This window comes from Emydura macquarii, unplaced genomic scaffold, assembly GCF_026122565.2.
Source record: "Emydura macquarii macquarii isolate MOO-44397 ecotype Brisbane River unplaced genomic scaffold, CSIRO-AGI_Emac_v2 contig_1146, whole genome shotgun sequence".
NCBI classification, from domain to species: Eukaryota; Metazoa; Chordata; order Testudines; family Chelidae; genus Emydura; species Emydura macquarii.
Window position 1 is genome coordinate 13665710 of NW_027131283.1, and position 144179 is coordinate 13809888.

Here is a 144179-nt window from a genome sequence, read left to right on the forward strand (position 1 = left end):
AAATAGACAGTGGTGATCCCCAAATGCAAACAGACCCCCAGGACTCAGCACAAGCCACCACTGTATTATGGACAGATCCAGACTGCAAGATCCTATTAACAGGTGCCTGGACCAGTGGATACTACTGGATAAAAAAGAAAAAATTAAGCAGGCATACACAACATATCAAAAGGACAACAGACCACAGTAACCATAGACAGAGCAAAATTATCTTGATATTGATAACTCAGGAACACATATCACAACATAATGGTATATCATAATGTCACTAAATGCATCAAGGAAGAAGACATGTGAAGGAAGAACAAAATATAATTACATGGTTAGCTTTTGCCTGATCATCTTACTGACATTGTCCTCAAAACGACTGGAATAAATGGTACATAGGACACAAGATTGATTAGAATCGTTCTGCTTTATGATCAGAATTAAGAAAAAAATGTCAATTAACCCTGCTTCATTTGCAGGTACCACTATATTCTGAATATGATTACAAATCATATTTTTCAAACAAACAAATCATAGTTTTCAAGTTCCATCAGGTCAACTGAAACAGTCAACAGATATTATTTACAGTCTTGTAAACAATTAGAGAGGTAAAGGTAGCCTCTGACCTGTGGTGTATGGGCTAAATCCCCAGATGCTGTAATTTAACATAGTTCCACTAATTTAAAAGAAATATGTTAATTTATACCAGCTGAGGTTTTGGCTGAATAATTTTAAAAGCTTTGGAAATAATTAATATGGGTGGTATAACTGTTTCCCAATAATATGTTGATAATGACAGGTGGATCGAGGCTGGGGAAAGGTAGTATGGTTTATGACCTTGGCTTTTTACTAATCTCTTCATCCCAATCAAAATCTAATGTGGCATCATCTAAATCTGTTATTGAAAAGAGAGATTTTCCTGTAACCACATTTTTATTGCTGGCATTTCCCAGTCCAAAACACTTCCTTTTGCTGCTGGTGCTCTCAGCCTGGGTCTTCAGAGTTTGTCCCTGGCTTTCCTTGCTGTTGCTGGTGACATTAAGTGATGGTAGATTTTCCATTTTTGATTCAGGAGGTGACATGAAGGAAAACCTGGCTAGTTTTGCTAATGTGCTGGAACGTACTTTCTTTGTGCCCAGGCCATGAAGCATTTCCTCTCCTTCCCTGCTGTTCTCGGTAGTTGGAGGTAATACAGCACGGAGTCCAGTATCTGAGATCTGTTTGGTCACTGAGTGTCCAGTTGTAGGTTCTTTGCTTTCTCTTTGTAAGGTTTCATTTTGCTGCTGTCCCTTTCTTTTATCACCAAGGGGTCTCTTCTCCAAATTATTGTTTCCTAAACTACTTGTTAGCTTTTTCTTGTGTTTCGCAGCGGGATAACATTCTTCCCTTGGCAGCTCTCCTTCTGCTAAAATTCTCAAAAACCTGTGAGGCTTAAAAACAGACTCTGATTGTGAAGGAGGCAATTCTGTGTTGCTCTTATTTTCAGAAGAATGAACAAATTTTGTCCTCTGTCTGAATGAAAATTTAGCCAGTTTAGCCACTGGAGGTCCTGCAGTCTCAGTGATTTCTGGCTCATGAGAACCTGTTGCCATTGCTTCCTTCACTATCTGGTCTTTATTTCTTTTTCTCATGGAAGTTATCAGCTTCTCAGCTGCTACTGGCACAGTATTCCTATTCTTTCCTATTGCACAAACATTATTCATATCCCCCGAAGGAAGCAGTGGCTCAGCTGCTGCCTGGAAAGATGGAGAAGGAACGGTGTCTGCTTTCGGGTCCTGTGTACTTGCACAAAAATTGTGAGATTTTTCTGTGCGCAATTTCTGCCACTTCTTAGAGACCTGTTGTGTAACCACTGAATCAGGCACACTAGCATTTGCTGGATCTTTAATACTTGCCTCAGAATAAAGATTTTTATGTCTGTTTGTCCTTTCCTCCTCAATTCTAGAAACTGTGTCCTGTCTAAAAGTAGCATCTCCCACAGTTGCCAGGGACCCTCCCATCCCAGTTTCACTGCTTTGTCTTGAACTATTTTTTTCTTTGGAACAGGATTTGTCATTCAGTGTTTTCAAAGCCAACTTATCTAGAGGTCTCTTGGGGATTGGGGACGACTGAACAATTTCTTCAGCATCAATGTTGCCATCTACCATGCTGTCAAACCAGGTCAAACTGCCATCATCGCTGCTCTCATTGTGTTTACTCAAGTAATTTGTACCTCTGTTGTTACTAGCTGCCTGGCTAGTTGAAGGCTCTAGATGTGTATCAGCTTTACTTCTTCCTTTGACCAAGGAATTTTGCTGTTTGCAGTTATTCCCTTGTGGGTCTGACAGTTCTGTCTGGGACATTTGCTTTGACTGCCCAAAGGCATCATCGCTTAAGGATCCATGAGGAGTATTTTTGCTTGTCTCTCCAGGCTGCAACCGGCATGAATTTTCATTCTGTAATCTGTCAGATGAGGAGGAAAAAATATTTTTACTAGTAAGTAGGTTAATTTTTCATTTTTCTTCCTTTCTCGTTTTAGCTGCTCCTAATATATATAAGAGTAGAGAGGCTGCAAATGAATTCAGTAGCATAATAGAATTATTATGTCCCATATCATAGAATCATAGGACTGGAAGGGACCTCAAAAGGTCATCTAATCCAACAGCCATGTTCCATCTCAGAAGTGACTGCATTTCATTGGTGGGTAAAATGATTCCTATGTACCATAAATGGCTTTTTTAAAAACCTTTGAGATAGAAGATGTATATAAATGTAAGGCATTTATTAATTATTATTATGTGGTTTCTGTAAGGTGGACAGCATCTTTAAAAACAAAGCAAAATGATGTGAACTTTTTTCTACTTTAAAACTAGCTTTGGTCTCTTGGAGCTAGCACACTTTCATCTTCATTTAATTTGTTTTTATTGCTCTGTATGCTTATTTGGAATGTGACTTACTCTGTGTTATAAATCAGCTGAACATTTTTCACGGGAAAATCATATTTCACAGCTGCTTTTATTCCTTTAATAACATTATTCTTTTATCTTTCTTTAATAAAAACAGGTAGGTCTTTCTTACAGAGCGTGCTGTCAGTTCAGGAAACAAAAGTTATTTTTTTTAGATTATAAATACCAATTCTAGGTTTCAACCCAAAGCTTCAATAAGTTAAAAGGTGTATTCTATTATTAAGAGCAAATATCTCCAAAGATTATAGCAGTTAGCTAAAAGCAGCTAAACAACCAGTGAGAATCTAAAATATTTTCAGTATCAAGAAAAATACATAAAACACCAAAAAATAACTTTGATCCAGACTTATCACCCATTATCACAAAGAAAGGGATCCCAACCAGCCAAACATAAAATAGCCTTAAAAAAATAAAGCAAAGCTTGCTGTACTTTAAGCAACAGGAATCGAAAGGTGACATAAAATTTGTCATTCAGCCACAAAGAGCAACTTTCTGACCTTTAATGGAATTAGATTAAATTTATCTGGACATAGGAGTGAAACGTATGTTGAGAAACCATTAAAATCTTATTTATCCCTCCATAAATTCAACAATCCCAGAATGAAAAACGATCTTGTAATGATCTCAGTATGCTACTTTAAAAATCCTCTGCTTTTTCTACTCCACTGAAGGTCTCCTTCCTAAGTCAGATTCTATTTTTAGAATCTCTTAGTACAGTTATTGTCAACCATCAATTTACTCTATTCAATTCTTTTGTTAATCTTCATATTATCACCTGTCAAGTCTTTGGAATTCTTCATGCAGAAGATTCTGCAGTTCCAGTCGCTCCAAGATGAGTTCACACTGCATTCGATACTGCTCCAATGGGTTTTCTGGAAACGAGGTATGCAGTGCATTGATGCCTCCGAGAAGTGCACCTCCCTGTACAACACAGAAGAATGGAAACATCTTGGTTACTCAGCATCAGATTTTAACAACAAAGACGGTTTTCTCTACAATCTTCCACTGGCAACTTTAGCATCTGATGTAGCAAATACTTACCCAGTAACTTTACTCACACAAGTAATTCTATAGAAGTCAATGGGACGACTTACATGGGTAAAGTTACTCACCTGCATAAATGTTTGCAAGATCAGACCCTTTGTTTATTATTATCATTACTTGGATTTACACAAAAAATATAAAGGGAAACTATCTGAGGCCTGACGAGAGTTTATTCTTAGGGATTTTTAGTTTATAAAAATAGATATTAGGAAAGAAGTCCTCTGAATTCCTTATAAATCTTCTGACTAAGTAGCTTCTATAACTGAGGAGATTGTAACTATTGTAACTTGTTCACTTAGGGTATGTCTACAGAGGGATAAAAACCCCACAGCTGTGGGTTAACAGGGTTTGGGCTAAGGGACTAAAAAATTTCTGTGTAGATATTCAGTCTGGAACCCAAACCCTGAGACCCGGTGAGGGTGGAGTGTCCCAGAGCTCTGGCTCCAGCCTGAGTCCAAACATCTACATAGTAATTTTTAGTCCCACAGCCCGAGCCTCATGAGCCTGAGTCAGCTAACAGAGGCCAGCCGCAGCTGTGCTGCGGGGCTTTTATCCCTGTGTAGACATATCTTTAAAGGAGGAGAGGAACCCTGGTCTGATGGTTAAAGTACAGGAATGGGAGTTAGAAGATCTGGGTTTTAGGGCCTGTCTATATGCGGGAAATTGATCAGCATAGCTATTCCAAATAACTGTTCCATTATAATTTAGCTATTCCATAATAACTCCCCTGTGTGGACACTCTATTCCAGAATAAAAGTGATTTTATTCGGAATAATAATTACTCTGCTTGCTGAGTGCACAAGATGGATGAATCAGAGTTGTGTAGTAAAGGAGGCTGTTGAGTGTAGGACCCCTGCCTCATTTGTTGCAGAAGTTGGAAGTTGCCTAAGAGAAAGGCGGGTGTTATGGTTAAGACAGTTGAATGCTGCCCTGGAGAACTGGATTCTATCCTTTCCTGTACCAGAGTTTCTATGTTATGCATGACAAGTCATTTGAACCAAACTTTTCACAGGAGGCCGCTAATTGTGTGTTTCTCGTTTTCTAGTTGCCCAACTTGAGACCTTGGGGTCTGATTTGCAGAAGTGCTGAGCACTCATAGCTGCAACTAAAGTCAATGGGAGTTGTGCTTTGAACATATAAAGTGCCATATAATGCTAAGTACTCTGAAAACTCAGTTCTTAGGTGTCTCAAACTGGGCATCCAAAATAGTGAATCCTTTTGACCTTACTCTTTATGTGCCTTAGCCCGCTGTCTGTAAAATAGAGCTAATACCGCCGCCCTCATCTCACAGGGAATTCTGAAAATAAATTGATCAGTATCTGAATGTTTCACAAACACTAAAGTGATAAGCACCATAGAAAAGTCCATAAATAAATTAATAATTCTGTCTTCAAAGCAGGGTTTGAATAGTGTGCAGTAAATAAGGCTTATGGCCACAGACTGAACAATGACAATAAAACAAAATATTGCATAGCTGCACATTAAGTGAGTACAGTCTAGCCTGCATACTCAATGAGGCCGGGGGGCTGTGGAAAAAATACTATGCGCTCATATAATAAAAGGCTGCTTCCTAATGCATATGGCACAATGGGGCCAAATTAAGATAGTACAGACCTAACTTTTGAGTATTTGACTTTGCAACCTTAAAATGTTCTTTTAATGTAGTTTTGTAGCATGTGTGTGTGTGTGTGTGTGGAGGGGTGGTGGTGGTTGTGATTTTTTGTTTTTGTATAATAGGAAATAGAGAGCTGCAGAATTTAATGCAACTTCCTGCCAATTTTCATCCCTTGGTCTGGTGCTCAAGTCTCCAAGACGTTTGGTTTTATGCCGCATGTGCCATATGCAGTGTAAAGAGCTCAGCTCATTCAACTGCCACATGGCCAGTCCATATGTTCAACACTTCAGATCAGCACTTAGCTGTTTGCTTGATACACATGTAGGCAGAACAAGAAGCAGAGCACCAGAGGTTCTCAGAGAGTGGATTCAAAGGAGTTAGCAGGCCTCTCAAAAACTGGAGAATAGGGATGTGCACAGGAGGATTGAGGATCTGGGAAAGGAGACAGAAAATGAGAAGTACAAGGGGGAAATAGGAAGGAAGGGAGAGGAGAAGAAACTGGATAAGGAGAGGAAATCATGAAATGAAAGACAGAAGTAAGAAGGGCAGAGAGCAAACTTTGGAGTAAATCAAGGCTGAGAGTAAAGTGTGGGATGGAGAGAGGGACAGGCAGGACAACAGGAGGACACAGAGGAAGGAAAGGGAATGAATCAAGAAGGGAAGGTAAGAGGAGGTGGACAAGAGGGCAGACAGACAACAGGGAAGAGGAGAGAAATAAGGATGTATTAAAGGGTAATGATAAGGAAATAAAAAGAGGTGAGAACAAGAGAGGCCAACCAGCCAATCAGCTGCCCAAGAGGACCAGCAAGAATACCTGACTACGGAGCTAACCACCACTACGCTTGGTTTCACACTGGGTGGGCTATGATATTGTAGAAGTTACAACCGCAAGGCTTGACTCAGTCTTTGTGCAGCTGAAAGGTGGCAGCCGCCAGCCCTTCTAGAGTTATTCAAACACCTGCCTGTTTCCATCACCCTCCCACACTCTAAAAAGTGACAGTTAAAGAGAAAAATAAGAAAACTTTTTGAGAGAAATTATATGTCTCTCACCAAATACAATGGACAAAAGTGAAGAAACTAAAGGAAATTCCAACAAAAACTGGTTGAAAAAGTAAGTAGCAAATGCTGATGTTAACCAAGAAAATAAAAAAACGAGGGAAGCAGAGAACAAGATACTAAGGAACTATGAACTACTATAATTATTAGCAACCCTAATCATTTTCAGTGATTGGCACACACAGAGAGCTATTCAGATACTATGGTGTTGTGCGCTATCTAAGTCCTGAGAGAGACAGAGTTAAACCATCTCAGGTACTGAATGAAAAACTAATGTATATGTGATTACTTTCTTCCAAAGCAGGATATTTTTTCTTAAAATAAACTTCTGCTTCTTTATTTCTAAAAATCTCTTAATAAAAATAAGTAAATAATCTCCTTCAAGAAGAAGCTATTACAAGGGAACATTTGCATGGCACAGGTGGTTGAAAACATATGGTCCTGAGGCACGCAAGTGTTTAGCATAACTGTACAAGAAGAGTGAACTGTGGTAAATGTGAAGAGCACACTGGCTAATGTCAAGTCCAATCCTGGAATCCTTCTTCAGGAAAAACTCCCAATGAGACTCTCGACACAAATGCTAATTATGCATTTCAGAACCCCTCAATCTATGCATATATAAAAAAGTAACATACAATTATGAAACACCACGCTGATTTTCTTTCTGTAGTCAGACTGCATGAAAATTTGAGTGTAATGTGTATATTAATTTGAGTCTGTTATTTGATCAAACTGCAAAAAAAAAAAAAAAAAAAAAAAAAGATGTAATTAAAGAGGGCCTTGTGTATATAAAACTGTGTGCAGGATTTTTTAACAGTACTGGTTTAAAACCAATATCCTGTCAAATTCCAGTCTGGTTAATTATATCTTGTCTCCCTAACTTCCTGCTGCAGTTTCATTTGAATATGTTATTCTACATCATTTCTTAGTGTAATGTTGCTGCATGCTGCTAAAAAGCTGACCTGTTCCAGCCCAATGATGGCTGCATTTCATCAGAGACTTTAGTAATCTTTCTATATAGCATAGAGTCAGATTCTGTAGTTCTTGAAGCAAAATTCCATTTGAAGTCACTGTGGGGTACATTTTCACAGGCACAAGTGGCAATTACTCACCTAATTCACACTGAAAGTCAGTGGCAGGTCACAGGTGCCCAACTGTCATTTGTGCCTTTGGAAATCTACTCCTTTGAGCTTTGTCTGATTAAAGACAGCAGGATCAAGATCATAGGCTATAAAATGCTTTTAGGTCCTTCTGGTTGAAAGGTGCTATAAAACATGTATTGTCATTTGCATATATGGTTTCTCATACTCATGAGACACCAACCTGTACAAGAAAATGGGAAATGTCATATTAGATCTGACCAATAGTGCAGGAGACAGTTTCTGATAGATCCAGTATCACATGCTTCAGTTGAAGGTACTAAAAACCTTCAGTGGATAATTGGGGATAATCATCTCTTCAGGAATGTTTCTTCTGAGCTCCTGTTCATGGCTGGATTATGCCCTGAAACCTAAGGATTCATATCCCTTCAGCAAATATCCTATCTAGTGTAACAATGGATAGTCTGATTGTCCAAATACATTTCTATTTAAAAAAATTCTGCTAAGCTCTTGGCCTAAGTGATATCTTTTGACAATGAGTGCCAGAGGGTAGTTATGTATTGTGTAAAAAATATTTCCTTTTATTGGTTTTAAGTCTGTTGCCTTTCATTTAAATTTAATGTCTCTTTGGTTTTGTATTATGAGAAATGATAAATAGGAGTGCCCAGTTATGTCTTCTATGCCATTCATTATTTTGCATAACTTTATAATGTTCCCTTCTTATTAATCTTCTATCCAAACTCAACACTGTGAGCCATCAGGTACTGCTACTGAAATAGGCAAGAATTTTGAGAAATAGCAAGAGGGTCTACATCATCTCCTCCCTGCTTGAAAATCAATGTTTCTTTGTCAAGACAGCTGGCCAGAAAAATTGATGATATACTCCGCAGAATGGATTGCCCCAAGGTTCAGTGCCATCACCCTTGCTGTTTAATGTCTACACAAATGACCAGCCAGAATCCCCTCATGTGCAAAGATTCATTTATGCAGATAATCTTTGAATCGCCAATCAGTCGGAAAGATTTGAGAATATTGAACTCATTTTAACTGGTTCCCTGAGTGTACATGGAAAGTTCTATTGCACATTGTTCCTAAATGCCAACTCTAGCAAGATACAAATGTGCACCTTCCACCTGAAATACCATCAGGTAAAGCAAAACTTCCAGACTTTGTGGGATGGTACAATCCTTGAGCACTATGAACATCTGGCATACCTTGGATCACATTAGATTTAACGCTGATATTCAAAGAGCACATAAAGGAGCTGAAAAAGAAAACTAACTCCTGGAATTGTATACTCCAGAAATTGGCCAACACAAAATGGGGAGCTGACCTCAAAACACTCTGAGCTATCTGTCTTGGCCTTTGTCACTCAACTGCGGAGTACTGTGCATCAGTATGGTCTTGGGCCATGCACACACAACTGATATTGAATCCTGTAGGATCATCACAGTAACTGTGAAACCAACTCCCATGCTGTCACTATACATGAATTGCACCATAATTTGTAAGGTGAGATGCCTTCAGTAAAAAGGAGAAACAAAAATAAGTGCATGTTCCAAGACATCCACTGTTTGGACACATTCCACCACCCAAAAGGCTGAAGTCCAAAAAGAGCTTTGCTCCGGAAAATCCCTTACCCCAAAATACCATTGTGGAAGTCTACAGAGTAACAAAATTGCAGGAAATGCTGATGATCTTGGAGAACCTGCTTTCTTCAGAACAACTCCCCCCCAGGGACTGACTTCAAACAAAAACAATCATATACTCCAAATTGAGCAAGAGCTGGGATGACAAAGATGGTGACAATATGATCAAATGAAAGCTGGGGAATGACCCCAGTATGAATCTGGAGAGCCTAGGCAAATACTTGAATACTGCCTGATGCAGTACTACCTGTCAATACCCTGTTCTCCCAAGAAACTATTTGAGATAAGTGACACACCATGTCTTGGCTACAATTTTGGAGTGACAAACTATGAAGATGAATAAATATTCTGGGCCTGATTCTCTTTTATGCTAAGTCCCTTTACACTTCTCTGGCAACTGTTAATCTTTCTAAAACTTTTTCAAAACCCAATTTTTTTTGGTTCTTACATATAATAACTAATGTCTAAATGAAAAAGTACAAGTGTCATTCATCCATCCATCTACCATAGAGACCAGTTTCTCAACTCAATTATATTTCAGTGTCTGAATATTAAAATGGATTGTTCTCTAAGAGATGAAGATAGTTGTCATACATAAGAAAGAGTCTCTTTAAATGAATTGAATCATACAGCATGGGATTGTAGTAGTATCAGTTTCTATAAAAAAGCTTACCTGCATAGAAGATTCCATCACTGAGACCACTGTTATAGCATCTTCCAAAGTTACAGTGTCCCTAAACATCAATCGAGCATGGGCTAGCAAAATCAAATGAGCATTAAAAACAAATGTTATTAAAATTGAAAAGCATGTGTTTGTATTAATAAGCAGAGGCTAACACATTTAGATCTGATTCTGCAAACACTCATGCATGTGCTTAACTTTAAACATAAAAATAGTCCCATTGACTTCACTGTCATAAGTGTCTGGAGAATTGGGAAAACTTAACTCCTCTAATAAGAAATGAAGCATGTCTTCTGGATTACAGATTCAATGACAGTTTGAAAAATTGGAATAAATAAATGCAAAAGGCTACATTTAAACAACTGCAAGGTGTTGAGATACTATGATGATATGATATTAGTATAAAATAATATTCATCTATCCAGATGAATTGATAGCAACACAAACTAACCAAAAAAAGCAGCAGTCCGCACTTCGCATTTCCTTCCTTTTGTAGTTTAAACATTTTTTCCTTATTATTTTTTGTGTCCTGCTTCACTCCACTAAACCAACCAGTATCCAAAATAGAATTAATTTTTATGAATGGACATAATGCAAATAATTCACCATACTAAGCCATTCAGGTTGGTTGTATAACTATGCTGTTGGGCAGTCATTTTTAAGCAAGAAAAATGGTACTTTTGTATAACACTTTGAAAATATAAAGTGAGAGTTAAGACCCCAATCATGCAAATGCATAGTCATGTAAGAGACTTTATACACATGAATAATGTGAAAATATCTGCAGGGTCACGTCTTTAAATGGTAAGAGAATTTACAAAACAAAACAACCCCCCCCATAAATTCAAATAGGAACAACTGGCTAATAAAAGAAACATCTGCTTGATTGACAAAATAAAAACATCACTCTGGGCTGAAATTTGTTAACAAAGTTACTGTATGTTGCTCATTTCCCTCTAACTTAACGTCTTACACTGGTTTAAATTTCAGGGAAGGGGGGGAACATATTACATTAAAATTCAAACTAGTTCTGCATATCTAAAAACTCCCACAAAAACCTATTGGTTCACTAATGCTAAAATTCCAAGAGATTCATTTATCCCTAGTTTAGCTGGAAGGTCACTACTTAGCCTATGAACTATAACTGCATTTCTAAAGTGTCCAGTTTTTAAGTTGTTAGGCAGAAAAGCCAATACTGCTAAGGACTCACCTTCTGCTAAACGTATCAAACTCTCTAATAAGCGAATGGTAGTTCGGGCAGCATTTCTGCAATCACTCTGACGCTGCATCTGGTAATAACGGGCAAGAATCAGGTTGCTCTCATCAGACAATTTTGGCTGTAGATTCTTTATTAGACAAAAGTAGGTTTTCATCTTTTCCATGCTCCAGAGGTTTTCTGATTTGCTTGGGCACCCTGCATAACAAGTGCCCCATCAGTAACTTCAAAACAATGGCAGACATAAAACGCTTTCCTAAAGATTCCTGTTAAATAGGTGAATGAATGTAAAATGAGGTTTTATTACATTTTAGGGCATAAAGGGACTATCAATCACTTAGCTCATCTATGATCTGGCCAAATTCCTGTGTGGGTTATTACATTCTATCTGTTGGGATTCCCTCCGAGACCTTTTCCACTCAGCTTATCCAGAACACCTTGTCCAGTTCTGGGAAAACATTTAATCAAGTTCTCAGTTCAACTCCAGCTTGTCACTCAAGTTCTATTTCCTAGCTACTAACACCTATAGTTCCTGAATTGAATTGATTTGGACATCATATGGTTCATGTAAGGACCAACTGCTTTGCAGATTGTGTAAGGACCAATCACTGATGTCCTCACCTTATCTACATTTCAAGCTTATCAGTTCAAAGTGTTCCCACTTATCTAGCCCAAAAACAACATTTCTAGCACACAGCCTGTCCCGTCCCTGTTTACACTTTACCATGCACTCAAATCAAGCTACATGCAAGTTTATTCATGCCCAGCATGATCTACACAACCTACCTAATTTACCTATTGTTTGAACTGTTTATGGTGTTCTACAGCACTTCTTGCCCTGAATTGTTCTGTAACATTGCTGTTTCACTCCAGGCTTCAATATCCAATCCTGCTCTTAGTAAAGTCAATAACAAAGCTCCTATCAATTTAATGGGAGCAAGATCAGGCTCACTGTTTATCAGCTTATTCAGTCTGTAAAACACCCTGGAATCCTTTGAGAATTGAGATGAAAGGTGCCACATAAATATATGATTAGCTAGCTAACATATTTTATAGGGCAAATCACTCTGTGCCACATTCAGGACAGTATTTGCACAACTGTGCACTGGAGGGGATGGTGCAAAAAGCTTTCCCTCACCTTATTTATTTATTTATTATTATTACTGAAGTACCTCAGAGCTCCAGTCATGGACCAGGACCTCATTATGCAAGGTGCTGTACAAACACAGAACAAAAAGACAGTCTTTGCCTCAAAGAGCTTAGGGTCTAAATATAAGACAAGAGACAATAATTGTGTACTATCTAAATAGACAGAATAGGGTAAAGGAAGAGGGGCAACACACAAGCCGAGGGAATAATATGAAGGTAGCATATATCATGTTAGTTCCACTTTTACTTTGTGCTACTTAGTAGGGGATCAGCTAAAGGGAAAGGGAAGGGACGGAGGTGTCGGGGACAGAGCAGAGGAGGAGGGGATAGAAGGGACAGGAGTGGAGTGAAACTGATTGAAAGTTGTCACACTAAACATGTGTTTAGTAATTTAGTTGGCAGGGATTGTTGGTCTCTGTTCTATTCCTAATGGACAGGCACCCACATCACAACCCCCACAATTGGCACCATGCATGAAATTCTCAACAGAAATCAAGAAAAATGAAAATAAACCGAACTGCCCTTTCAGTCACTGAACTGATCTCTCCAAAACTGGGCTGTAGAACATTTCAGAAAGATCAGTGTGGAGAAGAAGCTTTATATACATATAAAGAATCTATTCTTACCTTTGTTTTCCAGTATGAAAGAAGAAATTATGCGATCCCAGTCTTCATTTCTTGTGTCTAGCAATACTAAGACCAGGTCAAATCTGCTCAGTAGAGGACTGCCAAGGGCTATGTTCACGGAGACTGATTCATTAGGGTCATACTGGCCTTTTGGATTTGTTGCAGCCAATATTGTGGTTCTTGTGTTCAGCTTGCACACTAAGCTAAAAACAAAGATGATGTCCATCACTATTCTGTGATATTGGATATAGGAAATAATTTTTAATAAGGTATTTTATGTTTACATAGCACCATTCATGTTGAAGGATCCCAAAGTGCTACATTATATATAGTGTAAATAAAACAGTATCTCTCTGTTGAAAGATGGCAACCAAGCAGAAAGACTGTGTACAGTGTACTGCTAAGTGACATAAAGGAGGGTGATATTCAATATATTGAATAATCTATATACTGAGCCATCTGGTGCAAATTAGCATAGCTTTATTGACTTCAATAGAACTATACTGATTTACCCCAGGTGCGACAGTGACCTGCAATTTTTAGTAATCACATCCCGAATTTTTATGGAGGAAAATAACTTTTTAGGTCAATTCAGGGTTAAAAAAAAAGAGAAACAAATATTCTTTCTATAATTCTTTGTATATATGGCTAAGCATTTTTACATATTTTTCTACAGTGAAATAAGTATTTTCTCCTTGAATCATGTTGTCCTGGTGCCTGTGTTTAGTCGCAGTGGGACACTTTTGTCCCAGTAGTCACAGCATAATCTTTTCAGTGAAGGCAACAGAACAGTTATTCTAAATTTGGTTTATCGCTGAGCTATTTCCAGTCAACTACAAGTTAGCTCCTATCTCATATCCAGAACTTAAATGTAGGTTAAAGCCAATAATCTTAGCTTTTCTACTTATAGTCTACACCACAAGAAAAGAGCCTTGGCTCCCAGCCTGTACTAAGAGAGATTAAATGAACAAAGCATCATTAACTTCTCTATGTAACATTATAATTATTTAAAAATTCCTAAGTAAATACAGTCCTTTTTAAAGCAAGTGACTGAGGCTTTGTGTGCTGGAAGCAAGACTGTGTTCTATATTCCTATCTATAAAACAAAATCAATGGTGTCAGGGAATTCAGTTAAAACATGGCTTCATTTTACAGCATAGATTGAATCAAACCATAGCAAGTCCAAGTCATTAGCATTGTTCAAGTACTTGGGGAGTTTCTCATTCAGACTTCTGGAATAGGTCGTCAGGACAAGAGGACTTGTAATGGCACACTTTAAGCACTGCACATGCATTGTAAGCAACATCCCCATGAGTGGATACTTGGCCTATTGGGGATATTGTATGGTTCTGCTTTATTAAAATTGCTCATACAAAAAATAGCATAAAAGGTAAATATGGAGCAAAAGTTGAAAATGAATTCAGTGTTTGGTCACTGGATTGAGTTAAATATCATTCTGAAGAGTGTAATTGTTTTGATTGACTGTGCATCACCTCCACAAAAAAGCATCAGTGGTAAGCCAGGTTTTCCCTTTGCTCCAGTCCTCCCACAGCAAGGGAGGGAATCCCAGCCCACCTTAACTGTTAGACGCTGGTGACCTCCACTAGCCTGCTCAAAAAAAAGTAGCCATGGTACTTGGTTGGAGTTGCCCATATTGAATTAAACATAAACATGAACCACTCTGTACCCTTGGTTCATGTATTTTGAAAGTGAATTTCACTCTATTCTACTCGGCTCCTAAGTTTTAATGTTCATTATGTTACAGATTTTTGTACTGACAACAAACACAGAGCTACCTATGAGAAGTTGTCAGAGGGGACACTGGAGGCTTTGGCAGCTTGGCAGAGGATCCCAGAAGACATGGAATGCAGTTTGGGATTATGGGAAAAGCATGTTAGTTATATGTTTCTGCAGTGAAGTGGTTAACGGCGTTGAAATTTAAGTTCATTGAGTTTCAGAGTGCTAATTTAAGTGAATGGGGCAGTTTGTTCCTGATTTACAGCTTTTTTTGTGTGTGTGTATGTGTGTGTGTGGCTTCTTACAACAGTCTGTAACCCACTAACCTCCCTTTTTGTCCTGTGACTACAGGGATGTTAACAGCCACTTCACCTTGAATGGTCCCTTAGAACATGCACTAATTACCTATGCTAACCTATCTGTTCAAGCTTGTATTTAGCTGTGACATTCTCAAGCCTTTTCTACACTAAAAAAATAAGTCAACCTATGTTATGTGGACTTACAGCCAAGGATGATGTCCACACTGCTCTCCTTGAGTTGGTGGAGTGTGTCCTCTCCAGGAGCACTTCCACCAACCTAAGAGGCAGGGTGGGGAGAGCTCCATCTCTCAGCTCCCTGCTAGGAGTCAACAGGCTCCCTGTGGGCTCACCCCCAACTTCCCAGTCCCAGACGGAAGCCAGGGGCAGCCTGCGAGGATTTCTCTCTTCCCCTTTCCCTGTTGGGATCTGGGAGCAGCCTCACAGGGCTTCTCCATTCCCTGCTCTGGGCTGGAATGGGCAACCAAGTCAATTTCACAGCTCAGCCCTGTAATTGACAAAGCTGCCTCAAGGGGGAGCTGGTGGAGAAGCTTCCAGACTTCTGACCTTGGCTTCTAGCCTAGAGCAGAGACTAGCAGCCCCAACTGGGAGCAGGTCAAGATACGAGGGCTGCTGCAAGCCGGGGCGTCTGGAGAAGCCGGGGCTGCTGGTCTCCGCTCTGGCCTGGGAGCCGGGGCCAGAAGTCAGGGAGTTTCTCCACCTGCTCCCTGCCTAGGCAACCTTGTCAATTACATGTCTGAACCATGATATTGACATGGCTGCCCCTTTCAGCAGGGACAGGGAATCAGCCGGGCTGCCTGCTTCTCCTCCTGCTCCCAGCTGGGACTGGGAACCAGCCACTCTGGCTTTCACTTTCTTATCAATTCCACCGCTCCAATATGACAGCCCCACTACTGACGTAAGGGGGTGCATTGTCTACATTGACACTGTGTTGCCCTAACTATGCCGACAAAAGCCCTACACCTCTCGTCGAGGAGATTTTATTTTGTCGAAAAACAGGGCAGATTTGTCAGAGGAAGGTGTGATTGCACTGTGTATACCAGCACTGTTCTGTTGAAAAAGGCTGAGTTTTTTCAACAAAACACTCTAGTGTAGACCAGGCCTCAGTACCTTTCCCAGACCTGAATAAGAGCTCTGTGTAGCCTGAAAACTTGTTTCTCTTACCAACAGAAGTTGGTCCAATATAAGATGCTACCTCACCCACCTTGTCTCAGATATTTTTCAGTCTGTTTCGAGGTTTAGACTGAAATCAATCATTTACACTCGATTCATATTTGAAAACAGCAGTCAGGACTAGAAATGTAAGGATGTATTCTCTGCTATGTTTAACTGTGGGCAGTTGTGTATGTGTAAGGTTAATGGAAAGTGCCCACTAGTGAACTGCACATACACTTCTGAGGTAATTTTCCCCATATGCAAAGTAGGCAGTTGCAGTTATGCTGAAAGTAGCTGTGAGCTGAGCTGCAAGATCCAACATCAGCACAAGTTAACCAAAAGGGAGGTGGTTAGCAGAAATCCATAATCAGGACCAAGGCGATATTGTTAGTGATTCAGTAACTCAGAGAAGGTTAGTGCACCACGTGGTGGAGGTAGGTTTCTTGGCTTGCTTTTGTAAATGGAGTGAGATCAATGGCTTACTTGGCTAATTTCTTGTAGCTTTTGTGGAAGAAGCAAGTCTTGAGGACGGATTTAAATGAGGAGAGGCCATTCATAGCATAGGGCAATGTGGGACAAATACCCTAGGATGGTTGATGAAGCGGGTGAATGGGGTCTCAAAGCTGTTGTCATTGGCTGAGGATGTGGGGTGCAGGAAAAACCAAAACCAAAAAGAGACAGGGGCAAAAAGAGAGGGAGGGACAGAGCATAAAGTGCTTTTAAGGGGGGGACAAATAGCTTAAATTTGATGTGTGCGGAAGTGGGAGAGTCAGTGGAGATATTCAAAATAGGGAGTCGGTTTGAAAGGCCAAGAAGATGTGATTTTAGCAGTGATGTTGTGTACGGATCAGTGGGAGTGATGTGGATATCAGGATACCAAGAGAAGGAGATTACAGCAATCAGTACAGGGGATGATTTGGGCCTGGACAAGAGTTGTGTGTGATTGGACAGAAAGAAGAGGTTTGATTTCAAATAGATGTTATGCACGAAAAGCTATCAAGATATTCAACATAGGCTAGATGTAAAGGGAAAAGGAGGAGTTAAAGAGGACACCCAGGTTACAAGTATCAGTAACAGGAGAATGGTGGTACATTATCAGTAACAGAGAACGGGAGGAAAGTAGAGAGTTTTGGATGAAAAATAGGAGACCAGATTATCAATGCAGGCTCTATGCCTTTCTAAGCCAAACCTTTTGTATGTAAGTGCCTAAATCTAGGATTTAGGAACCTAACTTTAGGCACCCACGTTTGAAATTTTTTGCCATAGCTGGCACCAGAGACTACAAAGGAGATCAATTTGTACAGTCACCTCAGGTAGCAAGGTCACTTAATTATGAGGTCATTCTCCAAATGTAACTCCTCCAGCACCCAGCAGTCCTTGTATTCTGAGGTAAATGCACTCCTTCAGTATGTTTGCATGTCTTGTCAAACAATGATATTTCCTACATAGCTAAGAAACTACTGCCTCATAAACCAGTTAATGGATTTTAGTTACACAAATAACTCATTTATGAGTGAGCTCTTAAGAAGACCTACTTCCTTACCCTCAAGTTCTAGTAAGCTAGGTTAATTGCAGGCCCTAAGAAGACAGGGACAGAGGTGGCCTAAAACCACCTTTTATTCCCCCCAAAGACAGGGATGGCTATGGGCCAATTCGGTCCCTGGTATAATTTAGAGCAGCCTTGAGACTGTTCTAACTTCCACAATACCCACGAAGCCTTTTTGCTGGACCAAGATCACTGGAATGCAAAGTGCTCTGGGCCCATCACCTCCCACCCCTGTCCTGGAAAGAGGGTGGGATAGACTTAGGGGAATACCCAGATGTCCTGTTCGGGAGGTGATCTGTCTCCTTTGTGGACAGACTGAGGATTTGGCCCAGTAGCTTCACTTGCCACAGGATTAAAAAATCCAAGTTTTCAGAAGTACCATACAGCGCTTCTCCTTCATAGTTCAGTGGCCAGAAGTCGCTTTCATGATATGGGTCACCATATAAAAGCGAGCAGCCTGGGAATCTGTCTATCTTTTTTGCTGCTTGACTAACTAATTGCCATTCAAAAAAGAGTTTTCAGTCCCAGTTTCTGAACTGCAACTCACATAAAAAAAAGTCTCACTTCCCACAATACCCTCATAGTCCTCCCAGCCCCTCAAAAAACCCCAAAACACTCTTCTTGATGTGCCCTCTCTATATGCAGTGGCCAGAATTTCAAAAGATGATGCAGGGGATTCATAAGTATTTTATTCATATGCATCCATTGGTCCATTGCACCCTCCTTTGAAATTCTGACTCATAGTTTGAGAGTACCTTTTAAAACAAAACTCTACAGTACAGTATAAGAAATATTTAAATTGCTCAGAGAGGCAAACCTAGATTTAACATTTACTTTAATATTTCAGAATTCAGGGAAAAGATATTTTGTTATTTCATCACATGCATTTAAATGTCACTCACCCTGCCTTAGCTACACTGATGGTTTGTTGCTCCATTGCTTCATGTATGCTGGTTCTGTCATGTTCTTTGATGCTATTAAACTCATCAATACAGCAAAGACCTCCATCTGCAAGCACGAGTGCTCCAGCTTCCAAATTCCATTCTCCAGAATCCTTCACCGCCGTTACCGTCAAACCTGAAGAATATTTATTCAATTCAAGCTTTTTTTAAAAAGGTGTACGTGCATTCAAGTGAAAGGGGGGGGATTAAATATACTAGCTAGTCTCAGGAAGAGAGAATGCAGGCAGTGTGCAAATTTCACCACACAGCTCTGCTAATGCACCTGAATTCAGACCTACTGGTCTGAGATCCCATTTATTACAGCCCTGGTAATAGTCTGTGGAGCAAAATCTGCCAAGCATGCCATATTTTGACGTGATGGTTTTATGATATGGACAAATTTACAAAAGGAACTAAAACGAAAGGACTAAATTCTTCAAGTCAAATTAATCTCTGGTGCAAACTCAATGATATTAGCAAAGTTATACCAGGAATACACCTGATCCACTAACAACATTTAAAGCATATAGAAGCATCAAAAAGGCCACACAACAAACTCTGCAAAATAAAAATATTTTAACATATCTTTTAACAGAGACCCACTCCTCAATCCATGAAACAGAAGTGATAGACAGTCTACATTAAACTTTGAACTGGGTGTCACAGAGTTTCTTTTTGTTTTTTGGGTTAATCTGAACATAAAACTCAAAGTGAAACCTGGGCGTGGGACTATTCATGTAAGGGTTTCAGGCCTGGTCTCTTAAATCCTATGGTTTGACTCAAAATATAACATTGTAAATCAGGAGCAAAGTCAATGGGGTTAACAAAGATTTAAAACCAGCAAAAGAAAAATTGGCAACTATATCTTTATTTTCCTTAATGAAAAGAATTCTATTCAACATCTGGCCTCACAGAGAAGCAGCTCTGGATTTGGAAGGAAAAACAAGAAAAGGAAAAAAATGGGAGGAGGGTTAAATAAAGGAGAGGAAAAGCAAAAACAAAAGGCCAACTCCCGCCACTGGTGCCTTGCACACGTTTTGTGAGCACAGTGCTCAGTGTCAGACCAGCTCTCCATTCATTTGTTCTTCCCAGTTTCAGTCACGCCAGTCACTTTGTTCTAAGCCTTTCTCTTACTCTGGGCCAGCAGGTGGAGCAGCAGCTAATATTTTCGAGCCCATTCAGAGCAAAGGAGCCCATCTTGTTCTTTCAGGAAGCTTCAGGAGGAGGGTCATAGCTCAATGTGCAGCCAATCACTGCCAAGGCTGCCAGTTAACAGAGCAGAATGGGCTGTAGTTTAGTGAAATAGGAAAGCTGCAAAACAGTGTGGAGTGTTCCTGTTGTAAATAAAAGACAAAAAAAAAAGTTTCTCAAGTCACAGCTCTGCAACCTTGATCAAGTACTGGCAGTGGAGTTTGTGCTTTACAAAAAAACAACACACTGGACTTTATTGTGCTGCATTAACACCCTATTCCTATTGTTTGTGTTTTTTTCAAAATATGGCAAAGGTTCAGGTGAACAATGTAGTGGTGTTGGACAATCCTTCTCCTTTCTACAATCCTTTTCAATTCGAAATCACGTTTGAGTGCATAGAGGATCTGTCTGAAGGTGAGTAGATTTTTTTTCCCCACTACGGATTTTAACACCCAGGACTACTACTTCCAGGTTTTAAAAGGTTTAAACTTCGCAAAGGCCTGGTTCTACTATTTAACAGTTTCTCCTTGTCTGCCTCGGTGTGACTAGATGAAAGGATGTGCTGGCAGGCATCTGCATGCTCTCTGGAAAGGCTCTGGCTGACACTGACGCGTTTAGCTTGCAAGGCAAAGGAAAGTTGGATGATTCTGTCCTCTGCTGCAGAGTTGAGTGCTGGATTTCGGATCTAAAGCCTTGCATTTGATAATGTAAGCTTCAGTCGCCAGGAACTTGTTTGAGTGGTGGTAGCCATGTTGCCAGCTTTGTGTGTGTGTGTGTGTGCGTGTGCGTGTGTGTGTGTGTGTATGGGGGTGAGGAGGGGGGGGTTAACGAGCACATCTCGCATGCATCCCTTTTGCTGAGATGAACTGTTGCTGAGCAGAGCTGCGATATGCCGAAACGTTGCACCGAGTGGGGAAAACACATCCCAGGACATGTTTTCCTTGTCTTGACGTTAGATTGTTTTGAATACTTTTTGGGGAAAAAACATCTTTCGGGGGAGGGAGGTGTTTAAAGTAGAGATTAAAATGCAGCTGCAGCATTTAGTATTTTACAAAATGTCTGAAAATAATCCAAGTGACTGACTGACTGACTCCCTTTCCAAATGTGATGTTATTCTGGGTACTACACTACCCCCGGCGGGTGGGGAGAAAATAATATTTTTAGAACTCCCTTGGAAGTTAGTTTGTTGGCAGCCTGGGGGTCTGGGTGCACCATGCTGTGTCAGCTAGGAATCCCTGCTAGGTTCAGCAGCCTTCACACCTAATTTTTGCTCCCCAGCCTATCAAGAGAGCAGGGTGCTCTGTGCAGGGAGTGAGGTCTCAGCATCCACTCACTCCTCCCAAGCACAGACCAGAGGGTAGACTAGGCATTGACCCCTTGCATGGCTCAGCAGCGACTCCTCCAGTGCGGGTCACGCTTACAGAGTGCTACAGCATTCTCCAGGAAGGGGCCAGAAAGGTCTACAGCAGTGACACTACAGTGTGTTGGGCCACTGCTGCAGGTTAAGAAACAGGATTTTTACAGCAGAAAACAACATCCATTTCTCTTCTGGCCAGAGGAGCGCACTGGGACCACTGGCCTCACCAGTGTGGACTGGAAGTGGACTTCCTCTAGCTTCCCTCAAGAGCACTGGTACTACAGGCGAATGAAGCAAGCCGTTGGTGACCTCTCCGAAAGTTACTTAAGCGTTGGAGAGAGGAGTGGGACTGCTTGTGGCCACAACTGATTTGCAGCTTATGCTCTCTTTGTCCCCATGAAGAGGACAGATCCAAAAGGTGCTAGTCACCCCACCACATTCAGTGACATCTGATATATGGGGCACTGAAAATTTTAAGGGGGTGGGGAAAATACATTTTTGTTTTAATTTTATGGGGGACTAAGCAGCTCAAAGCTCTGGTAATGGAGCTCTGTACCTTTGTGTCACCAGTTCAAATCTAGCCAAGATCTGTAACTTTTAGTCACTACTATTTTATTATGTGTTGGTGGCTTACACAAAATGCATTGGGTTAGACCAGTTCTCTGTGGGCAAGTGTCCGCATCACAGAAAACACCACCACATTTGATCTAATTATCGTACTTGCTGGTACTCTCTGAAGAGGCCCTATCTACACTCAGGATTTCTTAAATTTTCTCACTGTTGCTCTAGCACTAGTGCAGTTCACCAGTTCTGACCCTGGGAGAAGTGTTAGTTTAGACCATCTGCCATTGTTTGTACAAGTATGTGGTATACACCTGTTCTGAGGTGGTGAGAAATTCTTTAAAGATTTCTTTAGTGTAAACAAAGCTTACATGGTGCTACTCTTTAAGACTACTTGGATGCTATAGCAGAATGCAACAGCCAGTTTAATTGGTCGTGCTAGGCACAGGCACATATTACACCAGTGCTGCAAAGATTTCACCTCTCCCTTCCTATTTGTGTTCATTTGCATATGTCACATTCATCACTTTATGGATTTAAATGAAAGATGATCCAGGTTGATTAGTGTCTAAATGAGCAGAAATAAAGATGGCTTGCTTCCCCTTTTTTTTTTTTTTTTTTTTTTACTTTTATCCCTGTTTTCAACTGAGAATGAGAAGTACAGTTATAGCATAGCCACCAATTACCATGTCTCTATCCCCATATGAGCACAGGTGTTTTGATCTTTAATATAAGTCATTAAAATGATTATTACAGATAATCTTCATATGTTTGATGAAGAAAGTTGCATCCTTGCTTTAATTTTCAAACACTAATATCTTGGCCATTTACTGTATTTTTTTCTCTCCAAATCAGACCATTCACTTGCCAGTTTAATTTTTAAATTTCATTTGTTTATTTTTATAAAACTATTTTAAAAGTTACTGATGGGCACAGAGTCCTAAATAAGTAGGATTTGATAGTTACCCTTTAAGCATATAATTTTAAAAATAGCTTTTACTCCCTCCACCCCCCCAATATTATTCCTAGTCTGAGATACTGTAAACTATCAATCCACAATGACTTCTATAGAGTGCTTTGGGACAGTGGCTTATAATAGATGTGCTATGAACTTTCCTGGCTTAAACACTATTCTTCAATTTTGTATGGTATATTTATATAGGGATCTGACCATTTGTCTGTCTAGTCTGATATCTTGTCTTGGCAGTATCCAATATCAGATACTTCAAAGGTAGGCAAAAAACACACTACCTGGCAAGTTGTACTGTGCTATACAAGGGGAGAAAAATTCCTTCCTGAATACTATGAGTTATGCCACTTAAAAATAAACACACAAAAAAGGCTGTGTTAAATGAGGGAAAATAGTGATTGAAATCATAAAGTAGCCAAGTTGTATTAAAATATTGCAGTTTCTTCCTTACTTAGGCTCCAATCCTGCATCAAGAGAGCCTAGCATAGACTCCTGTGTACACCCGTGCAGAGAGTCTTGTTGAAGACAATGGAATGGCACAGGAGTATGCACTAGTGACTCTATATGCATGATCAGGACATAGTTCTGTACTGAAAGACAAATAAATATGTGTCACATTGGGGTTTTTTTTTTTAAAGGCACTATTTTAAAATAATTTCCATTAAAAATAACAACAAATGGCATCTTTCAATAAGATTAACCCGTCCTAGTGATATTTATTGTCTGTTTAAAATCCCAAACTTGCAGAATTCTAGCCTCTAGGCTTAGTTCTGCTGTGTGTGTGTTTTAACTGGAAAGTGAAAGTTAAAAACAAGCAGAAGTAAGAGCTAATGGATGCTAGCTGATAGTTTCAGTTTTTAAACAGGCAGTGGGGGCAAAGAGTGAGCACCGCAACACAAATGGCGGGCCAGGAGACCTATGAACTATATTTATTGTTTGGTTTCTTTAAATCTTATTATGAAACAATAAAATACATTAGATTTTACGTAAAATGGTTATAATTCCATCTCAAAACTCAGGTTACAGCCAAACACCAAAACCTTTATTGAGAGTATTCTGTAATCACAATATCATAATTATATATCCTTTGTTTCTGTGTGTGTGTTTGTACAGTGGGTTATCTATCCAATTAAGCTAGCCTGCTCTGCAAAATATTTGGGGAGGGAGAAAGGGAACACACTGCCTGGATGTTGTATTGCTGTTTAGGGCATGGCATACTAAATTTCCCCTTGTAGACAAGCCTTTAGTCTTTGTGGACCAGCAGCTATGGAGGCAATTTTGGGCTTATATCCTAAATAAGCAAGAACTGGGGGCTTTTATGTGGAGCTATGGAGTGGCTTTTTCAAAGAGAGATAATTAAATTACATGCAAATTGTGGCATTTTTTAAAATGTAGTTTTTGTTTTAACATAGATTTGGAATGGAAAATAATTTATGTGGGTTCAGCGGAAAGTGAGGAGTATGATCAAGTTTTAGACTCCGTTTTAGTAGGACCTGTTCCTGCAGGAAGGCATATGTTTGTATTTCAGGTAAGTTTGTTATTTTCAATATTTTTAAAACAATCCTTTTAATTCGGTGTTTAAAGGTGACAGCATAAAGCAAAGCAGCATTTTATAATATGTTTTTTCCTAGCAAACACCATTTGTATCAACTCCTTAAATCTACTGTTCCTGACTTTAAGGCCTTGTCTGCACTAGCTCTTGTTTTGCCTGAAATTTCCTACTGCTACAGCTCCACTTGAGGGACTTAGGAGGTAGGTGGGGCTAGTCTAGAAAAGGCTGTGATGGCCACTGGCATTTTAACCATTCTGCTAAACTTGCTCATGCCAAGGTTAGACGACACAGGTTAAAAATGCCGGTTAGCCGATCTATGATATTACTCCCCAACATTCGTAGCACTGGTGGGGTTGTGGTGGGGGGGGAGCCATTGTGGGAAATTTTGGGTATAAAAGGTTAATGTAGGTCCCTCCTCCCAGTGACCAGCTCAGTTAATTCATGCTAAAACTCAACAGGACAGTGATCTATTTATCTTTGTTCAGCAAGACAATATTGCATCATGATGTTTGGATCCACGTGTCATGATGCTCAATTATATTGCAACACGTCACAAGTCCTGAAAAAAGTTTGGGATTCTCATTGTAGATGGCAAGCATGTCAGGGAGACACATGAAGATTAGGACTCACCCACAAACTTTCAGATGTTTGGAAATCCTAATAGCTATCAACTGGTAAAGCTAAAAAGTTACAAATAAGGCAGTGCCAGAAGGAAAATGGGGAGAGGGTGGCAGTGGGATGGCTTAATGCAGTGTTTCTCAATTAAATTTGGCCACGGAACCCTTTTGAACTCGATAAATAATTGCGGAACTCCCCAAACTCTTAACAGTATTTTTACATATGGGGCCAAATAAAATTTCAAAATAAGCAATTAAATGACACTTACACTCAATACCCTCCGCCGAAAAATCTGGGACATCTTCCCTTTTTCGGCAGCGTGGAGAACAGCTGATCGGCGGCGCAGAGAACAGCTGCTCTCAGCGGTGGAGAACAGCTGCTCGCGGAACCCTAACAGCGTTTCCGCGGAACACCAATTGAGAAACACTGGCTTAATGCACTAGTCTGGTTTCAGTCCCACTTTAATTCTTAGTGGATCTTTCTAAAATTTAGGGCTGTCTTAAATCTAAAAGTTAGGTCAACTTAACTATGTTGTTTAGAGAGTGTGAATGGGAGACATCGTTAAGCCGACCTATGCTCCAGTAGAGAAACAGCTAGACTGACAGAAGAATTCTTCCATCAACCTGGCTATTGCTTCTCAAGGAGGTAGATTTACTACAGTGCCAGAAAAACCCCTTCTGTTGCTGTAGATACACTTACAGCAGTGTAACTGCAGTGCTGCAGCTATGCTGCTGTCGTTCTTGTAGTGTATGCGTAGCCTTAGTTCAGCACAACTTCTGTTTATCCAATGCTAGCCTCTTGTCTGGTACTAAAGCAGGACTAAAGTGCACGGGAAGAAGTGTCAGACTAAAACTAAAATTAGCTCCTTTCAGAAGAACTATGCTTCCACCCCCACATGAGAACTGCACTTTGCTGAGATTTTATGGCAAAGATACACTGGAGTTCACCCTAAAACTAAAGAAAATAACTGAAGACATGAATGAGCTTCTATCTTTCTGACAGTTGATACAATTGTTTTAAGGGTGGTGTCCGAGCATGTGCAGAAAACGTCTAAGACATCTTAAATAAACATGTAAATCCCAATTATTCGAATGTTTCAGAGCCCACCTGAAACTTTGCAAAATAAAGTTTTCCTTTATCCAAAAGCAGGTCAAAGGCACAGCAATAAGAGCAGGAAGGTAGATACATTTAGCAGCCTTTTATATGCAAATCATTCTCTAAGCACTTTCCTATTAATTAGCTTTCAATGCTGGGGCTATTTTCTGCATACTATCAATAAAGCAGATGTATGATAAATTACTTTCCGGATTAGAATTTCTTCTACTATCAAACTGTAACCCTTTAGTAATAACAGCTTACCATATTCATTGAAAGAAGTCGTCTGTGGCCCTCTGATGCCTTTGGAAACAGGTGGCAGTGTGGTACACTGCTCAGAAAGATGAGTTGGAATTTATGCTTCTAATTTTTTTAAAGATGCATTAGTTTGAGTGAAGTTACTATGATTCACTTGAAAACTAAAAATTAATTTTTTTTTAAGTTGTAAATGTTGCTGATGGTAAAGAGGTACAGGAAGAAGAGCTGATGTTGATTATCTAATGAGGCACATTTTGGGCATGTTGTACAGGTAACCCTCATTATCCAAACTTCAGATTACCCCAAATTCACATGTCCCCCAGATCTGAAATGTATATAGGAAGGAATCATCTATTATATTTCAACTATGAATATTATTTCAGCCAAACTAGGAGTTAGACATAGAGAACCTCTGCTTATATTGGAATATATCCTATGCAGGATTCCATACAACCTTTCCTGTAACACAGTGAAGTTCTCCTTCCTGTTTCTTTAGGAAAATACCTGCAGCCCAAAGTATATTAGATTTTGATCATCAAATTTCACAAGAGGGATTGGGCCTGGTCAATACTTAAATGGGAGACCACCAAGAACAAAGGGCATTGCAGGAAGTCATGTTGGTGATGCAGTAGGTAGTACTCTCTTCCTTCTGAGTCAGTAATTGAACCAACACTCCAGCATACCATTAGGATGCTGAGTTACTCTAGGTGCAATCTTTTGAACAGATGTAAAATCAAAGTTCTGAACAGATGTAAAATCAAAGTTCTGAACACTTGTAGGCACTTTTTGCACAAACGTGTCTCGGTGGTCCTCTTTAGACAAGGAAAATTAGGTGTGTTTAGCAAACATTTTAGTTTACATATGTTAACTAACATGTTGTTAACGCTTTTTATCTAATGTAGAAGACGACAGTGGCATTTAAACATGATGTTAACTGGTTGTGGTTATTGGTCAGGGACAAGCTATTGACCATGAGCAGATAATATGTTTTAAAGGCCACTAGTCTTAGCATAGACAAAGTGCTTAGTGGCTTTAAACATGTTAATTAACACACATTTGTCAACATTGAGAGAACAAACAACGTGTGACAAATGTTTTTAGTTACTTCACTTAATGCACGACTGAAGTGCTGAGATATTGTGCTGTATAAAAACCCATATAGAATACAATAGACTAGAGCATGTTTGCTGAACACTTCATTCTCCTAGTCTAGACAGGTCCAGACCTTACCATAACACAATTTGGATAATTAAATTCCGCTTATTTAAATTCTCCTTGAAGTTTCGAGCATTATTTTCACTCTCTATATAAATCTATTGTTGTACATAGATGGAGTCACTACATCTTTACCCAGAAGTGACTGCATTTCATTGGCAGGTGAAGAATCAATTCGTCTATGTGCATGAGTGTACATTTATATACTTACACATTTATATACTTATAGATATATTTACATATAGGGCCAAATTTTCTGCTGACATAACTCCTCTATAGTAAGTGGGGTTAAGCCAGAACCTCCAATGACAGAGATTCCACAAACTCCCTTGGACACCTATTCCTGCACTCAACTATCCTTATAGTTAGGTTAGATATTAGGAAAAACTTTCTAAGTCTCCCTTGCTGCAGATTAAGCTCATTACTTTTTGCCCCACCTTCAATGCCAGTGGACATGAAGACTAATTGATTACCATCCTCTTTATAACAGCCCTTAACATATTTGAAGATGGTTCTCAGGTCTCCTCTCAGTCTTCTTTTTTCAAGACTAAACATGCCCAGATTTTTAACCTTTCCAGAGAAGTCAGGCTTTCTAAACCTTTCGTCATTTTTGTTGCTCTCCTCTGGACTCTCTCTCCACATCTTTCTGAAAGTGTAGCACCTATGACTGGACACAGTACACTAGCTGAGGCCTCACCAGTGCCAAGTACAGTGGGACAGTTATGTCTCATGTCTTACATACAACACTCCTATTAATAATTAATAATGATATGTCTTTTTCACAACTGCATCATATTGTTGGCTCATATTCCATCTGTGATCCTCTGTAACCCCCAGATCCTTTTCAGAAGTACTACTGGCTAGCCAGTTATTCCCCATTTTGTAGTTGTACATTTGATTTTACCTTCCTAAATGTAGTACTTTGCACTTGTCTTTACTGAATTGCATCTTATTGATTTCAGTCCAACTCTTCACTTTAAGGTCATTTTGAATTCTAATTCTGCCCTCTCAAGTGCTAGCAACCCTTCCTACATTGAAGTCATCTGCAGATTTTCTCCATTTCATTATTGAAGTCATTATTGAATAGCACTGGACCAAGGGCAGATGCCTACCATGCCACACTAGATATGTCCTTCCAGTTTGACAGCGAACCATTGATAACTATTCTGAGTACTGTTTTTCAACCAGTTGTGCACCCACCTTATAGTAATTTCAACTAGACCACATTTCTCTAGTTTGCTTATGAGAATGTCATGTGGGACTCTGTCAAAAGCCTTACTAAAATCAAGATATATCACATCTACTGCTTCTCTCCATTCACTACACCAGTACACTGTGCGAGAAGGAAATTAGGTTGGTTTGGGATGATTTTTTCTTGACAAATCCATGTTGGTTATTACTTATTATTTTGTTATTCTCTAAGTGCTTACAAATGGATTGTTTAATAATTTTGTTTGTGTCTTTCCAAGTATCCAAGTTAGGCTGACTGGTCTATAATTCCCCGTGTCCTCTTTGTTCCCCTTTTTAAAGACAGGTTCTATGTTTGCCCTTCTCCAGTTCTCTGCGACCTCACCCATCCTCCATGAGTTCTTGAAGATAATTGCTAACAGTTCTGAGATTGCTTCAGCCAGTTCCTTAAGTGCAGTAGAATGAATTTCATCAGGCCTTGTCAACTTGAGTACATCTAACTCATCTGAATATTCTTTAACCTATTCTTTCCGTATTCTGGCTTGTGTTTTTGCTCCCTTGTTGTTAATACTAATTGTGTTAAGTATCTGGTCACCATTAATCTTTTTAGTGAAGACTTGAAGCAAAATAGGCATTATACATCTCCACCTTCTTGATGTCATCCATTAATAGCACTCCTTCCCAGCTAAGGAGTGGACCTACATGTTCTTTTGTCTTTCTCTTGCTCCTTATGTACTTATACATTTTTTTTCTTATTGCCTTTATTTCCGTTGTTCGGTGTAACTTATTTTGTGTCTTAGCCTTTCTGATTTTGGATATACTGCTTGGCAGCCTTGGTCCCTGCCTGATTTTGGATATACTGCCTGGATAGTCCCTAGTTATTCCTCACACACTGGTGACTGCTATCCCCAAGGGGTCTGACTCATCTATTCCTTCCCCTCAATAGCCACAGTCCTTAGTAGAGGTCTCTAGGTTGGTGTATAGACACTTGTAAAATCAAGGAAACAGGAAGCAGGAGCCAATGACATAAGATCAACCAGCTCAACAGACCACAGTACTAGACTGCATAATAAACTATTAGAAGTATGTTTGGCTGTAACTTTCCCAGCAACAGTGCAGTGCTTAATTGCTGTTTTGGTATTTTTTATCCCAAAATTTGTAAACATGAAGTAGTTTAAGTCGTGATCCCTTGAAAAAATGTGCATTGTTACACGTCCTACGTCCAGGGTGAAACAAAAAATTTCAACAATAAATTACAGCTACAAAGCATGTCAAAAGGTTGGGATGAGCCCTATTTTATGATGCACACTTTTTTTTTATTAATAACTGGACTGCCACTGCTAGATCATTTAGAAAGATTAATGCCTATTAATTAGGCCTGAGTTACTGGTTGAAAATATGATAGAAGTTCTCTCCAAGTGATGAGATAGTTGTTTTTAACAACACATACTGTAACAAACTTAGTAACGAGGAGGGAGGCAAAAGACATACTGGTTCCTTCTCTCATTAGCTTGTGGAATAGCTCAAACCTCACTGCAATCCAATTCCCTCTCTTGCTGAAGTATGATTTGCAGTTTTCCCTTACCAGATTAATCTATCTGCTGTGAAAACATATGCACCCCAGTGTAACCTCACATACCTCATGAAAAATAAACTGGCAAGGGTAATCCTTAAAGGTTGAGGTGGAGAACAGTGGCACAGCAGGGTTAGAGGGACATTAGTGCATCTGCCTGAACTACTGACTAGGTGGTAATTGGTCTAAAAAGCAATTTGAGATGCAAAAGCTGCCTGTTCATCTAGTCTTCAGAAGTAACAAAACAAAACAAAAACAAACCAACCACCAAACACTGGAGACTGAGGCTTTGTGTACACTAGCACTTTTGTTGGTAAAACCTTTGTTGGTTGGGGTGTGGAAAAAAATACATCCCTGACCGACACAACAAAAGCACTAGTGTGGACAGCGCTGTGTCCATGGGAGACGCTCTCCTGCCAACATAGCTACCGCCCTCCGTTGGAGATAGTTTAAATATGCCGGCAGGGTTGCTCTCTCCTGATGGCATAGAGCGGCTACACGGGAGACCTTACCATGACACAGCTGCAGCGGTAGACCTGTAAGTGTAGACAGCCTGAGTTGCTGTGTATCTCTACAGAGTAGTGCCCTAAATCCAAGGTGGTGATTTCTGAGAGAGCAGTGGTGCTTGCATGCTATCTCCTGACTATGAAAGAAGCATCAATTTAAAATTTGTGCACAGCCAGTGCTTAATCCACATGATATGACATACTACTCCCATTCCCCCCTGCTAGATATCCATATGGTATGCAACTGGAGATGAGGTAAATCAATCTGTATTGTTTTAATAACCTTTTCCTTTTACATTTTAGGCTGATGCTCCTAATCCAGGACTTATACCTGATGCAGATGCAGTAGGTGTAACAGTTGTGTTAATTACATGCACCTACCGAGGCCAAGAATTTATTAGAGTCGGCTATTATGTAAACAATGAATATACTGAAACAGAATTGAGAGAGAATCCTCCAGTAAAACCAGACTTTTCTAAGGTAAGAAATGTTCTATTCTGATCATATATCCAAAACACGGTTAGCATAATAGGTTTTCTTTCTTTAAAAAAAAAAAGATCCCAAACAATTCCTTAAGCCAGTGATACTCAGACCTCAATGGTTCAGGAGCCAAACTAGCGATCAACATTACACAAAAGAGCCACAGTAGTTGTGAATTCATTGTTTCATTTACTATAGAACTACATATTCTTATGTAAACAGTATGACGTGAAATATTTAGTTTTTTATATATTTATTCTCACCGCAAAATGACTGACCAAGTATTATTTTATCAACTACAATTAGTTAATAACCTAGTAAAAGCATTCTTATTGGTTAATAATTAAATCACACTGTGTTTTAATATCATGTGCTGCAGGAGACACATTAAAGAGCCACTTGTGGCTTGTGAGCCTCAGTTTGAGTATCATTGTCTTAAGCCATATAAAACTAGACATCAAATCAAGCAAAAACAGAAGACTTAGCTGTGTGTCACCTTAAATTTGTTTTCTATCATAGTTTTGAAGGTGACTGGCATATAGTCTTTCATCCAGAATCCTTGCCAGATCAGTAGTGAACAGAAGTTATTCCCATTTTATATGGATTATGTGAAATGAGTTGGTCTCTTTCCATTTCCTAGTGGACAAGTATCCATATCACAAATATCATAATTGATATTCCTATTAACAAAAACTGGAGATGGACCAATTTGAATGGCTCTGGAGACTGACCTACTTTAGAGGTGGTCCCTCCAAAATAGAGCCAAAGCAAGTTCAGGGAGGTGTAGAAAACTGGACTAATGCTATTCATCTTCTACTCATTCTGTGATAAACAGAGAGCTAACATTTTTCGAGATCTGTCAACCTGACAATTTTCCTTAACCTTCTCCACCCAACTGTAATAGTTTTAGAGCAGCAGGCTTAACAGCGTCATTTGCAGACTCTCTCTAGCAAACAAACAAAAATGTATGGAAAAAACAAAATGAAAAAAAACCTGTGTAACCTAATTAGAGCTGGTTGAATAATCACACAGAGTTGGTAAATCAGACACTTGACTTAAAAAAATCAAAACACAAAATCTAAGAACATTAACTAAAAAAAGTGTCTGTTTTTTATTAACCTAAGTCAGGACTAGTATTAAAAGGACATGTAAAATCAGAATTATTTGGAACATAACACTATACCGAGGGAGGGGATTGGCATCTGCAGACCTGCAACGTCTTCCACATAGTAGAATCCATTAGGGTTCTGTGAAAGCACAGTAGTCTGCCTCCATGTGGGGTCACCTTGTGGGGGTCAGGGCCTTTATTTGTATAGAAATTTAAGGAAGTATTGTATATGAACTGCTATTAGAAGGCTAATGGTGGAGGGTAATGAGGTAAAATTGTTCTTCCATTTTATGTACATGAGAGGATGTTTAAAATCTGCAGAGTGGACCAGAACAATGCATGTACTGCAATGATTAGGCCAGAGAAAAGCCATGCATTCCCAAAAAATGATCTCCTGATATAACTACATTTAAATTGTGGATCACTAGAAGACACTTAAGGCCAAGATTTTCAGAGGTGACTAGTGATTTTGTGTGCCTAGCCTGAGACTCCCTCAAGGTGCCCAATTTTCAGGGGTCAGGTACATAGCACTTCCTGAAAATCAGGTTACTTTGAGGGGCCTCAAGTTGGGCACCCAAAGTTGCTATTATCTTCTTAAAATCTTGACCTTAAATCTCTAATCTGTTCCTTTCTTTTCCCCAATTTTTATTTTTGACTTTATAGTCATTTCCTTTTATGCCTTTTTTTATGGTGTAAGTGCTGAAATTTTGGCCTCCAAATATCCTGATATGTTCATAAGTACTTGAACTAAAAAAAATAAATCTCAACTACTATTTTTAATCTAGTATCATTTGTTTCTGCAAAGTTAACTCTCTGCTTTTATCAAAAAACAGTAGCAAAATTCCACTGAATTATTTTCACTCACCAATACAGCAGGAGGTTCTTAATTTTGGTGGCAGTACAGCGCAAAATCCTTGACTAAATTAGAAGTCTTCTGTGCAGAATTTAGATATTTAATGGGAGTTGGAGATAGCATTGGTAAAAACATATAATTATAACTGAAGAGGAAATAAGCAGATCAGGTTTGAAAATAAAAGGTTCTGTCAATTTGGGTAAGAGGAATTACTCAATGACAGTTCTTTCTTTGGAGAAAAAGGTCAGTTGTAGCTCCAGGACAGAGTTTTCCCATGATTAATTTAATAATTAATTGATTGTACTGGGTCCATATGCAGCGACTTTGAGCGACGGAGTAGATTGCTGCCTTCCATTTGGCAAGAGTGTGTGTGCAAGAATCAGAGCCACAGAACTCAAACTGCTAAGGAAGCTAAACTTTCATGATGAGGGCTGATGGTTCTGCAACATGGGAGATTCGGGTGTCTTAAACCCTGCTGTAATATGCACGTTCTACATAGTTAACAAACTTTCCAAAGTATCTTAATTAAAAAGTAGAAAGGATGCAGTGAAAAAATGAATCAATTTTTGGCCATATTCATACACATCCCTGTCATCTTTGCAAAAGAAACATGAGGGTCAACAGTACCGTTTACATGGGGCCAGGTCTAATATCACCTTCCTGCTTCGAAGCTTAATATATTTGCAGATTTTTTTTAAAAATAGAAATTAAATTAAATACAATTAAATCAAAGTTAAAATGGGGTCTAAAGCACACTTATGGGGAAAAAAACTTGCAGAGTAATTCTATTAACATGAGTAAGGATTGCAGCATTAGACAAGAACAAAGAGACATTTGATGCAATTAGAGAAAAATAAACAGTATTACTACTTTGCACATTGTATAATCAGTCACTTGTGTAATTCACTGCGGCAGAAGGTTAGTGCCTCAGACTGTGACTACATTTTTTTTTAAGAGGGCAGGATAATTTAATTCTGTGTTGAACATTTGTAGCTATGCAAGCTAAGATAAGCACAATCAAATCTCATGCATAAAGTGGGGTGTTAAGAAGGAAATCTATCCCCCACTAGTGAGCATGGCACATTTGGCTTGGTGGAAGATGAGGGCTTTATGTCATTCTCTGAAGCAAATTTGGCCACTGAGGCAGGATACTAGACTAAATGGACCAATGGTATGATTCTGTATGGTAAACATCTGTACTTGATACATATGCAGCATCTGTAGATTAAAGTTTAAGTGCCATACATTTGTAGAGATTAGTTTGCACATAAATTTATACAGAACTCTAGTGCGCACAACAATTAATATACTTTCTCCTTCTCCAGCTTCAAAGGAATATTTTGGCATCTAACCCCAGAGTCACAAGATTCCACATTAACTGGGAGGACAACACTGAAAAACTGGAAGATGCAGAGAGCAGTAACCCAAATCTACAGTCACTTCTTTCTACAGATGCATTACCTTCAGCATCAAAGGGGTGGTCAACATCAGAAAATTCATTAAATGTCATGTTAGAATCTCATATGGACTGCATGTGACTACCATCGTTTTGATACTGTACATGTGTTAAGCTGTAAAAACAACCAGAACTATTTGCCTGAAATTCCATAAGTACATAGTTGACAAACAACATAAAGAAGTTGTTTTAAACAGCCTGTAGAAAGTTTATAAGAAAAAAAACAGTATTTGAGCAAATTGTGGAATATAAATACAACTATTTTTAAGTAGTTTTTTTCTCTAATGTGTTATTTTATTTGCTCTAAACTTAATCTGATTAAAGCATATGTATTATTTTTCTTTTTCTCTGTAAATGCAATTAAAAACCTAAAGGACAAAGTTAATCTTCAAGCACAGATGGAATAGTGAGGACTTGGGCTCATCCCTAATATTAATGCTGAATACAATTTCATTGTCCTTTAATAGCAGGTTAGGAACAAAGCTGTCTTTTTTGATGAAATGCAAAGAAAGGGGGAAAAAAAAAAAGTGATCTCTACAAAATAATCCTAAAATGTCCTCTACTGTGGAAACAGCCATCACAGTATAATTTTAGGTGCAAATGTCTATGCCTCCCAAAGCATATACTTGTTACTTAAAGCATGCAATTTGAGATCTACCATCTGCTATCTGGGATTTTAGGAATTGATTTCTTTTTTTTATCTCCTCCTGCTGCTATTTAGTCATGTCATATAGTCTTGTTAAGAACAATGTTTCATTTGGAATAGGTGGGCGCAGCAAATAACTCTCTTTCAACCATGCTAATAGCTTGCACAATTGCTTGAAAGGTTTCAAGCAATTACAAAATTTAAACTTCAAAAGAAATAGCATGAATACTTAGTAAGAAAAAAAATTGCTCCTTATAGGATTATTATGTACAATCATGGCCTGGCACATTCACTTTTTTAAAAGTCTCTTTATTCATGTTGTCTGTTTAGATAGTTAATAAGCGGTTGAAATGCTTCATCCTTAGTTTCATAAAACATTGTGGGCTTAAGACATTTCAATACACAATTTTATTATTTTTTGTATTGTAGTAGCACCCAACGGCATAAATTGATATTGAGGCTTCATTGTGCTACACACTGTACACATGCAGGCGCACACACACCATAAAGCATTCTGTTACCTGACAGCATCCTGAAAATAAAGGACCCAAGTAGTAATTGTATAGATTTGAAACATTTAATTATTATAACACTAACAATTTAGTTGTTCTCCCAAATCCTCTCTTTAGTCTAATTATTTGAGTCAAGGCAAAATGATGTGGAGATTATGCACACCTGTAACCAGCCTGCTAAGAACATTAGTATTTGACAGTAGTCATTGACACTCTGAACCTGGTTAAGTTCCCAAACTTATTTCTCTTAAAGGATGGTAAAGTCCATGATGACTGACAACTTTAAAGTAAATAGGGAGCATTTTCTCTTATCCTGCATTGTTTAGTAAGGATGCAGATGCCCTAAGTAGTAAAAGTAGTAAATTTCTATTTTTTCAGGGCATTTGTGATATTGTCTTCATTTTTAAACACAAACAGTTTTGATCAATTTTCTACGTGGGTCAGAAAGTGCATTGAAAGAATAAACTGATTCAAATTTGTGAATATTTTCTCAGTTTACACACAACAAAACAAAAAACCCTTCAGGGTTTTCAAATAAGAAATACCACTAGGAGATTTTCAAAGGTACAACAGGCAATTAGATGCCTAATCTGCATTGAAAGACCATAAGAGTTCAATGCCTAACTACATTTTAAGCCTTTAATAATCTCTTCCTTAAGTGTTAAAATATTAATTGTTAACCATTGTTTTAACACGTCAAATTACTCTATATAAATTAATGTAATTGTGTATTTTTCAAAATGTATATTTAAACACACACATTTAATGTTCAGACTTGTGACTTTTCCTTACACTAACACTGCAAGACATACACACACGAAATTTAAATTTTACATCTACTTTACTAGTTTTTTTTAATAAACTAAAGATTTAATCTCACAAAAATGTAAACATGAGTAAATTTAGTCACATGCTTAAGGGCGGGAAGGCTAATGAAGTTTGGCCTGGTTTAATGCTATTGTAATAGGATCTCAAATCCAGCCCCCATTGAAGTAAATAGGACTTTTTAATAACTTAAATGAAAGCATGATCAGGTGCAAGACATAATCAGAATCCATGCACACACAGGGCAAAGATCTTGCAGGAATACACAACAGCAGTAACGGGTGCAAATTACATCATTTGTTTCTACCACCATCATAGCTACAAAATAGTGGCAGCAGAGCTATTCTGCATAGCTAATCATCCCAGATTGCATAAGCCAGAGACTGGTCCCAAGCTCTGAGTGCTCTGAAAAGCTCTTATCCTAACTTTGCAGAAAAGACCAGCTGTAGTTAGGAAGAACTCACTGAGGCTGTATACTTGAAGATGGACTGGATGGCATTAATCATCCCACTGCCCTGACAGAGTTTGGCCCCATCACATACCATGCATTAGTATCCATTACGAATAGTAGAAACACCATCCGCGAAACAAATTCATGTATGGTGAAGTCAGAGAAAAAAAATTACATCCACTACTAACAGCTTCTCAAAATCTCCTTCAGAGAAGTGATCTTTCCTTTCTTCCTAACAACGCAACTGACTGCCTGATCCTCCAGATACCGACACTGGACACAAGTCGCCTCTCCAACCTCACACCCCTGGGCAAAATCATTCAGAATCCAAACTCCCACATCACGTAGCACATGTCAACATCGTGGATTCCTCTCCACTGATCTGCAGACCAGGGCACTGTACAGAGACAGCCCTAGTGGCACTAAAAGACAGGGCAATGGATAGAAGCTACCTTTCTCCGTGCTCATATTACTTGACCTCTCTGAAGCTTTCAATACAATTAACTCCACACATGCCATAGCTTGAGTAGACAGTGCAGCAATACAATTTCAGGACCAAAAGAGTGATAACGGATGAGCTCCTCTTCCCACTAGCCCTCATCTGTGGATTCCCAGAGGGCTCTATCCTAGGTCCCCCTCTCTTCTCCTCGATATCTACATGGCACCACTGTCAACAATAAACAAATGTCACCTTACTGTACATTTCCTTTTCCAGACGCAGCTAATGTGGTGGTAGAGATTACTTGTATGAAGAGGAGGAGTTGGCCTACCAGACAAGGTAGCAGTACTGACGTAAAATGCCCTTTCAGCTTGCCAGGAAGCTTTGTCCCTCCCTCCTAGGCAAGGATATGGTTACAATGAGCCATGCATTTTTCATCTCCGAACTGAATTACTGCAACTCACTGCATATGGGTCTGAAGGTGACTGGAAGGCAGAGGCCCCAAATCATACGTAATATCATGGTTACTCATGTCTCCAGTGTGATGGGCTGCTGTGATCCAACCCCTCCACTAGGTCCCAGTCAATTTCAACTGACAATTCAAGACCTTAATCCCGATCTTCAAGCTCATCAATAGATCAGGACACTCATATATGTTAGCTACCACATCTGCATTCATGACCCATTCAGATAACGCTCTTCTCTAGGACAATACACATCAATAACCCTATGCATGCAAGAGTCTGGGGACATATTATTCTGACACATGGGGCAACAGCTGTTGAACGAGCTTCCAGAAGAAGTCAAACCAATCCAGAGTGACCACTTTCAGGATATACTTCAAACCTTCCTCTGTGACAATGCTTTCCCACTATCTCCAGATAAAAGGTGGAGGAAGAGAAGAACACAAACAAACAAAATGCATGGATATCAAAGCAAAGCCTCCTCTACCAGAGAATGGAAAGACTCACTGCTCCAGTAGCAAGCTCACCATTTTCTTGGGTAGCTCTTGGAAAATAAAATAATGGATGGGAACCATAAAGAAAACCTTTTAACTACTGATGCAACTGCCCTGCAGTATTTCTGTCCCACAGCGAAGAACCAGCAATTTATGAATTTTTACTGACTCGCATTTTTTATATTGTGACCAACTATTTTTTAATATAGGATTCATGGATTGGGTCTTTCTACTTTGGAAAAAAAAATGGAATTAGAAATATTTCTTCATGCAAAACAGGAACTGGATAATCTAAAATGTGTAAAATCATTAACAAGAAAAGCAACATGATTTAACAACTCTCCAAATGTTATCATTCTGAGCATTTGTCTGAGTTGCTGCATAAAAAAAAGGAGTTCACAATGTCAATGTTTTAGACAGAGAAGTATAAACAGTCTAAAAAACAATGCACTTAAGTAAAGAAAACACAGTGGTCAAAGAAAAGTACTCATTCCTAGTCCTCAGCCAGTCAAAGGCTAAAGATCAAAGCCTCAGTCTCCTGCTCAACTTCACTTCATTGTTAGCCCACTAAGTATCTTAATATGTATGCTACTGGAAAAGCATAGATGGGGCCTCCTCTCGAAGCAGTCACTTAGCAAACATCTATCTTTATTTTGCTTAGTCTGCTATAGAATTTACTATTAATCCAGAGAAAGCAAAAGGCGCATACACCTCTTTCTGACTCAGGAAACACTCTTCCAATACCTTCTCTTTGCCTTTTGGAAAGCATCTTTGTTGTATTTAAATTAATAGAATTCCCATTTTACCCCCCTTCTCTCTAACATTTAGGATTTATCACAGGCTAAGATGGCAAGTTTTTTGGCACGTTGCTCAATTATCGCATGATATATTACGGTTACGGAGAGTACCAATTTCAGTGTTATACTCCCTCAGTTTAACTGTACATGTCTCTCAAACATCCTTTAGAAATAGTATTTTTAATGCTTGGTCTTATTTCAAAGGTGACAAGTTCCGGCAAAATCAGTTGAACTCTTTGAACTTAAAATTCCAAAAGCAAAACAAAGTTTTACCTCATACATTCCATTTGGAACAGTTATACTTGGACAGCTCAATATATATATATATATATATATATAAATAGATTGTTCTTAGATCTAAAATCCAAAGCAAGTTTGAAGGAACTTTATTCAGTAATTCTGTTCATTCAGCTGTGTTCCCAGGGTCTTACTGGCAGCGTAAAATGGTTTTGAAGTGAACGTAGATGTAATTTGCACAGCCAGCCAGATGTGAGGCTGATTATCTCTTGTGGTGCACATGCAGTAGAATTTGGGGGATTTGTGAGTTTCCTTTCTTTTTAAAAGTCTTTTTAAAAGGTGATCTTAGGATTTTAGAGACTCCCCTGGAAGGGATAAGCTTAAAGCCCCCAGAGAACTCCATCGCCATGCACCAAGAGAGCCAGCTGTGTTGCATCACAAGTGTGCTGTCACCATTTACACTAAAGTGATTCCAAACTCCAGCTATCCTTGATGATCAAGTGTTCAGTACCCTTTGGGAAGCCATTTCAAGTAGAGCATGAAATGAAGTGAGAGCTCTGGAAGATCAAGGCAAAGCAGAGGTACAAGAACTTGGCTGGCATAGGAAGATCATTCCTGCCAAAGCTGGGTGCAATAATGTAAGAAATGGATTGCAAGGTTTTAGTCTCGCTCACTAGCTGTGAGACACCAGTCCACCGAGGAACCATGAAGGAGCCCAAAGTACAGCCTGTTCTGTTCTTACCATTGATGGATGTATTCAAGGACATTCTGAGCATGAACACACCTGTGTGGCTCCTCTGCAGAGAAGCTTGCCAACATTTTGATTTTAAAGTCAGGAGTAATAGTATTTAATGACTAATCCTCTGTACATGGGTTGTACACTTAGGATGGACAGGGTTAAGGGACTGGGAAAATAGATACTCTTTTGTTCTTCCCATTTAAACACAAGGCTGTTTCCCAGTCATAGAAACAGAAGAGGCACAACACTGCCTAAGAAACACATTTCTATTAAACGCACTACTTTGTACTTTGCTCCTGAAGTATATACTGATTCCTGCATATATGGATACTACAGCAGTTTGTTCAAACTGAGTAATTTGCAAGGGTGGGAGAAGAATCTGAGGCTTTGTACTGTCCCTCAGGAAAAGTTCTTAACACCACCTGGCATTTGGTGCCATTTTAAAGGAAAAAAACCCTTGCTCTTCAGATGTTTCTTTATGGGACAAAGATGAGGTTTCAGCAGCAGAAAGCAGTGCCTCATGGTAGGGAGCTGACTCTCAACCTGTCATCCACCCAAAACATTGTTAGGAAGAGAAAAAAGGAGCAGTCTCTGTTAAGGAGAAAATAAACTGGAGTAATAGAAATAGGATGACATTTCATACTGGAAAGTGCAAGGTCATGCATTTAGGGACTAATAACAAAAAAAAATTCTATAAACTGGGAACACATCAGTTGGAAGTGACAGAGGAAGAGAAGGACCTGGGCATATTAGTTGATCACAGGATGACTATGAGCCACCAATGCGATGTGGCCGTGAAATGAGGTGTTAGTACTGTTACACAAGGCGCTGCTGAGACCTCATCTGGAATACTGTGTGCAGTTCTGGTCTCCCATGTTTAAGAAAGATGAATTCAAACTGGAACAGGTGCAGAGAAGGACTACCAGTATGATCCGTGAAATGGAAAACCTGCCTTATGAGAGGAGACTTAAAGAGCTTGGCTTGTTTAGCCTAACCAAAAGGAGGCTGAGGGGAGATACAATTGTTTTCTATAAATACATCAGAGGGATAAATACCAGGGAGGGAGAGGAGTTATTTAAGTTCAGCGTCAATGTGGATACAAGAACTAATGGATATAAAACTGGTCATCAGGAATTTTAGACTTGAAATTAGACGAAGGTTTCTAACCACCAGGAGTGAAGTTCTGGAATAGCCTTCTAAGGGGAACAGTGGGAGCAAGAAACCTAGCTGGCTTCAAGACTGAGCTTGATAAGTTTATGGAGGGGATGGGACAGCCTAATTTGGCAATTTAACTGATCTTTGAATACCAGTGGTAAATATGGCCAATGGCCTGTGAAGGGACGTTAGATGGGGTGGGTTCTGAGTTACTACAGAGAATTCTTTCCGGGTGTCTGGCTGGTGAGTCTTGCCTCAGGGTTTAGCTGATTGCCATATTTGGGGTCGGGAAGTGAATTTTCCCCAGGGCAGATTGGCATAGGCCCTGGGGGTTTCTCGCCTTCCTCTGGGGCATGGGGCATGGTTCACTTGCTGGTGGATTCTCTGTATCTTGAAGTCTTTAAACCATGATTTGAGGACTTCAGTAACTCAGCCATAGTTTAGGAGTCTATTACGGAAGTGGGTGGGTGAGGTTATGTGGTTTGGATTGTGCAGGATGTCGGATTAGACCAACAGTTCCCAACCTGGGAACCAGTTCCCAAAAGATTCCAGGGGGTCCATGAGGCTTCAGTAACATTGATGTCATTTAGCCGCCTGAGCTCCACGCCGGACGCAGCAGCCTCAAGCTCTGTGCTGGACAGATCGGAGGAGCAGCCCCCCCAAGCTCCACACCGGCTGGGCGCAGCCCTCCCAAGTTCCATGCCAGCCGGAGTGGAGGAGCAGGTGCCCAGCTGAAGAGGAGCAGCCCCAGCCAACCTGCCAGAGCTCACCTCCATTACTCACAGTCCATGAGGGATGGGAAGAGGCGGGGCCACACGAGGCATGAGGTGGCAGCTGCGCTAGGGAAGGCGTAGCTTCTTAGTCAGGGAAGTGTCATTTATTATTATTATTATTTATGTAATTTAGTGTTGTTATTATTATTATAATTATATGTGTTTATAGGGGTTATGTGTGTTTATGGCCAGTGAGGCGGTGGGTCATGAAGTTGGGAGGCGTGTGTTTTACCTAGTGTTAACGAGTGGGGCTTTCACTCAAAATGGTTGGGAACCACTGTGATGATCATAATGGTCCCTTCTGACTTTAAAATCTACGAGTCTATGAGAAAAGGAATCATCCTACTGCACGTAACAGTCATACAGAGTGTACTCATTCTGAACACATGTAAAATTTTCCAGAGCTGGGAAGAACCAAAAAAGACAGAAAAAGGAAAAATATAGGCCCAAATCATTTTCTGCAGGAAAAAACAAAGCAAAACAAACAGTTGGATGATTCTTTGCAGGAGACTCCATGAGGATCCTCTGACAGAGATCCTCCCCACCATCCCACTGTGGGAGGCTGGTGTGAAACAAGTTTGTCCTCATCACTGAAGAAAAGGCTACAGGGCTTGATGTATTCCCAGAGATCTGTAGGGAGCCATGCCAACCCTCACTTGTTCAGTTCCACAGCAATTTTTTGCAGAGACTATATTATACAATCAAGAATAACTTACATCACTGTTCATATATAAAACACCTCCGTGGTTAGAAGCAGACTCCCAGATTTTAAATGTAATAAAAATTAAGAGCACACCCTGCTTGGCATGCCTGGAATATCAGATACCTGCACTTGTAGATCCAATTCCTGCAGTAAGTACAGATCGTGGTGTAATCTTTACTGCATATTTGAGAAATTGAGATTTCCCTGTGCCAGGGTCTCCAACCAACAAAAGATGCGATTCACCTTGGGAAAAAATAAATACACAAAGCTTGAGGTTGCATGGATGGCACACTGACTGCTACTACATTTATAAAAACAAACAGACATACATACAAGCTTTTAACTAAAATAATAATTGTAATTCTTCCCATAAAATTTACTTCTTAACACATGATACAATAAATAATTCAGGTGCAAGATTGTCATACCTGACATCACTCAGATGTGATAAAATTGTATAATTCACTAGTAGCTCCTAGTCATATTGCAGCATTCAAACTCAATTCTCCTCATAAAAGATTCTTTAAAATAATTACATATCCAGCCTTACAGAATCGTCCAATACCTAGTTCTCATATTTTAATAGATTTGTTTTGCAGATGCCAGCTATGGTAAATTTTTCATTCCAATCTTGAGCAATGAAGGGAATTGGAACCACTGCTTAGTTATGATCCCAATATTTAACTCCTTTAATTATTGTACAAGTAATCAATAAAGTCAGCCTTTCTTCTTATTAGAAAATAATTGAAAATATTTTGTTATAACTCCATTAATCATGCAGTTTAGTAATTTCCAAATACAAAGCAATTACAAAATAAATATTTTGGCTACTTGTACCTCAACAAATAGTTCTAAAATGATTTAATTATCTGATATAAACAATATGACAACACTTTAAGGATATATCTGACTTGATTTGGCTGCTGCAGCATTTAAAAAAAACATATATCCCGTACTTGTATATACACACATTATTTTAGACGACATAGTCTATGACCTACATACCACCTGCCTGGCACATTTGCCATCTAATAACAACAGAAGGAGAATCAGCAGGCAGATAGCTTAAAGTAACAGGTCTAAGAAACGTGCTGACAATCACAGATGGAAAAATCTGGCATTAGGAAGTAAAGTGAATCTTATTTTTTCCCTTCAACACAGGATAGAGATTCACACTATGGAAATATTAATTCCACTCTGATGCCAAATACCATTAGGGATGTGCTACTACCAAATCATTTTAAAATGCCATTTATAAAAGTACTCTTTATTTGAGTCACTGTTTTATCTAAAACAATTGCTTTTAATACTTTATTCAATGGGACACTGAAGACTGGTTTCTACTGCTCAAGTTATTTTGGAAAAATAAAATAAAGTAAAACTAAAAATAGGAAACTCAAAATGCTGATTAAACAACGGTCTCAGAATAGTAATGTTTCTGCAGCTTTATTTGCTCTAGTGTTTATTTTTAATGTTTGTATGTTTGGACGGAAGAAATGGACTATTAGAAACAAGAATACTAACCTCTTACTCGAGTTCCTGCAGCATCAACCCTTTGTACCCCTCCAGCAAGCACCATGGCTACAGCCAGCTTCACCAGATACAATCCAAACACCTGGGGACACAAGCTAGCCAGAATTTCATTCCGTCCTAGAAAAATAAGTGAAAAGCAGCATTCAGCACTATTTGAGAGTCAAATCTGATTAAAATTAACACACTCTCCTCAGGTAAACCCCATCCTATTTATACAGCATCTCACCAAAGAAGCTATTAGACCCAAACATCCTTTACTTTAAAGACTAAAAACCAACAGGCCAGATCCTCAGTTGATGTAAATCAACATAAGGACCTTGATAAGCCAGTTTAAGGTGGAAGACACTCAGATACTTAGGTGCTAGGCACCAGTACAAATTCCTAAAACAGAGTACTTTAGCTCACAGATGAAACCACAGAGGCCAAGTTCTTATAGCCCCTCAGTTTATCCTCTTGAATGCTCATACACTATGTGCAGATAGGCAGAAGACAGCCAGATATACAGCTGGTGTAATCTGGCATAGCTCCACTGACTTAAAATAAACATAATATTTAATGCCAAGATATATTGTGCTGTACATGATGCAGAAAATTAGCTCATCTCTCTTCTATTTTTTTACTTTACTGAATTGCCCTTTCTCCCCACCCTTTTCTTTGTAGTCTCTCCCTCATCTTCCATGTACTCTCTCAAGCTCTGAACTGTTCCAATCTGTTATGCTGATTTTGCTGGCAGTGAAGAGAGATGTGATAGAATTAATTCTGCCCTCTGAAGCATTGACACTAGCAGCACAACAGAGATTAGGATTCTAGAACTATACATTATCCTTCACTGCTAGCACACAGAGCTGATCAACCAGCCTTAAAGAAAAGGAAGTGCTGTGAATCCCTAAAATGGATGTTTTAAACTTTGAAGTGTGTGTGTGTGAAGACACTGTATGTTACATTCATGGATTTGCCATTACAAAAGTAGAAGTTAACGGATATTAAAAATAGGGTGGGGCCAACTTTGGCTAAGATGTGATGTTCATTACCTATGGGCTTTGCAGCATGGTTAAGATGCAAGGCACAATTCACCACTGCAAGACTCCAGTTTTATGCCAGCATCACCTCAATGAAAACAACTGGAGTATAATCCAGAGTAACACAATGGCAAATCAGGCTTTCCGTGTAAATGAAACACACAAAACATCTGGTAGCCGGTTAGAGTGTATACAATACAGATCATCAGTTAATCACAGCTGCTCAAATTTAAAAGAAAAACAACCAAAAAATCACTTTGCAATATTGGGGAGAAAAAAATCTATGCTCTTTTATGGAAGAGTTTGCATTCCTGTGAGGTAATGTGGCCATGAAGAAGACAACACATGATTGTCTAATGTGGGTGCAACCTGGTGTGCTTATTTATTTGACTATGAAGATTTCCCTCAAAGATTAGTTATATCTTGCTTCTCTTATGAAGACACTTGCAGGAAAGACCTTGTGTGAAGCATTGTAGTTTAAGGATTAAAGGTATTTTTAATATGTAGACGTGTTATAGAAACAGATTGGTTTTAACATTATCCAGGTGTGTGACTTTTTACCAATACATAAATAAATCCCAATACACAGAATTATGAAGTACAGAGACACAGAGCCGTGTTTTTAAGCTATTAGCATAATCAACAGAGCAATGTGTTGCTTATGTCCATTCCCAATTAGGGGTGTGTGCGCCACATGCACTGGTGCTGAAAATGTTTCCCTTAGTGATACCCAAAGGGCCAGCTCTAGCGCCCTCTGCAGTGGCACGCAAATGCGCCAGTATAAAGGGCACTGCCGGTCCCGCTCCCTCTCAGTTCCTTCTTGCCAGAACTCTGACTGAGGGAAAGATGGGTGGGTTGTGGAATGGACATGAGCAACACATCTCAAAGAACAACAGTTATAAAGGTAAGTAACCATTCTTTCTTCTTGCTCATGTCCATTCCCAATTAGGCGACTTACCAGCAGTAGCTCTGAATATGGGCCGGAGTTTACCAACGTGCTGACTGCAACACTGCTCTGCCAAAGTCGGCGGCATCCCAGGGCTGCTGCTTCATGGCATAGTGGGACGCAAAAGTATGCACTGAAGACCAGGTCACAGCTCTACCGATAACCTGGACTGGAATCTGAGCCAGGAAGGCCGCTGACAATGCCTGCAGTCTTGTCGACAATGCCTGCCGTCAAGGAGGCCGGAGATGCGACTCCTGCTTGCTCATAGCATGCTCAGTTGAAAGCAGTGATCCAGGATGAAATTCTCTGGGATGACACTAGCAACCCTTTCATCCATTCCGCAACCGCAACAAAGTGTTGTGTGGATCTATGGAAATGTTTGGTACTATCGATGTAGTATGCTGGAACCCTCCTGACATCAAGAGTGTGGCGTCACCTCTCTTTGCTGGAATCGTGGGGCTTCAGAAAGAAGACCGATAGGAAAACATCCTGATTTACATGGAAATGGGACACTACCTTTGGCAGGAAAGCCAGGTATGGACGCAATCGGACTTTGTCCTTGCAGAAGATTGGGTAAGGGGGTTCAGAGGTCAAAGCCTTGATCTCCGAGACTCGCCTTGCCGATGTAATAGCCATCAAGAAAGCCACTTTCCTGGACAGATGCAGGAGAGAGCAGGAAGCCAGAGGCTCAAAGGGTGGGCCCATGAGCCTGGAGAGGACAAGGTTCAGATCCCATTGAGGGATTGGGCCCCGCACTAGCGGAAAGAACCTTTCTAGGCCCTTGATGAATCTGGCTGCCATCTCATGTGAAAAGACTTGTACAGGGGGATGAAAGGCCGATGTGGCTCCTAGGTTTACCTTGATTAACGACAAGGCCAAACCTTCTTGTTTTAGATGGAGCAGGTAATCCAAGATATCTTGGATGGATGATTTAGATGGGGAGATGTTGTGAAAAGCTGCCCAGCAGGTGAAGCATTTCCACTTGCCCAGGTATGACACTTTGGTGGAAGGTTTCCTGCTTCCCAACAGGATCTCTTAGAATTGCACCAAGCAGGACCGCTCTTCCAGGCTCAGCTATGGAGCATCCATGCTGTCAGGTGCAGGGAGGCGAAGTTCAGGTAAAGCAGCTGTCCCTGGTCCTGGGAGAGAAGATCCTGTTGCGATGGGAGTGACCAGAGGCAGGCTACGGGCAAACCAAGGAGCATCCCAAACAAATGCTGGCGTGGCCATGCTAGGGCCACCAGGATTACCCATGTCCTGTCTCTCTTGATTTTTATGAGGACTTTGTGGACCAGCAGTATTGGAGGGAAGGCATACATGAGATCGCCTGACCATGGCAGAAGAAAAGTGTCTGACAATGAGCCATTCTCATGCCCCTGCAAGGAACAGAACTGATTGCACTTCCTGTTCCAAACAGGTCCACTCGGGGAGTTCCCCACCTCTGGAAGATGAACATGGCTACTTTAGAGTGCAACAACCACTCGTAGTGAGAGCAAAAGCATCTGCTGAGGCTATCTGCTAATGTGTTTCTGATGCCTGGGAAATGCACAGCTTCCAGGTGAATTCTGTGACTCACATAGAACTTCCACAGACATAATGTCTCTTGACAAAGGGCCGGGAACCTGGCCCCTCCTTGTCTGTTGATATAATACAATCAAGGTTGTATTGTGTGTGAGTACCTGAACCACGCTGCTCGTGAGTTGGGGCAAGAACACTTCACAGACCAATCGAATTGCCCTGAGCTCCCTGACACTGATATGCATAGTTAGCTCATCTCTGGTCCAGAGGCCCTGAGTCCTGTGGGAACCCAGGTGGCTTCCCCATCCTAGCTCTGAGGCATCGGACACCAGCGATAACGTCAGATGTGGGGCCACAAAAGGTACTCCTCTGAGCACATGCTGAGGCCTTATCAACCATGATAGGAAGGTAAGTATCTGAGGAGGGATCTTGATGACTGTGTCCAGATGATGTCTGGATGGGGAATACACTGACGCCAGCCACATTTGCAGGGGCCTGAGATGCAGCCTGGCATACCGGACCACATAGGTGCAGGCTGCCATGTGACCCAGCAGACTGAGGCATACCCTCGCTGTGGTCAGAAGGTGGTCTGACACTCAGGCTATGAGGTCCGACATGGCCAAGAATCTGGCTTCCAGTAAAAATGCTCTGGCCCATGGAGAATCCAGGACCACACCAATAAATTCTATCCTCTGGACTGCTATGAGCATTGATTTTTGCTCATTTATTAACAAGCCTAGGGTTTGGCAGGTGGCCTGAATGAACTCGATGCTGCGCTGGACTTGCATCCTTGAGCGGCCCTTGATGAGCCAGTCATCCAGGTAGGGAAAGACTTGTATGCCCTTCTGTCTGAGATAGGTTGCCACCACTTCCATGCACTTGGTGAACACACATGGTGCGGTTGATAGGCCAAAACTGAGTGTTGCTTTCCAACCATGAAGCATAGGACCTTCTGTGGCCTAAGAAGATAGAGATATGAAAATAGGCATCCTTTAAATTGAGGTCGGAGTACCAGTTGCCTGAATCCAGGGAGGGAACGATCGCAGCTAGAGAGACCTTGCAGAACTTCAACTTCTTGAGTTATCTGTTGAGGCCTCGCAGGTCTAGAATGAGTCTGAAGCCTCCTTTCGCCTTCAGGATTAGAAAGTAGCAGGAATAAAAATCTCTCCCCTTCAGTTCTCAAGGAATCTTTTCCATGGCACCCACTCGCAAGAGTGCCTGTACCTTCTGGGTGAGAAGTTGCTCATGAGATGGGTCTGACAGGGATGGTGGGTGGGAAGGTGGGAGTGAGGTGAACTGAAGGGCATATCCAGCTGCTACTGTATTTAGAACCCAACAGTCCGATGCTGGGAGGAAAGGAGCAAGACAGCATGAAATTAGGAGGGAGTCTATTCAAAAGTTCTGTTTGCCCCGAGGGTGGTAGTGGCTGGAACCTGATGAGGAGACTGTGGCTGGCAATTGACCCAGGCATTTTTTATAACCCCTGTTCTTTTTCCTGTTGGGGTCTCCTCTCAGTTGGCTCCCGAATCTCTGCGACTGCTGAGGCCTGAAATGTTGCCTAGTGGATGGAGGGGTATAAAGTCCCAAGGAATGCAACGTAGCCCTGGAATCTTTCATTCCATGCAATCTAAAATCCATTTGATCTGCAAACAGGGCTGCACCATTGAAAGGGAGGTCCTGGATGGACTGTTGGACCTCTGACGAGAGACCAGATGATTGGAGCCATGATGCCCTTCTCATTGACACCGCAGATGAAAAGGTTACTCACCTGGTACAGTAACTGGTGTTCTTCGAGCTGTGTGTCCCTGTCGGTGTTCCACTTTAGGTGTTGTTGCGCCCTGCACCCTGGACTGGAGATCTTCTCAGCAGTATTCGCTCGGGTCACGTGTGCGCAGCTTTCAGCTTGTGGTGCTGTTGGTGCGTCTTCTAGCACGTGTGACCTGACCCCCTCAGTTCCTTCTCTACCATAGAGTTGATGGTTAGAACTCCGAAGTAGAGAGGAGAAGGGTGGGCTGGAGCACCCACAGGCACACACATCTCGAAGAACACCAGTACTGCACCAAGTGAGTAATCTTTTCTTCTTCTTCAAGTGATGTCCATGTGGGTGCTCCACTTTAGGTGACTTTAGAGCAGTGCCCTGTATCAGAGGAGGGACTTTGGTATTAATTATTTTGAACAGACGACAGTACCGTTACGCCTAGTGAGGCATCCCTGGCAGATGCCTGATCAATAGCATAATGTTTTTAAAGGTATGTACTGATGCCAATGTTGCACCTTTGCACATGTCCGTTATAGGAACATTGTTCAAGAAGACTACAGAAATGGATATTGCTTTCGTGGAATGAGTGCTGATCCCTGAGGGAACTTGTAAACCTTTTTGTTCATTACATAATTGGATGCATGTTGAAATCCATTTGGATAGCCTTTGGCTAGAGATGGCCTTGCCTTTCGAGCGTTCCACTAGTGATATGAAAAGTTTGTCTTATTTTCTAAACGTTTTCGTTCTCTCCAGGTAAGAAGCTATGGTCCTTCTGACATCCAGAGTGTGGAGTGCTGCTTCCTCTGGAAGCTAGGTAGATGGATGGGTTGGTTAATATGGAAGTCCGACACTACCTTTGGTAAGAATTTAGGATATGGCGTAAGGGTGATTTTATCTTTGTAAAATATCGTGTACGGTAGATAAGCCATCAATGTGCTAATCTCTCCTACTCGTTGAGCAGATGTAATAGTAACCAGAAATGAAACCTTCAAGGACATGTGGAGGAGCGAACATGTTGCTAGAGGCTCAAATGATGCTCTAAGAATGGCTCTGAGTACTAAATTTAGGTCCCATGATGGTGTGGGGGCACGAACGACTGGAAATACTCTCTAATCCCAATAAAAATCTTTTTACTATTGGGTAAGAGAATATGGTCATATTGTTTATTTTGTCACGGATGACAGTGATCGCTGATAGACGTACTCTTAAGGAACTAATTGATAAACTTGATTTCTTTAGTTCCAGTATGTATTCAAGAATTATCGGGATAGAAAAAGATGTTGCCTCGATTCATCTTTCTTGACACCAAGATTGGAACCTGTGCCGTTTCTGCAGGTAAGTCTTCCTTGTTGTTGGTTTTCTGCTTTTTATTAATAGCTGTCTCACCTGTTCAGAGCATTCTAACTCTTCGGAACAGAACCATTTATTAACCATGCTGTGAGATGAAGTTTTTGTATTTCTGGGTGATAAATTTGGCCCACATCCTAGTATAGCAGATCATGTCTTGGGGGAAGCGTAATCGGTTTGTGTACTGACATATTCGAGAGATCTGAGAACAATATTTGTCTCAGCCAAGCTCGTGCTATCATTATCACAGTTGCCTTGTCAGCTCTGATTTTGTGTATGGTCTTGTGTATCATTGGTGTGAGTGGAAACGCATATAGTAGTCCCTTGCCCCAGTTGAGTATGGGCAATGCTTTCATCGATCCTGGTCCTAGTCCTGCTCTCGAGCAGAAAAGGTGGCACTTGTGATTCTCTTTTGTGGCAAAGAGATATATCACTGGATGTCCCCATTGGTAGAAAATTTCTTTGAGGACTTTGTTGTTCAATTCCCACTCATGATTGCATGTGAAATGTCTTCTTAGATTGTCTGTGATGATGTTGTGTTTGCTGGGCAGGTATGCCACTGATATGTCGATGTTGTGTTTTATACACCAGTTCCGTAGCCTCATTGATTCGCTGCATAGGGTGTGGGATCTTGCTCCCCCCTAGTGGTTTATGTAAAACATGCATGCTATGTTGTCCGTCATTATTTTTACTGATTTGTTCCTTATGTGTGGTAGAAAGTGTCGGCATGCATTGCACACTGCTCGAAGTTCTAATATGTTTATGTGAAGGTAAGTTTCTGTTTCTGACCACCTGCCCTGAATTGTGTATTCCTGCATGTGTGTTCCCCATCCTAAGACTGACACATCTGTGGTGATCATGATTGATGGCGGAATCTGGGAAAACTGAATTCCCGTCATCATGTTGTTTTCCTGAGTCCACCATATAAGGGAGTCTTTTACCTCATTTGGTACTGTCAATACTCTCCTCAGGCTGTTTGGCCTGTATACTGAAGTTAGCCATCCTTGGAGACATCGCATGTAGTTGAGCCTGGCGCACTACAAACGTTGTAGCTGCCATGTGACCCAGAAGCTGTAGGACAACACGTGCTGTTACAGTATGTCTGTTCCTTACCAATGATATCAGGTCCGTAATAGCTCTGAATCCTTGGCATTGGTAGTGATTCCCTGGCTATTGCTGAATTCAAGTCTGCTCCTATGAATTCCAGACGTTAAGTTGGATTCAAAGTGGACTTTTCGATGTTTATCCTTAGTTCAAGTTTCTGAAATATTTTTATGGGTTTGATCGGTTGTTCGTCTGGCTAGGTTTTGGGTAGATGCCTTTATCAGACAATTGTCCAAATATGGAGGAATGGTAACTCTTTGTCTCCTTAAATGTGCCGCTACCACTGCGAGCACTTTGGAGAACACTCTCGGTGCCATAGAAAGGCCAAATGGTAGGACTCTGTATTGGTAGTGGTTGCTGGAGACCTTAAATCTTAGGAAACGTCTGTGTGCCGGGTGAATAGTAATATGAAAATACACGTCCTGAAGGTTGAGGGCTGAGAACCAGTCCCCTCTTTGCAGTGCCTGGCATTATGGTTGTTAGAGTAACCATTCTGAATTTTTGTCGCCTCACGAATTTGTTTAATGCCCTGGGGTCTAGTATGGGTCTCCATCCCCCGCTCTTTTTCTGTGCCATGAAATAGTGGGAATAGAATCCTTTCCCTGTGTGATGGGATGGTACGTGCTCTATGCCCCTATTTGTAAAAGGTGGTCTATTTCTTGTAGCAATATTTGCACGTGAGATGGGTCCCTGAAAAGGGACAGGGAAGGATGAGGGGGGCATGGATATGAATGGGATGGTGTATCCTGAGTTGATTATTTCCAAAACCCATTTGTCTGTTGTTATTGTTGGCCAATTGAGGTGGAATTGTCTTAGGCAAAATTCGAAATTTTTCTTTAGTGAGGCTGGTGCTGTTTGCTGATTGGGGTTTCTCAGACCCTCGACCAACTCCTCAAAACTGTTGTTTGGATGGGTGTAGGTTGAGAAGTGGTGGATGATTGTTGTGGCTGTCTGTGTCTGTGTGATCATTGTCTTCCCCTTTGGGGTTCGTACTTTCTATAGTGCTGTTGGAAGGGATATCTGCAAGCACTGGGGTGAAACCAGTAGTGTTTCCTTTTCGTTCCAGGCGTATATATGCCCACTGTCCTGAGGGTTGCCCTGGAATCCTTCTTGGAGTGCAGGACTTCGTCCGTCTTCTCAGCAAAAAGCTGTGTTTTGTCGATGATTTTTGTCTGCAGTTCCCTCAGAAAGCCTGTAGAATGAAGGCAGGAATCCCTATGCATGACAATGGCTGTGGCCGTTGTCCTAGCCATGGTATCATCACGTATAAAGCAGCCTGCAGAGATGTGCTTGCTGCAAGTTGTCCTTCATTAATCAATTTCCTATATTGATCTCTCTTAGTTTCTGGAATGTCATTGGTAAATCATGACAATTTCTTGTAGATGTTATGATCATAACTCGATAGTAGTGCTGCATAATTAGAGACCCTCATTAATAAAGTAGAGGATGAGTAGACTTTCTTGTCTAATAAATCAAGTTGTTTCCAGTCCTTGTCGTGTGATGTGGTTTTATAATTTGTCTGCTTTCTTCTCTGGTTCACAGCATCTACGACTAGTGAGTTCGGAGGTGGGTGGGTGAATAAGAATTCCATCCCCTTGGCTGGAATGTAATATTTTCTATCATTCCTCTTGTTGGTAGGAGGAATGGTTGCTGGTGTCATCCATATATTATTGACAGGTTCCATTAAAGCCTTGTCCATTGGGAGTGCAATTTTGGATGATGTTGCCGTATGCAATATATTCAGCAACTTGTGGTGTGATTCTGTTACTTCCTCTAGAGGGATCGCTAAATCCTGAGCTACTCTCTTAAAGAGATAATTGAACTGTTTAGGATCATCCACAATGGTAGATGCAGGGGGAATCACAGCTTCATCTGGTGAAGATGATGATTCATTTGTGGGAGGAGATGTATCCTGCTCCACAGTAAAATTCTCCATCTGAGGTTCCTTCCCCACTTCAGCTACTGTATTTGAAGTTGATGGTCTCACAGATTTTGTTGTACTCATATGGAAGCTGGTAGGTTTCTCACATGCTGTAGAATGGGAAGACCTGGCATCCCAGTTATGCCACTGCATGTGATATGGTATAGGAGGGGCAAACCATGGTGGACCATAACAAGGATATGGTTTGTGTCCCCTATGGTAGCTATAATCACTTGGTGCTAGTGACGGTCTGGTAGGGGAGACAAAAATTGAGCTTCCTCTGCATCACTATCACTGGCACTGAGGGAGCGTACTGGTGAAAATGCCTTGTCATGTGCAAAGCATATTGGAGACTCAGTGGTGCCTTCCGATCTTGGGGATGAAGTCTGGATGGGTTGTATGTGATGTTGTTTGCACCTTCTTTTGCCTGACGGTGCTGAGGTCAGTGCTGTGGTTCCTGTTGGTTCCATGATGGTAGTCGGTGCCAAGGTCGGAACCATATCGGAAATGGGCACAAGTGGTGCGTCACTAACAGTCAGTGCTGCTGTCAGTACCTTCTTGGTCACCGGTGCTGTGGCCAGCATATTTTCTATTGCTGGTGCCATGATCGGTTTCAGTGCCAGCATGGGTGCCGTGGTTTCTCTCGGCACCGTACTTTTCTTTGGCACCGCTGAACCTGACGGTGCCACAGTCGCCATTGACAATTGGTCAGGCAGTTTCTGCACCATATTTTTATGCGGTGCCGTGCTGAAGGAGGACAGTTTTTGTAAGTCACTCAACTCCTCACCAGGACGTTTTAGGTTCTTAGATGGCACGGACTGAGTTGTACCTGAGCATCCTTTAGCCTCTTTGGTACTTGGTTTGGGGGACAGCCTCTTAGGCAAACACTTTCCTTTTGTGGCAGAGCTAGAAGTAGGAGATGAGGCTTTTTTCTTTGTGTGTGTTCTGAGTCAGGCTTGTCCAGTCCCAGGTCAGATGAGGGTCTGAGGGATTTTTCCATTAGAATTAGCTTCAACCTCAGGTCTCTGTCCCTCCTGGCCCTTGCTTTCAGATTTTTACAGTTTCACCCAAGCACCGTACAAAAAGTGAGTGTCCATCTGACACTGGCATAGCCTCTCTACAAGAGATACATCTTTTAAAACCAGGGGAACCTGGCATGTCTTATTCCTATGAGCGCTGCTACTCGGAGAAAAAATAATGTATTTTTTTTAAACAGATAAGTAACTAACTGACTAAAACAGACTTAACTATGACTAAACTAAGCTAATAATTAACTCTAATGCTGCTAACAAGGAAAAAATTTAACTGCTGGTAATGCTCTGTCTCAGGCCATGGATGGTTGAGAAGGAATTGAGGGGGTCGGGTCGTACGCGTGTCAGAAGACATGCCAACAGCGCCACAAGGTGAGAGCTGCACATGCATGACCCGAGCGAATACTGCTGAGAAGATCTCCAATCAAGGGCATGGGACGCGACGACACCTAAAGTGGAGCACCCACAGGGACATCACTCGAAGAAGAAGCCATGGTTCTGGCCACCGAGTCAGCCGCATCTGAGGTGGCCTGGAAAGAGGCTCTTCTGACCTTCTTCCAGAATGGCCTTGAACTCCTGCTTGGAAGCCTGTGGCAAGGAGTCTGAAAACTTTTCCAACAATTGATAGATGTTATAATCAGATCTACCCACTTTGCTGGTTAGATATGAGCAGCTGCAGCCTAGCCGTGGAATAAACCTTATGTCCAAAAAGGTCTAGCTTTTTAGCGTCTTTATTTTTTGGGGTGGAACCTGGCTGTCCCTGCCTATCCCTTTCATTGGCAGCTGTTATCACCACTGACCCCAGGGAGGGATGGATATAAAGATATTCAAACCCCTACATGGGAACATAATATTTCTTCTCTGCCTGCTTGGACGTAGGAGGCAGGGAGGCCGGGGTCTGCCACAGGGTCTTCGCCAGTTTCACTACTCCCTCATGAACTGCAAGGGCCACTCTGGATGGGACTGCCGCTGGCATAATGCCAAACGGGTCATCTGCGGGTTCTCTCAGTTCCTCCACCTAAAGTCCCAGGTTCGATGCCACCCATTTCAGTAGTTCCTGCCCCTTCTGCATCGTAGTAGGAGTGTGGATGGTCTACTGCCAGGAAGTGGTGCCGGGACCCTGAACATTGCTGCACTCGCGACCGGCTCTTGTCCTTGGGTTTCTTGTAGGGGCTCAGTAACCGGGGTTTGGATACCGGAGACTTGTTCTGGTTATATAGGAATCAGTGTCAGGGATCGGGAGACCAGTGGTGTTCTGGGGACGGGTGCCGTTTCTCCAGAGAGGTCCCACGGACGAAGGCGATGCCGGGCGTTGGAGGCATGGGGATGGCCAAAAGGTCCTTTATCACCTGGAAGGTCTCAGGTCTCGTGGGCACTATCAAGAGCCGAGGGCCCTTGCCACTCCTTGGAGTCGGTGGGGTGTCCAGTGTAGGGCTCAGGACCTGGATGGGTGAGGGTGCCTCGTGGGTTGATGGTGACTGGCAGCCCAACATGGGTCTCGCCTGGTTTCCCATGCCCTTTTTCTCCCTTCTTGGCACCAGCGAGTGCCCCTGCTCGGTGTGTGCTTTCTTCTGTTTCTTCTTAGGCACTGGAGATGGTGATCAGTGCCAGTAAGATGATGGCAGTGGAGGGGCACTCCACACTGAGGCCGACATGCTTGGCACCGAGTCCGACCAGCTCGGTTCTGATGCCAGTCTAAGTTCCAATTCCATTAGAAGTGCTCGCAATCTAATGTCCCGATTTTTCTGGGAATGGGGCCTGAAACCTTTGCAAATCTCGCAGTTTCCCCACACACGAGTCTCTCCCAAGCAGTTCTGGTGGGAGTCGTTGTCTGACACAGGCTTCTTACATGAAGCACAGGGTTTAAAACACGGAGACCAGGCCATACCCCATCTCTGAGCCAATCTCTAGCCTAATACTAACACTTAATAACAAACAACTGAACTATGTACACTAAGAGAAAAAGAAAACCACTAGTTGGAAGAGCTTGCCATAGCAAGAGAGCATTCCAGCACTGTTACAGGCGGTAAGAAGGAACTGAGAGGGAGGGGGGCCCGCAGAGCTCTTTATACTGGTGCATTCACGTGCCGCTGCAGAGGGTACTAGAGTCGGCCCTACAGATACCAGTAGGGGAGAATTTTCCAGCACCGGTGCATGTGGCGCATATACACCTAATTGGGAATGGACATGAGCAAGCACTCGAAGGACATAATTTTCAGTGTTGTCTCCAGCAAACATCTGAGCACAGTTCCTGTTTTCACTTTAATCTACAAACCTGCTAAGGGATCACTCTTATGTTTTTCCCAGAAGTCTTCAAATTCCTTGCGAACCTCTTCATCAACTATAACTCCTGTCAATTGTTCATTGTTCACTTGAATGTAATTGGCTTTCAAAACAATCCCTAGGTCACAGCGCACATCCTGGTGGAATGGTTTCCATCTCTGCATTACCACTCCATACACTGTGATGTCATCACCTGAGGGTACGGACAAAATTAGTCACAATAACATCCTGCTTGGTATATACAGATACATAAATTAACACCTAAATTAAACATAATAGGGCAGTTTAGACATTTGTAGAGCAGATGTTGCTAGAAAAAAGAAATTACGCTAATCACTGCATGTCCAAAATAGGCAACATTATGTAGCCTTTTTTATGTCTATGAATAAAAGCTGGGACTAACATTTTGTTATCATTTTTTTTTAAATTGTGAATCCAAAACAAAAAAAGAAAGGAATATAACTTGTCTTAAGAGTTATAAAATAATTGTTCAGTTCAAAAATTTATTTTAAAAATTCCTTATCTATTTAACAAGAAAAAGTATACTATTTACTTTCACTGTTAATGCTCTTTGCTTTCTTGTTGCATCTTTATTGCTTTAGTCAATGAAAATGAGATTAGTTAATTTAAGATCTGTTTATAGTCAATTTCACTTTCAGGTTTCATGCATTAGTAAAAATTCTGCAATATTTAATAGAAACTTTTCAGTAGGGCTTCCTAAACCTAAAACTGGCCCAAATTTGATTTGACAAAGTTCATCTGATGGTTTTACTAAATAATTCCATCTCTATGTTTTTTGGTATTCTTGTCATGCATTTTGATTTGTAGATACAATTAGTCAGAAACCTATGTTGTTGTAAATACTAAGGCTTCCACTTGCTTTTTTATTTCGATACAGACATCTAAATCATGAGTGGAACTCCGTGCATTATGCTATTCATTTCATTCTGAAGTTGCCATAACACTACAACCACTCTGCTATTTCCGTAGGTTGAATTCATTGGACATATCAGGGGCTCCTTGCATTCTTCCATACCCCTGCCATAAGTCCATGTGTGACGCCCTCCTGTCCCCCTCTATTTCAGGGATTCCCTCCAACCCTCTACCTTATGTCAGCAGCAATATGTGTACCCCATTCCTCCCTCCCAGACCATTGTCCGCCATTCTCTCTCCCATGCCACAGGCTCTGTGTGCCTCCTCCATTTCTGCCTCCCCTCCATACCAGGGTCCTCCACACTTCCCCCTTCCAGGGGCTCTGTGTTTCTCCCATTTCCTATCCACCACATGCCAAGGGACTTGTGTGTTCCCCACGTCCCTCTCTCCTCATACCATTGTGCCCCATTACCCCTATGCCAGGGATTCTGTATTTTGTCTTCATTCCAGGGCCCCCATTCCCCATACCAGGGGCTCTGTGCGCTCTCTGTTTCCCCACTTCATTCTTATTTGCTGCTATACTGGATCAGTCTTGGCCAATTATATAGGAGCGGCTATATTGGATTATGCCATCTAGTCTTTTCCTTTCTACAACAGCGGCCAGTGCCGCTTTGGTACATCTTGGCCACTGCATTATTTTGAGAGAGGGTGATCAGTAGTGAACACAGTATTCCTGGTGAGGGGGTGTTAGCAGTTTATATAATGGACTTATAACGTTCTGAATATTATTTTCTATCCATTCTTCATACATCCTAATGGCTTGTTTGCTTTTTTGACTGTCTCTGCACACCAAGGTGATGTTTCCACCTGCAACCCTTCTTCTACGGGAAATTAGGATACATGATTTCCCAAACCATCAGAGAGACACTATGGTGTTACAACTGTCACCAGTCTCAAAGACCTTGAGACTGGTACCAGTTTAGTCAGGGAGATTCAGTATCCTGGTATTTACAGGTCTCAGAATAACTTCTGGAGACCATGAAACATTATATAACAAAGTTTTTCTGTCAACATGTCATGATGGACATGGAGGGATGGTCTTTTCTGCAACACAATTAATTTGCTATATTAACATACTGATTTAGCATAATAACAAAGTGACACGAGTGTTTCCCACCAGACAAACCCTTAAAACTGACAGCCTTATTGCGGATGCCTTCTTTCAAATGAAATATAAACTTGAAAACACCCAAAGTACAAATGTGCGTAATTAAAATTATATATAACTTTAAATGGGAAGACTCCATTGCCCTCACCAGACTTGCAACTGTCCACTAAGTCATCTTCCAGGACAACCACCATAGAACGAGGGATGCTTCCGACAGGTAGCCTTTGAACCTAGGAGACAGGAAGAAAAATTGCATTTATTACAGGCAGGTGCCATCCAACAGCCACATGCTGTTGCTTTGGTTTACAAACCAGCCAAACCATTTGGTTTGCAACAAAATAATTATTTTGCACACCAAAGACCCATATTTCATTCCCTGTAAAGACGTATATCCTTAGTTTCTCTCACAGAACTCATACAATGAACATACAGCTGCTCTCATGAAGTTAATGGGAATTTTGCCACTGACATCAAAGGAAGCAGAACTGGACTTCAAATTATATCTAGGAGCCTTATTCTGTGAGGTGTTGCTCAACTACAACATATCGCTGGATAAAGCTCTACAAAAATAAGGTAATTGCAAAAAATGAACTTTTTTTTATTAACTGAGAATTACTTTAGGCATGATTTGAATAAACAAAGTTTAATGTGGGCACTGACACCTGCTTAAAAAATTAAACAGTTCCTCATAAATGTACATACTTCAAGATGCCACTTCAGGTATTTAATCAAGATTTGACAGGGTTGGAAAGAAACTTACACTTTAGTCCCAAAGACTAAACCAACAGCGGGGTAAAACAAATCAAACACAACCAGGAGAATATGTATTGACAAGTACATCAGTAATTGTTGTATTTCTGGTTTCCTCCAAGGCAAAGTCTATGCAATCTTGTCACAGGCGATTTCCATCTAAAGCACTTTTTTTCCCAGTTACTCACAAAAGCCTGCCGTGATTGTTAAAATGTACACTGCAGACAGAATGGCAATCAGAAGTGCCTTCTTATTTTTGTAGCAAATACTCATCCATATTAAAATTTTAGGTTAATTAATTCATCAGTGCCTAGAAATTGTTTCTGCATTTTTGTCTATTACCTAATTGCTACAGGCAACTCACATCTCTGTGCGTACTGGTGGCGGATACATTAGTTACTGGCAGCAGTGAACAGGACAGATAGCATATACAGAGTCAAATTCATCCCTGATGTAATTCCATTAACATTAATAGGTTCATACTACTAATGAAAATTATCCCACAGTGCAGATATTTGGCATACAGAAAAATAAAAAATTAAAGTTTTAATAAAAACTAAAAATCTGGAATAAGCATAAAGAGAATATGCAACATAGGTAATATGCTATCGGAAATATTTTAACTTCTTTAGTCATTGGTTATCCTTAATTTGTCAAAATATTTTTCATTTCACACTCTAGACCACTCTATTTTTGTATATATGATATATATGCACAAACACCCCAGAGCCCTCTTAATTTGGACGATATATCACCCCAATTCAAAGAAGAGGCCACTTAAAAGAAGTCTGAATAAGTTACTGTACTGAACAAAAATACAATAATAGAAATATTAACTAAAATTTCTCTTTTTTTTCCAAATTTTGTAGAACTTAGAATATTTTACTTAGAATATTTAACACTTGGCTAAACACCTCTTAACCACTTGGCACTGGCCAAGTATGTCCCCATTATACTGAGTTTTTGTTATAACTTCCCCAATTAAGCAACAATCTCAGGCATTCCTCAGGACTGACTATCATACAAATGACTACATGTTGCCTTGGGCAGCAAAATGTTCAGTTACCCTTTGTGTAGGTGACTGCAGACTGGCAGGAGTAGATATTTCCAGATTTGCTATTAGGGCAGTAGCACTCGTAGAAATGGCATTTGCCATAACTGGGCTAAAGTGGTTCCATGGGAGCCACCTCAAATATCACTATCACATATAAACCATATGTACAGTTGGTTTAGGATTTATCTACACAGGAAAATTAATCCAGTATAGCATAGGGTAGGAATTTAAAGTAGATTAACTATTTCTGATTAACTCCATGTGGATTAAGCTAATTTGGAATAAGGTACTCTTATTTGGAATAAGAGAGTACACATATTGAGATAATCAGGACTTGCTATTCTGAAATAACTCCCTATGTAGACAAACCCTTAGACAACATATACTTAGGGATGGTCTACACCACAGACTTTTGTTGATCAAAGTCAGGTTTTTGTGCCAAAACAGTGGTGGTGTACACACTACAATCCCTCCCCCACCCCCCTGACCAAATTCCCCTGATTTTGCAACAAAATAAAACCACCTCAACACAGAGCTTTTTGCGCTAAATATTTAGTGACAAAGCATCAATGTGGACACCACGCTTGATTATGTCGTGGTAAATGGCCTCCAGGAAGTGTCCCACAATGCCCATCCTGACTGCTCCTGCCATCAGTTTGAACTTCACTGCCCTGCAGCCATCCGCTCCTCCCCTTTAAAGTCCTGGGAATTTTTGAAATTCCAATTCCTGCTTTTGGTTGGCATAGAGAGCTCACATCTCATCTTCCCAGCTGACCATGGCAACAAACACTCTCCATGGCAACAAACAGCTCCACGCAACAAATACTCTCCCACTTGAAGCACACCAGAACTTCTGGGTCTGATCAGCATTTGGAGAGAGGAAGCCATGCAGTCCCAGCTCCGCTCCAGTTCAAGGAACTTCAATACCTACGGTCAGATTTCTTGTGCCATGGCAGACAAGGCCTATGAACAGGACACGCTGCAGTGCCATGCAAAAATCAAGAAGCTGTAGCAAGGGTACCAAAAGGCTAGGGAGTCAAACTGTTGCTCTTGTGCAGAACCAAAGAATGCTTCTATAAGGAACTGGAAGTATTCTCGGTGGCGACCCCACCTATACTGCCAAGAGTTCCGTGGATACCTCCATAGGCCCGGAGACAGCGGGCAGCAGACTCAACCCTGATGAGGAAGTCATGGAGGAGATCAAGTCGGAGAAAGATGCGGAGCAGGAGACTGGGTTGACGATTTGGGAGTCAGGACCTATTCTCAACCCTGGAGGGTTCAAACCAGTCCAAGCCCTCCAGCTCTGGCCTGCAGGACGCAGGAGAATTCTTGAGTGCCTACACCCTGGGCACAACTCACCATGTCCTGGGCAATCATTGAACTGCGCGCTTGCCAGGGGACAGTGAGAAAGATATGTATTTTACAGTAATGAATCAATGCTATTAGTGCACTGACAATCATGCTTCCGTTCATTGTTTATTGTGCTTCTACAGATGTGCACTTGAGGGAAAACCCCTACACACCTGCCAAGTGCCTGTGGCTGATAAGAAAATGACCATGGAGAAGCAAAAAGATGTTCCAAGAACTCCTCCAGTCCTCTGAGGCAAAAAAAGAAAAAAGGGCATGGAGATATAGTGTGACTGAAAATCAAAAAATTGATAAGCAGGAGAGGAGGGAAAACCGAGACCAAGTGATAGTAGGTCATGAGTGTATGATAAAAGCCATGGAGGAGCAAACGGAACTGCTAAAGTCACTCATTACGCTATAGACTGAATTCATTTGTGCTTGCACCCCTCCGCCATGCAACCAATCCAGAACTGCTTTCTATGCCCTCTCTAAACTCCACCCACAAATTCCTACCAAACTCCCAGCTTGACTCGGTACCCCATTCACTCCACCACTTCAGACAGCTTCCAGATGGTAGTTGGACTTAAACCCAGTTGTCATAACTCACACTGCCCCCCACTGCTTTCTTCCCTCCCGCCCAGCATTTTGTGTGTGTTGTGAATAATTGTTATATAATAAAGACATACTCTGTGAAGGATAAGCAATCTGTATTTGTCTCTTGCACGCTGTGGTTGCAGCTTACATTGATACACAGTGCAAGCTGGATAGAACAGTGCTATTTACAGAGACACCTTATTGTTGCTCATTGTCAAAATGGTTCCTGAAAGCTTCCCTGATTCAAATGGCCCCCGCTTGTGCCCCTCTAATAGCCCTGACATCTGGTTGTTCATAGTTCTCTGCAAGGAGATCTGCCTCTGCACTCCACCCAGGGGGAAACTTTTCATTCTTAGCTTCACAAATATTATGGAGCACACAACAGGCAGCTATAACCATGGGAATATTTTCCTCATTTAGCATTAATCTGCTTTAAAGGTATTGCCAATGACCTTTTAATCTGCCAAATGCCCATTCAATGGTCACTTGGAACCTGCTTAACCTGTTATTGAAGCACTCCTTGCTGCCATCCAGGTTGCCCATATAAGGTTTCATGAGCCATGGCAGTAAGGGGTAGGCTGGGTCTCCCAGGATCACTATGTGTATTTCAACATCCTCCATTGGACTCTTTTGGTCTGGAAAGAAAGTCCCTGCTTGCAGCTTCCTGTACAGGCCAGTGTGTCATGCATCTTCCCTGACCAACCCTCATTGATGTCAGTGAAACTCCCATGATGATCCACAAGCGCCTGCAGTACCATAGAGAAGTACCCCTTTCTATTGATGTACACTGTTGCAAGATGGTCTGGGGCCAAAATTGGGATATGCGTGCCATCACCCACCAGTTAGGGAATCTCATCACTGTGAGGCCATCTACTATTTCCTGCACATTTCCTGTGATTAATGGCTCTACACACTTGCAATAACACAGCGCCAATGGTGGACTTCCCAACTCCAAACTGATTAGCAACCAACTGGTAGCAGTCTGGAGTTGCTAGCTTCCACACAGCGATCACCACATGCTTCCCCACCAAGAGGGCAGCTCTCATTCTGGTGTCCTTGCACCACAGGGAAGGGGCGAGCTCTGCACAGGGTTCCATGAAGGTGGCTTTGCATATTCAAAAGTTCTGCAGCCACTGCTTGTCATCCTAGACCTGCATGATGCTGCAATCCCACCACTGAGTGCTTGTTTCACATGCCCAAAAACGGCGGTGCCATATGTGCAGATGCTCCGTGAATGCAAACAGCAATCCAACATTGTTTGTTTGCATGGGACACAGCAGGTCAGTCGCCTTAGATTCCTGTTCTGATTGGGAACTCATGATATCCTGCATGAGCAGCTGCGATGTGTTCACAACGCTGACAACAGTGGAGAGCAGTGCGGGATCCATCCTTTCAGATAGGGATGGTGGGCGCACAAGAAACTGGGGCCAGTGAAAAATGCCGTGAAACACAGTCGGAAACCCATGGAACGACGGGACGGAAATCACTGCATCGTGGGACGTTGAGCCCGCACCCGTAATGCATTGTGATCCTCTCCGCTTTCCCACAAGTGCTAGCAGCACAAGGTGGTGAGTTGCTCAGTGGGATAGCTACCCATTGTGTACTGCTTTTGCTGTCAATGCTACAGCACCAGCTGTGGATGTGCTTTGGCAATATGAGGGCTGTGTGAACTGGCAGAAGCGTTGTAATTACAGCGCTTTTTGATCATCGCTGTAACTTGTGTTAACAACACTCTCTAGTGTAGAAAAGGCCTTAGTGTTGTAACTTCTGAACACCCCACTTTAATCCATGCATTGGCTGTGTTTCTTATGATGCATAAATTAACTTCAATTAATACAGACATTTAGCAAATGGAATAAACCTGCATGGTAGTTCCTGTGGATATAAGCTTCATTTTCTAGCTCTTTAACTTGAAGTCTCGAAATTACAGGCTAAAGGCATCTGGGAGCTTCCTTCCGATACAGGCAATTGTTTTAAATGACTGTAAAGGATTTATACAGCTTTTCCATTTATAGTAGCATGTTAACAAATCTTTTATTAGTGACAAGGGAACAATTAATCGCTGGCATAAGCAGGTATAGCTCTACTGCGGTGGTATCTGCTTATACTAGCAATGAAGGGCCTAGTACTTTTACTAGAATAATTTATTTTTCCACATGGTTCATTGATTTCATTCATCCCCTTCCCTCTCCCCTCCATTATTATTATTATTTTTTTTTACCTGTTCCTGAATTTTGATTTCTTGATAGTCTCTGCAGCTGGTGGGAACAGAGGATGTTCCTGAGAGACAAGTGAATTTAGATGAACTGCAGCCTTCTTCATTAGGGCAGGTTGATGGACGGCAGAATGCATAGTACTGCTCAAAATCAGCTTTGACCACAAAAACGTGCTTGCACTTGTTACACATGTAGTCCTGTTTAAACTCCAGGACCTTCCCTAGACCGGTACGAATAACAGTCCCAGTGACAGACAGAAAGTGACCCACATCTCCAGTTGTAGGGATACGTTCTCTGGTTAGCTCAGGGCAAACAGGCAAACCTGTTCAATGAAAATACATACACTATTAAAACCACAAGACAGTTTATAAACATGAAATGTATATTCACTAGCAGTGTAGGCTAGGAAGACATTTTCTTAACTGGAAAAGGAGAGAAAGGTAGACATGAGTAACATCCAGGGCCATTTCATTACTCTGATCTACTAGCCAAAAATATCTAAACACATAAGAGAATTAACATGGAGAGAAAACATAACAGCACTACAATCCTATTTTGACCAAAAGCTAGGCAGTAATTCATTGTAAGTGGCTTGAGGATTTTTGTCTTCTGTTCATAGATTTTTCTCAAATGTATTCATTAACTGAAATTATTTGATGACCTTTTTGTGAGTTTCATTTACTCTATGACTGCTATTTGAAATATAAAATTTGAGCTGTGTTGTTTATCTGTGATCAGCCATATAAATCATATGGTATTGTTTCCCTTGTTAAACAAGCATAACTCATAGTCTGGTATGAATCCTCAAAATACGCACATTTAACATTCACATTCTGTGAGCGTCTGACCTTAAAATTTACGTTTCTCTGGGATCAATAGTAATAAAGTTAGTCGGGAAAGTTGATGGAAAATGAACACAGACAGGTTATGAACACAACTGAAGCAAGCTCACTTATAAGTTCAAATGAATAGTCATGGTACATTTTTTGCAATACTTGTCCAGCTCTAGTGTTACCCTAAGAGCCAATGTTGAGCTCTCATTCAATTGGTCATAAGACATTCAGAACCATGCAGGACAAAACCCTTAGCTAGAAAGATTAATATACCTGAACAGCCTACAATGCCTTTACAAAAATAAATGCATTTAATAATATTTGATATATGATAGCACTCATAATAACTGCCTCCCAGGAAGTTACTATTTTCTTTAATTTTACACAGTAAACTGAGTAATGATTGTGTAACTGTGACAGAATTTCCCCTTGAAACACTAAAAAGCTATGTATTTTCTTACATGTTTGCCTCTGGCATCATTTTTTCCAGTAACAGGCATGAACTCTATGACCTTCATTAAGCATAGCACATTTGACACGGGGAGAAAGCTGCAGCACTTCAGCTGGCTACTGTACATCCTTGTGGCATGATTATCTGAGTGAGCATCAGAGGAGCAGAGAGACTAGATCTGGAAGGAAATTCATGTATTTTGAGCAACAGAGGGACTCCAACCCGCTCATTTTACTTTGTTTCCCAAACTCTTTGCCTGAGGTGTACATGTGTTCTTGAGTAGCTTTTAGTACATTAGTAAGAACATTATAGGTTCAACTTTATATAACCGCTTTGCTACCAAGCACACATTGGTGTTTAAGCTAATGGTAATTAAGCTAAAACTCCCTCATCCATGCACAGTGAAAGGAAATCTTATACATTCATATTTGCATATGGAAAAGTTCAGACAGGCAAGTTTATTTTTTAATTCCCCCTGAAGCAAAGGGGTTCTGTGCAGCTGAGTGTAGTTTCTCTCACCCTACCTGACCCTAACCAGTGCATATGCCAAGGTTGCTCTCACCCAAGGCAGAAAGAGGCTTTCACCCAGTTTTGGATTCCAAGACATGCTTTTTCCACTCAGGAACATTTATTTATTTGGTTAGAGACTATATTGTCCACTGTGTTCAGGGCTGTTCCTCCTGCTCTTCCTTAGAGGTGGAAAAATGAAGAAGAAACTCCACAAATTGAAACACAGAGTTTCTAGTCTCCTATGCCAATTTAATGGAAGATAGCATCCTTAGGAAATTAGGCTGAAAGAACCTTTAATCCATATTGCCCATCCTTTTTATTCCTGCAGCAATAATTTCAGCCTTTCTGTAGGCATGGACTATCCAGAAATTATTTGACTCCTATGGCTTCTATTACTTCTTTGGTACTTTAATCCCAGTAACACTTTGAGTAAAAAAAAAGAGATGCTCGTTATAAAGCAAAGAGATGTGCAAATGCTTTAATTCATCCCTATTTTTGTAAACACAGGGAGCTACTACATCACACTTCATGACCTTGAACTGGTAAGAAAGAAGAAGCCATGCATCCCTTTTATATCACAAAATTAATGGTTGCATAAAGTCTGCAGAAATTGTAAAATGGGTGGCAAATTGTTTTATTTTTTGCTAGTAGAACTCACAAAATAGGAATATGAAAGAGAGAGTCACAATTCAGATTAAATTCATGGATGTACATATAAAGTTGATAACTTTTTGAAACAAGGTTTTTTGGGGTGAAACACAAGATACTGTATATTTTATAACTAATTCTTCTAACTCAGCACTACTAAAAGATTACGTAAACGTGTATCATCAAAATTCAGGGACATAGGTCTATATAACAACATTTTAATTAATAAACATTAACTCTGTGTGATACTACTAACAACTGATAAATGTTTCAGCAATTTTTTAACAAAAGAAATAAAGCCAATATTCAAAATCTTATATTAAGAAATTGATGGATTTTAGTACACTATATAATTATATCAAAGTGATAACTTCTTGGAAACTAGTGTAAGCACCTCAGGCTTGACATCACTCTGTATAATGGGAAACTGAACTCCTTAGCTCAAAAGCCAGGAATTCTCCATGCGCAATACTAATATTTTAGTAACTTTTGGAAAAGCTGCAATTACACTTGGCCGACATAGGAAACCACTAACTACTGGCTTCTAGGGGGAACCAACTTCAAGTAATCATGCATGGCATTGCTTTCTATATCAACACCTTGACAACAAATTTAGCATCAATAGTAAGGACACTACTTTGTGACAAAAAGGATGAAATGTTCTTTTATTACTAATAATTTCTTCCAACAATGTATTCTGCCTTTAAAGCAAGCCGTTTAGGTAAGATCCCACTTGCACTACAAAAGCTAATGGTGTCAGAGGATTACAATGCAGATAACTATCCCCAAATTGATTAAAATACAACTCTGTCTTGTAGTGTTTACTAGCTCAACTATCTTTTAACCATGTCCCAGAAATGTACTAAGGCACCTGCAGCAGCCACGCTGCCAAAGGGTTAGAGAGGGATGAAGCAGTATAAGCTACCCACTCTCTGCTGAACACATTACTACTTTCATAAAGGGTTGAGGTTTAAACAATGCTTCCCCCCACCAGTGGAAGAATGCACCTAAAACTAAGTGCATACTCGTGGAGTTTCCTGTCCCCTACCCCAGCTTTTTTCTTGGTTTACATCTATGCCGCAATTACAGGCTCAGAGCCAGTGCAGTTCTATCAGCAGGCATCTGCCTTCCTCAGCACTCTGGATCCTCATGAGTGCTTGGTCCTGGGAGGGAATTTTAACACCATCCTAGAAGCACAGGACCACCTTGGGATAGAGAAGTGCCAGGACACCATGGATATCCTCAGGGAGGCTGTCAACCATCACTCCCTGGCGAGACCACTACCAGGACATCATCACCACCTTCACTTATGTCTGGGTGGAGGATATTTGATTGTGCTACTCCCAGTTGGACTATTTACATTTCTTGATTTCGCATCTTGCTGAATCATTCCTCCAGCATCAGGACCTGGTGGCCATAATGACCTCACTAATCTCTGAGCAGCTGGGGCCAGCCTACTGGCATTGCAATTAACAGTGTTGGAGAATGTGGGTTTTGCGGCATCCTTCTAGGTGTTCTGGCTGGCCTGGCAAAGCCAGAGGCATGCCTTTCCCTCAGCACAGATGTGGTAGGATGTGGGGAAGGCATGTGATCAGCTCTTCTGCTGTGACTATACCTGAGGGGCCAGCTGAAGGCAGAATGTGCCAATAGAAAAGTTGGAGCGAGAGGTTTTGGATCTGGAGCGGCACCTGGCCTCTTGCCGGAGGGATTCATCCCTTGGCAGAGTGTGTCAGGAGAAGTGTGATGAGCTCTGGGCCTGGGGTGCCTTTGTTCGATCTCGCACCCAGTTCCTTCAGGAAATGGGTTGCGGTTCCTGCTTCTTCTGTGCTCTGGAGAAAAAATGGGGAGTCAAAAATCATATCATCTGCCTCCTGGCAAAGCATGGCACCCCTCTCATGGATCCGGTGGAGATACAGTGAAAAACCAGGGCCTTCTATGTCAGTCTCCTCTCTCTGGATATCCCTATGGTCAGCGTGGGGGACCAAGTCTGGTTAGAGTATCCTCTTACTATGGCTGAGTTCTTGGAGGCCCTCTGTATGATGCCCCACCACCAAATCTCCAGGCATGGACAGGCTGACCGTGGAGTTTTACCGCACATTCTGGGATGTCCTCAGCGCAGATGTCACAACTGCCTGGGCCAAGTCTTTGGGGAATGGGGTGCTCTCCTTATTGTGCAGGCAGCCATACTCATCCTGTTGCCTAAAAAGAGAGACCTCTGAGATCTCAGGAATTGATTTCCAGTTTCATTCCTTAGCACGGACTATAAAGTCATGGTGAACACCATCTCACTGCAGCTGGGGTCCATTGAAGCAGACATGTACCACTCTGACCAGACCTATGCCATCTCAGGCTGGATTATTTTTCACACTCCCTATCTGGTCCAGGACCTACCCCCTCTAGCATGTAGGGATGGTCTGTCACTCACCCTCCTGTCTCTGGACCAGGAGAAGGCATTTGATAAGGTGGCTCACAGGTATCTCATAGGCACTCTGCGGGCATTTGGCTTCAGACCCCGCTTTGTGGGGTTTCTCCAAGTGCCGTATGCCTCTGCAGGGTGTCTGGTCAAGCTCACCTGGGCCTTGATTGAATCTGTCACCTTTGGTTAAGGGGTACATCAGATTTCCCACTGTCCGGCCAGGTCTATAGCATCACTATCAAACCTTTCCTCCATCTCCTCCCCAAAAGGATGCTGGGGCTGGTGCTCTGGAAGCCAGATGTGTGGGTGGGCCTTTTAGCGTATGCTGACAACATGCTCCTTGTGGCCCAGGACCTGGGAGACCTGGCATGAGTGGAGGCTTGATAAGTCATCTATGCAGCAGCCTCCTCCCTCTGGGTCAAGAGCTCTGGTCTGATGGTTGGGGACAGGTGGCAGGCAGTCTCTCTTTCACCCATGCACCATGTCATCTGGTGGGGTGCGGGTCCACTCCTCTATCTGGGCATGTACCTTTCTTCCCTGAGACCTCTCTGAGCTGCCAGTCTGTTACCACGACCTGGAAGCTAGTGTCAGCAACCAGGTCCACAGTAGCTGCAGCGAGGGGAGGACCTGCTCACAGAACCTGTTACAGAACCCCCATCTGACTATGCTGGGGATGGAGTCCCCATTGGTGCGCCAAAGGATAGTTCTGGCTGGTGCCACCAGAATTGGAGACCTCCTGGACTACGATCTGAAGGATTGGATGGACGTTGTGCCGCTTGGCCAGCATCTGGGGCTGCACACCCTGTGTATCCGCTGTCATATGTTGCAGTAGGTGAGGGCAGCCCTGCCTCTTGCTTCTCTCACTTTCCTTGAGAGGTCCTGTAGGATGGTGCTCCCTGCTAACCACTCACGTCTGGCCCTACAGAACTCATCATTGGGCCTGTAAGCCTCCCTGGCCAACCCCAACAGGCCACCTGAGTTGGCTGACTGACATCTAACCAGTCCACCTCCAAGACACGTCCAGAAAACATCTGTACACACTCATACTTCATACCATCCACTTCCTTGCTCTTGTGTCTCACCTCAACACCAAATGGTGGGACCAGTTGCCACCTGCGGAGGGAGAGGAACACTGGTGGGCCAGTCTATACTCCACTCTGGTGCCATGGCCCGCCTGGGAGGTTAATTGGAAACTCCTCCCTGGAGCCATGAGCACAGGGTGTGTACCTGGCAAAGTTCACAAATTCCCCTGACATCTGTCCCTTTTGCAGTGAGAGGGAGACCCTGATGCACATCTACAGAGTGTATCAGGTTGCAGCCCCTCTTCAGGGTCCTCCAGAACCTGCTACTGAGCACCCTCCCGTCCAGTATCCTCCTCCTGGTATCATGGATGGCCATCTTGGCCAGTGCCAGGAAGAAGTTGATGAGAAGGTCCCGCGACATTGTGGGACACATGGGCAGCATGTGACACCTGCATTTGGGGAGGGAGGATAGGGGGCCGGCCCTCCTCTGTGGCCCGGCCCATGCTCCACTCCCAACTTCCACATGCAACAACGGGAGGAGTTGGCCCGGCCCACCCCAAGTGCCTCAGCCACCACCCTCCAATGCCACAGGGAATGCAGCATGTGGCCCGGCATGGGCAAGGCCTGGGCTGTGCCTCCAGAAAGCAAAGGGCTCATGACACCTGCCCTCCCTGCTTGGTGGCTCGGAGCCCAGCCAGTGGCCGGGGTGGAGAGGGGATCCAGGTGGGCCCCGCTTCTGCTCGGCCTGCTCCCCCACTTGCCACTTGAGCCTCTCAGGGAAGAGGGCAAAGAGGCATGAGAGGTGGGCAGGGAGGGGTCTTGGGGTCTCGAGGAAGGGGGCTGACCCCCCGTGCCAGCTAGGCTCCACAACATCAGGAAGGGAGGACAGGCACCCTTTGCTTTCTGGGGGCACAGACCATGCCCTGCCCACTCTGGGCCCCATGCTGAGTTGCCTGTGGCGCTGGGTCCATCCCAGGCTGGGTCTGCCACGCACAGAAGCAGCCGCTGGAGGCCGACTCCTCCCGTGGTGGCATGTAGAGAGTGGGGGTGGAGCATGGGCAGGGCGGAGAGGCAGAGAAGCTTCCGCCAGCAGCTGGTTGCGAAGAGTCAGCGTCTCCCAGCCATTATACCCTCTGCCTATGGTGGGATCACAGATGGGATATACAAGAAACAGGAGGTGAAGGGAAAAGTGCAACCAGTACCTCAGTAGGAGTTCCTCTGGGCAGCATCTACTGACTACTTGGACACCTGTGAGGAGCAGGAGCAGCGGGTGATGTTCAGGGATCTCTGCTTGATGTCCCCCTCTAGAACACCGATTTTCAACCTTTATCCTCACTCCCATTCTGTTTTCTCCTTTGTTGTTCCCAACAATCAATTTTAGCCTGGACTTAATGGTTCCTTCCTTTTAATTGAGAGGGCAGGCCTTTTATTATGCCTGGGCCTTGTGGAAGAACTTAAATTTAGGGGTTTTTATTTATGTTTTTTTGCTCAGCGGATAGTTTTGAATTAGCTAAACAATAGATTTAGCAAAGTTAAAGTTTATTTTTTATGTAAAGAAGGTGGTTTTTTTAAATGTAAGGAACGATGCTTGCTTTTAAAAAACTGACTGTATTTATAGGGTGGTATAAACAAGTTTTTACATGTTACAGTTTTTATGGTTATATATATTAAAAAGTATTATTTAGGAATTTTTGATTGAATATTTGTAATTTTTTTATTTAAGTTATAAGGGTTTTTTTTTGTATTTTATTTTTATTAGTGTTTAGACTTTTTAATTATTTTATTATTTTAAAACATTCTAAGATTAAATAACTGCTAAAAGAACATTTTCTATTTCAGGCTTTTTACAGCCATTTCTAAAATCAGTTCTCAGCAAAAACAGAGACCCCATCTTGTTTTCCCTTCACAGCCTAGATGAGCTTGTCCTCGCATTACAAATCAATACGCAGGTTTTGGTCTAAGCCCTGATCCTGCAATGAGCACCACGCATTAAGACCTAAGATTATATCCTCATCTGTTCCTCAGTTTCTATTCTCACCTCCATCTTATTTGTTATATTGTATTTGATACAGTACATTTGTCTTTATAATACAGTAGCTAAAGTAATGTAAATTTTTGCAAGAGATTTTACGTAAATAAAGTTTAATATGATAAATGTAATACAAATAATATATAGTAATAACAACTCTTTCTCTGTACTGATCTTGAGAATTTCCAGTAATGCTCCTTTAATTGTAACCAAGCTTTTTATCTTGTAAAAGTTTTCTGTTCTCTCATGCAGGATTTTAAAGCAGCAGTTCTGGATTATAGCAAATTATGTTGGGGGTTTTTCGGCTTTGTTTCTGAGTGCTATATTTTCTGCTTCTCTTAAACAAATAGCAGTTCTCTGTTGACTTTCATAGATTCATAGATTTTAAGGCCAGAAAGGATCATTAGGTCATCTAGTCCAAGAGTTCACAACTTGGGGGGCGGGACCCCATGGGGGGGGGGGGGGGCGCGTCAAAGATTCCAGGGGGTCCATGAAGCTTCAGTAACATTGAGGTCATTTAGCCGCCTCAGCTCTGCGCCTCAAGCTCCACACCCGCCGGGTGCAAACGGCAGACCCCCCCGAGCTCCACAGTGGAGCAGCAGCCCTGAACTCCGCCCTGGTCAGAGCGGAGGAGCAGCTGCCCCGAGCCCCACACTAACTGGGCGCCCGGCCAGAGAGGAGCAGCCCCGTGCCGATGGGGGCCTGCAGCAGAGCCCACCTCCATTACCCTCAGTCCATGAGGGATGGGAAGAGGCGGGGCCACACGGAGCATGCAATGGAGGCTGCGCCAGGGCAGGCTTAGCTTCTTACTCAGGTAAGAGTAATTTATTATTATTATTATGATGTAATTCAGTGTTGTTATTATTATTATTATCATTATGTGTGTTTATAGGGGTTATATGAGTTTATGGCTATGTTTACACTGACGGCGGCAAAATCGCCGGTGCCAGATCGATCTTTCAGGATCGATTGAACGGTCAGTGAGACCCGCTCAATCGCTCAGGAAATCGACTGAGTAAGTCCACCCCCTCAAGTAGCATAGCGCTGAATCGACGGGAACGGCTCAGCGCAGTGTAAACAGCGCGCAGAAGCAGTTGACGTGAGTTACGCAAACCACTCTGTGTAGTTTGCGTAACTCCCGTCGACTGCCGCCGAATTTCCAGGTAAGTGTAAACCAGCCCTATGGCTGGTGGGGGGAACGTGGGGGGCATGTGTTTTACTGAGTGTTAACTAGTGGGGCTTTCACTCAAAAAGGTTGGGAACCTCTGACCTCCTGTATATCACAGGACATCCTCCAGTTACCGCTGTATTGAGGTACTCTGTACTAACTTGTGTTTGACTAACGCATAACTTTGTCTGGCTAAGGCAAATCTTCCAGAAAGGCATCCAGTCTTGATCTGTAGACATCAGTAAATGGAGAATTCACCAGTTCCCTTGGTAGTTTGCTCCAATGTTTAATTACCCTCACTGTTAAAAATTCATTTCCAATTTGAATTTGTCTGCCTTCAGCTTCCAGATATTAGTTATTGATATTCCTTTCTCTGCTAGATTAAAGAATCTTTTAGTACTTGGTATTTTCTCCCTGTGAAAGTACTTATACACCATAATCAAATCATCTCTCAAGCTTCGTTTAGATACACTAAACAGACTGAACTCTAAGTTACTCACTGGTAGGCATTTTCTCCAGCCCTCACATAAATTTTGTGGCTCTTTTCTGCACCCTCTCCACTTTTTCAACATTCTTTTTAAAATGTGAACACCAAAACTGTAGAGAATATTCCAATATCAGTTGCACCATTTTTGTGTATGGAGGTAAAATCACCTCCCAAATTCTACTCACTATTTCTCTGTTTACACATCCAAGGATCGCATAAGCCCTTTTTGCCACAGCATCACACTAAGATCTCATGTTCAGCTCTTAGTCCACTCTGACCTCTAAATCCTTTTCAAAGTCACTGCTTTCTAGGATACAATCCCCCATACTGTAGGTATGGCCTACATTCCTTGTTCTGAGATGTGTAACTTTGCCTTTGGCTGTATTAAAATGCATTTTGTTTGAATGGGCCCAACATACAGATCGTTCTGCATGACTGCCCTGTTCCCATCATTATTCACCATCCTATCAATCTTTGTGTCATCTGCAAATTTCATCAGCAATGATTTTTTATTTACTTACAGATCATTGATGAATATGTCAAAGAGTGTCAGGCCTCATACTGATCCCTGAAGGAGCTCACTAGACACACCCCCATTCAGTGATGTTTCTCTATTAACAACTACTGAGATCCGTCAATTAGCCACTTCTTAATCATTTAACGTGTTCTATTGATATTTTAGTGCTAATTTTTTTAATCAGAATGTCATTAAGTGAATATATACTTCCGAAAATGTAAATACATTACAACTATGTAGTTACCTTTACCAACCAAACTAGTCATCTCATCCAAGAATGAAATCAGGTTTCTTTGACACGACCTATTTTCCATAAAAGCATATTAACTGGCACTAATTATACTTCTAGCCTTTAATTTTTAACAATATCCCATATCAGCTTTTTCATTATTTCCCCCCGGGATTGATGTCAGGCTAACTAGCCTATAGGTCTCCAGGTTGTCCCACTTAGCTTTTTTGAATGTTGGCATGTTAGCACTCTTCCAGTCTTCTGGAATTTCTCTGGTATTCCAAGATGTACTAAAGATGAACATCAGCAGGCCAGAGATCTCCTCAGCCAGCTCTTTTAGGTCTCTTGGTGCACATTATCCAGACCTGCTATTTTTAAAATGTTTATCCCTGGTAGATGTTGTTTAACATCCTCCATAGTTACCATTGGTCTGGAAAGTATTTATCATTCTCCAGGGAACAAAGCACATCATCCTGCTTCTTTCCAAATACAGAACATATATATTTATTGAACACTTCTGCCTTTTCTGCATCATTAACAATTTTGCCGTCTGCATCTAGTAAATAGGTTTATAACATTGCTAGGATTTATTTTGTTTCTAATATACTTAAACTTCTTATTGTTCTTTACATATTTAAATTGCAAATATAAAAACACATAAAGGACAGTAATTTCTTCCACTAGGCACTCCACTAGTTTCCAGTAAATAGAGTGCACTGGAATGGTTAAGGTGGAATTCACAAGGAAGATTTAGGCACTGCAATGCTCAGCATTGCATTGCTCTGCTGCCTAGTGGAATTCAAAACCCTGAATTAGGCGCCAAGACTACAACATATAGGGAGAGTTAGGCCCCTAAGAATGGGATACACAACAGCCAGCAAGCTGATCAAACAGCTGCCTAAACTAACTAATAGGAAATGCTGAGGAGAGGGGTGTGGCGTAAGATGCGCCCCTCAAAAGGAATTAGGTGCCTAACTCTTGGCCAGCGAGATATCTATCTCTGTTTGGGAGTCACAGCCGTGAACCCTCTCTTGGAATTAGGCACTTAAACCGTTTTTTAGGAAAAAATTAGGAAGAGGAAATAGTGCTGGTGCCCCCTTATAATCTTTAGCCCACTGGTTAGGGCAGTCACTCAGAATGTGTGGCTCTGGGTTCAAATCCCAGGTCTGCCTCATGGAGAGTAAGGGGACTGGAACGTGGGTCTCCAACCTCTCAGGTGCCCTAACCAGTGGACTGTAGAATCTTTAGGGACTTTAGACACCTACAGGGTTAGGCAGCACACAAGTCCCTTGCGAATCCTACCCTTTGTCCATAAAACGTTAGTCTACAGCATCTCATGGAATTACACACCTCAATGACTCACCTGATATTCTGGCATGAAGATTCTGCTTAATGCTAAAATCATGAGTTTGAGAAGTGAATTGCAGAGTTGTCATGGCTGCCCTGCGCAATGCATTATCAAATATAGGTAGCACTTCATTTGGAAATGCATTAAAATATTCTCCAATTTCCATGTTGGTCTCAAAAAGGGTGAGGGCATCAACAATGACTGGGTAATGTCCCTCATCATCTCTTTCCCTTAAGATATGCAAGATGTCATTCCTGTGATGTTCCAAAACATAGGATTCAAACACTTGTCCAATTAGGTTTACTTGGTCAGCGTTTAATACCATATTGAACCTATAATTGTAAAAGGGAAAAAATTAAACATCCCAAAAAACTAGAAATCCAATTTTTCTAAAGAATATTTTTGTTAAGGTCACAAGTGACCAATGTAAACTATTTTACACTAAGTACATTATATGCCAGGACAAAATGTATTAAACTGGGATAAAGATACTTTGTAAAGTGATATCATATGACAAATATATACATTATCTTTAGCTAAGGGACTTATTTTGCACACCTTACTCAGTGAAAACTCTCATTGAAATAAATATAATAAATTTTCATTGATGTCAATTTCCATTAAGTGCCTTTCCCTAGCCCTTGAACCTTTTACAAACTTAACAGCATACATTGACTGCAAAGCGACTAGTTACATGCATGAAGTTAAGCATGTATATGTCTGCAGGACTGAGCTCTTTAGGGCTGTGACTACGTCTTCCCTATATTTGTACATAATGCTTAACACATTCTGGGTGCTACTGAAATATAAATAATAATAAACTATAATTATATAATAAATCAGTTATAGCAGGAACTTGCAAAGAAGCAGGAACCTTCTCTTGCTTGAGTTTATAATCTATGAAGTTTTGAGGTTGGAATGTTTTCCCTTGAGTCAGTGTGAATGGAACAAATCTCAGTGAGTTTTTGTTTGCTTGGGTATAAATGATTTGGGCAACAACTAATCAAAATTTTTTGTGAAGACCAGATGCTCTGTGGTTCCTGTGATGGTCCTATTTCTAAACTTCCTAAGGGACAAAATATATGCAATATAAATATGTTATTTGATTAGCTGAGTGTCGTGAGGTCCTCCCCTCAACATGATGGCATTTCTCTGTTAGTATGTAAGGTGATAACATTTGAATGGCATTTCTCTGTTAGTATGTAAGGTGATAACATTTGAATGCCATATCCAATCAGAATGGGGGGAGAAAGGGAGCCCGCACAGAGTTCTTGCTGCCATGGGAGGAGGAATGAGAGGTCTGGGTATGGGAGGGAATGGGGGCACACACAGAGCTCCTGACATAGGGGAAAGGGACAAATGGGGGGATGGATGGCACACAGAGACAGCAGCATGGGGAAGAGGAAATAGGGGGCACACAGATCCCTGAGTGGGGGATGGAGGAGGAGGCAGGGAGTGCTGACATAGTGAGGGATGGGAGGGTGGCACACATGGAGCTTGTAGGGGGGAAATGAAGGGACGCAAGGAGCCCCTGGTGTGTGCAAGGAGCTCAGCCTACAGAAGCTGCAAAGTGTGCAAGCCCCTGGTGCTATCACTTGGGGGTCAGGTGCACCGGCACCGCAGCCCACTCAGGCCCCGCCAGCTAGGAGGGACTAACTGTCTGAGGGGAACCTAAAGAAGGTGAGGAAAAGAAGCGTAGCAGCCCCATACCCCCGCCGGGGATCCAGCCCCGCCTTTGTGTCTGCGCAGCGCCTAGCGCATTCTTGGACACGCCTACCGGCCGACTGCGGGAGGGGAGGCCGAGGCGCCCAAGACAGAGCGAGCGAGAGACCTGGCAGCGTCTGTCTCCGTCCCGCGCCGGCCGGCCAGGGGCAGGGGGCGCTGCGGTGCAGGGACCTTCCCGCCCCACGCACTGAAACTTCCCTCCCGCCCTGCGGCTGCTGCTGCTGCTGGGCGAGGGCAGCCAATCCCGCCGCGCGGGCCGGGCTCCTGGCGGGGGGACTGGGCTGGGGCCGCAGGAGCGCGGAGCACGTGCCGCCCGCCGCCGAGCCCGGCTCCAGCCCAGACCCCGGGGACGGGGAGGCGGGAGAAGCGGGGAGCTCTCACTCACTCCCTCTCACTCACTCTAGCAAAGTTTCTCCCCGGGGCTTAGGCTAGTCCCGCGCCTTATTCGTCGGGGGAGGGGCACGAGCGATGCCCCCCCAGGAGCCCAGAGAACCAACCTGCACCCGGCGCCTTCCCCAGCGACCCCGAGCCCGCCCTGCTGCTCCCGCCGCCGCAGTTACCTGCCGCGCGGGCCGCCGCCGCTGCTTCCCCAGCCGCGCTGCACCGAGGCGGAGACATGGAGCGGCCACCCTCACCCGGCAGGAGAAGCGGCTCCGTCCCGCCCCCTCCCCGCCCGGGCCGGGCTGCCGGCGAGCGGGGCCGGAAACGTGCCTGCCTGGGCTCAGCAGCGGGAGCAGAAAGGAGCCCTGGGTCCTCCCGCCGGCAGGCCCAGCAGAGCGAAGCCGCGAGCGGCGCTGAAGGGCCGGGAGCTCGGCGCGCGCTGGAGCGGCTGCCGGATAGTAGGGGCCCCCCATTTACTTCGCCTCCCTCCCCCGGTGTGTAAACTCATGGAAACCCCCTGCTAATCTTTTAGCCTGTGTGTTCCCCCTCGTGGGGGACCAGGCTCTTCTCGGATTGCAGGCAGAGCAGCAATCTGAACAGTTGTGGAAACAAAAATAATCCGAAGTGTCCTGCTGGGATAAGGAGAGACTCAGAAATGGGGGAGAATGGACTGAAGCAAGCACAAGATGTCCAGGAGAGCAAATCATGCTGTTCAGTAAAGGAATAGGGGGCAAGAGGCAGGATTACATGTGGTTTTAAAAATCTATTGTTTTAAATGGATTTTAAAAGTTCTGCTTGAAATGTTTAAATTTGCCCATGACAGCAAGTAACCTTCACTTTTACCAGGGCTGGAACTTGGGAAGTAGATGATCTCAGCCCGCAAAGAAGGGAGCCTCAGAGAGTCTGCCGATCAAATCATCAAAAGGATATTTAAGGTCCCTTCTTTTAACAATAAGCATGGTTTTCAGAAGTGCCTTCAGATGTTGTGAGTGCAGTGCATCGCACTGTACAATCTTAAAGCCTCACCTACACTCCCATTTAAATCAGTAGATATATAAATACTAAGATTATGTCTGAATGACAAAACTGGAACCTAGTTGAGGGCTTTTGTTTCTTTTCCTACCTCTTTTTGCCTTACTATCGCTGAACTTCTTCAAGCTGACTAAGGATTCATTCAAGATTGCTCAGTTACCTTTATCTTAATTAAGGCATCTTATGTGTTACCACACCATGTTAATTGTAACTAGGTTCTGGCAGGACCACAGTTTATTTAATTCAGCAGTTCCACACACTCATGTAAGGGACTTCCCCTACCCCCTTAACTGGAATGGAAGTGGATGTAGATGTGGGTTGAGTGAGATTTGGAGGGGGAATAGGGTGAGGGAAAGTGGGTGCAACTGTCTTTGGGTTCTGTCCCAGTGAGCCCTTGCGACTACCCATGTGCATACGTGTTTGCAGGATGTGAGCTTTCTATTGTGATATGCTCATTGCAGAGACCTTGCCTTCCATTGTGTTTTGCAAAATTAAAAAAGAAACAACCCGTATCCCCTAAACTGCTGATTATGTAGGATCTTCACAAAAACAGTGTGTTATACTCCTTCAGTAACCTAGAGTTGCAAAAGCACCAGACACAACACTTCCTAGAACTGTGCTAACATAGTCTGTGAGTAAAGAGCACAAAAAAGGAAACGAAAACATCTAATTGTAATTTTATTTGAAATATAGGTAGAAAAATCAGCACATGCCAAAAAAAAAAAAAAAAAAAGGATTACAAAAAGCATTTGTAGGAAAAGAAATTGTACTTAAGCTATTTAATACATTGGACCCAGATGTATCAAAACAGAAATTTGCTTGCTTTAGTTACCTTAGTAGGCCATTAATTTCAGTAGTCTTACTTGATTTTGTTTTACTTATTTTAAATAATACAGTGATCTTAAATATATAAACTACTGGGGTTACTGTAGCTGAGTTAGATATTCATTTCAAACAGTGTTTATCCCCGTTACCTGTGCAAATCATTGAGGAAGCACCACATGATGTGGCACTGGATTGTTTTACTGCTAGCCCACTCTTCCCTGCCGATAATTTGGAATAAAAATACAAACCAAACCTATGTATACATAAATTTAAAAAGTTACTTACCTTACTGTAATTGGTTCTTGAAGTAGCTTTTGTCCACATAGATACCACTGTAGCCCATGTGTGCTGTAGGTGCATGAGCTCAGTGTCCAGGGGGGCTATGCATGTGTGCTGCATGGCTCCCCTGGGAGGCCATAAAGGGCAGAGCAGCCTCAATCACCACTCAGTTCCTTCATCTAAATAGAATCCTACTATTAAAAGGCTCTATCAGTGTGGAAAGTGAGTGGGTCATAGGATCTGTGTGGACAAAAGCACCTTGAAGACCCATAGTTATTGAAAGGTAAGTTAACCATTTTTATCCATGTGTTTGTACACATGGATTCCATTGTAGATGAATGGCTATCAGTCACTTCCTAATGGAGAAGGGTGATAGGATCCCCATCTATTTAATGACTCTAGAACAGCCCTGCCAGACTGGACATCTGATCTAGAAGCTGCCACAATGGCGTATGAGTGGGGAATGTATCAATAGAATTCCAAGTAGATGCCCTACTCATTTTTGAAATAGGAACTCCCCATAAACATGCTACAGATGTTTGAGCTGTATCAGTGTGCTCCCTAACCCAAGAGGAAGGGGGTAGTTTGTTTAATGTGTACAAATCCTTACTACAATTTGAAACCCACTTTAGAGCCTTTTATAGGTGGAACTGTACTGTAGTGCCCCTATAGGCCAAGTGTGGTGCTGCAGGTATTCCCTGCCTTAGTCCACAAGTTTTGCCTTCTTGCTTGGAGATGGGCGTCTGTGCCATAAACTTGGTGTCAGTCTCTACACAGGTAAATAAAAATAACCAACACAGAAATTGTTTAATAAACAAATAAAACCTCAAAGGCAAGTGCTTAGTTGCAGGACATGAAGGCAAGGCTTTGACCTTGTTCTATTCGATCACTGAGGAGCTCCTTCTCTCTCCCAGTCTTACCCCACACTGTTTTGAGACAAAGCAGGAAAGCCTTCTTAACTGGCTTCCTGGCTCCTGAAATCCTTATAGGCCTCTGATGGATTATGTCTTGTTAACAGCCTGGCCTAGGCAGGGGTGTGTCAGGGCACCAGCGTCTTCACAGGGGGCAGAGGAGGCCTGATAGATCCCATCACACACCTCCCCCCTACAGAATTGGCCTGAGGGTCCAATTTCTTCCTTCTGCAATAATCCCACCATCTGAGAAAATAAGTCTGTATTCTGTTTCTGTGTATCTGGTCAGTGTCATACACAAAAGGCATGTTGTTGCAGTATCCTAGACCCTTGAGTAATGGAAGGATTAGTGTTTTTCGTTTGTTTGCACTATTTAAGGTGTGCATGATCCAGTATTAGGTCAAAGGGAACCCCTGAAAGATAATGTATTACCACTATAGCCCATTTGATGACCAGGTATTCTTTCTTGATGGTGAAGTATTTAGTCTTTCATGGCTGCAGCTTCTGACTTAGGTATAGTATAGGATGTCAGGTAGTGAAGGCCTAATAAACCTCATCACACAGCCTCTATAAGGAAATTAACCTAAGGGTTAGGCTGTCTCCAAAAGTCACAAAAAGCCTTGATGATTTACAAAATGGCTTTGTTTTAAACGGGTAAAAGGAAAACATTGAGTGCATGAAGCGTAACCGCTCCAGGAGAGTCATGAGATTTAGGAAAAGACAGAGGCAGGTATATAAACTGTTTAATATGAAAATCCAAAACCACTTTTGGTAAAAATGTTGGATGCGGTCTGAGTAACCCTGTCCTTGTGGAATATGATGTAAGGAAGGCCTTTCATCAAAGCCTGGATTTTATCCACTCTACAAGCCAAAGTAATAGCCACCAAAAATGCTGTCATAATAGAAAAGTGGTATAATGAACATGATGACATGGGTTCAAAAGGAGATTTCATCAATGACAGAAACAGCGTATTAAAGTTCAGCTAGGAAAGGGCTCCTTGACTGGGGGGAACAACATGAAACAGGCCCTTAGAAACTCTGATACAGTGGGATGGGAAAAAAACTGATTGACCCTCAACAGATGAATGATACTCAAAGATAACAGCTTAGTACACGCTAATAGAACTAATCAACAGACCTGAGTGTTTTGAAGACAGTAAATAATCCAAGCTAACAGGAGCAGAAGATTCCAAAGGTTGAAGGTATCTGAATGAAAAACACTTCTACTTAGCAGTGTATGTCTGTCTTGTAGAAGCCTTTCTGCTCTGGATCAAAACGTCCTGTACTGTAACTGACAATCCTGTAAACAGAATTTAGCCAACTAGCTTCATGCTGTCAGATGTAGAAAAACTGGGTCAAGATGTAGCATAAAACCTTGGTTCTGTGAAATAATGTCTGGATAATTTGGAAGTGGAAGAGGAGGTGGTTGTATTCACAGGTGCAACAAGTTGGAGTACCAGAACCGCTAGTAGTAAATGAGGCTATTATCTGTAGGACCCCTGACTCATTTATAGCAGAAGTTGGAAGGTGTGTACCTATTGTGGGGAAAGACAGACTTAGGCCTGCCAAAACTAAAAGCCCCACTCCCTTGAAAAGTGTGTAGTGAATGAGATAGGAGACAGGAAGAGAAAATAGGGTTTTCTGGGTAAGGCAGTTGAATGTTGCCCTTGAGAATTCAATTCTATCCCTGCCTCTGCCACTCAGTTCCTGTGCGATGCTGGCCACTAGTTGTGTGTTTCTCATTTTCTGGTTGACCAGCCTGAGTCCCACTATTTGATTTTCAGAACTGCTGAGCACTCACAACTGAGGTAAAGTCAATGGGCGCTACGCTTTGAACTTAAGTGCTAAGTACTCTGAAAAATCAAGTCCCAGTCATCTCAAATTGGGTACCCAAAATTATAATTATCTTATAATGGGAAATGTCAGGCAATCTTAATAATAGGCAGCACTCTTGTCCCTCCTTACTACTGTCTCTTCTGTTATGTCACATGTAAAATTAGGTTGAAAACTCTTTGGAGCAGGGACTTTGTGAAGTATTTATTTGCTGTGTAGAGCCCCTAATATATTTTGAGTTCTGTGCACATAAATAATAATGATATGACAGTGTATAACAACTAAAATTCAGATTAAGGTACCTGCAAAGACACTTTCTTAATTTCAGGCGTTACTGGTAATATAAAAGCTTGTACTTTTAAATAATTATATTGTCCCTAAGTTCACATTGAAAGGTTGGTGATACAGGGACAGAATTAAGGCTGTATGGGTTACACTGGTTACTTGATTTTCAACAATTCACATGCTTAGTTGTGCATGTACAAGTGTGTGTGTGCAGTTGCCTAATTTTTGCACACAGTTCCTATCAAGTGCACAAATGGCTGTGTGCATGAATAATCACAGTAAATAGAAAGACAAATTAGCTATGGGCTTTTATGCACATTTGTGCATATAATTACACATGCAGTTATGCAAATCAGGCCCTGCAAATACACCTTTTTTTTTTAAAATTCAAGTGATGCTTTGATTTCCAGACTAATTGGTTTTGGTGGTTTAGAGAAAAGAATACCAGTCAGTGAAGATTTTGTCTTTGAGAGAAAAAGAGTTATTTTTTCTTTCCTCTCAATCTGAACTCCATTTTAGAGCTTTTGTCTGCAAGTATCTTTAAATAAAACAGGAACTACTGCCGTGCCAAACTTCAAAAAAGTAATTAACCCAAATCCTAGGAAAACTGATTGAGCTTTTGACTAGGGAAAGAGTAAGAGTATAATGTTTGAGTGAGTATAACCTAATGGGGACAAATCAACACATTCCCTCTATAAGGAAAAACAGGCTTTATTTATTCGTTTATTGTTTTTTATAAGTAATAGATAAGAAGGTGTCCATCTACTATTCTGGATACTTCTGACATTTTGAAAAATAATACAACAAAACCAACAGCAACCCCAAGAAGAAGCTCCAGCAAAACTTCCTCACCAAACCTGCATCCCCTATCAACAGTCATCCCATCAAGCTGTAGGACGTGGAAGAATTTTGTGACGTGAGGGTAGCATGAGTGGCAACGGCTAGGCCAGAGTTAGCATAAGTAACAATAGTTAGGTCCCATGAGCAAGAGTGGTCCTCCCGAGCAAGACTAGGCCTGATGGCTTAGATATGAGCTTAAGATAAGGAGAAAATATGTTAACCGCACCGTGACCTAGATATGAGCTTGAAATAGAGCAGCTAAAGATGAAAGCAAGTAACCACAGCTTATAGCGGATTGGTCCCTAGCTAACTGCCAATAACAGAGAGAATAACAAGTGTTAAGAACCAATCCCCAAGTAGACTGAGACGTAACCAATGAGCTTATTGGTAAGAGTAGGGGGAAGGGGTATATTGGGACCCCCAGGTGCTGTTCTGCCTCGGAGCTCTCTGCAGGCCTGTAGTGTGCATGGATGGTGCTGCGTGAAGCAGGGCCACTCCTGGGGCAACTCGCTTATTGGAAGGAAATGGGCTCCCCCTTCCTGATTGTGGTAAGCGCCTGACTTGTACCTCTAACCACTTGAGTGCTGTAGCAGCCGTTTAGACTGATCTATGCCTCTAGCTGCATGAGTGTTGCTTAAGTGGGGCACTTCCTCCTCCAACTGCTCTTTTCTCACTACCGAGATCTCAAACCACGAACCCTCCATCTTGGCAGAGTACACAAGCCCCAATCTCGTCGTAGGTGAACAAATAAGCCTGCACTGCCTGGTCAAAATAAGCCTGGTCAAAATTCCAGAGTGGTCAGTTAGAGGAAAAGACGGTTACTTACCTTGTAACTGTTGTTCTTTGAGATGTGTTGCTCATGTCCATTCCATTCTACGTACATGTGCGCCTCCATGCACGGTTACTGGAATTATTTTCCCTTTAGCAGTATCCGTAGGGCCGGCTTTGGCGCCCCCTGGAGTCCTACGCACATGCCATGGTATATCAGGCACCCCCGGTCCTACGCCCCTCCTCAGTTCCTTCTTGCCGTCAACTCCGACAGCAGGGACTGGGACGGGTCAGTTACAAGGTAAGTAACCGTCTTTTCTTCTTCGAATGCTTGCTCATGTCGATTGCATTCTAGGTGATTCACAGCAGTACCTTGGAGGTGGGTTCGGAGTTCACAGATGAGCTGTTCGCAGCACTACTCTGCTGAAGCTGGTGTCGACCCGTGCCTGCTGAACAATGGCATAGTGGGACATGAAGATGTGCACCCATGACCATGTAGCAGCTCTACAAATGTCTTTAATAGGCACTTGTGCCAGGAACGCTGTAGATGAGGCCTGCGCTCTGGTCAAATGGGCTGTAATGCTTCTGAAAGAGGGATCTTTGCCTGCTCGTAGCAGAACCTAATGCAAGAGTATCTTGCTGAGTAGAGACAGGTAAGTCCTTCATCCTGTCAGCCATGGCACAAAAAGCTGCATGGACTTATGGAAAGGTTTTGTCCTTTCAATGTAGAATGCCAGGGCTCTTTGCATGTCCAGTGTGTGTCACCTCCATTCGTCCTCCAAAGCATAAGGCTTTGGAAAGAAAACCATCAGGAAAAATATCCTGATTGAAATGAAATTGGGACACCACCTTGGGCAAGAAGGACGAGTGAGGCCTCAGCTGGACCTTGTCCTTATAAAAGACTGTGTAAGGTGGCTCCAAGGTAAGTGATCTAATTTCAGATACCCTCCTGGCTGAAGTAATGGCTATTAGGAAGGCCACCTTCCAAAACAGCAACAAGAGGGGACAGGTTGCTAAAGGCTTGAATGGGGCCCCAGTGAGCCTGGAGAGAACTACATTCAGATGCCAGAGAGGTAACGGATCCCTAACAACTCTGGGGGTGGGGAGAGGACATGACTGACAGCACCAGCAGCATTGTGAACCAGTGCTGCCGAGGCCACGTGGGCGCTATGAGGATGACATTTGCCTTGTCCCTTTTGATTTTTAACAGGACCTTGTGAATCAGCGGTATGGGTGGAAAGGTGTACATAAGCTGCCCCAACCATGGAAGGAGAAAGGCATCTGACAGCGCCCCTTCATTGAGCCCGTGAATGGAACAGAACTGACGGGACTTCTTGTTGAACTTGGAGGCAAAAAGGTCCACTTGGGGAAACCCCCACCTCTGGAAGATCATGTCAGCTACTGACGGGTGGAGAGACCATTCGTGGCGGGATAAAAAGGACCTGCTAAGGAGGTCCAGTGTGGCATTTTTGATACCCGGGAGGTGGGAAGCCACGAGGTGAATATTGTGACTTATCACTAGATTCCCACAGACACACTGCCTCCTGACACAGGTCCCCACCCTATCTGTTGATATAATACATTGTGGCAGTATTGTCTGTCAGGACCTGAACTACCTTGCCTCTCAAGAAGGGAAGGAACGCCCTGCATGCCAAGCAAATTGCCCTGAGCTCCCTGATATTTATGTGAAACCCGTGGTCTTCCTTTGACCAGGTCCCTTGGGTACTGTGATTGGTGCTGACATGGGCTCCCCATCCCAAGTCCAAAGCATCCGACACTAGGGTAACCGAGGGGACTAGATCCGCAAAGGGCATTCCCTCCATCACTCACTGGGGGTCTAACCACCAACTCACGGAGGCTAGGACTTGAGGGGGCAGGGTGACTAAGCTGTCTAAGGAGTGTCTCAAATGTGTGATGCAGCACGTATGTGCATGTTGCCATATGGTCTAGTAACTGTAGGCAGGTCCATATCATCGTAAGGGGACAGGTGCATAGGCTCATGATAAGGTTTGACATGGCCTCGAACCAAGTCTGTGGCAGGAAAGCCCTGGCTCGCATGGAGTCGAGAACAGCCCCAATGAATTCTATTCTCTGCACCGGTGTTAACATCATAGGCGTGCGCAGCACATTTGATTAAGATGTGCACCCAGGGAATTTACATTAGGGTGTGCACCCAGAATCTTCGTCAGGAATGTCGACGTCAATTTCACCACCGGGCCACATTTTAATTTCCCGCCAGCAGAATTCTCGCCGCATACCACCCGCCGCCGAGAAATCTCCCAAAGAACAGGATTTCGGCGGCAGGGAGTGGTGCCTTCCTTTCCACCGCAGCATCGCGTCTCCTTGCCTTTTGGCGGCAGCTTGCTTTGTCTTGCCATACGCCGACAAATTGCGCATGCCCGCAGTCTTTCGGCAGCAGCACGACCAGCCCAAATCAGAAAGATTCGAGTGACAGATAAAGGTTATACTCCCCGGCATTAGGGTGTGCCTGGGCATACCCGGCACACCCCGTGCACACGCCTATGGTTAACATGGAGTTTTGTTCGTTTATCAGCTGGCCTAAGCGGTGACAGGTGCAAGCTAAGTCAAAACAGGTTTGGACATAAGACTGGGACCTGCCCCTGACCAGCCAGTCATCCAAATATGGGTAAATCTGCACTCCTTGACACCTGAGATACACAGCCACCACTGCCATGCATTTTGTAAATACCCTTGGGGCAGAAGACAGGCCAAAGGGAAGGGCTGTAAACTGATAGTGGGATTGACCCATCACAAACCAGAGGAAACATCTGAGGCCAGGGAATAATGCAATATGGAAATATGCGTCGTTCAGGTCGCATCCAGTCTCCCAGATCCAAAGAGGGGATAATGGAAGCTAGGGAGACCATGTGGAACTTCAGCCTTCTGAGGTACTTGTTTAGGCCATGCAGGTCCAAAATAGGCCTGAGGCCCCCTTGCCCCTTGGGAATGAGGAAGTAATGGGGAATAGAAACCTCTTCCTCTCATGTCCAGTGGAACTTCCTCCACAGCCCCCAGTCCAAAAGGGTCTCCACCTCCTGCACGAGAAGTTGCTCATGAGAAGGGTCGGGAACGGTGTGGAGGGGAGGAAGAAAATTGCAGCCTGCTGTGATGGATCCAAGGATCCGATGTTATATGGGCCCATGTGGGAAGGAAGGGGGCGAGGCGGTTTAGGAACCTCAGGGAAGTAGGATCCTGGTGCGAGACTGGAAGGCCGTCCTCAGGCGCACCATCAAAATGACTGATGCTGCCTGCTGGAGTGCTGGGAAGGGCCCGGCTGGTTACCTGAGGGGGAAGTCAGGGCTGCTTGATGCCTCCAGGAGCTTCTGTCTCTGTCCCTCCTGTAAGTTCTGAAGTGCTGGGCCTGGTACCTAGGCTGCTGCTGCTGCTGGGGACAGAACTGCCTTCTCGAGGCCAACAAGTGCAAGGCGGCCTTTGAAATCTTCAACCCGTGAAGCTTGGTGTTGGTCTGGTCCGAGAAGAGCGCACTTCCATTGAATGGAAAGTACTGGATGGACTGCTGTACCTCCTGGAACAGACCAGATGACTGTAGGCACAAGCACTGGCTCATGGAAATTGTGGAGGCCATAGATCTTGCAGCCGAGTCAGCCACATCTGAGGCCATCTGCAAGGCGGCCCTGGCCACCGTTCTGCCATCCTCCGAAATCGTGCGAAAGTCCAGTGCCTGCTCCTGGGACAGAGCTTCCCCGAAGCGCTTGAGTGAGTCCTAGAGGTTATAGTTGCACCTCCCCAACAGTGCTTATTGATTCACAATTCAGAATTGCAGGCTCACCATCGAATAAACCTTTCTCCCAAATAAATCCAGTTTTTTATTGTCTGTTTCTGGGAGTCATGCCAGGTTGGCCCTGTCTGTTCCGTTCACTGGCAGCTGCCACTCCCAGGGAATTGGTGGGAGGGTGTGTAAATAAGTATTCAAACCCTTTTGTGTGGACAGAATACTTCTTCTCTGCCCTTTTTGATGTCAGTGGCAAGGAGGATGGTGTTTGCCACAGGGCTTTACCAACCTTGAAAACCCCTTCGTGGACTGGCAGGGTGACCCGGGCCAGTGCCGCAGCTGCCAGCAGATTGAAGAGGTTGTCTGATGTCTCCTTAAGCTCCTCTGCTTCCAAACCCAAGTTTGAGGCTACCCTCTTAAGGAGCTCTTGGTGGGCCTGGAAATCATCTAGGGAAGCTGATGGCCCTGTTGTAACCGCCTCATCCAGGGAAGAGGACGATGACTGCCCTGGAACAGGAGGTGGTGGCATCTCTCCCTGGTGCCCTGGTGTAGGAGGACCGATGCACATGTCCCTTCTAGTGGGTCCGATTCCGCCTCCGAAGCGGAACTGTGAACCTCCTCTGGGGGTGCTGGGATTGCAGATTGCTTCCCCGATGAGCTGAAGGAATAGGGTCCTGGGGCCACCAGGAACCCCCAAGGATTCCAGCATGGCTACTGAGCTGGCCACTGGCCCTGAGGCCAACCAGGAGCGGACGGCCCAGGATCTTGCTCCTCAACCCCAGGTCAATGGTGCTGACCAGGGCGAGCAATAGTGGGTCTGTCCTCCCCTGAGGAACAGGACTTGCTTCCCGACGACCATTGAGGGGCTGTGCCTGATCCCCTTCCTGCAGAGCGGTGTTGCAGAGAACAGGAGTGGTATCTCGGCTCCCGACCCCCCTGGTGCTCCAACAAACATTGCCTCGGTGTTGGGGAGCGTGACATTGGTGACTTGTGGTACCATTCCCTAGATTGCCGCTGCACCGCAGATGAGTGCTCCGGTGCCAGGAATTGACGATGGTGCCGATCATCCCTGGGTGAGTGTCCAAATGCCAGCGACCGGGACCTGTGCCGTGGAAGCACTGGTGAACTCTTCAGTGCCAGGGATCGTGATTAGTGCTGACTCCCTGATGGCGAGCATCTGCTAGACATGGAATGGGATTGGAGCCACTCTTCCGAGTGCAAGTGCACCAGCGACCAAGAGCGGTACTGCACTGATGCCGATGAATGTCTGATGTCGGCGCTCTGCCACTGGGGATCTTCCCAGTGACGGGGGACGCATCCTCAGGGATTGGTGCCTCAATGGAGGGGACCTTCTTCACAGCAACCTGGCCCGTGAGGAGGCACATCGGGGCTCCAGAGAACGGTGCGGCCATTGGGGGGGTCCCATCGAGGGCTTCCCCTTAGATGTCGATACCTTCCCTCTTCCTGGTTCCATCAGGGGCATAAGTGTTGGAGGCAAAGGCAGGGCCATCAAGTCCCTTGCTGCTTGAAATGCCTCCAGCGTCGATGGCACCATGAGCTGTAGAGGTTCCCTTCTGCTTCCCTGAGTCAGAGATGGCTCCCGCGGAGGGCTCAAGGCCCTAGGTGGCGAGCCCTGCGCCTGCTGAGTCAGTTCGGCCTGTTGGACTGGTAGCGGTTCTGCACTTGACCCTGCATTCTTCCTCTTCTTCGGTGTGGGGGAGCAACCCTTCTCTGAGTGCTGCTTCTTTTGCTGCTTCTTCGATGGTGAGGAAGAAGACTGGTGCCATGGTGGTTCTGCTGCCGCAGGGGTGCTCTGCACCGACGTGGTGCTCGGCACAGAGACAGATCGGGATGGCTCTGAGGCTAGTCTTAGGACAGTCTTCATCAGTAGGGCCTTCAGATGCATTTCCCGCTCTTTCTCAGTCTGTGGTCTGAATGCCTTACAGATCTGACACTTGTCCTTCCTGTGCGATTCCCCCAGACACTTCAAGCAACTGTCATGGGGGTTGCTAAGTGGGAAGGGCTTGCTGCAAGTCTTACAGGGCTTGAAACCCGGAGATCGGGGCATGCACCATTCCACCAGGGGACTAAACCTTAACTACTAAACTATTTACAATTGTTAACTAACAAAACACACTGACTACTAATTAACTACTTAAGGGAACACTTAAGAAAAGCACTAAACACGAAAGAAGCATTTGTGATAGCAAGCAACTGCAGTTCCAGTAACCGGCAGTGGCGGAAAGAAGGAACTGAGGGGGCATAGTGCCGGCGGCGCCTGACATACCACGGCATGTGTGCAGGACTCCAGGGGCACTGGACCTGCTAAAGGGAAAAAAATTCCGGTAACCATGCATGGAGGCACACATGCACCTAGAATGGAATCGACATGAGCAAGCACGCAAAGAAGAATAAAAACTTCCTTTGAGCACTCTAGGAGCATTCTGGTTCCATTAATCTTCAAGTGCAAACTATTAAAACAGCTGTGTGAATAATCAATTTTTCTGAAGCACTGGCTGAACCAAAAAATCAGAAAAAATTGTTTTGGATCGATTCAAAAGGAAACATTTAGTTTTCTGGCATTATTTTACTGTTTTTATGCTAGAAGTAAAGGAACTTTGGAAACACTATTCACAAAACTAGAGAAGGCAGACTAGCTTATACACTATAACTCCAGGGTTAGAGCACTCACCTGAGATATCAGAGAACCAGGTTCAAATCTTTGCTCTGCTTGACTTGGAGCAGGGACTTGAAGTTGGGTCTCCTATGTTCCACGAAAGTGTCCTAACCACTGCATGATAAAGTATTCTGGGGTGCAGTTGTCTCAGACTTTCCTGTTGAAAGCTGTTTGACTTTATATAAATAAATATTAATTGGAGCAGGGACTGGAATGCATGGGAATCCCTTCACCAGCAGGCTATAGCATCATTCTCTCTCTCAGGCCCAATCACTAATTAATTAATTATCAGGGATTTGGGAGACCCATGTTCAACTCCCTGCTCTGAATCAGGCGAGGGGACACTTGAATGCAGATTTCCCACATCCCAAATGAATGCTCTAACCATGGGTGATAAAGGAGCAGGAGGCTTGCAGTGGCACCAGTACCAGTTTCTCTATGAATGGCACCTCAGCACAAATCTAGTCTTAAAAATCATTTTTGGCTGACACTATTCATTGAATTTGTATCAAATTTGCAGCTAGTTTCAGTTGACCTTAAAACTACATTTATTTGGCAAATAAATTATTTGTCTCAAAAACTTCACCCAGCCGTAGCTCTAACCTCAAAATAATGGTTAGTGCCTGACAAAAGGTATAATGCCTAGCTGTATAACTCAAAATTCTAACCTAGCACTGGCTAGAACTTTATATAAAATGAGTAACTAAGATTAGGATTATCTACCTTGGAAAGCAGAGAGTTGAATAGGATTTAACTGATGAACAACTAAATACTGATCTTAAAAAATGTGAATGTGAAATGTTTTTGCATACTTTCTCCAGATTTTATATGCCCCTGATTTTATGTTTTGGGTGTCCCAAAGATTTCCACAAAATTAATTTATAATTTTAAATGAATATGGAAATAATCATATAAATAAAGAAAACCATGAATCTGATCTGTATGAGCTATTTGACCTACAACAACAGAACATGAGGGACAGCAGAAGAAACTAAACCAGTAAAAATAAAACAAATAAAAAGAATTATTTCTTTATACAGAATATATAATCAATTTGTGAAATCTGTTACCACTGAGTCACCAAAGCAAATACCATACCAGGGATTGGCAACCTTTGGGAAGGGGTGTGCCAAGTTTTCTTCCCGTCCCTCTCCCACGTGCCAGGGGCCCAGCACCCTGGCCAGTAGCGTATGGGTGTCCAGCGCCCAGGGGCCACTATTTGTATTTGCGCTCCCATCTCCATTGGCAGCAGTGGTGGTGGCGGGAGGGAGGTCTGCGGGTCCATTTCCTGCTCTGCTGTGGGGGTGGTGGATGCGGCAGCAGTGGTGTACCGAGGGGACCATGCCCCTAGGTGCCAGCCTAGGGGGATGCCAACTGGGCCCTCTGAGGAGCCGCCCCCCCACTGACATCCCCGGTGGCTGTGCCAACCTGGCCCCTTCAGCAGGGAGCGGGAGTGAGAGGTGCAGATGTCCCTAGGCTGCCCGGCCCCTGCGCGCCTGGGGCCCCGCAGCTCCCTCGATGCGCCCAGTGTGGGGGCAAAGGAGGGGCTGGGTTAGCACGGCCACCGAGATTGTCAGCGGGGGACGGTTCCTCCTCTGAAGGCCCAGCAGCGCTGCCCACAGGCCATAGGTTGCCGACCTCTGTACAATACTGTGGGCCAAATTCTCAGCTATGTCCAATATCTGCTATGTGTAGCTTAAAGGATATGGGGGAAAGGAGTCAGCTGATCTCAGGGCTAGTTCTATGCTGGCCCAGGACCCAGCATAATTTGAACAACCTTGGGATGCTTTAAAGTACACCAGCTGGCTATGGCCCCCAGGGGGAGAATACAGTACAGTAGTTCTGCAGCCTACTGGAGAGGTTATTAGGGGGCTGGTGGGAGGTTATAGGGGGGCTGGTGGAAGAGTCAACTACAGTAGTTTTCTGCCAATTGGGGCTATTCACCAGCTTTCTAGCCCTTTTGTACCACAAGAGTGAAGAAAAGGATCCAGCGTGAAGAAAAGAAAGTGGCCGTGGCTGAATTTTAAGACAACCTTAATGTTCAGGGATTTCTTTACATTTTGCCATTATGTCAAATGCAGTTCATCATTGAACTTTATTCCTATCTCATGCCACTCTCTGTGGGGAAGTGTAAAAAAACTAAAAAACAGTTTTGTCATGGTTTTGACCCAAAAACCCTAGTTTTTTACTAAAAACAGTTTTGACCAAGCATAACTGTTAAAGTATCCCTTTGAGTTTGCCTATGTACTTTACTACTTGATACTTTGACTATTTAATGTTGATACATAACAACCCCAAACTTTCTTGATAAAATTGTAACAACATAAGGGGATAGACAATTTTATTATCAATAACAACATTTATAATTGGATGAGCTACAAATATGTGACGCTCATGCATCACAATGCTAAAATGTCACTCATGGGAACTAAGAAGGAATTTGTCCAGTCTCACAAAAAGTGTTGCACAAATAGGTACTGATTCTGAAAATCCTCCCTTGTAAGACTATATCCATGGAACCAATATGAAGGTGAGAAGGCTACGAAAAGAAGGGCTACATGTGAGAGTAAGGGTTTGCAGGACTGGGTTTTTAGCCAGGGGCATTAAAGATGTTTTCTCTCTCTCCCTCTAAAGCATCAGATATTGCAAGACATGGGACACAAGTCTATATGGAACAATGGTCTAATCTGGTTATGCAGCTTCCTATGCGAATCTAACATGCAAGACAGCCAAAATTATGCAGAATAAAGCGTGCATCAAGTATTCTGGATACGATTTGGCAGAAACTTTTCAGTCTTCCTAGGTTCTTTGGGAGTTGATTGTTTTTGTTAGGATACACTTGTTTGGCAGTCGGAAAGCTACTAACCTTAAAGGATTCTGGAACTGATGGTTTCTTGAATTTGTCCTCACCACTGGAAAGCTGATGCCCAATGGCAGAGGTTACCAATACACCATTTACTAAAAAGAGCAAAAAATGCATGAACAGGAAAAGCTGAAGTGGAGTTTACTTGGTTTTAATTGTTTATATCTATAAATTCCAAATGCAAAAATGTATGATTATGCAAATTCAACGCTCTAACCATTGAGTTGCTGGGTCAGCAAAGAAGCAGTGTCCTTTTAAAAGCATTGGCAAGGCAGAAAAAAATACAACACTCACTTCAGAATGTTATAGCAAAATTATCTAATGTGTTTTATTTCAGGTAACAACTAAGAAATCTAACATTTTGGCCCAATATGACTTTCTTCTAAAATTAAAAAGTTGCATATACCTACAGTTGTACAGTTGAGTCCACCAATTACACAGAATCTGCTTTTTACTTTAAACGATGGCAGCATCACCACAGCACGGCTTTTAGTGACGTTTTCAAGCTGATTTATAGAGGATATGTTTTCAAAATTTTCATTAGAATATTTTATATTATTTATATGAAAACATACAAATTTTTCATTTATACATATACTACATATAAAACTCATTAAAACTAGTGGGAGTATCTTTAACTGAATATTTGTGCATAAAGGGATATAGGATATAGTTAGGGCTTCAGAAGAAATAATGAAGATTTATGTGCTTTCGTATGTGCTGATTAAAACTTTATTTAAATAATCAAAACAGTTCTTTGTGGTTTTTAAATAGAGTTTCAGATTTAAAATACATTAATGAAAAAGGGATATTTTTCTCCCTGAGACTACCAGTGTTAATTACTTTATGGTAATCTTTGAATTATCAAAAAAGATACATAAGTAGGCCTAATTCTCTAATTTGTTATAGCAGTTTTCTGGGAATGAAGTAACACTGGTGTCAGACCAGAGTAACAGACTGGAGAATTAGGCTTACTACCTGAAAAACCCATGTAGTCCACAGATTCATTTCACAAGGTAAAAAAAAAAAAAGTTTCCTTCATGTAGACCATTGAACACGGTTGAACTTTAATGAAAGATTTGCATACGATTGTGTATATAATTGGTTTAGGGTTACTTTTAAAGTCTGTATTCTGCCTGAAGGAGGATGTCCTCAAAATGGAGATTTCCTTGAATGATTCTTGGCTTGCACAATGATACTTAGCTTAGTATCCCAAATGTTCCAAAGAACATTTGGCTTTATAGATATTCATAAAATAAATAGGTAATTCGTGAGAGCAGATTCTGGTGAAACTCAACATCAAATGTAACAGTTATTTCTAGAGTGCAAGGACTGATAAGCAGTAGGTAAGAAGTTTTTAAAAAAGAAGCATTCAGCATTTTCTTTTTTTGTTATGGTCTTGTCAAAGTCATTCAGCTCTGAAGGCCAGCAGCTGAACTATGTCTGGTTTATTTTGTATTCTTCATCACTTTAAATATTAGTAAGAGGACAGATTTTAAAGTGCTACAAATAAAAGAAGAAATTTGGGGTGGATTAAATATACCTTGCCTTAGTCTGGTATTTTTTTCTTTTCTTTATCATTGTAAAATTATTTTGATATATTATAACCATGCAGTACATTGCTTTGTGGGAAAGAGGGGAGCCTTACTGCAACCAAAGAAAACATATATGTATAGGAAAAAGGGGGAAGCCTTATGTTTGCTCTACCAAAATTTATTATGTAAGTAATTACGAAGTTTAAAGATTCTTCCATTTTAAATAAAAATAATTGGTATAATTACCCACATTATATAGTATCATGTCAAGTGATTCCAACAAATACCACATGAAATACAGTGCATTTTCAAATTAGAGACACTAAATACTTTCTCATTCACAGTGTTTGACATAGTACAGGAAAGCTTGTTCACATGGGATTTACTTAATGTCATGCTCTTATAAACAATCCACACCACGCTGTGCCACAAAAAAAAAACAAAACAAAAAAAAAACTCTCTCAGAATGTGAAGTATCGGGCAAACCATTCCTGGCGTTGTGGATCTGGTGAAGCTTCAGTCTGAGGAGGGCTAAATTCATAAAAAAGAAAAGAAATTTTAACCCACAACCAAAATAAAGAGTGCAAAAGGTCTGAAAAAAGCACAGAGAATACAATACAGAACACAAATGATCCAAAAACCTTTTCACAAATCAAATATCACATTAGTGTAGCATATGGTCTGATTTAATGTCCCTCTGTAATATCTGTGATCATCCACTCCATTGGAGAGCATCAGCAGCACAGACAAATTAAGAAGCCACATCATAAAGTGAAAAAATATTTGGAAAGAATATTAATTAAAATCATACAATTAACTATTTTTTTGGATAAAATTTTTTTTGTTGGGGGGAGACTTTGGAGGGTCCTCTTTTAGCATCCTTTTCCTCTAGTTAAGATAGTTTTCAGAAGTATGATGCAAGCATCACATTCTTAAAGACATGTGCTTAACAAAGACTAGTCAGTAACTACACAAAAATACATACTATTTTAATATTTTACATAAATCAAACTGAAATATTATTTGTATCATTTCATGCACACAATTTAAAATACATTAATTATACACTAGGAACAAGGAAACTGGTGCATGGCAAACAGGTTTTTTCCCCCCTAAAACATGTTAATAATTCTACTGAATTAGCAAGAAAAAATGGTATATATGTAATTTTAATGCTAAATCAAAGTTCTTTGGCCAACAAAAATTAAGAACAAAATAATCCTACCGTTTTACTGGGGTAATACAAGGCACGAAACAATTTGCAATGGAAACTCCAGCATCACAATCCATGAATTTATGCACATGCATGTTACTGACGTCTGAGCATACGCATGCATATCACATGCACAGGGAAAAATAAGCAACACGATGTATTTAACAAAAGTATATTTTGTTGAAGCAAAATGTTACTACTTATTTTAATTCGATCATTTCCCACCTCTATTTTTAACACTTGCCAGAATTGTGGCATTATCCATCTAAATCATAAGGGAAGGGAAACAACTGTTTGTCCAACTAACACTTATGATATTGCTTTGATTTGCAAATAAAGTGTGTTGTAGAAATAGGATAGCAAGCAATTCCAGCTACAGATAGAGAACATCACTTCTGCAGCGCACTCAAGATCCAGGCCCCTAAAGCCTAAAGATCTGAATCTTCCCCCTTAATTCATTTATTTACGTTAATAGTGCAATTCGCTCTACCATCTCCTTTCAAAGAACTACTCCTGGAGATTTTAATGCTGATTTTTATTATTGGAAAGGCAGCATTAAAACACCCAAACATTCACAAACATTAGTTTAGTACAGAAATGGGAAATGTGCAACAGTATGACACATGAGGAAAGGGGTAAAAACAAAATAAAACATCACTGTAGCACAGAAAACAGTTTTCTCATATAAAAATCATCATCACACAATAATGAATAAAAAAATCCCTATGTTAAAAACAATTCCCAAAGGACAACTAGTAAGTCACACAAACATGTAAAACAATTGTTCATAAAATGTAAACAATTGGAAGCACATGAATCATATTAAGATATATTAAAAGGTTTTAAAAGTTCAGGGTTCAAGACTTATAAAAAGTTGGAAAAATATATTACTTTTCAACAGACTCTACAATAAAAAGGAATACTGTAAAGAGGTTACAAATAGAGTAAAAATTAAAAACTCCACTGTAATATTTGTACTCAAAGTGTTAATAAAGCAAGTGGGATTTCCATTTAAATAGGAATGCAAAATTTCTATGAGTTAAGAAAAAAAGGATTGGTGAGGCAGTGCTCACCTCAAAAACGTCTTGGGCTCTTTGGGTGGTATTGGCTGTGGAAGTGGTTTGCTGCTGTTGAACTCAATATCGTGGATGGGTGAATTAGGAATGGGGTCCAGGCGGTTAGGATGTCCATTGCCCACTCCGCTAGATTCCAGTGCACTTAGATTGGGGACACTCACAAACCTGTTTGTTGATTTATCATTCTTCTTCTTTTGCTGCATTAAAAACAACAAATGTAAGGAAGGCTCCTTGCACCCAGACAGATGAGGAGATTGGTAGATAACAAAAGTTCTTTTTTGTTTGTTTTTTTGGATGGGGAGCAGATTTGGGAGGAAAGCGGAATAGTTTCTATAATTGGACCTTTATTGTACTCCTTGAACAATGCTGAATAGCATAAATTGTCAAAGGAAATTTAAATATTTAAGCAAATTTACTAAGGAATTCAGGCCTAACGCAACAGTCAATATGTATAGTATTATGACGGATTGAACATACAGAGCAAAATATTTTCCTTGAAGGAGATGGGCAAGTAGCTAATTCTATACAAAATTATACTCCAGTCTGTTATCTTTCATTTCCACTTAAATCCATTCTCTAGATTAGCAAAATAGTTCTGCTATCAAATGCAATACAGCAAATTCACTGGTGGGAAAGGTAAATCTGTTCAATAAATTTCACTTTGCCATTTAATGATCAATGGGTATTATTAAGGATATAACTGATCCTACACTGTCATTTAGTTCCTTGCCAGAAAGAGAAAAAAAGCACCACCTGTATCTCTAAGTAGAATATTTCTAATCACTAGATAGCATAACTGAATCTGCTTTTTCAGTTTTAAGTATCTTTCAGTACTTCAACTGACAGTATGTCAAGTGACTCAAAGAGATAGAGGAGTTATTATGATATTGGTATTTTAGTATCAGTAATCTATTACCATGTAAAATGAATGATCATCTACTATCTGCCATGCCAGTACTAGCTTTCTCCCCTTCTCACTGATTCTTTAGAACTTATAAATATATGGGAGGTTCAAATCTCAGAAGTGTTTACAGAGAAATGGCCTACTGAGGTGTACCATATTTATTATCTCTTCGTTATTCCAGATCAAGTACTTCCTGTTTACAAAGTAAAAACAGGTTTTCATTAAAAAATACACTCCACTTGATCTCAAAGTGAAACTGAGTTTATTTTTTCTCAGGAATACTATATAAATATGCAAGTTATATATTCCCCTCTGCTCAGTAACTCATGTACAACCTGATCTGAAGTACTTTAAAAAAAAAATCTTGTTACTTGTAAACTGTGCAAATTTGATACGGAGTCTCTGAAAGACAAATGTATCTGGAACCCCATCATATAATTTTAACATACACTTTTCCGAGCAGAACTGCATTTGAAAGAACAGAAATGATGAATTCAGGTATGGAAAGAGTTGAACTGTAGATGGCCACATTGCCCTATTGATAGTGTCTTGTACTGCCAGATGAGACACCTAAGTTTGATTTCAGGGACTGGCCTCTCACCTGATTGGCAGATGCATGTGAGGCTAATGCAGCAAACTCAATGTTCAGAGAAAAGAGCTCCATAGATCAGCCTGAAACAACTACTCTGAGCCACGGGAGAAGCAACATTAATGTGTTCCAAAGGGGGGTTCTCAGTGTTTCTCTCCCCCACCCACCTCAAGAAAGGTCAATATAAAACAGGATCTTGATGGAGGAAACAGAAAAATCCTTTTATAAGTACTAGGGGAAAAGTCTTCTGTTGAGAAAGATTAAACTAAGACTGTCCACTTTTCCTCCTCCGGCAGTCTCTGCTGTAAAAACCAAGAAAACACCAAGCTTTGTGCTTGATAGGTAGTTCTTTTCTGGCAGCTTTTTCTTATGTGTTATCTAAATTTCCCTGAGTATATTCTCTACAGCTAAGTGCTCAGGAAAAGTAAAACAGTTTCTATTGTAAAATAAATATAATAAACTAGGTTTCTGCACTTTCGAAAACCGTGCATTCTGGAGATGCAAAATGACAGTTAGCACTTTCATGAAATTCATTCAAAACATTATAGAATCCCAGATAATGTGATCATATGGTAATATGGAGATCTGGGGTATACATTTAAGAAGCTGTCAATTTGCTGCAGTGGTTCTGCCTAATTATGTATCAATGTGCAAAGTCCAGAGTTACTTACAATTCCTGACCTAAGAGTGTCCTTTTTCCTCTAAAACTGTTCTCTAGTAACATGTACTTTAAAAACAAACAAACTAATCCAACACTCTTAGAATGAGAGGCCAAAATATTTTGGCAAGCGGAGACAAAGTCATTACTAACTGAGGTGTTTTCTTTTAGCTATCCAAGGACTGCTGCTCTCTCTTACTGACATCACTCACTGAACTCTCTGGCTTTTTGCCCATTGAAGCTTTTACACTACAGTTGATGGCAGATGCTCAGGTTTTTCATCTTTATGTTGGGCTTATCTCCTGCTCCTGTTCCTATCAATGGATTGTAATGTCAACTGGAGCAAATGGATTGCACACTCAGCTGGTTCACACCAGAACAGCTGTTGTATTGTGGAATACACATGTAAAAATTAACTACTGTCAGTGTGTCATGGCCTCATTAACAGTACTGAATCAAGTCACTTTATAATAAAAGGTTGTCGAACCAAAGACTGCCACAGAAAAATATTGGAGCGGGGGAAGGAGGTGGATTTTGAGGAGGGGAAAAAAATCAAAGAATTTTTTTTCACATCTTGTGTAGAGTAACTTCAAGAAAACTGGAAAATATAGCTAGTATGCTGGGAATATAGGATTTCCATTAAATACTAATTTATTTAATTAAAGCTTAAAATACAGTCAAAACTCTGTACATAAATACTTTCACAATATTATCTCCACAATGCTGAATATAGCACTTCCCAGGTCTTGATCATTTGGTTATTATTATGAAGAGAAACATATAAATAAGTAAAATAAAGATGCATGAGGAAGAAGAAAAGCAAGCTAATGACACTTGAATCTTCATGTCGTTATTTTGACAGATCACAGTTGTATTTTATTAGTGCAATATTAGCTGTTATTTCCCCTTCATTTTAGGTTGCCTCCCTCTGTCTTACCTTCCTTTATTGTTGATTATTGTGTTGATTTATTATCAGTTCTATTCCAGTAAAAGTAGAATTTACAGTATGTTCTGTTTCAACAAGTTTTAATGCTGCTGTTTAGACTGGCCAAAAGGAAACAATCATCTTCCCAAATATTCCCCCCATGGCTCACCTTCCACAAATCACTTCTGCAACTTTTAGGACCTGATCCTAATTCTACTGCAGTCAGTAGGTATCTGTCCATTGACTGCAATGTACATGGGTCAGGCCCTTAGTTATGAATCCCAAAGTTGCTTCTGAACCCCCGAATATCTTCTGTGCTAGCACTCTATACTGTTGCTATGCCATCAGCATAGCTCAGTATGTGCTTTTAAAAAAATTGATAAGGCCAGAATTATGCCAGATGAGCAAAAGAAAATGGTTTAATAAAGTTTCTATTTAATTTAAACTAGAAAGCTAATATAACGTATGATCATTAAAATCTAAAACATTGCTAAATAATGGTACAAAATCCAAGTTCTAGAAATCTTTTAATTCTTAAGGTAGGTTTATGGATTGTGGCTTTCATCTTAAAAGGTATAAATGACAGAAGTATATGTCCAAATATTAGTGAGTGATCGATATGAAGATCTGAGACTGCAGAAGTTTGGCTAAGTACTTCATATATCAAAGGGACAAAAAAACCAAACCTAATCAAAAAGCCCCACATCAGCAAACATCCATGTTTAAACCTCAAAGATTTAGGACAATTAGTTGAAAAAATCTTCCAAAACTTTTGATGCTGCACTCCCAACACTTTATCTTTTGGCAGTTGTGTAGGGTGTATGTAAGCTACATGCCACAGTGAAAAGCTCTGACGGGGAGGCAGCGAGAAAACACTCTAGCAGCAGGACACCACACTGCTAAAAACGGCAGTGTAGACATGGAGGCATTGATTGGGCATGCAGAGAGCCTGTGTAGGGCACTCTACTTCCCTAAGCCATGCTTCACCGTCTATGCTACTGTTTACACCCCCGTTAGCTGGACATGGAGTGTTTGTACTCTACTTGCATCCATAAGTGTAGACCTCCCCTTGGGTTTAGGTGTTCACAGTTCTGATATTGTCTCTGTTAGGCCCCAGGCTACCATTTTGTTTAAATTTCTCACATTTTGAGTTTTCCCAGGCAGAACACGCCGAGTTTACTATGAGATAGATTATAATGCAGCAGTGCCTGGGGACCTAGCACACAGAAGAGGTTTACAGAGCTGCTTGGCCGTGCAAAATATATGAAGGACCTGGGAACCTGTAGGTCCCCAATATTTTTTCCCCCTTCCCCTCTTTATCCCTGCTCATGCTCCCCCAGCTGGGGCTGAGAGCAGAACCACAATCGGAGCCGGGAGCTGCAGCTGGGATCGGGACCATGGTTGGGGTCACAGGGCTGAGGCTGGGAGCAAGCCGTGTGGGTTGGGGTCTGCAGCCAGAGGCCTAGGCCAGGTGCTGTGACCAGGGGCCGGAGCAGAGCTTGGGGCAGAATAGGGGAGGGTGGCGCTCCCTTCCCTGCCTCCTGTGGGCTGGCCTGGGCCCTGTCGAGCCCCCCCCAACATTCCTATGTGTCCCCCTAGGGGGGCATGTCCCACAGTTTGAGGATTTCTGCTGTAGAAGTTACATGGGGGAGAGACAGGGAAATATTCTGATCTGATCTGATGTGAAACCTTTAAAAAGTTAGGTAAGGAAAGAGACTGATTAAACTCCATAAATCCAGTGTTTTGGCTTATTACAACAATGTAAAACCCACTAACAATCACCCACAGCTAGCTTTCCTCCCTCTTCTTTCCCTTCATGACTGGAGGGGTGTTAATGGGCAACTTCACCTTGAATGATCTCCTGAGGTAGGTGTTATCTATTTACACTAAACAATCTGTTCCATCTTGTACTTAGCTGTTAAACTCTGAGTACATTTCCCAGACCTGAAGAAGAGCCCTGTATAAGCTTGAAAGCTTGTCTCTCTTACCAACAGAATATGGTCCAATAAAAAATATTACCTTGCCCATCTTGTCTCTCTATGGAACTACATGACATTTTCAGACCATCACCGTTCACTTTACTTGTATGTTATAATCCTTCCCCCTATATCTGTTGTCTATCTAGCTTTTAAGCTTTTCAGGGTAGAGATGGTCTTTTATGCTATGTTTTACAGTACCTAGCATACAGGGGCCACAGTCTCAGTTGGGGTCCTTAAGTTCTACCATAATACAAATAAATTATAATAAATAGAATACAGGCAAGCAGTAAACTATATTCAGTGTTTTGAACACTTCTAACAAAATATAAAGACTATCATGTCTCTATATACTTTTTAAACTGTGTATTAACATAGATTTCTTTTCCATTTTAGCAATAAAGTCTGTAGAGCATACCTTCACCAGTGGATTAATAACACCAACATTAGGGCTTGCATTAAACACTTTGTTGAAGTTAGTCTCTCTGTTGACTAGTTCCAGTTGATAGAATTTTTTGTCATCCTAATAAAGAACAAGAAATACAAACTTCTCTTTATGTATTTTCCATTAGCTAAAGACAAGACGTATATAAAACTGTTTCAAACAGATTCAGTTCTAAACCTGTATTTCCATCAAGTCCAGTCAATCCATATTATGTGTCATCTTATATACAATTAAAGACACACTAAATAATTTACGTTAATGGGTTTCTGTTATGTACATTTTATGCTTGAGAGACAGCATGGTCTAGTGGACTGTGTATAGGAAGGGATCCACAATGCTTAATCTTTGTTTTGCCACTATCTTTGTGTGTGGCCTTGATAAAATATTTCTCCAGCAGTGAAGCTGCAATAAGATGCCTAAAGGCTGAGGAGTAAGCCTTCTCAAGTGCCACTAACTTCAAATGCTTTACATTTTAAAAAATTTTGTATGAACTTTTAACTAATCCTCTACTATAATTGCTGAGAAAGGCCCCAATTCTATGATATGCTGAATGTCTACAACTCCTCAAAATATGTCTACAGAATATTCTGTCAGGCTGCTGATGTTCCTAATTCAGCAACAAGCATTTTGAGCTGTGAAGGTTCAGAGTACTTGTGTGGTTGTAATCAGTTCCCCCTAATTAAGCTGATTTGTCCCCATTATCACCTGCCTAAAAAATTCTTTGTAAGGTCCTGTCTGATTCAAATCTTGTATGTATTGTCTACAACCAGAGGAACATTTTTTCCCCTTCTTTTTGGTGCCAAAAGTGAGGTAAATTGAACAAGTCATTTCTGAGATATGGAAGTTGGAATAATTAGATATGGTCCATATTTAGAAAGTTCTTAGTGATGTTTTGTCATGAAATATCTCAGAGGTAGCTTGACATAAAAACTTCAAATTGGTTTCTTCAAATTCTTGAACTTCTACGATTTTCCAAAAAAAAAAAAAGGAACTGATTTTTAATTTTTTAAGCTATTCGTTGCTGAATTAGGAGAATCAAACATTCTGTCAGGCTGCTGCAGACTTAAGATCCACTAAACCTCATAAAACTTGTCAAGAGTCTGACAGACTTAATAAAGTTCAGCAAAGAACTGTCTGATGTTAAAAATGTAAGCACTACATGGACAACTCTTATGTCATCCTCCTCCTCTAGATTCATTGGTACTGAACAAACAATTTCTTGGAGAAAGTGATGCTGGTACCCCTAGTTCTCCTGAGGTCATATGGTCTAGCACAGATGTTCTCAAACTTTTTTTTGATGGGAACTGCTTTAAAAACATTTCAGGCTCTGATGACACGCTCAAAAAGTGATGAACTCCCCACATGCCATGTCACCCTTACTTCTGCGCTGCTGCTGGTGGCGGTGCTGCCTTCAGAGATGGACACCCAGTCAGCAGACGTTGCTCTCTGGCCACCCAGCTCTGATGGACAGCCGGAGTCCCAGTAAGCATGGGGGCTGACAGCTTGCAACCTCCCCATAATAACCTCACGACTCCCAGTTTGAGATCCCCTGGTCTAGCACGTTAAATACAAGAAACTCCTAAATTTTATTCTCATCTTAACAATAATGTGCACGTTCAGTATATAGCACATCAGTGGGCCAGACACTGACCCTCACAATTATACTGAGGACCAGACCAATCGCCCTTTACAGCCACACTATTGTGCCAAAAGCAGCTCAGCCAGACAGGAGAATCCAGCCCATTATTTAGCTGTCCACAACATTCCTATAGTATATATTACCCATTTTACAGGATTTAGAAAGTTTAACAGATCTGCCCAAGATCACATAGCAATCAATTGTTAGAAGGTGGTTTAGAACCAAAGACTCCTGACTCCCAGTCCAGTCCTTCTTTAGTAAACTACAGAGTATACCAAGACATTTACTCTGCGTCTGTGGGATGCTTTACACATAGTCAGAAGTGGGTGGGAAACTCTCAAGAATATATAAACTGAAATGGAATGAGAAGAATTAAGGGAGTGGATGTTTGGTAGTATTTTCTGTTGACGCAGAATAAAGTTTAGAAACACAACCTTTGTGCTCTTATGAAAGGTTTGTCTTAGTGATTTAAAGATCAGATTTGAAATATTTAATTTTCCTAGAGTCACAGGTTCAAATCTGGGCAGGGTTAGCTTAGTCCTCTTTCTTCAAGGTGGATAAAACTGAACTTCAGGCAATTTAGTATGTGGATTTTTCAAAAAGAAACATAACTGAAATTCTCCTCATCCACTACATTATTACTGTGTGCAGAACAGCAAAGCCTACGTAGATGTGCAAAGAACATGTAGAGCATAAGTCTCAATAACCTGAGTTAGTGAAGCTAGTGCTCTATAACAAAAGGTTATAAAAAAATTGTTCTCTGTTTTATTAGCAAAGATACCCATACCTTTCTCTCACATCACTCAGCATGCTCAGATACATTACATTTTCACATTCTTCCCTTCGCCACCCACCCAGATCTCTCCTTTCCCAATCCAATGGACCCAGCCCAAAATGTATGTGGCATTTATATCAGTTGTTTAGCTGAAAGGTGGCAATCTTAGAACTAGCCATTGCTTTGAAGCTTGGTTCTACTAATGATGATCTTCCAGCATAAAAATGTACAGTGTGGTGTCATTCGATTATTCTTTGAAGGAAAAGGCAAAAAACACAGAAAATTCCAAAACACAATGTTTGTTAAGCCCTGAATAACTTCAGAGAAAGAAACATAATGTAATGTTGTATTTTTAAAAAACACATATTTGAAAGCCAGGAAATTCAGTTACAATTACAGAATATTCTCCCCACTGTAAATATTGGAAAGTATGGAAATATAGTTATGGTATCCCAAACAACCTTAAGTCTGCCCTCATATCCCTGCAAATCATCCACTCAAAATCATGAGACAGCCTGTTTACATATGGTACTACTATATATGGTAGTATGTACGTATGGTACCTACTACCATCACACTGTAACATGCTCAACATATGAATGTATGCACTACCTACTCATTATACTGTATATATGCTAGCTACTCAACCATAAACTAGCCTCCAGTTCACCTTCCCTTGACAAACAGCAACATTAATATCTTATGGAGTGTTGGGAGACCTAGATTCTAAGCTTGTCTCAATCACTTTGTCTCAATTTCTTTAACTATACAATGGAGATAATAGTACTCACCTGCTTTACAGAACGGTTGTAAAGCTAATTTACATGTTTATAAAGCATTTATATTGAGATCCTCAGATGGAAGGCACTATACAAGTGAAAAATATTATTGTTACACTTCATATATACCCCAAGACCTACAGTATATAACTCCCATCCCCTCATCCTAACAGAACTCTCACATGATTTTAATGTTTCATTTTCCTCAGTGGTTGAGCTCCCTAAGCCTGCATATTTCTTAATTCCAGTATTACTTTTGGTTAGCATTTGTACACTCTTGCAAAAACCATGGTCAATATGGTTTAAGATGTCTACAGATGCAGGCAAAACACCACTGTCTACAGGGTTTATGATACACACAGCCCCAGACTTCCTGTTCATTTTTCAACATGCCATTTAGATATGATACTTGCCATAGGCATATAACTACCTTACATTGAGTGTACCTACAGGATGGTACAGATACAAATGTGGAAATAAAGTTATTTGGGATTTCTTTAAATTCTGTATTCCTATATTTTCCAATGCATATATGTTTTATATTTTGTTTAAGTAACCTTAACTTTGAATTTTCCGGCTTTCAGTCACTTATGCTTTAATAGAATATTGTAATTTTAACAGAATAGTGTAATTTTGAAAAAAAAAATTTTTTTTTTTTTTGCAACTTACATTTTTATATGTATTTACAATATTAAGCCTGATCCTACACATATTTAGGCATGTGCTTAACTTTACAACTGTATATCTATTTAAGTCAATGGGACTACTGCAATAAAGTTAAGCATATGCATAAGTCTTAGAAGGACTGAGACCTTAAATCCATTTTAATCAAGTTTTTTCAAGGAATTAGACTTATACTTATATTTGTTAATATATTAATACCAGAAGGAGCACAAAAAAGTCTTACAATCAGTTTCTTTATGAGCTGGTCCCTCTCTGAAATCAGGTCTTTCAACTCTGCAATAAGCTGTAAATCTTCAGGTCTTGATTCTCTGTTTTGATATTTCTCTTCCATTTCTTCTAAACTTCATAGGAGAGAAAGACATCACCTTCAACTTAATGTAGTCCAGAATTAAATTCCAAATGAATACAATCATACCATCATACCATTGATCAGTGCAATAAGATATTCAATGGGTAAAACACAGGAAGACAATTCTCTACTTTTTCCCTCAGACATTAACATTTTAATTTTAATATCAACCAAAATTACTGGTTAAAGAGGTTTTAGTTAATCTGAACTTCAATATGAACTATCATCTTTGCTATAATAAACAACATTTTGGGCAAGATTTTGAAAACTCATCATCCTTTTTGTGCATGCAGCATTGGGCACCAAATAAAAAGTCTAATTTAGGCTAGACTGAAAATCAGGCTCTGAGCAAACAAAAATATGTGCAGTGGAATCACAGGATGTTGTAGAGAAGACAGGTTCTTCGGTGCTGTACAGAGATTAAACTTTAGCATCTAATTTTATCTCAACTTGAATTTTGTGAATCTGGCAATACGCAGCTCAACTAGATTTATTCCGAGGAATGAGAAAAAATAACAATATAATATTTCATTTAATAGATTACTAGACTGTAAAGATTTGCATGGATGTGGTACTGAAGAAAGAGAGATAAGAAAGAGACAAGGCTGACACCATCTTCCTCAGCTCATGTGGAGGACTGTGGGGAAAGATATCAGAGAATGGTGAAGACTAATTTGTAACTAATTCCTCTCCGCAAAACCAACTTATTCCACAAAACCAATTTAGCACCATGTGAGATGGAAATAAAGGAACTAGCTGTAAGGGACAAACAATAAACATCTGGATATTAGCATTTAAAGAGGAAAGTAACAGTTGATTAAGTAGAGAAAAATATGAGGAAACTTGAAGCACAGAGTGGGAAAGCATTAAAGGAGAGAACTGAAATAAGCAAGCCAATTTAGAGAACAGCTGCTAGAGAAAGAACACAAGAATTCTTAATTTTTAAGACGATATGAAGAAAAAACTTTTGAAAGAGTTTTCAGAAGACATCCTCAAAATATTACTTGTTACTAAAACATTATTCTCAAATTCCTAACAGAGATCAAATTCATGATGCTGAATATTGCCCACTAGAAGTTACTCCAATATGTATCTGCCAAATCCAGCTTTCATGTAGGTTACTTCCTTGAGTTTCAGCACAAATACAGAGAATTTAACAAGTTTAAAAAATGTGAAAAACTACAATTTAAGGTGCTTAGTCAGTCCAAATTTAATTCCATGTGGCTTCCTGAGCTATAGATCCCTTTTCATTTCAAGAGTATTTTTCCTTCACTGCCTACATCTCAGGCTCATGAGAATGGCATCAGGTGATGAACTGAGCATGTTCAGTGCCTCCTTCTGTGTCCTAAAATGAGACTGTTTATCCCTTGCTAAATGATTGAGGAAAAAGTTTAAATGGATCACATGGTTCAAAGAAGTGATCTCCTCATGGAGATCTCCCCTCCCCTTACTCTTTGGTGATGATGAGGACATAGAGATCTCTTTCAATTGGTGAAGTTTCTCCAACAACGAAAGGAAGTGAAGGCCTCAAGCAGATTACTGGAGATATAGCAACTAACATGGAATGAATGCATAACCTTGGTGTGAGGAAATGGGATTGAAGACACCAGAACAGGGAGTAGCAGTACATCGGAGGAAGGAACTCCATTTATGACTCTCCATAATACATTGGGATTCCCCCACCCTACCTCCCTGAGCAAGTTTATTGGCCTTTGGTCTGCCACCATGAATAGCTATCTAACAACTGAATGCTGGAGAAGACCATGCATATTTTGGTCTGGAGAAAATTAGTACTTTATGAAACATTTCTTTCTGAGATGTGTAATCACAAATCCATTGCCTTCAAATTCAGATAATAAAATTTTCACAAAATGAGACAGCCAAGACTATATATACAGTAAGCATTTGAAAAACCAGTGCCTGTTAACCAAGCTTTATTTATGCCCCCAAAATAATCCCTATTTAATTTAATTTAATGTTTAGTTTAATATTAATTAATTTAGTTAATGATATACATATATATAACACATTTTAACAAAATACTGAAAATTTGGACAACACAATTGAATCTTTGGATGCAGAAAAAGCTTTTGATTCAGCAGAATGGAAATGCACTCAGTGGTTTTAATTTTGTGTATACATTTTCTGCTAGGATAAGCTATTGTTGACAAATCCCCAAAGTATAATATACACACATGCACAGCTGTCACCCTATTTTCAGACATCTCAGGGAGCCATTTTCTGTGTATATCAAAGAAGAATATGTAATTAAAAGAATCCAGTCAGAGAAGCTAATTAATGCTACATCTCTCAAAGATACTATGAGCCAGATTCTTCAGTTCACCAGGTCTGCTATGCACTGTATTAAATGGTGCAAAGTGGACTTAAAACAGCTGGATGGTTAGTGGAGAAATCCTTGCATAAGAGGCCTCCCCGTTGGCATAGCTATCTCTTTCACCAGCTGCCCCCCACAATGTAAGGGGAGAGAAGTGACATGCTGGAAGTGGGGTTCTAGCACAGAGAACTCCATCTGATGCTTTATTGGGATGGGGCCATATAATACCAGTGGGGTAAATCAGAGCAGCTCCCCTATAGCTCTTTAACTTGAGCATGGGCCAAAGAGATCAGGATTAGGGAGCCAAACCTAGCCTCCAATGGTTCCCACCTCAGTGCATTTAACAAAAGCTCAGATTTAGCCAAAAATCTTGCTCTATATTTCTATTTTTAAAGGCAAATATGAAATAGATATGCATTATTTTTGTATATATTACTGTATTTTCAGTATCTCAAACATACAAGGCCAGATTAACTAAAGTTGGTGCAGGGAAGTGAAAATTACACTTTTATGTGCCAGCATGACCCTTTGTGCTTCGCAGGAGACTTTATTACTGCTGCCCTCCCATGGGGAAACCTGTTAGATGGCGGCAATTTAAAAATCTCACCAAGGCCTCCACATAAGCCTTGCTGGAAGAAGCTGTTGAGAGTAAGGGTATGTCTTCACTGACAGCGGCAAATTTGCTGCCATCAGATCGATCTATCCGGATCGATTGAGTGACATAAAGACCTGCTGAATTGAACTGGAAGTCAATTCAATTAAACCACCTCCTCAAAAGGCGCAGCGCTGCGTCAACGGGTACGCAGTTCCTGTCGGTGTAGCGTGGTGGAGACGGCGTGCAGAAGAGGATTTAGGAAGTTGACGTAAATTATGCAAGCTACACAGAGTATACCCATAAGTATAGACTAGGCCTAAGTACATGAATCAGCATGTCCCCTGATTGCTCTCACCACATCTATTACTGGCTACTGGTGCCCATTTTTGGGACCATCCTAGCCCACTACAGTGCTCCCAGAAGAGGATAAGTTGTAGCAACTTTGTGTCTCCACAACCTCCTCCCAACAGGCTTTTTGCCTTGGAATCTGCCTACCAGGGTCTAAGCTAGCAACATTTGGATGGGAAGGTCTACTTTGTCCATATTGATCAGAAAACAGCAATGTAAGGGTATGTCATGCCTTGAAGGCTCATCTCTGCATTCAGAGTGGAGCAGAGCTGCATTGCCCCAGGAGGTGGCATAATACTTCCCGCGTGTACATCTGGGCCATACACCATGCAAGGGTATTACCTCCTAAAAGGATGGTTCCACCCACTTCCCCTTGGTCTACCCAACCCACATGGCCCCATATCTTCTCCCCCCTTTTGGGATGTGTTGTGCACCACAGGGGAATACCTGGAAGGGGCACTCCCTGTCTCACATGAGCACAGGGACTGCAATCATGGCAGGCCCTTACAAGGGTTGTGCAAATAAGGCAGGATTTGAAAACTGTATACTATAGAATCAAGTCCTGCCATTAGCAAATCCATGAGCTGTTTCCACTCTGAGTAACGAGAAGGGGTACAGGTAAAGAGGCAACTCTATCCTTAAGGCTAAGGTAGTGGGAGGAGAGCCCTGCTCAATGGTGACTTGGGGCTTATTGCGAATTATTAATGGATGTTTTCTTATAGCTCTTTCTGCTCTCTTTAGATACACCATGATTTGGCACCAGCTCCAGTGGCTTGTGTCATGGATCCCTGGAAGTTTTGATTTGCTTCCACAGCCCCCCGCCTACCTGTGATGGGAGGGCTGGGATGGGGGTGCTTACAGCCAAAGGGGGCTCTGATCCCAGTTTCTGAGTCAGCGATCATCTGCTGCTCAGCAGGGACATGAGGGCATCCAGTACTCAGACATGGTGGGGAAATGGGGGCCATTTGGTGCTCAGACAGGTTGAGGGGAAGGGCAGTGCTCAGATGGGGAGACAGCAGCACAAATATAGGTGGGGGGGATGCAGAGAAGGAGTGGGAGTAACAACAGAGATAGAAGCACCATCACAGCAGCCATGGTCCTGTGCATTCCCAAACACCAACACAATTTCATTTTTTTCAAGGCTGTATAGGCATAATTCAATTCTTTATAGGACTCTCCTTCCATGACCTAAATTAGTCATGTTGGCTTTCTTCATACATTTTCTAAAATATGGATATCCTTTGGTGACCAAAACTGCACATGGCATTCATAATATATCCTGGCTATAGGTTTATATAGTTGAATCACAACCTTTGCTTTACAATTTATTCCCAAATATATAATCTAATAACCTTTTTCCTTTCATTGTGGCTACCAGAAAATATCCCAAACACTCAAAGTATCCCAACACTCAAATTATTACAATTCCTAAATCCTTTTCCTCATTAGATCACTCTAGCTCTGGACCATATAAAGTAACTTATTCCCCTATATTTTCTTCTGAAGTACACAATGCATGATCTTAAATTTTGGAACATTAAACTCCACTTGCAACAGGCTGCATATTAATCTATTTCTCAAATATGTTTACATCTTCCTTCAATTCTATGTTTTCAAATATATCTTCAGTTCTGCCTGTTTTGGTACCACCAGGAATTTAGTTATCAGCAGAGAGCAGCCTGAAACAAAATCTAGATCCAAACACCTTCTAACTTTGGGGGAGGGTGGTTTGTAATCTTGATCAGAATTTTGCACCTATGGTCATCTCTAGAGATCATGCTTTTCTACTGCCTTACAGCAGTAAGTAATTTATATAGATACTGAGAAGAATGAGTCCTGGGAACACCTACTTTGTTTCCATTTCTATAACTCTGCATTAAAGCTATGCAAAATGTGCAGGATTCAGTTTGTAAATGGAACCCAGAATCTGGATTTACAGGAGCCTTTGGCTTTAACTCAAACCTCCATTTGGGTGCCATCCACAGCTGTCCCCTCACAGTCCAGTCCCCAGACACTGCTCTCCCACAGACGTCTATGTTTGTACCTCAGCTGCTCCTACCCCTCAATAATTATTACATTCTCAGAACTTCAGCTCGTACTTACGGAAATTGGGTGAATATTGGCAGAGGTTATTTGTTCAGTTGGCAAACCTTCCCTGAAGAACTCGAGGGAAGGTTTGCTAGCTTCCCATATGAACGGCCAGACTGGGTCAGACCAATGGTCCATCTAGCCCAGTATCCTGTCTTCAGACAGTAGCAAGTTCCAGATGCCTAGGGGGAATGACCAGAACAGGCCAATCTCAAGTGATCCATACCATTGTCCAGTCCCAGTTTCTGGCAGTTGGAAGTTTAGGGATACCTTGATCATGGGGTGGCATCCCTGACCATTTTGGCTAATGGCCATTGATGGACCTATCTGCTATGAATTTATCTAATTCTTTTTTGAACCCAGTTATATTTTTGGCCTTCCACAATATCCCATGGCACCGAATTCCACAGGCAGACAGTGCATTGTGTGAAGAAGCACTTCCTTTTAAATCTATTGCCTATTAATTTCATCTGGTGACCCCTAGTTCTTGTGTTATGAGAAGAGGTAAATAACACTTCCCTGTTCACTTTTTCCACATTCATGATTTTATAGATCTCTATCATAATCTTATTATTATACTCTTATCATAATCTCTTATTCATCTTTTTTTCATCTTAATCTCTCCTTTTATGGAAGCTGTTCCATACTCCTGATAATTTTTATTGCCCTTCTTCGTACCTTTTCCAGTTCTAAATATATCTTTTTTTCAGATGGGGCAACCAGAACTGCACATAGTGTTCAAGGTGGGGACATATCATGGATTTATATGTTGGCATTACAGTATTTTCTGCTTTATTATCTCTCTCTCTCCTAATGGTTTCTAACATTCTGTTAGCTTTTTTGACTGCTGTTGCACATTGAGCAGATGTTTTCAGAGAACTATTCACAATGACATCAAGATGTCTTTCCTGGTGGTAATAGCTAATTTAGACTCCCTCATTTGGTCTGAATAAATCAGGATTATTTTTTCCCAATGTGCATTACTTTCTACTTATAAACACTGAATTTTATTTGCTCTTTTGTTTCCCAGTTACCAAGTAGTGAGATCCCTTCGTAACTCTTCACTTAACTATCTATAGTTACTATAGTACAACCTACTAAGTTACTATAGTAAATTCACTATCTTGAGTAATTTTGTATCACCTGCAAATTTGCCACCACACTGTTAACCCCCTTTTTCAGGTCATTTATAAATACATTGACCAAATAACCTGTTTATGTTCATCAATTTTAATAAGCATGTTTCCTATCAAGATTGTTACTTAGCATATTGCTTTTTTAAAAATTTTTTTTGTTCAAATGTCTTTTTGCAAATATCTTGCTGCAATACAAATAAATATTATTTTTTCTGTCCTTCCCTTTGAAAAAAGTTCTATCAGATTAGACTGAAAGTAAGTTTTATTTTCAACCTGTAAATCCATGTGCTGACTACTTTCTGTGAGAAACTCACCAGCTCATCCCTTATGAATGACTGTAAAATATTTTCTAAAATTAAATTCAGTCTCATTATTGATCTAGAATTTCCTGTTTCCCTTCTTTTAACGTATTCAAGAATAGGCATAACATCAGTCTTCAGGTATCCTCTTACTGATAAGCAACATTTCAAAGTGACATGATCAGAGCCATGTCAGTTCTTTACTTAATTTCCTCAATATGCTAGAATGAATCCTGTTTATTCCTGTTGATTTATTATTATATCTAATGCTCTTTGTACTATGCTTTCTATGATCCTGAAGTGGCGCTTTGTCCTCCTTCCTGGTGTTATTGTGTCTTCTTCAGATATATTGTACTCAGATCATGGTGATAGGCATGTGTATACTAAAGTATCCCTTATAATTTCTCCTGCAAAGTTGTTTGACTTTCTAGCAATATCTTTGTCTTTCTGCAGGATGTGTCTCTTTAGACATACACCTGGGTTCTATTCCTAGCACCTACTGTGACATCTTGGACACGCCTACCTATGCCTCAGTCTGCTTCTCTGTTAAGTGGACATAAATGATGCTTAATTTTTTTTGTACTACACTTTGAAATCTATGGATGAAAAGTGCTATAGAAGTGCTAGATATTATTATTATTTATAAGACTATCACCTTTCTCAATCTTTTCCAGCTGAACTCACTGACTCTTTATCTTCTTTAATGTTGCCAGAATGTAATCTCTGACACACAGCGCTAACCAATTCCACTCCACACTCTTACATTTTTCTTTCTAAAGTAGAGTCTCTGATTGGCTTAGCCCATAAACCTCAAGTATAGTAGAACATATACAACTGAGTCTTACCAACCTGAAAGACGCTGAGCACATATATGAGCAAAATATATTTAATCTTGAACTATTTAGGTGACAGTTTAAGATTCTTAATTGTCACTTTATACTTACAAACAAAGGATACACTATTTGCTGCTATTAATTTAGAAGGGTGATGGGGAGTTGGATCTTAATTTAATTGCAGTTTGCTACATATGAAGGAGCAGTTTTTAAAATTTATTACACACATTTAGAGGGTGTCCCTTGCCCTGATATCAGTTACTCGTTATTAATTCATTATCCACAATTATAAAAACCTTTCTTTGTAAGTGGAATAAAAATATTTCCAAACTTTGAATTTTCTTCATTGAGGTGGTATTTGTTGATAGTGAAGATTACATATGGAAAGAAAATTGATACAAACTAAATTTCTGTTTCTGTGCAAAATAATATAGGATATATTTTAATTAATATCTTTAATAGCCTCCTGCTCTTCTGCATACTTAAAAATATGTTATGGCTGAGATATAATATAATGGCTATTTACTAAAGGTACTATTGTACATGTAGTGAAGCCCCCATTGCCACAGTCCTTTTATGCTGCTTCTGCAGCTGTGTAAAAGGTATATAGGGTATGTCTATTCTACAATTAGACACCTGCAGCTAGCTGACTCAAGCTCACAGGGCTTGGGCTAAGTGGTTATTTAGTTGTAGTGTAGATGTTCAGGCTCAGGCTTCTGCCCGAGTTCTGGGACCCTCCCACCTTGCAGGGTCCTATAGTGGTATAATTATAATTAATGCCTCTCTCCTTAGCGATGAAATTTTCTATTTTGTCTCTTAGAGGCACAGCACAAAATCTCACCCATAATTAAGGAGTGCATGTTTTCCTGTTTTTATTCCTCTGCTTTGTATATGTGAGTCACATGGCCAGGATATATATTAAAAGAGATAGCTATATGGTGCTTTAACTCTTGTAAAGAGTTATTCTGTGTTACTCGGAGAAATGGCTCCCTTGCCTGGCCTAAATTGTTAGAAAAATGCATCAGTTTCTTGTGGTGAAAGAGAAAGAAAAAAGTTTACAACCATTTTTAAGAGGTCAAACATAAACCTTCCAAGTTCATGTGGAAATCTTTACTGGAATTTAATAAAAGCTAAACAAAATTATTGAAAAATGTCTTGTCCTTCTCAACTTTTACAGTAGTCAATATTTTGGAAGTGAATACAGTCTAGGCTATTCATAGCTTCATTTAAGCAATTTTATTTTCTCGCTTATGTACTGTAGTTGTGTTAATGTACAGCAACAATATTTTAAACACATTCCCTCTGATTTACTGTGCCAATGTAATGTTTTCTTTTCTACGCTGTATCTCTGGGCCTGATTACACTCACAAAACTCCCACTGGGAGTTTTGGGTGTATAAGAAATGCAGGATTAGGCCCCACATTTGAGGGTGGATTTTGCATATGTCTCTCTAAGAATACGTTAACTTATTGGATACCATAATGAATCACTTTTCAATCAAACTCAGCCACATATGACTTTTTTAATGTAATAAAACTTACGAAACTTGTAAAGCTGAATTAATTTCCTTGAGCAGCTCTTGGGTCTTATTAAAATCTGCCAGCATGCTTTGTGTCTCTCTGATGTGGTCTGCTGTCATGACATCCAGCTCTTTCTCATGTTTCTTGCTTAAATCTTGCTCATGTATCCTGTTTAATTTATTTTTTGGTTAAAAAAAAATTATTCTAACATCAGTTTGCTTTGTTCATCACGATTGTCTGCCAGATTTGAAACGGCTTTTTATACAACATCAAATAACACTGACAGCAATTACTGAATCATACTTTTATCTATGCTTCAAGCTTATTTCATGGAAAAGTCATCTCCTTTAATGTTTTTTTTTTTTTTAAACTTAAATAAACACAATGAATTTTAAAAAACACTTACGAGGATTTTAATTAAAGTTAGCCAAAACGTTATTAAAATTACAGCTCAACCGTATAATAATATTCACTTACTTTACCTCCTGGCAGAGGCTAAATGATATACAGTATCACATGACTAAGTGTCTACACTAACAAGCCACAAAGTGTCAAGTATCTCTGACAAACATTAGCAGTGAGATTAATAAATAGGAAAATACTTTAGTTTATAGTTAAAAAATTCATACCTAATCTGTTGGTTGGATTCACTGCGTATCCTGAGAACCTCTTTCCCCTTAAACTCCAGTTCTTTAGTTAGGGCACTTATATTCTCATGCAGAGTCAGAACCTCTTTATCCAATTCAGATATATGATGGTCTCGATGTCTGAGTTCATCTTGTAGGTCTGATACTCTGCACAAAAATTCCTTCTCCTGATAAACAAATATCAAGAACAAAGAATACTTTAATATACTCCTGTTTCAGATGCAAAATACTTGCCTCTGGAAGATAACAGCTTACATTTCCTTCAATTTTAGATTTTTTAAAACCATTTCACAGTGTTTAAGTATAGAATATAAGTTTTAAAAGCTTAGTGATTTTCAAGAATGAGGAGAGTGAAAAAAATACGCTTTTGTAATGATAAAAAAATCTTTCGCAACTTGTTTTGCACAGCTCTATCGCTTCAGTTTGAAGTGGTAGAAATCTGATATGTGGCATGGACACAGACCTTCAGTTTTTTAGTAAGGCAAGCTTAAATTTGGTCTTTTTTGTGACTCACCCAGTCCAAATTCAGGTGGGGGATGCAAAATCATATGCCAGCATATTTCTCATCCTATGCCACCTCTTCACCCGGCTGAGGGGACACCAACCACCTACAGCAATACCCTCAGTCCTGGCATCTCAGTCCTAATGCCAGACTGGTGCTGAGGGGATGCCCTGGGAGCAGGGCTGAAGGCAGTGGACAGCAAGCCCATCTTGCACTCAGCAGCAGCAGAGGTTCCTGTCCCATGGGGCTGGGCCTGGCTTCCTGCTCCAGCATTTGTGACCTGGCTCACAGGGTTGAAGCATCACTCAGGTTTGGCCTAGCCACCCCTCCATCATGATGAGGATGTGGGGGGAATAGGGAGGCCAAATTTGAGTGAATGACTTCTTCCATATGATCAATGGAAGTATGTATGGAATGAGAGAAGCCCTGATTCAGCATACTGTCCCTACGTATTTAGAAAGGCATTAAAACTTGTGTATTGGTCAGCGCTTAATTTGTAACAAAAGAAATGCCAGGGCTCAAGCCATTAGGTGCGGGACTCAAGCAATTTTTTTACTTTTGTAACTGACACAGCAAGTCCAGAAGTGCCGTGGATAAGAACTGCCAAACCTAGAGGAGCTGAGTATCAGCTCGGGCAAGGCCTGGCACAAATTAAGCACTGGATTGGTAAACAGGATGCTCTTAAGCACCTGCTTAAACATTTTGCTCATCTGTTTACCAAGTTGCTACACAGAATGGGATTTCTTTGCATTTTCATTTTTCTTTTAAAAGAACCACCTTGAAAAATCCATTCACACAAAACTGTATTAAAAAGCTATGGTTCAGAAACACTCAAAAGTCTGTAAACGAGAAAGTTAAGATTGCCTTAACAACTTTAACTCTTTCTTATTGTGTGTATGCATTCTAATACAATCTTTAATTACCATATTTTCTATAGTACCGCTTTCTCATTCAGCACAAGGACTGCATAATGAATTAGTCAAAGTTGTGCAAAGAATGAGACTGGCATCCTGCCCATTCTCTGGAGAAGTCAGATGATGTGATGTTTGAGGCACAGGACACCATAAAGAACAAGGACTATAAAAATAAATATTGAACAACTGCTCTTGCACTGAGCACTGTTCATCCTGTACACTGAATGAGGCATGGGTCTTCCAGCGAAAAATAGTATGCAATCATGTAATTAAAGACTGTACTATAAAGCATACATGAGGGCAGAGTTAAGGTTGCCTGGACAATTGTAATGTTCTTATTTACAGTAGTTCTTCAAGAGTCACCTCTGTGCATTCATATTTGTGGGATATGGTGTCCCTGGTGTTGAGCTGTGGAACTGCCTTGAAAATCAGTGTCCATCATGGGATGCACAAGGGATCTCATCTGACAATGTCATCAACCTACTGTATGTCCATAAGGGAGTGCACCTCCCAACCACCTGAGTTCCTTTCTCAAACTGCAGAGTCCTGTAATAACATTGAACTTTAAGGTAGATGGGAAGACAGGAAGGTAGCGTCAATGCAGAGGCGAATCTGACAGAACAATGGTTCCCCAGTAAGTAACTTCTCTTTCTTCTTCAAGGGCCTCCATGCACTTCCACTGGTGAGAGATCAGTAAGCCGTGATCCACTAAGTAGATGGTACATGAGGTGTTCTCAGGTAAATATGAACTGTAGAGTCGCACTCCCGAACACCACTAATGCCAGACTGGGCACTGGAGTGCGACTTAAGTCCAAAGAATAGTGCCTGGTGAAAGTGTGCGCTGAACTCCAAGTTGCTGCTTTGCTTATCGCTATCAAGAGAAATTGTCTAAGGTAGACCACTGATACTGAGATGGCTCTTGTGGAGTGGGTCTTTAAATCATTGAATACTGGTTTCCTATGTAAAATCAAACAATATTCCACACATCTCCTTATCTAGTGTGAGTCTGTTTGGTAATGGGGTCTTCCTAAAATCTTTCTCCATATGGTACACCCAGATGGAGTGATACCATTCATGGCAGTTGAACATCTGTGACTCTGAAGAGACCTAAAGCTTTTACGAGTTTGAGAAAATTTAGCCAGAGCTAAGAACTAATGGGTCAGACACCAGGTTCTGTTGCTGCCATGGGCAATTAGAGGGTATTGAGGGAGGGTCACAGCGACCCCATCCTGTATTAACTCGTATGGGAGCACGAGGAGGCACAGGGTGCATACATGGCCCTGATGGATACTGCTATTCAAAAGACTTTAATCTCATGCATGAAGCACATGTGTATGTACAATGGGATCCACACCAACATATACTCTAAGAAGCACCCAAAATATGTTTTTTCACCTGATCTGTTGTTGCACTCATTTTTAATTTTTCCTCACGAAGACTCAGTGCAGTATAAAATTAAGAACATGATTAAATGTTAAGTATGTGAATAGTCCCATTGACTTTAATTAATTATGTGGACACCCCATAAAAATGCCTTCTTTTACCTAGCAAATCCTAATGGGATTTCAGTTCAATGGGACTACTCATATGCTTTCAAATTAAGCACATGCTGAAGTGCTTTGCAGGATACAGTCTGGAAAGTAAATGGTGATGGCAATGATTCTGATCAGTTTAGAAAATTTTTGTAACTCACATTCATCTTGTTTGACTGATCTTGGCTATGTTTTCTTGGTTTGTAGTCATACAAGAATACAGCAATGAGCCACCACAAGGTGTGCATTAAAAGAATTCCTTGGGAGTATTGCGAGGCACAAGGTTGAAGGTTTTGTACCTTCATCCACGCAAGAAGTACACCAATATTCTACTACTTACCACGTCTTATTGTTATTAAAAGTATGGCTCATTAATTTTTTTAATTAACTCCCTCCTTCACCTTCATACACAGGGGTTTTATGCAATGATTCCTTCCACTATAAAAATAGTTCCAAGATGGAAGATATGAGAAAATACTATGGAAAATTTATAAACTCTTTCCCTATTATTTTGAATATACTGATTGTTAGTTTATAATTATTTTACTTATGTAGTTACTTTTAACTCAGAGTAATCATTTTTTCCCTTCATCCACTCATATGGCTTCAGCTATCTTTACTCTAATCAATAAGAAATGTACTATTTTTCTCTTGAATTTTTTCAATGCATCCTGGGTTCAGTCCTGTCTGGTGCTTTGACTTCAGTGGGACTATTCATGTGCTTATATGCTTTGCTAGACTGGGGCCAGAGTGCTCAGCACCTTGAAGGATCAATCCCCCATCTCATATTTCAGCCTCCGACATCTCCTCCTGGGTGTCTCGCCATCTCCCTAAACTAAATATGGCCAAACTACCTGTTCATCTTTATTCCCAAATGCCTCCCTATTCTCTTTCATTATTGACAGCACTAACAGCATCTTCCCTATTCCTCAGATCTGTAAAGTGGGAATCATCTTTGACTCTTTCTTCCTTGCCATATATATATGAATGCTGTGGCTAAATCCTGCTGTTTCTTCTTCTTCTAAAACATTTCTAAAAACAGACCTGTTATTAGGAGAGAGGACTATGTGTTCCTCTGTTTTTGACAAGTAATCCTGACTGGAACCTTTGTGTGCAACTGCTATAAATAAATAATTCTCCTCTTATTCCCAGGAGTCTGGTTTCCTTTCAACAAGAAGTTGAAGCTGAACAGTCACTTTGAATTGTTACTACTGAAAAATCTGAACTGGCTCTTAATTTATTTTTTTTAATAGAAAGTAAAAGATTAAAGTGGCTAAATCATTAACTGCTGTTGAAAGGCACCTTGCCTACAAGTGGAATCCACTGCCCTTAACTGGGCACTGAGGCTTCCTGTAGAATGCATGGCGCCTAAGAATGGGATCCAAAAAAGCCAGCACACTGAGTGGGGAGCCGCCTCGCTAACCAATGGGAGATGCTGAGGAGAGGGCATGCTTAAGTCCCACCCCTCAGAAGGACTTAAGTGCCTAACTCCAGGCCAAAGGAAGGTGGCTTTCTCCACTCAGGATTCACAGCTGTGGACCCTCTCCTAGACTTAGGTACTTAAGCTCTTTTTTGCAAACTGGCAGAGGAGGAAGAGGGCCAGAGAGAAAGTGAAAATGACTCTGTATCCCAATTGTTAAGGCATTCACCTGGGATGAGAGAGTCCAGGTCCAGTCATGCTGCTTCAATTCATATTTAATTTATATATAATGGAACAGCTTCCACAGGAGAGAGAGAGAGCCAAGCCCCAGAATACCCCTTTGTTCTATGGCTAGGTGGGGGATTCAAATTTAATCCCTTCTTTACATCAGGCAGAGGGAGTGAATTGAACCTGGTCTCCCACATTCTGGATGAGCACCCTAATCACTGGGCTAAAAGTTATAATGAGGGTAGCATCACTATCTCTACCTCCCCTTCAGCAGTTTTGTACGGATTTAGGTGTAATCAGAACATCTACAGGATCAGGCTCCACAAGCAAGACAGGCAGGGCATTGCCTAGTTTGAGGAACCTGCTAGGATTTAGGCATGAGATAGGTGCCCATGCACCTAGTGTGAGGTGGCTGTGCACATGCCACTAGAAGAAACATAGGCTTCTAGGGACTTTGTGTGTCTACAGAGTTAGGTACCAGTTTAATAGGAGTTTTGAGGGTCTCAGTGACACCTAAACATTGGATTTAGGTGTCAAGAGTAACAGTTAGGTGGGCTTCACAAAGAAACAATGTTTTCCCCTTGAAGTCTGGCTAACAGAGAAAGCCTAGCAGATTAAATTTAATGGGAAATTACATGTTCCCCACTCTAAGTGGAACCACTGTGCCCTCAAAATGGATGGATAATTTTGAATCTAAAATTTAGTTTACAGACTTGAATGGGGGCTAGTTTAAGACTCCCAGTTAGGTTGTTGATGGGGGCAGGGAGAAGGAAAAGAGGTGGCAGATTAGATGAACTGGTGAAGCAGCACTGTCTTCAGTTTTGGCTGCCTTTCAAAGGTTAAGGTCCTCGATATGTATTTATAGTATAGTTATACTCTCCCGTTAACAGAAAACAAATACCAAATATGCAATTTTACATCCAGTTACCATTAGTGCTTATTTACCTTTCGTCTGCTGAGTTCTATACTTCTTTCAAGTTCCATTTTAGCAGCTACCAATTCTTGTTGATGGTTGTGCCTTAGTTGGTCAATTGCTGCTGCATGCTGATGATTTAGCTCTGAGCGCAAAGAAGCTGCACCACAATTAAAAGGAAAAAAAGTTTATTTTGTAAGTATTATTGTTAATTAACATAATAATCCAACTCTGATAATAATACTCATCTAATAAATAATAATACTCATCTAATAAACAGAGAGATAAAAATTACTTGTATAAATTAACGTTAAATCTATGTTGACTAAATCAAGCTGATTTTAGATCTGCAACTGTACACCTTGAGCTTTCAGGTCATCTGATTTTCTATTTTATGCAAAGTCAGACTTGTTCAATACTAGAATGGGAGATATTAAAGGAAAACCCAGGTGCTGCAGGAAGCAGTATTGGTGACTCAGTTCGCTTGTTCTGAAAGTGTGTTCTATTCTGAAAAATACTTATGTAAAATGTGCACATTCAGTCATATCTGCTTACCTGAGTGACAAACTATATTTTACTACTTGCAAAATTGCCATGGAAGTTGACCAGCCTAAGCATAAAACCTATTTGTCTCTCTTTTACCATGATGGATAATTACGGATACGATTTGGTCACAGAGATCACGATTTCCGTGACTTTCCGAGACCTCCCTGACTTTTGGGGCAGGGCTGGAGCAGCTGATGAACAGCTGATCTGAGAGGCAAAAAACTCAGACACTACTCCCCACGCCAGCCTGACCCATCTCTTCCCCTCCCAGATTCTTCCCTCCCATCAGCCTGGCTTCCCTGGCCTGTAACCCCCTACATCCACTCCCTCCTAGAAGTCTCAGCCCAGGGAGCTCCCCTACTGTCCCCTCCCAAGCTCTGAGGAACTGCTGTCGTCCCATCCCCTCTCCCCCGTTTCCGACTCCTTTCACCTCCCTGCTCATGAGCCTTGGGTCTGTCCTGCTTTTTGACACTGGGAGGAGCAGGAGCTGCCGTATCAGCATTTTGAGGGCCTGGCACACACAGTGGGATCCGCGTGCCGCATTAGCACTGCTCTCAGAGGCCTTGTGACCTGCGCACTGTAGTGGAAACAGCCATCGGCACACATCTCTGCACATATATGCAGCAACAGTTGCCAGTCACAATATACCAGGGTTTTTTCTACTTGTAATTTAAGCATAACAAGTGAACCCCTCTCTGGCAACGCAGGATTAAAAGCAGTATGTCCAGTTAAGAATTTGGCCTGCTGAAGATCATTGAGATACAGTAAAAATGAAATCTTGGGTACATATTTGGTCAGATAGCCCAGGCTGGCTACACTGCTATTTTCAGCACACTAGCTGGAGCAGAGTTAGTGTGTGTCTGTTTACCTGAGCTGGGAAGCATGTTGGCAGCTGCAGTGTTGAGGTATCCTGAGCAACAGCTCTAACTGGATGTATGCTAAACTCTTTTAATCTTGGGTAAGGGTGAAATCCTATTTTTCAGACACGTCACTTGCCTTTCCATTTGTGAGTCATTCTATTTTGAATGAAACTAATTTTGTGCCACCCTCGTCTCTGCTGCATGGAATGTGGATGTAATCTTCAACTCAGATTTGTCATTCAATCTGAAGTTGATTTTACTGCTAAGACGTGTGTCAACTTCATTTATTAAACATTTTGAGGCTTTGTGGTTATTTAAAAGCTAACACAACAAGCTCTAATGCATGCTTTGGTACTTTTTCTTCTTGACTTCTAGAACGGCATCCTATACTTTTATCTATCCTATATAAACTGCAATCTGTCAGGAAGCATGAGATTCATTTGATCTTTTGCTGTTCACATTTTTGCCATTTAGGTCTTGATCCAATACCCACTGAAGTAAATAGGAATCTTTCTAATTGTTTCAGTGGTCTTTGGATTAGGCCCTTAGGGTATGCCTACACTGCAAATGGAAAGTTTGATTCCCAGTATGGTTAGATAGATTTGCGTTAGCTTAAGTTGAGCTGCCACAAGTCTGTCTACCCATGCTGGTAACATACCACCAAACCCAGGAAAAAGGGGTGTGTGTGTGTGTGTTAGGGGGTTTTGGGCTAAGAGTTAAAGTCTAGGTTAACTCTGTGAGTGGCAGTTGATCTAATTAGATAGTATTTGATCCCTATCAGCTGGGGTTGACCCTCTGCATTAGAAGCTTATTTAATGCTTAATCTGTTTAGGCCAGAGAATTCTAGAAATTTTAAATATCTTTTTGGGGATCCTCAAATCAGAAAAACAGACATTCATCTAACTCAAATTCTTGGATTCTGTTAAATTTTGTTTGTTTTTTGATACATAGCAATATGGCTGATTCTCTATCTTGTTAAAAAAGAATCCAAAAAAAGGACAGAAAATCTGATTTAGATGAAAGAAGGTACAGTATGTAAAACCACATATTTTTATAGATGACAGTACAGATTCATAGATTCTAAGGACAGAAGGAACCACTGTGATCATCTATTCCATTCCCCTGTATAACAGAAGCCAAAAGAATTTCCCAGAATAATTCCTGTTTGAACTACAACATATCTTTTAGAAAAACATCCAATCTTGATTTAAAGATTGCCAGTGATGGAGAATTTTCTATGCCCGTTGGTAAATTGTTCCAATAATTAATTACCCTCACTGTTCCAGTATGAATTTTTCTAGCTTCAACTTCCAGTCAATGGATCTTGTTATACCTTTTCTCTGCTAGACAGAAGAAGCTATTATCAAATAGCTGTAGGGTACTTATAGACTGATCACATCACCCCTTATCCTTCTCTTTGCTAAGCTAAACAGACTGAGCTCCTTTACTCTATCACTATAAGACATGTTTTCCAATCCTTTAATCATTCTTGTGGTTCTTCTCTGAACCCTTTCCAATTTATCAATATCCCTCTTCTAAAAGGGCTGATGAGGAAAAACCGTTCACAGAACTACCTAGTTTAAACAACAGCAGCCAAAATCAGAAATTCGATATTCACAGATTCAAAGTGAGGTTCATGGCTCTGAGGTCAGTTTATATTCTAGGTCAAGTCAATTTTTCAAGGGTGCCATAGAAGGATGTTGAAAGCCTACTGATTAGTGATGTGGTGAAGCTAACTGCACCATGAATTCCCTGATTGCAGCTCTCCGTTTTGCAATAATCTTAGGGTATGTCCATATTAAAGGTGGAAGTGTTAACTCAGCTCCAGGAGACATACCTGCACTAGCTCTGACTGAGCTAGTGTGCTAAAAATAGAAGTTTAGCTGCAGTGATGCTAGTGGTGGGAAGGGCTAGCCGACCCAAGTACACATCTAGTGTCTGAGACAGGATTGTACTCAGGGCTGCTAGTCCCTCATGCCCCACATGCTGCAGCAGCTACCCTTCTATTCTTAGCCTGCTAACTTGATCAGAGCGAGTACAAATGTTTCCTTGAGTTGGAATTTACACCTTTCAGCTCTACTGTAGACATACCCTTCATCAAGATGAATACGATCGCTTTGTGGATCTGGAAGAGCATCTCAAGGTGCATAAGACTGCAGGATTATGAGGAAATTCTTGCATTGGTTCACAAAAATACTCTGTCTCTGGATAGGTTGGAGCAACAGACCGTTGCTGAGTTCACTTTCAGTGAAGAAGACAATAATTTTGTTTTGTTTGCTCACATATTGTCTTTATTTGTAGCTGAGTGAGCAAAACAGATGTCTGGGACTGCCCAGGTACTGTTCAGTAGAACCATAAAAGAAGGCTGCAACTGAAGAATAGTATTGTCCAGATTCCTCTCTTCAACAATGAGCAGCAAATCCTCTATTTTTTGTTAGGGCTGAGGGAAAGCGGTGGGGATAATGTGAGATGTTTTGTCATATTCCTGCAACAAGCAGATAGGTCCTTCAGTGAAAAGGTGTCTAGAGGCTCTTATTTCAGATAGTCCTTGTCCAAGAAGTTGAAATTGGTATTATCCCTGACTCTCTGCCATCCAGGATCAGAAAGGAAATTCTGGTTAATAGTGTGGAGCCAACATTAATTAAGTGTACAATAAATTTGTCTGTGTGAGAAGATGGGAGTCAGAGGTAACCTGACTTTGATAATGTCTGAAAAGATTTACTAATGGATCACTGCAATGGATTATCAACTTTGACATCAGGATGGGCACAGGGCATAGAAAGCTGGGCTTGTGCCACCAAAACAAAAATATCCCCAAACCCTCAAAACTCAAACAACCACTGTTTTGAAAAGAGAGATCTGCCAGAAAAAAAAAAGATAACAACAAGCAGCTTTATTTGGATGGGAGATTTTTTATCTGAGGCTCTTCACCAGCTGGGAAGCATGAGGTTGATGGACCAAGATTAACTATGATCTAGGCCTGCTCCAAACAATGACTCAGAGAAGTGGAAGCAAGATGGACAAGGAGACCCAACAGTACTGAGATGCACTGCCTCATCAAAATTTGAATACTTAGAGGATTGTTTTCTTTGATTCTTCTCGTGGAAAGATTAAACTAAACGAACTGGAAAAGATGCCAAACTAGTAAGAAAACATTCCAATTAAGGGAACCGAAAACAAACACTACTAAAAGAAGGAATGAAAATGGTAGCATGTAAGGCAGAATGAAAGTGGTGAGCTCAGAAAGAAAGTGGTGAGATATGCGGGTGCCTAATTGCCAAGCACTTCTGTATTTACAGTTGCGTTTTTGCCTATGCATTATGTGACATGGATGAACAGTGACCTAACCAGAAACTATGCGAGAAATTCCATCTTATACCAAAATGAAATCTTGCAGCAATGTACATAATCACAATTTGAAATCTTTTGATTTGTTTTTAAGGCTCAGTTTCCCCATTCTCTGCTGCAGTTAGCAACACCACCATGGTCCCTGTAACCCAGGCCCTTAAACTGGGGGATAATTTTAAATAATTTTTCATTTTTAATAATCTTCCCTCTTCTTCTTGATCATATCCAGTTGATTTTCCCTTCACAATATTTCTAAAATATGCCCCTTCCTTTTTGTCCTAACAGACAAATCACTTCTCCGTATTTGTTACCTCCTGCTTTGACTCCTGCAGTCTCCTCTTCAAGTCTTTTTTCATACTAAGCTTGTTACATGTCCCCCACCTTCCAGTCAAGCCAAAATATCATTGCCAAAAATATGTTCCCCATCTTCCTTCTCTTATGAATCCCTTCTTGTTCTGAATATATCCTCCCTCCTCTTAGAGTCACTCATTGGGTCTCCACAGCATAGCATTTAATTTCAATCTTCTTGTCTTTGCCTTCAAGGTCCTACCATCATGCAGCCTTTGCTTACCTCTACAATCTAGCTACTTTTTGCATTTCCCCTCCCCTCTGCTCCATCAATGACCCCAGCTTCAGTACTCCTTTAATTTCCTCCACCTAACTTACCTCATATAAATTCCTTCTAAAAGCTAACTCCTGCCACATCACCAGTTGAAAGAGTGAGAGAGAGGAAGGGTTCCTTAAATTAAAAATCAAACAAACAACTCAGACGCATCAAGACGTGTGTGTGTGTTATGGAGTAAATTGCATGATTGCATGATTGTCATTCCTCTCATCTTCTCATCCGTTTATGATCCTCACTTGTTCTGTTGTATTGAATTTAGATTGTGCACTCTAAGGAAAGGACCAGATCTTTACCTGTTTTGTGCGGTGCCTAGCACATTCATGAGGGCTCAAAAAATTAAAAGTTATACCCATTATAATGGAGTGCCCTTGTCTCTCGTGAGAGCCTCCTGGTTGAGTGTATGTGTGCCTGCAGTTTCTCTCCTTGTAGCCCTCCTTGGGCTTAGGACCTTAATTAGTTCCATAGTTTATCAATGGTCTCAGCCCTGGTACTGAGCTATACTCCAGGGCTTCCCTCCTAGAGGCAATGTCCTCGCTCCTTTTGGGCCTTTCAGGCCCTATCTCTCCTGCTGGGCCACTAAAGAGTTCAGTTCCCCTTCTGGGGTTTCTCAAAGTCCAGGCCACTTCCTTCAGTGGCTAATGGGCCCACTCACTACTCTGGGTCCCAGCCCAGGGAGCCTGTAAATAGCAGCTGTCTGCTATGTCCCTTTATCTAAGTCGCACTGCTGCTCTGATTCCCTGGGCCACTTCCCCGCAGCCCCGCTCTTTCTTCACCCTTACCCCAGAGCCTTGTCCTGATGGAGTCCCAGCAATCAGCCCAGAGCTCCTTCTCGCTCTCCCCAGCTTCTGCCAGCACCACTCTGTCCAAGGTCCTACAGCCAGCCAGGCACACCATCCATGCTCCTCCCACTCCAGCAAGGAGCTGATCTCAAGCTGGCCCTGCAGCTCTTCTTATACTAACCTGCTGGGCCCTGACTGGCTGCTCCCTGCAGCCCTTTTCTGATTGGCTGTGTCCCACATAGCCAGCCTAGGCAGCTTGGAGGACCCTCTCCACTGTCCTTTTCTGGGATGGGGTGTGACAGGGCCTTGAGGCCTCCAGTAGGGGTCTAGTACATCCTGTCACATCCATTTATATGCCAAAAATAAAAAGTCAAGGAACCTAGTCATGTACAAGCTGATTTTTAGAAACTACATTTCTTAACCAGGCTAAAGCTTTGGACCTCTCTCGTTAAGAGCCTGTCTATACTACAAATTACACACTGATTTGTAATACACTACAGATTAGTAATATATGCAGTAATTAGTGATTAGTATTTATTGGGTCACCTGACTAAAATGTATTTGTAGTGCAGATGGATCCTGTGTGTCTTTATTTTTACCATTGTTACGTGTATATGCTGAAACTGTTCTAGTTGTTCTAGCTCATTGGTACTTTCTGAAACTTTCTCCATCATAAAATTCCGGCTGCTGACTCATCATTCCAGAACACTTAATGGTGGGATTTTCCAAAGTGCTCAACTGATCTACCTGCTCTCACTGAAATCAAACTCCTGTTGATTTCAATAAAAACAGGTAGGCCAGTGCTGAGTGCTTTTGAAAATCCCACTCTACAACTTTATATTTACTTAAATTATTTACCTTCTTTATTCATAATGTCATCTTTAGTTTTGTGCTATTTTTCATCTTTAATGCTATGAAGTTTGTGGAAAGTACTTTACTAAGTCCACAGTTACATAAATTATGCAAATTGTAATCATATCTTCTGATGCAATTTCCAGTAGCTTGAAAATACTATACCTAGCATAGCCTTCCCTTCATCTTCCAGCTCAAAACGAAGAGTCTGAAGTTCCTGTTCCATTTCCAATTTGAAACCTTCCATGGCTTGTTTGTGCGCTTCTTTCAGTGTGTGAAATTCTTCTGAATGTTTTTGTTGTAAATGCTCTTCTAGTTCCTATGAAATCCAAAAGGAGGTGAACTTTTTTACACTGACTAAAACAACACAAAATATTTAACAATGAATTAAAAGGCAGGATTATTTTTTAAATGACAACATAAAATGCATGTATTATTAAAAATATCTCTATCATTTAGAAGAGCCACTGACATACTCAAGCTACCTTTAAGAATGTAATCTTTATTCTACTCCCCCACATTAAAGTGTCATAGAGGACTTCTTTCTTATTCTTTCCCATCACTGGTGATTACCAATACTTTTGAGTAAAAAGAGTAAGGACCATACCCTACTCCCAATTTGTGCATGGAACGAGGGCAGGCTACAACTACCATGTATACCCAAAGTTTAAGTTCCAAAAGTCATTTGTTGTTCAGCTGTTTTTGGGTCAGTTGTGAACAACATGAAGTATGAAACCACAAAATAATTTCTGGCCATGAGAATGAGCTTACAGTGGATAAAAGAAAAATTGATTTATCATCTTTTAAATGCTATGAAAAAAACATTCCCAGGGTTGAAGACATAGATGCATAGTTTTAGTTCTGAAAATTCTTTTTAAAAATCACAAATGTCTAGATTTTGCCACCCTTTCTCAAATTAGGAGCACTATGATGCAAAAATAGTCCCACTGAAATGAAAAGTTACATGTAAAGTTTGAGCAATTTGAGCAAGGGTATCAGAACAGGCTTAAAAGGATTTGTAACAGAAGTGATGTTACAACTTTCAGCCCTAACCCTACTATTCATTGCTCATGAGAGGACTCCTGATCCCACATGGAGCTCCAACAAAGTAACTGGGGCTCTACTTAGGAACGGTGGTTTGCCCATGCACAAACATTGCAATTTCAGGGCCTTAGATAGCAGACAAAATTAGGAAGTAGATGGTGTACACAACTGTGAAGAAATAAATTTCAAAAGGACTTTAGCAAATTCGGATACTGGATGTACTGGAAAGTACAAAGAAATGTATTACATATAATAACATGAACTATAATATATATAATATAGTAGGACATATAATATAGTAGGGACTTTAAAAAAATCTCAGACTATGTAGGTGATGTTGATAATAATTAAAAATACTAACATAATGCAAGATGATAGAGCAGGGTGCTAAACTTCTAACAGGTAATATCTATAAAGAACATTATTCAATTTGCCTGCATAACGTTTAACTGTAGTAACTATATTATTAACATAAGTTCCATCTCTTGAAAAGATAAATAAGAAATAATTCAAATATTCTTTACTAGTTCCCTGAGTGTTCTGTATATTGGTATATTTAATAATGGTACTTGTATGAAATGTCCAGATGAACATGCCTTTTGTTCTTGTTCTTTTGTTTGTTCCATATTTTGAAATGCAAGGATGTGCGCTTCCTTCAGGGCCTTATGCCTTTGCTGATGCTCTTCTTCCAATTCCTCGAGTTCCTGAGTAAGTCTTTGTCGCTCCTGACTAAACTGGGTCTGTAGCTGTTGCAAGGAGGTCTCAGACTGGGAAAGCTGCAGCTCCAGATTCTGTTTTAGCAATGAGATCTAATCCACAGAACAGCAAACATCAGTAAATCATAAATATAAATATCAAATCAGGGAAAAATGCTATAAAAAGAAGTAAATATTTTATATGAACTTTAGATATGAGATTTTTACAACATACTGAACAACATCACGTTTCTTAATCTGAAATTCAGGTAACGTATCTACTGATTATAGCCAAGTATTGTGGAACTATCCAAAACATAAAACACAAGAGCAAAACAGTAACTTATAACTAGTGAATTTGAATTATATAGTTTACTTCAGAAGTACACGAATTAGAGTCAAAAGGTTTTGTGAGGGCTCTCCCTTCAAGATACACTCTTAAAACACCACCAGTTATTAGGTATTTGATGTTTCATAAATGAATTACATGTTACCAGAATGTTTTCCCAGATCTTCATTAAAGAAAAAATTAAAGTGACACTATCAAGATCTGAGGTCCAACATTGATATATTAAAATTAATCAATTCTGTGGGGAAGGTCATCTAGGTTATCTAAAGAAAATCCTGACTGGCAAAAGAAATGGATTAGAAGACCTGGAAATGTAAATCTTTTCCATCTCTAATTTCTATGGTCCTAACTTACTAGCAATTTTCTGTTTTTAAAAATATAGCACTCTACAATAACTAATTTAAAATACCTCACTACTTTTGTTAGGCCTATAAAATCAGAATGCTTTGTAGTTCTTCTGCTGTCTCTTAACTAACACCACAGCGATTAAACTAACAAATATATATATTTTCCTGGAAACTTGTTGACATTATCAATGATGTTAGTGGACAAACAGACATATTTTAGTATAATATGATTTCCTGTAATCCATGAAGGAGCTCTGTGATTCTTTATCTCAACTGTAACTTTATACCCCAATCTTAATGTCCAATGGCATAACCATCATCCTTCCAAACAAAGAAGACTGGACTGATCGGATTCTCTTTAGAGCCAAACAACACAACTCCCTAACTGGACAGAAGGATTGCTGACAAGGCACCTTTAGCACATGCCAGTTTGGAGAACTAGAATAAACTGAAAGTTTGTTACAAAAATTAATTTTGCTCCATTGATCACACAGGAGGAAAAAAAGTAATTGCCAAATGGCAAAGGATTTAAATCAGTATAGGGAAAAAAATTATTTCCAAGCCTCTAAGCCTTTACATAAAACTGATGAAAATACTGATAGTGTCATTTAACTGTGCACATGCCAAGATTAATTATTAAATAAATTATAAAGTCATAGCAATATAGCAATATAGTCTGTGCCTATCTGCAATGAATTAAAGCTCACAGTATAAAATAAAATTAAGAAGTTGCATGCAAAGGATAACTATTAGAGATATGTAACGTTTATATTATTCCTGAAATCATTCTTTCAGAAGTACAAAGCTAAAGCAGATTTGTACTACATTTAGAAGCTACATTTAAAGTAAAATTAACACTGAAGTAAAGCAAGCAAATTAAGTTTTAGTGAAATGACTATGACTGGTTGCCTTTAAAACTCACTGAGTATATACATACATACAAAATACACACTATCCTGTAACATCCTGTATCCTGCTTTGATTGTAACATTTGACTTCAAATGCTTTTTAAAGGAGCTTTGGCTATAGCTGAAAAATTATACTATGGTTTGTAATTTAAACTATGCATGAAAAACTCTTACTGTGTATATTAGCATTAATATCTTCTGTTACTTTACTTCCTGCGTGAAGTAAATGAATTAGTAGAATTTCTTAATGTTAGAGCATATAATTAGCATGAAAAATATAATGTTTTAAACAGTATACATCAGCAAAGCAATGCAAAATGAATCATTTTAATTTACTTTACCATAATTTTCAGAAGCAAAATATTATATGTGAAATGCAAAGTAATAGGTAACATATAATAACTTGTTCCATTCTGAGTCCTAAGCATGTATTCAGCTTTTTTTTTTAAATTTTCTTTTCACTAGATCTTGCTTGCCATCTTTTAATTTAGAACCAGATTTAAAAAAAAAGAAATCTAAATTAAGACACCTGAATTACCAGATTTTCAAAGTTCTGAGAAACCTAACAGTTCCTATTGGCCTAAATATAAAAATTACACTCAAAAACCTTTGTTAAAAGAATTAAGATTGAAGGAATTAAAAAGTTAGGGAATACCTGAATTATGGTTGCCTTTACAACCTTAATTCAGCCACCCATGAATGTGCATTATGGTACAATCTTTAAAATAAATGATCACATTATTTTTTCCACAGACCCCCATCTCATTCTGTGAATAGGATGGACACGATCACTGAATGAACCGCTACTCGATATTTTCTTTCACCCTCATTGTTCAATGTGGAACCTCATGCCTTAGTGACTACACACTATTCAAACCCTGCTCTGATTAAAAAAAAAAAAAATCCTATTCGGTTTTTCTATGGCAGACATCACTACAGTATCTCAATACTTCACAATTAGGAATTTATTTTCCCAACAGCCCTGGGACGTACGGTAATATTATTATCCCCATTTTATAATGAAGAACTGAAGCACAGAGAGATTAAGGTTAAAAGTGTCCACTAATTTTGGGTGCCCAATTTGAGATGCCTAGGACCAGATTTTTTAGAACATTTAGCATTATATGTAAGGCCCAGAAAAAAACTCTAGATTTGAAAAAATAAAAAAAATAAAATAAAAAAAATCATGGCAACTTCAGGGGTAAAGCAGTGATTTTCATGGTTTATGCACAGAATGCAGTCTATGAAACATCACTGTTGCATTCCTCTGCATAAAACCAGACTCCAAGTCCCCACAAGAACTGCTGAAATTTTAAGAACAGCAGGAAACCAGCATACATAGATGCCCACTTCCACTTCCTTACTGTTGGAAAATTACAGCAGTTCAGGGGACACTCAGTGGCCAGTTTTGCATGCCAATGCCATTTGGAACACATGCTTTTGCCTCTCTGCTGAGGCTGCAGCTACTTGTGCCTCTCAGAAAACTGGATGCTGAGTCCCTCCAGAACTGCAGCAGTTTTTCCAACAGTGGAAAGGCAGAAGCAAGCATCCATGTACTCTGGTTTTGCGCTCTGTGCAGTTTGTAGACATCCCCCCCAAACTGCTGTCTCCCTTGCAGTGGTGCCAGAACTAGGGGGCCATATCCCACACACACACTTTTAAAAGTGGGCGGGCCATGCCTGCCTACTTTTAAAACATGGGCATAGTAGCCTTGGGCAGAGACAAAGCACCTGCACCAACGGCTGTGCTTTACAGTGGGAGAGCTGATAAGATGATAAGCTCCCTTGCCGCAAAGCGCAGCCCCTACTAGTGGTGCCAGCCTCTCCCTGGTGGGGGGCTGAGGTGGGCTTTACACCCCCCTTTCTACAGGTCCCCACCCCTTCTCATCGAATTCCCCCCCGGCTCCAACCCTGGCCAGGCAGGAAGCCAGGTCAGGTAAGAGCCACCAAGGGAGCCTGGGCTGCTGTGGGGAGCTCCGAACCCTCCACTTGCCCTGGGCGGTGCACCTCAGGGGTCAGGGACACAGGCCAGGAGCTGCTCTCAGGCACCCCACCTCTCCAAGGGCAGATGGAGGGTCCAAGTCTCCCCACAGCAGCTCAGGCTCCCTGAGCTGCTCTTTCCACACCCAGCTTCTGGCCTGGCTACAGTTTCAGCGCAAGTGTCCCCACACTTCTACACAGGTTCTGGCACTCCTAACCCCCAGCCTCTCACACCAAGATCCCTCCTCCACCTATCCCACACCCCAGTCCCTTGTTCCACTTCCAGCCCCTCAAACCCTTTCCTACCCACAGTCCCTCGACTTTGCCCCTCCCATCCAGCTGCTGCCCTCCTCCTGTCTCATCTTCCCAGCTCTCTCTCCCCCACCTCCCTTATCTGCCCCGAGGTCTCCCTTCTGTCCAGGCAGGTAGGTCAGCTGGGGCTCAGCTGGTCCCTGGGAGAGTGGGCACATGAGCATGAGTCAGGCCTGTATGGGTGAAGTGGACAGGACCAGGGAGCAGCAGCAGCTTTTTACTGGGCTCCTTGGAAACTATCTCCCAGCAATGCTTCCACCCTCCTCCTCTGGGCTTATTAATATGCAACAAGGGATGGTGCCTAGGGGGCAAGCACAAACAATGGGGAAGCGGTCCTGGGGGACACTGCATGTCTACTGGCTACCTCACTGTTGGAGCAGTAGTTGGCGGGGGGGGGGGGGGGGGGATGATAAAACAAAATGCACTGAGCAAAAGAATGGCACATGCAGATGCCCACTTCAATGTCCATGTTTTTGGAAACATTGCAGGGTTGGGCTAATTTCAAAATTTATACACACTGTGTGAAATCACAGTTTCTTGGAAGTGTGACCTTACTGGTGCTCCATTCTAGGTGCACTAGTGCCCCCACGCCTTTGACCGAAGATTTCTCACAACAGTGTCCATTCAGCCCGCCCATGTATGTTAGTCACTTTCATGCCCTGTGCCATTGTTACATAGCACTGTGTGGGCAAACCACCCTCAGTTCCTTTTCTACTGTGAAGCTCCAGACCAGAAAATTCTGAAGCAGAGGGGAAGGAAGGCGGGTAGTGGAGAACTGTAGGGACATACATCTCGAAGAACCAGTTACAGCACAAAGTGAGTAACCATTTCTTCTTTAAATAGTGTCCCTACAGGTGCTCCACTCTAGGTGACTACCAAACAGTTCCCTCTAAGGCAGAGGGAGCCTCAGAATCATGTCCAGTTCAAAGGAAAGTACAAACAAGCCAAAGGTAGTATCAGAAGTAAAGTCATGAGTTATAGTTTAGTGTTTGGTGACTGTATGCATGGAAGCCCATGTAGCAGCTTTACAGATTTCAATAATGGACACGTTCTTGAGGAAGGCCATAAAAATGGCACTAGATCTTGCAGAATGAGTGCGTATATTCAAAGGTGGTTGAATATTGTGAGACTCATAACAAGAGTTAATGCAGCCTGATATCCACTTGGAAAGTCTCTGGTCAGAGATTGCTGAACCTTCTGACTTATCTGCTAGCGAGAAGAATAACTTGTGTCTTTGACCTATCCAGATAGAAGGCTAGGGCTCTCCTGATGTCAAGAGCGTGCAGCAGTGCCTCCTGGCAAGCTAGATGCAGTTTAGGGTGGAAGATAATCTCCAAGACACATTTGTGGGAGCTGACGTTCCGGAGGGATGTAGAAAGTCCGTATATAGCAGCCATTGTTGTTGCAAGGAGTGGCTACTCAGGACCTTGACCAAGGCTTCAAAACTGATGTTTTGAGGATGAGGATTGGGAGGCTGACAACTTCCACTTTTGCATCCTCGGTCTCTTATATTTCAGCTCAGAATACCACTGTGATGGAAGGAACTGGGTGGTTGGGATCTCTGAAGTGGTTGTTAACTGAATTTCTTTTTCTGTCCCGGTGTGCAGATTCCTAGAGAATGTAGTGTGGCTTTAGAATCCTTTAAGGTGTGGAGTGATGTGTCTGTCTTGTTAGCGAAGAGTTTGGGTTCTTTGAATGGGAGGTCCTCAACCATTGTCTGTATATCCTTCGGCAACCCGGAGAGGTGTAACCAGGACGTCTGTCTCATCATTACCGCCACGGAGACTTTGTGGGCCGCTGTGACTGCAGCATCCAGTGCAGTCTGTAGCACTGTTCTCGCTAACAACTGGCCCTCTTGGATGATGGCTTGAAATTGCTCCTTTTGTGCTTCTGGCAAGTGGTTAATAAAAGTGTTGAGTTTGCCGTATTTCATATAGTCGTATTTAGCCATTAGGGCTTAGTAGTTTGACACCCTGAATTGTAAAGTCACCGATGTGTATGCCTTCCTCCCAAACAGGTTGAGCTTCTTTCAGTCTCTGTCATAGGGGGTCGATTTGGTGTGATGTTGATTTCCTCGTGCATTAACAGCATCCACTATGGTAGAGTTGGGCTGAGGGTGTCTGAAAAGAAAGTCTGCCTCCTTGAGGGGCAAGTAATACTTTTTGCTGTCCTGTATGCATGTTAGTGCAATAGAGGCTAGTGACCCATGGGTGACCATACCCAGAAGACTGGGGATCGGAGTGTGGGTGTAACTAAGGAAGTCCCAGTGTAACAGTGGGTTACAATGTGAGAGCAGAGAGAAATAGTCATTCTGGTCACTGTCTGACTCCCCGCTGGAGTAGAGTGGCACTGATGGCGTCACTGTAGGCAACCGCCCAGTGGTGTTAATGATTCTGGGGACCGAGACATGCTCGATACCGGAGCTCCAGTACCAAGAGTGGGGACTCCAGTTCCTCCATGGGCATATATAGCTTCCTAGAGATACAGAACTCCTGGGTAGAATCCTGCACAGATACAAAATTTGTATCCAAATCTGATCTACAAAAATGATCCTTGGATATAAAGTGGGTATCTGCAGATTTGCAGGGATTGAGATATAAAATTTGGATCTGGATCCATCCGTGATCTGCAAAAATGGTCCACGGATATCTGCATTTGCGGATATGGGTATCTGTAGATATAAAGCAGATATCCATGGATTTGCAGAGTTCTACTCCTCTGGTACTGTTGTTGCAATTGGTACTGTTAGGGATTGCTGGTGCTAACTTGTTAGTACCGATGTATTTTTATGGGAGGCGCATTCTGACGAGGGCTGCTTTGAAGCACTTGGTACCGAACATATTTTTGTTGGTAACTGATTTTGTAGAGACGGTACATCTCTATTCTTGTCTTTGCCAGGTGGTGCTGTCGCTTCAGAGCCTGTGCCCCCAGGTCTTTAGGCATTATGATGGAGCTCATACCCAGGGGTCCCTGTGTTTTCTGGGTACTGTGTCTTGACTCTGTCGGTGCCGCTGGTGCCAAAATGACTGAATGTGCTGGGGACCTCCTCCGGCTGGTATAGAGTTTGGTTTGGGGGTTTGCCGCCCTTTTTCTAGAGATTTTGCAGGGGGAGTCAGCCGACTTTCTCTGTGATTCTCCCTTTCTGGAGGTTTATGGGTCCAGAGACAATCTTTGTCTTGGAGAGGACTCAGGATCGGGGTCAGATGCTGGTTTAAGGGCACCCCCCCATGAGGAGGATTTTCAGCTTTAGCTCCCAGTTCTTTTGGGGTCTAGTTTTCAGTGGTTGGCATAAGGTGCACTTCAGCAGAATGTATGTCTCTCCAAGGCACCAGACGCAACGAGAGTATCCAACTGTCATGGGAATTACCTCCCTGCAGGAGAGGCACCTTTTGAAGGCAGGGGAACCGGGCAAGCTGCTACAGGGGAGATTCCACAACCAAAGATGTAAAAACAGGTTGAAAGAAAACCTTTTTTCCCTTTAGAATTGAAAAATGGAAGACCCAGAGGTACTACAAAAAGAATGGAAACATTAAGAATATAAGCTAAACACTATTAAATATAAAAAGAGGTACATAAGTAAACTGGCCTGCTACTCGCTCCATCTTAGGCCAAGGGCGATTGAGAAGGAAATGATGCTGGGCCTGCCTGCGCAACACTAAATAGCCTCGTGGCAGACCAGGAGAGAGGGAGGGCACATGTGCATGCCAAACAGACACTGTTACCTAAATTCACTGCTTAGAGGCACAGGAGTACAGATACACCTACAGTCGAGCACTCGAAGAAGGAGATACCATTCCTGCAGACCTGTACTGCTACTACTGACATGACTTTCTAATAGGCGTTCGTGGGAGATGACAGGCAAAAGGGAACACTTGGTATTTAAAGTAGTCCTGGCTGACAGTGAAATGTAGAAATCACTTGTAGGATGGGTGGATAGCAATATGGCATGTTGAAGGTTGAGGGCTGAGAATCAATCCTCTTGCTCAAGTGATGGAATTATCACTGCAAGTGTCACCATTTTGAACTTCTGTGCCTTCACACAGGTGTTGAACAATCTCAAATCTAGGGTGGGTCTCCAACCTCCACTCTTTTTTGGTACCAGGAAGTTCCTTGAATAAAATCCCTTCCCTTTGTGCTGCATGAGAACTGGTTCTATAGCTCCCAAATGTACAGAAGTGTTTATTTCTTGAAGAAGCAAGTTCTCATGAGAGGGGTATCCGGAAAGTGATAGGGAAGTGAAGTGAAGTGGATGATGTATTCTGTGGAGATGGTTTCCAAAACCCACTTCTCCATAGTGATCGATTCACAGGCATGCCTGAAGTGGTGAAGGCGATTGCCGAAGGGAAGAAGGCTGGTGAATTGATGCAGCTGAAGGGGGATAAGGATGGCAATTCAAGCCTCTATCAACCCATCAAAATTGCTGCTCGGAGGTGGATGGGTGCAAGGCAGGAGGCTGAGAAGTGAAGAGTTTACTTCTCTGAAATCTCTGCCTCTTTTGATGTGGCTCCTAGGATCTCTGGGAGGTAAGAAATTGGATGGGGCAGGATCTCTTGGGCATCTGGGCTTGCTACGCTTTGTCTTGCACGTGGGTGTCTAAATATTAAGAGATTGCAAGGTAGCTCTAGAGTCCTTCAGTGTTTGCAGACACTCCTCCATGCTATCTGTGAACAACTTAGATCCATCAAAAGGAAGGTCCTCTAATGTATTTTGGACCTCTATTGGAAATCTGGAGAGTTGGAGCCAAGAAGCTCTTCCCATCACTACCGCTGTAGGACTGAACGGGAGGCAGTATCAGCGGCGTCAAGGGAGGCTTGTAGGCTATCCTGGCAAGTAGTTGATCCTCTGCAATAATTGTCTTGATCTGTTTCCTGTGCTGTGTTGACAGGTGGTCCAGGAAAGAGTTCAGCTTGGTATAATTCACATGATTGTACTTTGTATTTTGCCATTTACACCTGATAATTGGCAATTCTAAACTGTAAGGAGGCCAAGGAGGTCTAGAGGCTTGTGATCTTTGTCATGAGGCATGGTTTTAGCATTGTGCTGCCTTCCATGTTCATTCACTGTCAACTATCAAGGAGTTAGGTAAGGGATGGGAAAATAAAATTTCTGAGTCCTTTGCCAGGACGTAATAATGATTACCCACTGTTTTGCATGTAGGTGGAATAGAAGCTGGGGTGCACCAGATGATCTTGGCTTGAATCTAAAAGCACCTCATTAACAGACAAGGCTATGCAGGCCAATGAGGGTGACTGGAGGACATCAAGCAGTTTACGATGAGGCTCTGTCACCTCCTCGAGAGGGATCTGCAGGGAGTCTGACTTTTTTTTTTTTTTTTTTTTTAAACCAGATCCTGGAAGTGTTTAAAATTATCCACTGGGGTGGTGAAGAAGATATGACTGCTTCATCCGGAGATGATGAGGAGATATTGGCTGGAGGAAAAATCTCTTCATCGGCTCTAGCCTCCTGTTCCTTGAAGGATTCCTCTTGAGGATCTGGTCTCCTGGAGGGAGTAGATCATGCAGGTTGCCCCTCTCTGTGGTGGGAGGTATTCAACATTCTAGAATATTGCTGGCAATGAGCCACCCAAGGGTTCCAATATGGCCAGGAAGGAGGAGCATAAGAGAAGGCATCCAAGGGTGCTCATACCAATGAGGCATTGGTGGCATTCATGGGCCACAAACAGTTGCAGTTTCAGCAGAGGCTTCTGGAAAGGGGCCTCTGTAGGAGCGAGGGGGGAATCCTGAACTGACACTTGAGACACTAAGGCAAGGTCTTCATCAGAAGCCTCTTCCTCAAGCTCTCTCAGGAATGGTGGAGTGCCCAGAGAGAATTGAGGTGAAACCATTGGCCCTGGGCAAAGTTCAGGTAATCTCAGTACCGACAGCACATCAGAGTCGAGTAGTGGAGAATCAGGTGTTTCAGATACAGCCAGATCCTGGAGAAATCAAAACTTTTGCGGAACTGCAAGTGTTATTGGTACTGAGCCTGTAGTCTGCACCAAGGTGATCGTGGCCAAGGATGCTGATAGTACCATAGGTTTCATGTGCTCAGAAGGAAGCAAGGTCAGAGTCTGAGTGGGCTTTTGTGGTACCGAGGAAGCAGAGGAACAGCTCTTCTTGCCACTTTGGTCTGATAAATATACCAATAGTCTCTCTGGGTCTGTGGCTTCGCTGTCTTATGGCATAGCCATGCCCTGGGTAACTCAGGATACCTGACTGAAGAGCTGATGATACCGTTGACCTTAGCTTTTTAGAGGTTGATTCTCTACCTGGTGAGCCAGGGGTACATTCCTTTGAGGGCTTATGGAGGAGTTCTGCGTCTTCCTCTTAAATGCCCTAGAGGTGTGAGGCTCCAATGCTGTAGAGACAGCCGACTTGCTTGGAGACTGGCGTACAGGGGGGAGGGGTGTCCTTGGCCTGGATCAGAAGCCGTGCACAGAAATATCACCATCATGAGGAGATAAAGCTTTATCTCTCTGTTTTTTCTGGCTCTTGATTTCAGTGCCAGACAAAAGTTGCACTTCTGGACAATGTGTGATTCTCTGAGGCAACAGATGCAGTGGGAGTGCCTGTCGCTGACCAGGATCACATCCCGGCACAAAAGACCACGTCTGAAGGAGAACTAGGTATAACCTCCCAGTACAGTAAAACTACTAACTAGTACTTATCCAAATACAATATAAGAGAAAATATTTTTTAAAGAAACGAAAAGAAAAGAAGTTATATTAGTACTATTTATTAACCATGAAACTAACACTAACACTATGACTAACTATTAATAATAAGAAAAAATAAAGTTGAGGAAATCTCAGTGGGACAACTGCCAGAACTCCATCTTAGGCTGAGGCAGTTGAGAAGGAACTGAGCGTGGTTCACCCACGCAATACTATACAACAACAGGAAAGGGCACAAGACTGACTAAAATGATGTGAGGGCCGAATGGACACTGACAAAGAAATCTCCGATCTAAGGCACAGGGGGCACTAGCACATCTAGTGTGGAGCACCCATAGGGACACTGGTCGAAGAAGTTTGGTTTAAGTGACATTTCAAGCATCACATAAGAACTCTGTGGCAGAAGCAGGGGAAGAAAATTCTCCAAGGCAGCATTCAGCTGCTTTAACTATGAGACCATTCTTTCTCTTCCTGCACTTCTATGCCTCATTCACTACTCATCATCTAACTTCTGCAACAAATGAAACAGGGGCCCTAATGACAACCGCTTCATTCACTATACAACTCTGATTCATCTCCAGAGCATGATCCAGCCTGTGCTCTGAATGAGGTAGGGTTCTGTGGAAGTAGCATATGATCATGTAATTAAAGACTGTGTCATAATGTATTTCCACAAGGTTGCCAAATTAAATTAGACATTTCCTTACTTTTGAGTGCTTGTCTTTTAAC

The 144179-nt window shown here is 41.5% G+C and overlaps 3 protein-coding genes and 1 long non-coding RNA gene across 13 annotated transcripts in view; 2 read left to right on the forward strand and 2 right to left on the reverse strand.

Moving 5' to 3' along the window:
* Window positions 1–231: 231 nt before the first annotated feature.
* Window positions 232–79504, reverse strand: MCM9 (minichromosome maintenance 9 homologous recombination repair factor). Its single transcript, XM_067546657.1, has 13 exons — window positions 79389–79504; window positions 77119–77435; window positions 65451–65767; window positions 59633–59714; window positions 57436–57636; window positions 44507–44632; window positions 43106–43225; window positions 18728–18902; window positions 13071–13273; window positions 11290–11493; window positions 10071–10153; window positions 3709–3854; window positions 232–2430 (listed from the first exon to the last, which is right to left on the reverse strand). Exons 2-13 carry the CDS (start codon window positions 77426–77428, stop codon window positions 819–821), a joined length of 3579 nt encoding a protein of 1192 aa, XP_067402758.1. The 5' UTR covers window positions 77429–77435; window positions 79389–79504; the 3' UTR covers window positions 232–818.
* ASF1A (anti-silencing function 1A histone chaperone) lies at window positions 20063–36282 on the forward strand. 2 transcript variants are annotated; one of them, XM_067546654.1, is made up of 4 exons: window positions 20063–20371; window positions 24258–24373; window positions 31154–31330; window positions 34617–36282. In XM_067546654.1, the coding sequence occupies exons 1-4, from the start codon at window positions 20263–20265 to the stop codon at window positions 34827–34829; spliced, it is 615 nt and encodes a 204-aa protein (XP_067402755.1). In that variant the 5' UTR covers window positions 20063–20262; the 3' UTR covers window positions 34830–36282. The 2 variants fall into 2 exon arrangements, with proteins under 2 accessions (XP_067402755.1, XP_067402756.1); XM_067546655.1 differs by lacking the exon at window positions 20063–20371 and adding an exon at window positions 21593–21732.
* LOC137152126 (uncharacterized) lies at window positions 79090–81280 on the forward strand. The gene is made up of 2 exons (XR_010919435.1): window positions 79090–79703; window positions 80056–81280. It is a non-coding gene; the product is annotated as an uncharacterized lncRNA (long non-coding RNA).
* A 14294-nt stretch (window positions 81281–95574) lies between these two features.
* Window positions 95575–144179, reverse strand: part of FAM184A (family with sequence similarity 184 member A) — a 172029-nt gene continuing 123424 nt past the window's right edge. For 2 of the 9 annotated variants that reach the window (XM_067546658.1, XM_067546659.1), the window contains 9 exons: window positions 132784–132996; window positions 131309–131462; window positions 124166–124293; window positions 118607–118791; window positions 117999–118145; window positions 108698–108815; window positions 104571–104675; window positions 99098–99297; window positions 95575–97342 (listed from right to left, as the gene is read on the reverse strand). In XM_067546658.1, the coding sequence (XP_067402759.1) occupies window positions 97273–97342; window positions 99098–99297; window positions 104571–104675; window positions 108698–108815; window positions 117999–118145; window positions 118607–118791; window positions 124166–124293; window positions 131309–131462; window positions 132784–132996 (1320 nt within the window). In that variant the 3' untranslated portion in view covers window positions 95575–97272. Of the gene's footprint in view, window positions 97343–98036; window positions 98131–99097; window positions 99298–104570; window positions 104676–108697; window positions 108816–117998; window positions 118146–118606; window positions 118792–124165; window positions 124294–131308; window positions 131463–132783; window positions 132997–144179 lie in introns of those variants that run through there. The other 7 variants (XM_067546662.1, XM_067546661.1, XR_010919436.1 and 4 more) reach the window with 6 other exon arrangements.

Coding starts and splice junctions, on each gene's coding strand:
- MCM9 (XM_067546657.1), bottom strand. CDS start 77,428: ATGGTATTAAACGCTGACCAAGTAAACCTAATTGGACAAGTGTTTGAA. Junction 13,274..18,727: donor ATCAGTGTAGCTAAGGCAGG/GTGAGTGACATT, acceptor CTTTGTTTTTAG/CTTAGTGTGCAAGCTGAACA. Junction 3,855..10,070: donor TGATGGAATCTTCTATGCAG/GTAAGCTTTTTT, acceptor TGTGTTGTACAG/GGAGGTGCACTTCTCGGAGG.
- ASF1A (XM_067546654.1), top strand. CDS start 20,263: ATGGCAAAGGTTCAGGTGAACAATGTAGTGGTGTTGGACAATCCTTCT. Junction 20,372..24,257: donor CATAGAGGATCTGTCTGAAG/GTGAGTAGATTT, acceptor GTTTTAACATAG/ATTTGGAATGGAAAATAATT. Junction 31,331..34,616: donor TAAAACCAGACTTTTCTAAG/GTAAGAAATGTT, acceptor CTCCTTCTCCAG/CTTCAAAGGAATATTTTGGC.